The sequence below is a fragment of the Physella acuta genome, unplaced genomic scaffold (genome assembly GCF_028476545.2).
Source record: "Physella acuta isolate Inbredline_101_S28 unplaced genomic scaffold, ASM2847654v3 ptg000168l, whole genome shotgun sequence".
Lineage (NCBI taxonomy): Eukaryota > Metazoa > Mollusca > Gastropoda > Physidae > Physella > Physella acuta.
The window spans coordinates 744487-888665 of NW_026731687.1; the positions used below are offsets into that span (position 1 = coordinate 744487).

Below are 144179 nucleotides of genomic sequence, written 5' to 3' on the forward strand. Positions count from 1 at the left end.
ATCAAAAGAAGAAAAAGATTTTTGCCATTTAATACACCCACTTCAAATACTGGATCACAGTTGCAAAGTGATATGGTCCAGAATATTACTCATAAACAGTATTTTTGGTTACCAAAAAGCACTATCAGATTACATGAGGAAATTGATCAATCAAAGAAATCTATGTCAGTTAAGGATCTGAATAACAGCATAATACTTTCAGATGCCAATTCAAAAATAGTTCCATTAAATCATGACAAACATTCATTGAAGGAGAATTTGGTGTTAATAAGAATGTGTATCTAAGAAATTATGGGAGAAAGGAAAAATGGATACCAGGTCAAATTGTTCAATGTACAGGACCTGTGTCTTATAAAGTTAAAAATAACTTGTGCAGATAATAAGTGTGAATCTGTCAATCCCACCAAATCTGATCAGTTCACACCAACTCAGTTTGTTCCACAACCAAATTCTGTTGATATGAGTGAACCAAGTTGTCTGGAGTCAGAAAATGTAAATTCTGGAGTTAATGATTTAAATCCTAGACCTCCTGAGATAGAGAATCCAGATGGTCAGAATCTTGAGTCACCAAATCAGAAGCCACTGAGAAGGTCAAGCAGGACAATCAAAGTCCCAAATAAGTTAGACCTATGATTTTAAAGGTCAAAAGGACTTTGACATCATTGTTTTGTATCTTGATTATGTTGTGGCATATTGTGCATTGTTTGTAAGGATGTAATCTACCATAGTGTTCATGTTACAATATAATTGGTGATTTTAGGATACTATCAATTGTTCTATTGAGAGATGTGTTATTGTGTTCTAAGGGTAAAGGGATGTAATAGATTGAGTTAATTGTGAGGTCAAGGGAACTCACTCTTCTGTATTAGTTATATTTATAATATTGTTATCTTGAGTGATGTCCCTTGTGTACTTCCTTCCGTCCTCTCTGTGTGTTTCCATCGTGATGTAGTTAGACCCAATAAATGTGTTATATACAACCACAGGCTTCTGTCGTCAATCTATTATAGCATTGTCCGAACATATTTTGTGTTGTTGACGTTATGCGTCAATGCCAGCCTTTGAACCTTGTCGGCTTTCTGATTTGATCCTAAGTTTTGTTATGTAATGAGCGTGATAAATGTGGGCAGTAAAGGTGGTTGAACTAAGCATAACTATTGTTGCGATGAGTTGAGGGCAGTAATTCAGATGACCTTACCATTTCACGGTAATTTAATAAAAAAAAAAAACACGATGAAAACCGTGGACATTCTATTAAATGCTATAAATATTATGTTTAACATAATTACAATCTACAAAATTCATACTAAATATTTTTAGATGAATTATAAAAATTACTATACGTATACAACCTACACACATTACATTACATTTAATTAATCCTAAGTTAATTTGCACTCTCTGAATATTTAATACATAAAAGTATTAACAAATCCCATGCAAATATATATTTGTGACTTTTTTTCTGTGTTTTTACTTTCTCGTATATACGAAGTATAGAGAAAGTCTTGTAATCGTGCAAAAAAAAAAAATCGAGATTTTTGCAAATCTCGACGTTTTGCATCTCACTGATACGGAAAAACATAATTTTGCAATCTTGTCCGTATGTCTGTGTGTCTGTGTGTGTGTCTGTGTGTGTGTGTGTCCGTGTGTAAACACGATAACTTGAGTACCGTTACAGCTAGGTTGATGAAATTTCATATATAAGTATTTTATCAAAATCGTAGATCCGTATCAACTTTTGAGCGATTTCCGATAACCGGAAGTGGTACTTTTCCTACTTTGAATTTTTCAAAAGCCTATAACTTGAGTACTATTTCAGATAGATAAATGAAATTTCATACGTAAGTAAAAGATCTAATTCTCTACCTTCTATTAAATTTTGAGTCATTTCCGTTGACTGGAAGTAGTACTTTACGCTACTTCCGATTTCTCAAAAAACTAATGTAAATTTTAAAAGTAATAATAATATTGCGCACTATTATGCGCTTTTTTATTTCGCGTTCACTTGGTGTGCAATTAATTTGTCTACGAGATTTTATTCTATTTTTAAAACTTTAAGTATTTAAAATGGATTAAAAATCATGTCTATAGCCCGAGTTCCCATCCCCTGTTATTTTATATAAGAATATTCGAGAAAGTTTAGGGGAGATCACTCCCGGTTTATTTTTTCCTGTGTTTTTTTTTTTCCTGTGACTTTTTTTCCTACAATCCTTTAACCATGCCTTAGACCCATCGGGGGAACAATACTTTTTATTCGTTTGTTTTGGGGTTGGAAAAAAACAATTATTTAATTAGCATGGATTGATAAAGTGCAACGTGGTAGGTAAAACAGTGGTATTTTAAATACTACCGTTTGTTTATTTTATACACTGAATGTATTGTTTTCTAATTATTATGTTTGATCAATAACAGTTTAGAAACCGTTCCTAAATGTCCTCTATATTAACTTTTATCTTTACGTTTGCGGATAAGATTGAGTACTATAGTTCACTAAAATGAGTCAGACGCGGAACTTTCCGGCACCCCGGAAAGGTATGATTTAAATTAAATGAGTGCAATAGTTTAAGGATAAGTTGGGGTAAGTTAAATCAGTCGGGTCCGCCGGCAGGGTGCGATTTTGCGCCCCAAGCTATACTGTGTTTATATTTGCATTTAAGTTTGTGTTTATGTTCTGCGTTATTGTATGCCTTTAGGTTTGCTTTTGTGTTTGCGTTTTTGTATGTGTTTACGTTAGTGTTTGTTTTTGTGTTTGCGATACGTTCTAGTTACTATTTTCGTTTTTGTTTGGGTTTTTTTTTTTGGTTGGTTGTGGTTAGGGTTAATTCGAAAAGTAATATATTTCCTAAACCTGTCAATGCCGCGTATGTAATGCTTACTAAACACACAGGCAATAGTCCTTTACACTTACAGATAAGTTTTTTTCCACAGAGGCCAGTGCAGGGCATGGCCGGCTAGTATTATTATTATAAAGGCCAATATAAAAATGTAATGCAAAGTCTAGTAGCAGTCTAATTTCTTAACTTCGACTGTGTATGATTCAGTAATGCAGTTCAAAATGAGCTATTTCTTTTAAAAATATTTTTAACTCCTCGTCGATTTTTAGTTTATATTTAGATCTATTTTAAATGTTATTTTCTTTATCGATTTTTTGGAGTTCAAAATTTAGGGGGAAGAATCTAAGAAGAATGTCAACAACTTTAGTGAATTGTGGGAAATGGGACGGGTCAATGTGTAATGAGGTGACGTCATATTACCCATAAGACTTGAGAAATGGCTGCTCATGGCAATTAGTAAATCTTGATGTCTGGATACGTTCATATGTATTTATTATATACTAATTGCCATTATTGAGGTATTCTTGTCCAAATTCTTAATCATTTTCCTATAATACCTTACGCTGTAATATCTAGACTTATTTGGTTGCTCTAGCAGTAACGTAAACTTAATTTGAAAGGACAGTTCAGAATGGCGAGAATGTCGTTTTTTTTCTCTCTTAAAAAAATAAAAATAAATAAACGACTGGAAGATTTCCTACCTAGATCTACATAATCTCTAGATCTAGGTATCTAGATTATTAAAAAAAAACCGCAAAAGCTTGTTGTTTAGTTTTAATTATCAAGGTTTTAGGTTAGATCCATATCTGTCTAAAAATAACGATAATCTCCACACGTAGCTTGATCTTCTCTGCTCTCGCAGCCAAGCCTTGCTTCCTCAGACCAGAAAAACCTGTTTTTTTCTTTTTAAGAAATTAGATTTATTAGGCCTAACATTGGTAAATTTATTTAATAATATGTATTTTATTCATTAACATTTAGGCTACAACATATCTAACCTACTTACTTACTACCTTGTCACTCTCAATAAATCATAATCATAGGTCAGGAGGAAGCACATCATTAAACCACTTTAACCAGAGAAGAGACTCAAGCAAAGCTAGAGACTAGCTAGAGTAGAGTAGTAGATAAGTAGAGTTAAGTAGAACCTACACACACCTACACCATAATAATATTTATATTTGGTTGACTAGAGATGTTAAAAAATAATTCCTTAGTCAAATTATTAGTGGAACTGAAGTCCAATAAGAGACATTCTCAAAAATAGATGTTTTAGGTTGTTAGTATAATAATATAATAGTAGTATTGTAATCTCAACTAGTTTTATGGTTAGAAATTAGGGTTTAGGCCTGATTATGGTTAAGGTTAACATTGACATTAGGAAACCACATGAGTATTTAATTAACTACCAGTAATCTAACACTCCTTTTGTAAGAAGATTCTATTATCAGACGCTTGTATAAAAAACATTCACCCCTTAATAAAGCTGTTGAATTACCAAAATATTAAGTAATAGCCCACACTTAATCCTGTGACTTAAACTGTAGGCTATATACTCATAACCTTACTCTTAAACCTTTCCCTAAAACTAAACTGATCTATATTTAATTAAATCTACAATAGTTTACAACCCCTTTATCACTTTATCATTCTCTAATTATGATACATTATAACAAGGCATGTATATAAGCCTTTTGCTGCTGGAGTTTAAAATTGTTTTTGCATTTAAACTCATAGAAGAAAGAAAAAATAATCATAGTGTAAACACAAAACACTGTGTGTGGTATGTGGCCTGACCAATTTGAATGAGATTGTTTAGTTTACATTGTTTTGAGATTATACTTAACTCAATGCAACAAGCCTGCCTGTTGGTTGAGGCCACCACTAGGGTTAGTTCTGCTATGTTTATACAAAGGTTCGACTCAAAATATCAACCAAACATTTTAATTCCTAGTTTAAAAATTATAAACTTTAATATTATAGCCAAAATGATGAATGTAAAATCTTAATAGGGTAGATAACCATTTTTTGGTTGTTGCAATCACCTTCTAAGGTATTATATTTATAAAAAGCTTATCCATCAGGTTTGGTTTATAAAAGCTAGTTGATTAAACAGCTATTTATGTCTATGCTTTTATAACTGATTCCCAATGTTATTATGTCTCGAATGGCAGTTTATATGAAAAGTTACTAAGCAAGTTGCAGCCATGGCAGATGTTAGCGAATGCAGCATCAAGGTTATATGTCGTGTGAGACCTCTAAATGAATCTGAAGAAAGAGCTGGCAGCAAGTTTGTGCTGAAATTTCCAACAGATGAATCTATTAGTATTGGTGTATGTTTAACACTTTTTTATTAAAGTATTATGATTGCTATAAAAACATATTTGTATTACCAAAGTATTAAGTTTTACAAAAATAGTAGGCTATGGTTGGCTATTTTTATTTAAAAGTATTTTGACAGATATTTACTCTATAAATAATGACTATTCTCAATAAATTATTAAAAAAAAATATATACATATATATAAATTAAGTTTTTATTAATAATGAACATTAAGCATTGTTACATATTTTTTTTTCAGGGAAAATTGTTTGTCTTTGACAAAATCATAAAGCCTAATGTTACTCAAGAATATGTTTATAATGTCACAGCCAAGCCTATTGTTGCAGGTCGGTAAAAGTGATCCAGATTAATGTTTCAGGCTAGCTGCAGCTATATATTTTTTATATTAGTTTTGCTAATATTTTTTCACAACTATATTCTTATATTTAACACATATAAACTTGTAGCATAGTGTTACAGATATTATCATCATACAATTTAAATATCTTAAACCTGATTGAAATAAGATAGTTTGACAAAGATGTTTCATATTTTATTGATTTACCTTTTCCTTAAATCCAACCATCTGTTGCACAACATTCAGCATTTGTTGTTTGTTTATTGATTATCTAAAAATGTTCACAATATGGAAAATTTAGTGTACAGGACAATATCATTTTTTCTTCATTAGAGCATTTATAAAGTAAATAGTTTAAGTTAAACATAATATTATACTCACACAAAGACATACATACTATACTAAATATATAAACACACACCCCTTTCCACATACCATCCCGCCCACACCCATACATTATACACACACACACACACACATATATATTTATATATATATATTTATATATATATATATATGCATTCATTCACACAACTATAAATATTAACTAATAATTTCAGATGTGCTCAGTGGCTACAATGGCACAATATTTGCATATGGTCAAACATCCAGTGGTAAAACTCACACAATGGAGGTTAGAAAATTGCCCTGACATATATGCATTTAAAAAAAAGATAGTTTTTTACTCAGTATTTTACCCTCAATATTCTAACAAAAAGAAATACAAAATATTATATTTAGATGAAAAATCAGGCTACAAACTGTAGTTTGCAACATTAAAAAAATGTTAATGTTAAATTTGTTTACTTGTTTTTAGTTTTTTTTTTCATCTTGAATATTGTTTACTGTTATGAAGAACTTTTTAGCAATTTATTTTAATCATTCTCTCAGAAAAATATAAAATGTATATTTCCTTTAAAAAAATTACAGGGTGTTATGGGGAGTGAGACTCTACAAGGCATCATTCCTAGAATTGTCCAGGATATTTTTAACTACATCTATGGCATGGATGAAAATTTGGAATTCCATATCAAAGTGAGTTTAATTTGTATTGAATTATTTTGGGAATTTAAATGGTATATGTATTTGAAATCAGTTTGAACCTGTAAAATAATTTTATTAATGTATTGTTTTTTTTTATTTATTTTTTATTCAGGTTTCTTACTTTGAAATTTACATGGATAAAATTAGAGATCTGCTTGATGGTGAGCAAAATTTTTTTATTGTTTGGATATTGCTGTATTAATTTATTACAATTGACTGTACTACTGACAGTTTGCAACATGTAGTAAATATGTTTTGAAAGTTACCAGTATAATGAATATTGTGAGACCTTATTTTTATTATACTCTAGTTTATCTCCCCTACCTTGTCCCTTAAATATTAACTCATTATCATAAACTATACAAACATTGTGAGTTGCCTTATATTGTTGATAATTAATTAAAATGCTTCATTCTAGTCACCAAAACAAACTTGTCAGTTCATGAGGATAAAAACAGGGTTCCTTATGTAAAGGTATGGTATTTTTTGTGTGTTCATCTTTCTATATTTTAAATAAAGACCATTTCATTTCAACATAAATAAAAACCATTTACTTCTTTAGACTACACATAACTTGTAGTAACACAAGCTGTCTTTAAAAATATAATCACTAAAGTTGTGTTAAAAGCTACTTAGTACAGTGTCCATCTTATTTCCTTCCAGCATCATTATTTGTAAATGAACATACTACATCCATCTAGAAACTCAATTTAAGTAACTTAAACTGCTTTTATATTTGCTGTAAAATGATTATTACTTTTAAATTTTTCTTTTAACACTGGTAAGATATGGTTCATGCACATTTGTCTTTTCTTCCTGTGTAAAACAAAAATGTCGTTTCAATTATCACCTAGCAGCCTTCATCTTTTAAATTTGTGCAGTTAAATGATAGTCTTTTCATCATATTTAATTAATTGTTATCTTTCAGGGATGTACTGAAAGATTTGTTTCAAGTCCCGAAGAGGTTATGGATGTTATTGAAGAAGGAAAATCCAATAGGCATGTTGCAGTCACAAGTGAGTTCTTTTGCTATTTAAAAGTTACTTAATTGCAAGTTAAAATTGTTGTGACTACAGTTTTTATAATTAAAAAAAATATTTCTTGCTGTTTTTATTCAATCAATCAAAGTTGTTTTGAAAGAACAAAACATCAGCTTGAAACGCTTTAAAATGCTTTTTAATATATATTTAGACATGAACGAACACAGTTCTAGGAGCCACAGTGTTTTTCTAATACATGTGAAGCAGGAAAATGTAGAAAATGAAAAAAAACTACATGGAAAATTGTATCTCGTTGATTTGGCTGGCAGTGAAAAGGTAAACTGAATGATTTATTTTGAGTTTTTAAATTGGTTATTATGGTGTTCACTTAGTTGAAGTAAGCACACAGCTGAACTATTTTCCAAATGCTAAAATCTTAGCTAGTGCCTAGTGGTTAATGACTATAACAGCAAAGTTTCAGGAGAATTTACCCTGAGAAATGTCCAAAGTTTTAAAGAGTATCTTACCCTTTGAAACATAGTAATATGTTCAAATACTTTGTGATCTAGATCATGTAAATTTTGGCTGTATTATAAAATTTGTTTTTCCAGGTTATAGATTCATTAGATCTGATCATGCTCCTTTATATCTCTTTCTTTTCTAACCTCTTTGGTGTCATCTTATGCACTTTAATATGGTGTAGGCCAGCTGAACATTGCGAACCTAGCTTTTATACCTATTTCTACCTACTACTCAAAACTAGCTACTGTTATCAAATGTTGGTTAATTTGATGTTTGACAGGTGAGTAAAACTGGAGCTGAAGGTTCAGTCTTGGATGAAGCAAAAAATATAAACAAATCATTGTCTGCCCTAGGAAATGTAATTGCTGCACTCGCTGATGGAAATGTAAGTTATTATTTATCTGCTAATATTATTTTGTGTAAATTCAGAGGCTGTTTATTTCATTAAATAATTAATGTAAATAGAAATACATAATGTTTAATTGAATTTCTTTTTCCTACTTTTGTATTATAGAAATCTCATGTCCCATATCGAGATAGTAAATTGACTAGAATATTGCAAGAAAGTTTGGGTGGTAATGCACGCACTACTATGGTTATCTGCTGTTCTCCTGCATCTTACAATGAAGGAGAAACCAAATCAACCCTCATGTTTGGACAAAGGTAAACAACAGTTAATATTTTAGACAAAATTGTAATTATAGACAGCAAAAAATTAGAACAAGCTTATAATAAAGATAAATATTTTTATATCAGAGCAAAGACGATCAAGAACGTTGTCAGTGTTAATGAGGAGTTGACTGCTGAAGAATGGAAGAGACGATATGAGCGTGAAAAAGAAAAGAACAATAAGATGAAACTGATCATATTGAAACTTGAGGCAGAGTTACAGTCTTGGAGAAATGGCAAGTAGTTTGCTACAAAATTTCCTCTGTTGGCCTAAATTAGTTACATTAAATTTTAATGACCAATATTTTACATGTAGGTAAAGCAGTCCCAGTGGAGGAGCAGGTTGATGTAAAAACAGTTGCAATGGAAGCTGAACCTGGTGCACCAGGACAAGTTGCTTTAGACCAGGCTGCTATGCAATCCAGTTTTATTGGCCTTGTCAGTGGGGGAGTGAGTGCCATTCCAGAAGCTGAAAAAGCACAGCTGGAAGAGGAAAAAATGAAACTTTATCAACAGCTTGATGATAAGGTAACTTGCTAACCTCTATGAATGTTTTAAGAGAGGATCAACTGACTTCATTTTTTTTCACAATTTCTTCAAAGCTTTGTTAGTCTACTCAATTGTTAAGGTTTTTTCTTCAAAAATTGCTTTCTTTCTTTTACATTATGACTAAATAAATAAAATGATCTTTTGTTTTTGTTACATTTATATTTAGCCAGAGTTTAAATGGTTACACATTTTTTTAAAGGATGATGAGATTAACAGCCAAGGTCAGCTAATTGAGAAGCTCAGAGAGCAAATGTTGGAGCAGGAAGAGCTTATTGCCAACTCAAGACGAGACTATGAGAGTTCACAAGCAGAAATGGCTCGTATACAGGCTGATAATGAATCTGCTAAAGAAGAAGTGAAAGAAGTTCTCCAAGCTCTTGAAGAACTAGCCATGAATTATGATCAGAAATCTCAAGAAGTTGAAAACAAAAACAGAGACATTGAAACCCTAACTGAAGAAATCAACCAGAAATCAGTGAGTTTTTTTTTAAATTGTCTTTGTTTTAGCATAAAATAAATTGAGTACTAAAGAAGCCTTTTGAAATTCTAACTTTCAGGTGAAGATCAGTAGCTTACAAGCTGAATTTGAATCAATCCGTGACTCATCAACCCATCAGAAAAAGAGAGTTGTGGAAATGATGTCTAGCCTTCTCAAAGACCTTGGAGACATAGGGGCTGTAATAGGAGGAAATGCTGCTGAAAATAAGGTTCTTACATTTATTCAGAAAAACAACCAGTTTTTGTGTGTTGAAAACATATTTAGAAAGAGTAACATATGATCAAATTTCATAAATATAGTTACATGCTATTTTATGTACTTGATGTATTACTATTGAATGCTAAAACATTGCTTAAATTTATCATTTACCAGCCAAACAGTGGAGCAGGGGAGAAACTTGAAGAAGAATTTACAGTGGCTCGTTTATACATCAGTAAAATGAAATCTGAAGTGAAAACTCTAGCTAATCGCGCCACAAACCTGGAGGCCGCCCAAGTAGATAGTCATAAGAAGCTAGAAGATGCAAGTTCTGAATTATCTGAATGCCAGCTTAAAATTCAACAGGTATATCCATGATTTATTTATAAAATTTGCTGTGCATAATTTTTTATGTTCCCATTTATTATCTTTTGAGTTTGTTAAAAATTGGAATACAAATCAATAATGATTGTTTTCATTTCTAAGGCTGTTTATAAGTAATTATAGTTTTTTTTTTCTCACATTTGCTTAACTGGAGTAAAACTTATTTCTTTTAAGTATGAAGCTAAGATGGCGACTCTAAGTGAGACCATCAAAGATGTAGAGCACAAAAGACGTCAGTTGGAGGAAAATGTTGATTCTCTTAGTGAAGAAGTTGCAAGATATAAAGCAAGTGGTGAGTAGATTTCTTGTTCAAAGTTTTGTTAACATAAGAATAATTAAACAATTTAAATTTATTTATATTTTTTGGATTAAGTAATTGTTGACATTGTATATAAATTTATTTATCCACAACTTTTTTCTTCAGAAACAATGCATGCGACAGTTACTCAGAAAGTTCAAGAAACTTCAGACAAACTCCAGTCTGAGATTGAAATGAAAGAAGCCTTAGAAAAACAAATGCAGAGTCACCGCGAGCAACACCAGAAGCAACTTTCAAGCTTGAGAGAAGAAATCTCTGACAAACAAAACATTATTGATGAACTGAAAGAGTAAGTTTTCTCATATTTTTCTAGAGATTTTGAATTTTAAAAAGTTATCTTTATATTTTTTATTTAGTTGTCATTTCGTAAGTAAAGCTTTGTGGAGCACAAAGGTCATTGAATGCAAATGCCATGTGTGCCATTTTTTAAAATATAAATTTTCCATCTAATTTATATTTATATTTTTTTTATAGGACCAACCAGAAATTGACACTAGCATTGGACAAAATGCAGAAAGACTATGAAGCTTTGAAGTCTGAAGAAGCTGAAAAGACTAGTCGCTTGTCTGAACTTACTCTTCAAATGGACAAACGAGAACAAGCTAAAGAAGATCTTAAAGGATTGGAAGAAACTGTTGCAAAGGAATTACAAACACTACACAACTTACGGAAACTATTTGTCCAAGATTTGCAAAACCGAGTTAAAAAAGTGAGCCAAGTATCTTTAAATAGAGTGGTAATGTTAGGTATTTGATGTTTTTGCATTGTGCAACCTTGTGTTCAAAGTTGTTTTTATGGACAATTTTCTTTGCAAAGTTTTCTTTTAATATGTAGGAAGGGAAGGTATACTTTTAACATTTATATTAAGTTTACCTATGTTAAATTATTTTTATTGTTCAAATCCGTGAATATTTTACAGGCTGCCAACAAAAAAGAGGAAGAAGAAGATGAAGAAGCTGGTGGAAACGTAGCTCAGAAACAAAAGATTTCATTTTTGGAGAACAACTTGGAGCAGCTCACTAAAGTGCACAAACAGGTTGAGGCTAAAACTATTTTTTCAAACATAATTTTAAAATTGTTTAATGGAACTGTTATTTAACTTAATTAAAAAAAATTATTCCTGTGCATTTTAGCTTGTACGTGATAACGCTGATTTGCGTTGTGAACTACCAAAGCTTGAAAAGAGATTAAGAGCTACTATGGATAGGGTTAAATCACTGGAAACAGCTTTAAAGGAGGCAAAGGAGGGTGCTATGCGAGATAGAAAGAGGTCAGTAGAGGTGGTTTCTATTAAAAGAAAAAGACTTTGGTAAATTGCATATTGTTTACTGAACTCATTTGCATGAAAACATTTCTTTTTAACAATTTTTGCATTGCCCATCTGTATGCTGAAGTTTTTAAAAAGGCCGTCATATTGGTTACAAATGAAATGTTAAGGAAAGGTATCACCCTATATTTCTGTTCCCCACTATTTCTGTTTCGCTGTTACAGAAATCCTAATGATATAACGTAAGTAATGTTTAAAAAACAAAGAAACTTCATGAAGTCTTTTTCTTAAAAAAGAACTAAAAAATCTAGGTGTATGGCTTTATAACAAATTGTAATTTGATTGGCTAAATTAGTCACAGCTATACAGTGTGTTTAAAGAGTGATAACTAGCTAGCAAGCTTATTAGGCATTTACTTCATGGCTTATCAGCTTATTAATATTCCAGAAAAATACATTTAAATACTTTTTTATAACTTTTTTCTTGTAAAATTAGTGTTTATATTCAGGGTAGGAAATACCTTACCTACAGAAAAAAAGCAGTACAAATTTGAGTGTTTTAACTATCACTATAACCTATAGAATGAAGTTTTCAAAATACTTTATCAAGGAAGTTGTAAAGTTCTACACAGCTTAAAAAATTCCCAATACATTGTTACACCCCATATCATCATATCTAGAACTCATGGAACCAACCATGATTTCTCAACATCGGCAAGTGATAGTTCTTTCATTAGACAGTCTGAGGATTTCAAAGAAAACCAAGAACCCACACATTTATCAAATACTATCTTCCAATACAAGAAAGAAGGAAGTTGCTTAAACCAGTAAGTTAAGATGTTGACAGTTTCAGCTCGTCAACTCCAAATGCAAATCCATAACATGTACACAACATTTTACAATAGTCATTATCATTAAAAATAGCTGCACATACATTTCAAGTTGAAATGAATAACTGTCAAATTGTGTTTTGACTTTGAAATGAACATTTCAATTGGTAATGTGATTGAATTAAATTACAGCATAATAGACTATAAAATCCACAATTTCAACTGTACTGCTTTTTATACTGATCTACCCTGTTAGTTGGCCCCTTCCCATGAGTGTTGAAGTTATTATCGGTCACTTCATAATTTTGTATAAATTTATAATTGCTACCTTACTTTAATTTTACCTAACAGTTTTAAAGATTTAAAAAATATGCATGCTTTTGTGAAACTTCAGTATATACATGGTTTGCAAAAAGTGTGCTTTTTTATTTTACGTTTTTCTTTTAATTTTATTGTATAATATTATTGTAACAAGATATTCCCACATGCTGAGCAGCCTTTATATATTTTCATCATTATAAAAATAGTCTTTGTGGATTTGTCTTTGGTGTGTATATTATGCTAAACTTTTTTCTTCAATAATAGGCTTACTCAGTTATTCACTTCAACTCAACTTAATCTCTCTTTATCATTAGCTGGATTTTTTTTTTCATATATAATATTTTACCTTATCTTTTTAATAGTATTTTTATCTTCTCATAACTTACTAATGTAAATTGAAAATGCTTACTTGTTTTAATATATAATATATTGCTTACTGAAAATAAGATCTAAGCCAATGTTTTGTGTTAGTATGTTTGCAACACCAGCAACAATTAGTGAACAAGACATGCAAATTATTTTGTTCTTAGATACCAGATGGAGGTGGATAGGATTAAGGAAGCTGTCAGGCAAAGAAACCTGGCCCGTAGAGGTCACGCTCCACAAATAGGTAAATACCATTGTAATATCTTGTGTTAAGGTTCAAAGCCTGTTATGTGTGCTTGTGAGATGATTCTTAGCTGAAAACCACCTGAGTTTATCCATGCAATATTGATGTGTCTACAGCCAAACCAATCAGACCTGGACAGCACCCAGGAGGTCAGACTCCTCAAAGTACAGGCATTAGGGGAGGTGGTGGCATCCCAATTAATGGACCAGCAGCTGTCAAAGACTTTGCATAAGTAATTGTTTTTTTCACTATTAATTTTCACTCTAGTTTGTTAACCAAGCTTCTTTAGTTACTATCTCAGCATGTCTTTGAATGCTGTGTTTTTTATATAATAATTGAGAGGGAAAACATTTATTCTCAGATTTATTTGTTGGAAACTGTTTGATTAAAAAATTCAATGAAATAATTTTTGTTTGTTTTTCAGTTTGGAACATTGACAGCATATAAACTGTTAAAACCAAGTACAGCTCGTTATCATCATTTTGGTTATTGATAAATGACTGTTTTCCTCACCTAGCATTCCGCTTAAGGCTTTTGTCTCCATCTTCACCATAATGTTTATCAGTCATAGTCAGTTTAAGCAAATTTATAGTACAAATTTTATAATAGCCAATGTCTTAGTTAAATGAGCTTAACTTAATTACAAGTAGTTTTTGTCATATTTTATGTACATGATCTTGGTTGTCTATCATTCTTTATGTATGCAATCTGTGCTTTCTTCTACTTATGATGATGAGGATTAGTTAAATAACAAAATATTCTGGTCATGACAGTTTCCCAGCACAACAGGAAGCCAGAGAAATAAAGTAAATAATTATGTAACACTGGCAGTGCATTATTTTATGACAACATTTTATCTTGCTATATTTTAAACTTTTTAAGTAGGATGTCATTTACTTAAACATTTTTTGTGACACAACAAAACTAGCTAAACTTATCCTCTTGGTTGAACTGTAGATATTAGAATTTCAGAGCATGAACACATTCATGCTACAAGTGCAATATTCACCTTTTATCTATTGAAGGATTTTAATTGAGACAACATATCTTTCTGTATTTATACTACTAGTAAGTGTTTCCTGTAAATTATTTGGCATTGATTTCATGTGTATATTAGAACTGTGTGAAGGTTACTCTTGTTTCTCTTTCCCTCCCCCCTCCCCTGTGTTCTCTGTGAATAAACGACAATTGGATTGTGGTTGGTAAGATTTTTACAGCATGCTGGTAGTCTTTATACTAAGGCAACATATATTGTACATACAATTTCCTCTGTGCTGTATCTTGCTATAGGTTATCTTGTAGTGCTGCCATTTAATGAACTTTATAATTACTACATTTACACTTAGAAACTGATGGTTGTAATTTTAAAGTTTTTTTAATGGTTCACAACATTTCGCAGTATAATTTTAAGATCAGCTATTATGGGGAAGTTTGTATAATACAATAGTGTACAACTTGCTCTTAATTATTACATGATTTTTAATTCTTTTTGCTATCTATGTAAATTAGAGGGGTGATGGTTGTAAAAAGAATTTGCTTAACGTGTCATGTTTGTTTTTAATAGATGCAATTTTATTAAATTGTGCTTTTTTTATTTTTAACAATTGAACTAGTATGTGAACAAGATAGCACTTTCCTTCTTGATTTCTTGTGATATAATTTAGTGTTAATGTGATAAATATGTTCTCTGTGTATTTTTGTCCTTTTGTACAGAATTAGTGTTGCTTTATAATTCATTGGATATGCTTCTCACACAAGTTGTAGAAATGGTCTACAACTTGAACTTTGCTTTGAAATTTGATTGTTTTTTTTTTACACTTTTAAATAACAAAAAAAAAATCTAAGGGAATGGGATACGGAGAACTGTTTTAGCCATTTTTTTTTTCCCGAGATATTCCCTTACAGTAATACTTTTTGAGCTATTAGGGTACATTTTTTAAGCAGTTTTGCTGTAAATGGTTGTGCATTTCTCAAAATATAGCAAACTTTGCTATTAACTAGAAACTATTTTCATTAGTCAACTACTTATTCATGTTGTATGACTTTTTTTTATCAGTACAAGACATTTTCTTTCTAAAATATGTGGGTGAAAAACCACAATCCATACTTTAAAAAAAATTATTGTAGAACAAATATTTTAACCTGTCTGAAACCTACCTAGTCCTTTCATTTGCAAGGATGCATTTTTTGTTTAATTTATTAACTTAAAGTGTGGTAGTTGTAAATGCAATATTTCAAAGCGCTTGTTTGTGGCACAATAAAAAATAAAACAATCATTCACATTTTTGTTGATTATTCTTATCAGTTGTTAGTGCTTAATTAAATTTATAGTTTTACTTCTGAAAGGGATCTTTTTGAAACAGAAAAATGGTGAAGATATTAACAGATATATTTCTACACTTGAAGAAACACAAAACTACTTCCCAATTTACTGCTTTTTTCCACATCATTCTTGTCTATGCTACAACAAACAAAATCAAATATCATATCACACTAATACTATCCACTGTAAATACTTGCAAACCTTATGACATCCTTACCATCTTTGTCCTAATTTACAGTTAAGCAGGTTACACTGTTGTCAACCCTTACTACATAGACACTTCAAAACAATGACATTGTCTATACTAAAAAAAAATTCTCACAGAAAATACTGAAAGGAAATTTAATTATTAAAATATGCTAATTAAATATAACATTTTGTTGTTGCCCCTTAGTCTTCAACTGTTACAGTAAAACTTAAATGAATATCCCAAGACAAATTATAACATAATTTAAATTATACTTCCATTTTAAAAATTCTATTGAGTTTTTCGGTCTTTTATTGTTGCACTCGCAAATTAGACATCCGGTTACTTTGTTAAACTATGGGCCATCAACTCTTACAACACAGCAATGACTCAAAACAACAATATGTCGAACTGTAAACCATTGTTTATTTAATATTTAACTGTCAAACGTGTCGAAGTGTCAGTGATATTATACTAGATCTAATAGGGGTAGATATAGATCTGTATCGTATGTCTAGATCTTTAGGCCTAGCCTATATTTATTAATTTATATTAAATATTTAATATTAATTTTTGGTAATCTATCGTTTTGGGTACGTAAAATCGCCCGCGACTTGTAATGTGAAAACCAGGTGACTCTTTAAATTTTAATAATTCTTTCACATTTTGAGGAGGATTTATGTTTTGAAAAATACAAAAATATTTCCTTGTTTCATTTAAGTACCTGTTTTTATTCAATTGAATTAAAACTTTTCAGTAATAAATGAACACCAGCGATGTTTCCAACAGATACAACCATGCTCATTTACTATAGTAGCCATCTTGTTAAAGTTTTATTTTTATAGACTTCAAGCGTGAGATTCAGGCGGAAGTCACTCTATTTTACAAATGGCTGCTATTTATATAGCAAATCTTGCTTGCAGACACTGCTGTTTAAAGTTAATTTCTGGCCTATATTGATATATTTAGCCATTGATTTAGGTTTATTATTCATTTATCTATAATATTTGACACAAACATATCACAATATACTTCTATTACAGCCTTGATAATGAGGTAACGTTTTCGTACATTAATAGCCGCGAGCGATTTTACGTACCCAAAACGATAGATTACCTAATTTTTTTTATATTTATCCCTATATAGGCCTATATTCTATATATATATAATATATAATATTAATGGATGATATTAATAAATAATTATAAAATAAATCATCATCATCATCACTCCTTTGTGGCCCCTGGGGAGCAAAGGGCTGCAACCACACATCTCCAGTGGACTCGGTTTTGGGCTGCTCCTCTAATCTGTGCCCATGAGAGCCCAGCTGTTTTCGCCTCTTCCTCAACCGTTCTCATCCATGTTTTCCTTGGCCGGCCCACCCTCCTTTTCCCCTGGGGATTCCAGTCCAATGCATGTTTTGCGATGTTTTCTTTTCTTAACGTGTTTCCGATCCATCCCCATTTACGGGCTTTGATATCTTTCTCTATTGGCTGTTGTTTTAAAATTTGCCACAGGTCTTTGTTTGATATTTTGTCTGGCCATCTTATTTTGAGTATATGTCGTAAGCATTTGTGATGCACAGGATCTCCAAGATCGATACCGACGATACTCTCGCAGATTAAGCTTGAGCGGGGCCCCTGGCTGAAATTTTTGGGGGCCTCTACTCTTCATACGCATACAATTTTTAAATAATTTTTTTTTTACCACATGATTTAGTTAAGCCATGTTTGTTGTCATTTTCAGAGATAATATAGAATCTTTACACAAACAAATTGTTTTTGGCTTTTAAAATTTTGTTTTGTTCAGGCCTAGTTACCGAAAATACTAAATCAGTCATATTTTTATAACTATATTTATTTTAGTAATATCGTACAGAATTTTGAAAATAATTAATGGGCCTTTTGAATAATTTTGAGAGTATTCCGATTGGTCCATTAATACTCATTTTATTTGTAATTTATACGTCATAGGTTAGAGGGGGGGGGGGGAATTTTTTAGATAAGTGTCAGATAATAATCATAATAGAATCTTCTTAAAAAAGGGGTGTTATTTTTCTGGTAGTTAACCAAAATACTTTGAAAATACACACATAGCTTGCTATCCCTATCCCTAACTACAACCCTAGTAGTAGTAGTCCTTGTTACGATGTGAGTTTAGGATGGGGGCGACCTTGTAGTACAACATGGGTTTATGGACAATGACGATCAGATATGAATCACTCAACAGAACCGCATAGGTTCTTTCCTTGGTTTATTGCACTGTTAAATGAATACAACTATATCCACAATGACAGACGAATACATCTACCCAATAACACAACATGACGAAGACTGCCCTAATCTATTTCCCCTAGCAATCAGATCATACCCTCAAACATTACATCCTTTCGTACTTCGTCACACAGTCACAACCTTTTATTAATCTAAATCATTTCACAACACACATACTCTCATTCCCGTTGCAATCCATACCTATGCAATACCTAAGATAACATTTATAACAGTCCTACCATCTATATTCTATATGTAATGTGGTAGTTATAAAATTTCTAGATCTAAATTTAAGACTAGATTCTTTTCAATTCATATTTGATGATATTCTTATCTCTTAATTTCTACTATAGATTTCTGGATCTATTCTCAGTACTCTGTGACTGTCTGAAAAGTGTTGAGTTCATCAAGTTTCATAGTTTAGTGGGGTTAGTATGTAACTTTGTAGTGTTTTAAACTAGTTAAAGTATGAGTAAATCTTAATTAGGCCTATATCTAGATCCATAATTATTGTAGACCTAATGTGTCAGTTACAGTAGGCTATGTCTATAAATACAGGGATGGTGTGGTCGAATGGTAGAGTGTTTGACTGCTAACACCTACAAGTTTTGAGTTCAAATCCCGCGCTCAAGTCAATACAACATTCTTTTAGTCCACCCAGGTTAGGGAAAGTAAAAGTGGCTGGGCATACTATATTATACACTATACATTCATATACCAAGGTAGCTGAAACAGGTTAACTGTACATCACCTGTTTGAATTAAAAGGGTACTGATAATTTAGCTAGAGAGTTAATACATGCTAACTCTTGTGTCACATGGCTCTCTTGGTATTCTCTACACCACTGAAGGTTGGATATCCGCACAAATATGTGAAAAATATATGGGTCTGAACCCATTGGGAATGAAGGAAGGAATAGATCTATATAACACGCAATTAGAACAGACGAAAAATTACTTTTTAAAAAGCAGCCTCGTGTGGTCGACAGAAAATAAAAGAATATCTTAAACCACCCTACGTTGAACAATCTTGAAGATTTACAGGGTATTTAAACACTAGCAATACACGTTGACTGACTAAAGTTTAATTAGTCTAGTGACGCTGTTGTCTACTAGTTTACTAATACACAAACATGTTTAGGTCTTTTGTGTTTTAAATTGGATTAAAAGTTTTTGGGCTTAAATGGTAAAATGTACAGGTGAATAATATTCAATTACAACTTCCATGACTTAAGGAGTACAAATGCAGGATAATCTAGTTAATCACCTGATATTGCAACTATAGTGCCTTTAAAATTGTGCTTGATTATTTTTTGATTTACCTTAAGCATAACTATACAAAAAATTTGCTTCAGATAGAAACAAAATTTGAAAACATTTCTCCATACATTTCTAAATAAGCCTACTGTTGTAAACTTGAAAAGCTTTTTCTGAATCCAATGGAAGGCGCAGGGTTATAATAGATATGTCTCTTTGTAATATGTTTGTATGTGATCAGTCTACTTAACACTTGCAGATCATGTTTTATAATCGAGGTCAATCAAATACACATTTATTATTTTAGGGAGAGCACGTGTTAAATACAGAGGGAAAAAGCTTCTGGTTTGGACATAAACCTTTTTTTTTAGATTGTAAGCAACAAACAAAAAATTGATAGGCAATTTTTAATAATCGTCGTTAACAGCAAATTGGTGGCTTCCTGTTCAGCCCATTAATCTATCACTGTCAATGAGATATGGCTTTATCATTTCTTTTTCTATAATTATGAGATGAACCTAGTCGTATTCTTTGTTTTAGTTGAGAAAGTTTGAGCATGGTTTGGATCACATCTATGCTGTTAGCCACAGTTTTGTGGTCAGGGTTTTTTGATCAAACTTGCTCCAAAGAAATAGAGGAAACCCACCATGAGCTCAACTTTTCCAGGAAAATACAGTCTGAGAGTTCAACAGTGGTCCTTGTTCAGGTGGTAAGTGGCATAAAATAGCATAAATTATTTTCCCTCTTGGTACCTGATGAACTTACTTAAGAGTAACCACAATTTTTGCACCACTTTATTATTTATCTAAATCCCCTGCATCTCAAAGACACTCAAGCATATTGAGACATTAAGGTCTTTGTGTTGTATTTTGGTCAGTCTGTTCAGGGGTTCCTTTATAGTTAGGCTTAGAGGTGTGTTGAGCTCATAAAAGATTTACCCTATAAAAATATTTCATTAAAGTGTTACATTTTATTTATTTAAATCATAATTTTGTTATTCTTTTTTTCTCTCACCTTAACCCACATGTGTTTTATAGAGTGAAAGATACAGAGCATGAAATAATAAAATGTGTTCACACACACACTAAACCTATTGTTTAGAAACAAACCTAGAAATGTGTGAGCTAATCCACCAGATTTATATCTGATCATAAATTGTATTGTAACAAGAGCAAGCATCTGATGACAAATAGAAACCGATGGGGCCAGTTTGAAGTGACTAATAGAACCCATAAATGATACATGAATGTTAATGTCGTACATTTTTTTATCATAAATTGAACATAATGTAATCGCTAATGTAAAATCAATATACAATTGAAATAAAACAAACTGCTGGATATTTTCATTACAGGATGTGTTTATTTTTATGTTCCTTTACAGTCAAGATTTTTTTTTTAATTTACATTTTTAAATTTTATTTTGAAAGCACTAGTGTTTTTTCAGTGAATACAAAGAATCTAATAAGATGTTAAGTTTGTACTAGAAAGAAAATGATGAAATGTATACAATAAAAATATTTAATAAGTTGGAGGGTTGTCTAGAAATAGTTCATTCAATAGCATGTAATATTAAGAAGACAGTCGGTCATCTTTAATAAGATGGTTGCTTCAAGATTGTTATGAACTGTGCTTAAGCTTTGTTATCATTATGTCAACTAATTGAAACTATTTAGTTTGGTCTGAGCTAAATATAAGTAAATCATGTCTTATTTTTAGATTCATCGCCATGGAGACCGTAGTCAAACTAGCACATATCCTAATGACCCAAATAAAAATAGTTGGCCTCAAGGTTTTGGGCAGTTGACCACGGTAAAAATAAGTTTTCAGTTAATCAGTTAATCAACTCTTGAATGGGCACATTATTGCCCATGTATTGTTTTCTGACCAAGTATCTGACAAGTATTCTTGTTATCAACAGATGGGCATGAATCAAGGGTTTGAGCTTGGCCAGTTTTTGCAGTCCTGGTATGGGGAGCTGATTGATAAAGTGTTTAACCACACCCAGGTGAGTGCCCCCACATCCTCACTATACTGTCTATACAGTCCTGGTATGACGAGCTGATTGATAAAGTGTTTAACCACACCCAGGTGAGGCCCCCACATCCTCACTATACTGTCTATTTGATTGTTTACGCTGGTGGTTTAAATTCCTTGTGGAGACTCACATTTTTTATTGCTTTTAAAACTGGAGCATTGCGTTTTTAATTAGTTCAGTAATGCACATGTTGATATTGTTTCTTTTAATTTTTTTTAATTAGTAGTTAGTAATTTTGTAAGCACTTTTCATCCAATGCAACCTTTTTTTAGAAAACTATTCACGAAGTAACAATCTTCTAAATGCAGGTGTCCATCAGAAGCACAGATTACGCTCGTACACTGATGACAGCAGAATGTGTAGCAGCTGGGCTGTTCTCACAAGCTGACAGACAGAACCACTCTGTCCAGGGCTTGCCTTCAATCAATTGGCAGCCTGTGCCCATTTACTCTGTGCCTAAATCCATGGATCGGGTTGGTGAACACTCATTTTTACTTTCTCGTATATACGTAGTATAGAGAAAGTATTGTAATCGTGCAAAAAAAAAAATCGAGATTTTTACAAATCTCGACGTTTTACACCTCACTGATACGGAAAAACATAATTTTGCAATCTTGTCCGTATGTCTGTGTGTGTGTGTGTCTGTGTGTGTGTGTGTGTGTAAACACGATTACTTGAGTACCGTTACAGCTAGGTTGATGAAATTTCATATATAAGTATTTTATCAAAATCGTAGATCCGTATCAACTTTTGAGCGATTTCCGATAATCGGAAGTGGTACTTTTTCTACTTTGAATTTTTCAAAAGCCTATAACTTGAGTACTATTTCAGATAGATAAATGAAATTTCACATGTAAGTAAAAGATCTAATTCTCTACCTTCTGTTAAATTTTGAGTAATTTCCGTTGACGGGAAGTACTAATTTACGCTATTTCCGATTTCTCAAAAACGCATCTAAATTTATAAAGTACTAATAATATTGCGCACCATTATGAACATCTTTATTCGGCGTTCGCTTGGTGTGCAATACTTTTTTCTATGAAATTCTATTTTATTTTAAAAAGTTTATGTATTTAAAATAGATTAAAAATCATTACTATATCCCGAGTTCCCATCCCCTGTTGTTTTATATAAGAATATTCGAGAAAGTTTAGGGGAGATCACATCCGGTTTATTTAATTTTTGTTTTACAATCCAGTTTTGTCACACGAAAAATATATTTAATACATTTCAAGAAATAATAGTTACAAAATAAAATTCAAATATGAAACTTAAATTTCTTTAGCTGCTAAGACCCTCATCAAGTTGTGAGTACATTAATGACTTGAGATCAGAAGTGGAAGTCTCATTTGATTCTCAGCAGGAGTTGTTGTTCCAGAAGGTACTTTCTCTTCTATCATTCTTTTAAATCATTGTTTGTTCACTGTGTAATCTTAATGTAAAATTATAGTTTTTAGATACCAAGCAGATTTTCCTTGATATCAGTCTACTTCTATTTTAGGAACTTATGCTGAATTTGAGCAGGTTTACTGGTATGGATATAAATGCTACCAGCTTGCATTATTTGGCTGATATAGTCTTCTGTCAGGTAATGTCAAATATGTTAGATGACAATACAAAAACTAACTTAGAGGAATAGTTTTACTAATTCTCTCTATACAACTGCACTAATAAAACAGAGATAAATAGGAATATGCTAAAAGAAGGGACACAGTTAACTTACCTTGGAAGTTTTGTGTCTAAGGAATTGACCAAGACATGAAGGTCTGAACCAGCAAGGCAACAAATTCTGTAAACTTGCTAAAGCCTGTCTGGGATTCTAATCCACTATCAAGAAACACAAAGCTCAGAATGTTTGGCACAAAAGTGAAAAACAAATCCACTAAACAGGTTGTTTAGACTTATCTTGAAAATACACAGGCCAGACAAAGTTTTAAACCCACAACCAGGTCAAGCTCCAGTTAAGGTCAGCTAGTAACACAACCGTGATAGCCACTATGCATTATGTATGTGGGCTAAGCATAATCTAGACCTTATGTTCATCAGGCAGCCAAAAGATAATAAAAAGAAGTAGAAGAATTGTTTCGGCTAGTTGAGTTTTACCATATATGTGATCTATTGTATAATTATTTACATTTTCTGTTTAAAAAGATAGCACATTATCCCCATAAGACTAACAATGAATGGGAGTTTTAAAAATTCTACATTATCCTAATGAGCATAATTACAACTATGATTTGAGTTTATGTTGAGCCGCAAGTGACTAAAACTGTGTCTGTTGATGTGATACAGAACAGCCACAACATGACGCAGCCCAAGTGGTTGACCCCTGACATTCAGACGCAGCTGTACAGCTATAAACAAAACAAGGCTTCTGTTACAGCAGCGGATGCCAAGTATTTAAGTGGTGGGCAATAGTTGTCATTTGTTGTAGTGCTGTATGCAAGATGTCATTTTTTGTTGTAATGCTGTGTGGTATTAGATGTCATTTGTGGTAGTGCTTTGTGGTACAAGATGGATTTGTTGTAGTGTTGTGTGAATGTTTATGTGTGGAACACACCCATCTGATACTTACACCAAATTACTGAAAAATTTGTTGCTTAATTTTAATAATAATATTAAAAAAAAAAAGGTTACACTCTACTAAAAAATGTGTAGCTCTTGTTCTTTAGCAAGTGCCATGGATACATCCTACATGTGCTGTAATTCTGTGTATATTCTAAACAGGAACATTGCTAGAGACATTAATCAATAATATACAAGCAAAGATGAAGGGCAGCCAGAACAAGATGTATTTGTATTCTGCAGTGAGTATTGTCTGGTTAACTTTTCTCTACTTTTGTCTAACAACAAACACATTTGTCATTAACGTGACCAATGTCTTTGTTAACATCACAATAACTGAGAAAATGTTGGTTCTTTTGGCTTGAGTCTCAGCTATTTTACAATTTATGTAAATCACTTGTTGAATCGTTACTGATTGAATTTTTACAATCTTTACAGATTATGGATGTAGAATCTTTAACTAAGTAAATATTTCCCTGACCATACAACTAGTTCCATGTTTTTAAAAGCTTTTATTTAACTTGATTCCTCTGTCTATCGTCAGTCTGTCTTTCTACCTGTCGTCATAGAGCGAAATGGGTGAGCAAAATTTCGGGCACTTCTAACTGACAGATTCGTTTCAAAGTTGGCATGTGGGTCAAGACTTGAAGATAATGCAATATTACATTAATTTTAACTTAATTGGATGACTAAGTAATTTTTTATGGATTAATTAAAATTTTCTGAGATTAGTTGGCAGTCTTGACTACTCTTTATCATGTTTATTTGGTGCGCAATAGTTTTTAGTCATGCAACTCTATAGTAAATAAACAAATTTAAAGTACTGAAAAAAATTTGCATACAAATGTTTTAGTTACAAGTTTTTATGTATTAATGCACTAAAAAGGGGACAATAAATGATTTTCTTTAAATATATACTACTACACTACTATTTAAATTACTATCAAGAAAAACTTGGGTGACTTCTAAACTATTAGTTTAAGTACCCGATGCATATTATAGTGACCAACGCTTTTCTTTACAGTTATTTAAATATTACTATATATTTAAAGAAAATAATTTATTTTCCCCTTTTTAGTGCATTATTACATAAAAGCTTGTTATTAAAACAATTGCATGCACATTTTTTACTGCTATACATCGTCACCCAAAAATTATTCTATTCATTTGTTACATAACCAGCTTTGGTTTGGTTTGATAAATGTTGGCATTTTCTGTACAGAAATCTTTAGCCAATATTCATGTATTTTATTCTCTGTACTGTAACAAATTTTTTCTATGACCACCTTATCCACTGTACTGTAATGACATATATTTTCTATGACCACCTTATTCACTGTACTTTAATGACTTAAATTTTCTATGACCACCTTATCCACTGTACTGTTATGACGTATATTTTCTATGACCACCTTATCCACTGTACTGTTATGACATATTTTCTATGACCATCTTATCCACTGTACTGTAATGACGTATATTTTCTATGACCACCTTATCCACTGTACTGTAACGACGTATATTTTCTATGACCACCTTATCCACTGTACTGTAATGACATATATTTTCTATGACCACCTTATCCACTGTACTGTTATGACTTATATTTTCTATGACCACCTTATCCACTGTACTGTAACGACTTATATTTTCTTTGACCACCTTATCCACTCTACTGTAATGGCGTATATTTTCTATGACCACCTTATCCACTGTACTGTAATGACTTAAATTTTCTGTGACCACCTTATCCACTGTACTGTAATGACTTATATTTTCTATGACCACATTATCCACTGTACTGTAACGACGTATATTTTCTTTGACCACCTTATCCACTCTACTGTAATGACGTATATTTTCTATGACCACCTTATCCACTGTACTGTAATGGCGTATATTTTCTATTACCACCTTATCCACTGTACTGTAACGACGTATATTTTCACTGACCAGCATGAGTCACCACTGAGATTTTTAATGGCACTCCTGGGGGTGGACACAAGACTTGAGGTACCCTACGCAGCAGCTGTCATTGTGGAGCTACACCAGATCGAGGGCAAACATTTGATCAGGCTGTTCTATAGAAACAGCACAACCCAAGCACCTCATGTCCTGGTAGCTGCAGGTTGGTGCAATGGTTTTCTCATGTTTCACTTCAACAGATATCTCATCTTTACTATACCATGTTAAAAGTATTTTTGTTTGAACTTTCAAAACAACAGTTGAAAAAAAGAAATTGGAAAAAATTTAAAGAATAAAACTGAAAATATGTAGGCCTATAGTATGTTAAAATAACTCAAATCTGTGATGACTAAATAAATTATTTAATCAACAGGCTGCCCTAATGAGATGTGCCCCTTCCACATATTTAATGAAGTCTATCAAAAGCGAATGCTGACAGATAAGGAATGGGATGATATTTGTATTGAAGCCCCTTATAAAAGTTTTGTTTTGGCAGAAAGTATGTTAACATTTCAGTAAATTAGTTTTATAATTTGAATTATCTATGGATATAAACATAGGTGCTAGTCAGTGGTATCAGCACTTATTTGTTAGGAGAGGTGGAGGGGTTAAAAATATTTTTTTGCTTTTAAAATCATTATGGAATATATATTTTCATGTACACACACACACACACACACATATATATATATATATAGCATAGATGGATAAACATAAAGTGACACGAGTACATCATCACCAATAGCTGTATCTTTTAGTGCAGGTGTTCTCCATAGTGAGAGGTTTTAAACCATGCCCCCTCTCCCCCCACCACCACTGTTAGTTTCTCCACTTCACTAACAAACTTTTAAAATGACAGGTCTGTTCCCTCTGCTGGTTGGAGTGTTGGTGGCCTTCATAGGCCTGGATGTGTTCCTGGGATTTAAGCTTTTCAACCTGCACAATGTACTGCGACATGGCCCTCATCTAGAGCAATATGCCCTGCTGGAAGCTGAACAAGATCACAATGAGAGTGATGTGGAATTTGAACTGGAAGAAATGCATACAAAAGTGAAGAATGAGGATCTAAAGCAAAATAATGGGGGTGGATCTCACGTTATTGATTCAGATGAAAGTATATAACACAAGGAAGTTAGGCAGCCGTGTTTTTATTGCTTGTTGAATAATAATCAGGTTGTGATTCCATTACCACCTGTATCTGGCTCATCCATGACATTCCTGTAGCTGAGTCCTGATTGGCCAGGGGACTGCTGCTACTGTGATATAGATCTGACCAATTGTGACAAATATGTGATCATTCAGGAATTTTTAAAAATGTGAATTTTCATTAACTACAGTATGTCTTTTAAAGTAATTTGAAACCAAATAACCAAAAATGTAAATACCTTAAGATCTAAATATAATCACATATAACCAGATACAATGAAAGATTGAATTTATTTTTAAATGACTTCCCTGTAACATTACCATTTCAAGCTCTAAATCAACTGTTTTTGTTTTTATTGTGTTCAACCTGAGTGTGCTATAGCATTCATAGAAGATTGTGGTGCCACAGCTGTGTAGACTTCCCACATAATTGGACCCATTTGTAGTGGCTCACATTGTCTAAAAATGTTATCTTGTTTTGCAATTGATTCTCAGATCTAGTCAGTATTGTCAGGGCTCAAATTTTAAATGATATTAATTTTTAAAAATCTGATTTGAAATGATATTGTTACCTCTCTGTGATATTCTATTGGTTCATGGTGGGCAGAGATTTAAGTTAGATGTTGTTTGATCTCTAGTCATGCCAGTGGATATTGTCTTATGTGATTCTTGGTGGGCAGAGATTTAAGTTAGATGTTGTTTGATCTCTAGTCATGCCAGTGGATATTGTCTTATGTGATTCTTGGTGGGCAGAGATTTAAGTTAGATGTTGTTTGATCTCTAGTCATGCCAGTGGATATTGTCTTATGTGATTTTTGGTGGGCAGAGATTTAAGTTAGATGTTGTTTGATCTCTAGTCATGCCAGTGGATATTGTCTTATTGTGTTCTCTTTTTCCAGGAGCTTCTACCAAAGTTATATGGTTGTACATAAAATGTAGTCACATACCTGGGGGAGTGGGGCGCTAGTGTTTTAACTGTTCTGTGAGTGGAGATAAATGTGGGGTAGCAGCTATTTTGTAATTGTTTTAGGGCAAAAATTATGAAGGGGGAGGGTAAAGGAGAGAGAATAGTCTAAAAAGATACTCATCTGTAAATGACCCATAACATGTTTAAGATTAAGCCAATACCTGCCATTCCAACATTGTTATTATATTTTACAAACTTGGGCCTTTGGTGTTTTTTTTATTCTTTCAGTATTTTAAACAGATGAGACCATACATATTTACAAATGTTCTTCCATGATTAACAGAAAGATCTGTATGTACCAAATAACTCTTTCTCTGTCTTTCTATTGAAAAAAATGTACTTGCTTCTTTTATTTCAATATACACAATTAAAGAAGTTTTTACCCTATGAGATTTTAGGAAGATTTTGATGTATTTATGCAGATTGAAATTTTAGCATGCTGGTGCATTAATGACATTGTGAAAGTATTGTAATTAAAGAGACATTAAATTTATCAGCTTTGCAACTGCTGCTTTTGTTCTAAAGGAAAACATAATTCTTTTTGATAATCTTTTATTTTCAAATTTTAAACAATTAAAAAAATATCTGTAATATAAATATTACAATAACATAATAAATGCATAAACACAATTATTTCTGTTGAAACATATCTTGTGTTAATTTAATATTGATTTTAAAGAATAAATGACTTAGTTTTAAGTTGAATGTGGAATAGTTGTACACCAGATAATAGCAGTGATAGCAAAATGTCTGGTAATTAGACTAACTAGGGGGGAAAGTCAACAATGAATTTTTTTTTGACGTTTTGTTTCATCTTCCGCTTCAACTTTTTAAATTTAAATATTAGAATTTTCCAGTCCCTATTGCCACACTAAAACAAAAATTCAAGTTGAGAGTTAGGTAAAGTGGAAGGTTTGAATAGTAACTTTTTTTTCTGTAATAATCTTTAACCACAATAAAAAAACAACCAGCATTATAAATTGACCTGTAGCTTACATGCATTATAACAGTTAAGAAAGACATTAACCCACTCTGAAAATACAAATGATCAAACCTTCCCTAATACTGTTTCGAATGAGTCTTTCCTCTTCCCAGTGTCTGACAGTGGACACTTCCAACAATAGGTGTATCAGGTTGCTAATAGTAATCTAATATCAGGTTTTTTTAGGGTCTGAAGTAGGGGTAGAGATACTACTTGTAACTTACGCCCAATTTTTAAGAACATTTCATTATAGTAACATTTTCAGACACTAGTGAGGAACAAAAATACATTCTGCTTGGCAAAACTCTGTAGCTTTTCTGTTTGACATAGATTGTGAAAAAAATGAAGATAATTTATTTATTCTATTGCTCCTTGGTTATAGTTGTCCTATGTCTCACGTATATTCACAATGATGGCTGCATCCTGCTGGACACTGGTTACTGACTGACAGCCACTCCATCATGTGGTCAACATGCCCCCCATGGCAGCAGCCCTGACACCACACAAATGCACCTCGTACAGGCTGGTGGCTAAAGAGTTAAAATATTCTTTCATTAATACCACACAAACAGGCTGGTGGCTAAAGAGTTAAAATATTCTTTCATTAATACCACACAAACAGGCTGGTGGCTAAAGAGTTAAAATATTCTTTCATTAATACCACACAAACAGGCTGGTGGCTAAAGAGTTAAAATATTCTTTCATTAATACCACACAAACAGGCTGGTGACTAAAGAGTTAAAATATTCTTTCATTAATACCACACAAACAGGCTGGTGGCTAAAGAGTTAAAATATTCTTTCATTAATACCACACAAACAGGCTGGTGGCTAAAGAGTTAAAATATTCTTTCATTAATACCACACAAACAGGCTGGTGGCTAAAGAGTTAAAATATTCTTTCATTAATACCACACAAACAGGCTGGTGGCTAAAGAGTTAAAATATTCTTTCATTAAAACCACACAAACAGGCTAGTAGCTGAAGGGTTAAAATATTCTTTCAATGTTAAATAGTTCTTCACTAATGCCTTCAACATGATAATCACATTTTTTAATTTTGCGACTTATGAACCAATCAAGAAAAAAAAAGGATTTACAAATAATCATTAGCTAGAAGAGGATATAAAGAGAAAGACAACTCTGAACACAAAAAGATTCAAGTAACTCACCAAACACTACAAAGATTTAAAATGCGTTTACACTTGTCACACAGCCAAGTGGCCCTCTCACAAGCTCTGGAACACTTGAAGCACATGGCGTGTATGACTGTTGATTCCTGATTCAAGGAGTTGACAGACATCAGCTTACACTGCTTGATGACATCATTGGCCACTGTCCATAGCTCATAGCGACCCAGTAAATCTGCACAACATGAGTTATACATCAACAACACTTAATATATACTACAGATAAAAGTAGCAACCCAGTAAATCTGTCAACAGAATGTTTCACATAAAAAAACAACACTTAACATGCTACAAATGAAGCTAAAAATGTAGTTGTGTAAAGCATTTAAACATATATTGTTTTCAATCTTAAAAAGCTTGAAGAAAAAAAAATATATTAAAAAATCTTATTGAACATTATCACATTAAAAAACCAATTCAACAAATCAACTCACTTATATAAACAGGAAACCAACTCAACAATTTCTATTCAATTCAACAAATGAACTCACCAATATAAGCAAGAAACCAACTTTCTTGGTAGGCTTCATCAATTTTGGTTCGTATCTGATCTCCTAAAACTGTCAACATTGACACAGCTGTTTGAACATCTCCCTAGAGACCAGGGACAAACAGAAAATTGTTTCACTACCAACAAGACTCATGTAGCTTACAAAACTGCACATAAACAGTTTACAATTTTTTCTGAAATAACTATGGCAATATATTTATTTATAATATCACTAACATTGAATTTTATAAAAAGATTAATTTAAAAAGATTGAAGAAATTCAAAGGCCCAATTGCTAACAAAATCAATATAAAAACTTCTACTATTTATAAACTACTGTAAAGAAACCAACCTGTTCTGCTAAAAATTTGATGAGATCAGCAACTGTGGAAGAGTAATCTGGAATTTCAAAATCATAGGAGAACTTAACAACAAGAGTAGGCTCCCAGCTCTGGTCATGTGACTCTTGTGGTGCCGGCTCCATTGTTGTAGACAGAGCCAAATCTGACTCACCCATGGTCAAGGGGTGAGTTCCTGTCATTGGGTTCAGCTCATGTCTGGGCTGGAAAGCTTCGGAGGGCGGGGCTTTGTTTATCCAATCCTAAAGATGGTAAGAAACCGTTTGTCAGTCATTTAGAAGAGAACATTTTTGTTCTCTATTTCTGTAGGTTTAGATTTAAAAACCCAAGTAAGGAATTTTTAAAAATTTTAATGTTAGATTGAAATTTTAAAAAATTAACTATACTTTACAGAACTGTTCTAGAGCTTCATCAAAATAAGTAGAAAAGTCTGAAGATTTTGTCAAGAAGACAAACAACTAACATAATGCTCTGGATTCACAATTCCCCCAGTGTTATACAGATCTGAGCTGGTCTCGTCTTCTCCACCATCTCCAAATAAAAAATTTGATTCGGTGCTAGGCTCGGGTACACTTTTTTCTACTTCAGAGTTTTCTCCCTCCACATCAGAGCTTTCTTCATTGCTGCCTACAGGTTTAAACAGTGACAAAAGTTACACATAACATTTCTTCCACAATCAAAAGCAACTAAAAAGTTTCAAACAAAAGCCACAACATGGAGAAAACAAAACAAAACATTCACCTGAAAAAGTATCCACATGTGAGAATGGCTTCACCACTTTAATTTCTCTAGCTCGTTTTAATGTTGGTTTTACAGCTGAAATATCGAATTAATAAATTATATCTCAATTCTGTGATGTGTTCAATAAACAATCCTCTTTAAATGATATTAGGATAAATAGTGATTCCAAAAATGAAAGCATTACTTACCTAAATATAATGATGGTTTAGTACTAACTAAAGTCTTCTTTACTCAAATTGAATGATATTATAGTTTTCATTAAAATGACCAAATATTTTTGTTGTGATAAAAACTTTCACTACCTAGATCAGAATGATCTTGCTTGTCCTGCTGAGGTCCTGTACGACTCATGTGGTTGGGGACATTGGGCTGGGAGCTCGGGGCGTATATGACAGCAAGATTGTTCCACATCTGTGCAATCTGACAGTTAAAGACCAGTGACTTTACAATCATGACTAATAGCTAATAAATTATTTATTTCTTAACTTTTGTATGGCAATACCTAACGTATTCAGGAGTTAGTAAAATGTTTTGTAAAGAAACAGCACTGGTTTACTTCAGCGGATGTGTTCAACAGAGGATAAAATTTCTTTATTAAACCTTAAACACTAATGCTATACAAAGAAAATAGATTTACAGATACATTTTAAAATATGAACACAGGAAAAATAATTGGTGTCTATACATTTTAATGAGAAAAGTAGTGAATGTAATTTGTATTTTTATTAATTAATTAAAATAGTTCGATTTGAAAAAAATTAAAGTTGTTTTTCAATTTAATTCTATTTTCTAATAATTTGGTCCCTAGTTTTGCAGCTATTTGACATCCTACTAGTAACAGCATGAGCTTTACATCTGCTGTCTACTTATGAATTAGGTGAAGACTGAACAGATACTCACATGGTGCTTGCTATGGTTTGAGGCCACCACCCCGTTGTGTTTACACAGATCCACCAGAGACATACCCTGGAGTTTGTATTCTAGAGCAATTTCCTTGAAATACTGCATCAACATATCCTGTTCAGATGTAAGTCACAAACATTAAACATTAGGTAAAAAAAACAAATGGTAATAGAAAATGTGCTGTTACAAAAGTTGCTTTAATTATATGCTGTATGTGGAGACAAGATGTTACAAACTATACGTGATTTGTGTTTGCTATACCATGAACACATAAATGTAGGACCAAACTTTGGTGGTGAGGTTTTCAATGTTGTACTTTACTGTCAAGATGTAAGACAGGAGTGGGTAAGAGTGGAGGGATACGACTGAAAGAACAACGTAAGCCAGGAGTGGGTAAGAGTGGAGGGAAATGACTCAAAGAACAACTTTTTTACCTGACACTCATCTTCTTGACTGAAATTATTTTGAAAAACATTTAAAGAGCTGCTGGCTTGTGTGAACTGACGACTTTTTGAAATTTTTTTTGAGCGGGATGAACCAGATGTTGATTTGTCTATCAAATATAAAATACAAGAAAATGTTCAAGCTATGTCAAATTTCACTGTGAAAAACTACTATTTTAAAATGTGGATTAAAGAGAAGAAAAGAATAAGTAACCTTTTTTGTCAAAATATGCATATCCTATTTCCCCATTAATGCTTATGTCAACACCTGCTATGTTGACGTGGTCAGCCGGGCGTTTTGCTTCAGAAAAAACATGCTGTATCACGTTGCCATCTCGACCACAACTTAAGAAAACATGACAGTCCTCACGCCACTCAATGCCTGGGAATAGAGTTACAATAAAAAACAAAAGCATTTTTTACTGTAACTTTCTGACAATAAAACAATAAATAGATTTATACATAAATAATTAATGCATTAAAATTTACAGATGATGTCAAAACAAAAGAGTATTCATACAATTTTTATAAATAAATGTGTGTAAAGCAGTAATGGATTCATATAACAGAAATAATAAATGTGAAGTTATTAAAGTTATATCACATGTTTGAGTACACTTCAGAGTAAAGAATGAAAGCTATTTACAAGTAGCAACATCCATGTGTCCATCAAATGAAGCAAATGGGATGTAAGGTCTGCCAACGTCCCAGACATTGATGCTGTGGTCCACCAGCAGCGAACAGCTGGAGATGTGGTGCTTCCTGTTGGGCCGCCACTTGATTCTGGCCACAGACGCAATGTTGGTGATGCTGTGGATCAAGTTGGGGGATGCGGCTCTGTCTGGACGAACCATATCCCAAACCTGCTCGGACAAGAACATTTTTTTTTGTAAGAAATAATTTTTATGTATGCTTAATATATTTATAGAAAAAGTAGGTATAAAATTAGTAACATCTTTGATAATATTATACTTTTAAGAACAATCTAGTCCAAATTATTTTAACGATTTCATTGAAAGAAAAAATATCTTTTTTGTGATACATATAATCTAAATGGTATTTGAGAAAAAAAAACAACAACCATATTTTACAACCAAAAACAAGATCAATAAATAAAAAATTAGAAAATTCTACACCATAGAAATTCATATAAAGAGAAATTTTCTCGAAGAAACCTTAACATGCAAACATTAAGTAAGGAAAATATGAAGTCAAACCTTGATCATTTTATCCCTGCCTGCTGTGGCCAGCCAATATGTTTTGTCACCAGGGTGCCAATCAAGGGAAAACACAGGTCCATTATGGGCCATAAACTGTTTCTCACACCTGTCTGGTCGACGCATGTCCCAAATCTACAAACAAAAAAACACTGTACAGCTAGACTAATATTTTAAAACATGTATCAGGAGAAATTCCATATGTTAAAGTTAAAATCTAGCATTTAACAGCAATATTGACTTTTACTTTATTGTATTCATGTTGTAAGAAATTTTAAAATAAAGACATCTTGGCTTACACAAAATTTACAAATGTGAGTTAGTTAATAATTTTAAAAATTGTGCAGCTACCTGTATAGTGCCGTTGTCATAAGCTGCAGCAAAGAAGAAATAACCCATGCTAGGGGGGCAGAACTGTGCGTCTCGTACACTGTCTGTACCAGCCACACCAAACTTTGTACACACTGTTGGTTTACGCACATCCTATTAACACAAGATGAGAACTTCATTCAAAGTGCATTTATTAATAGAACAATCAAAGTAAATATTTGGAGTCAACAATGATAAGCCCAAACAACCCTAGAGGCCTTAGTGACTGAGCTAAGACTTACATGAATCATGACAACACCATCCTGTGAGGCACTGAGCAACTGATGGTGTTCAGACCCATGAAACGCCACCCTGTTCACAGACCGTTTGTGTTCTTGATATATTGTTGCTGAAAATGGAAGTTAAAGCTATTGAACAAAATCTTGAAACTACTTAAATGAATTGTTCTGTTAAAAATACTAGGCTCATACTTAATTTACCAACATTTACATACTAATCACTAGTGTTTAAATATTTTTGGAAGGATTGTATTGATCACCAAAATTGTTTTGCTAATTGTACCAATAATATTTTTAAAATTTGAAAAATAAAACAATAACTTTCTAGCCATTAAACAATTACCTTGTTTTGATTTTGCACTTTTACAAAGATTCCAGATGACAACACAGCCATTGGTAGCAGCAGATGCCAGCATATTCTCTACAACAAAAATGTTTTTAATGAGTCAAGAGTCCACAAACTAATTGGCCTCAAACTTTTCTAAAGTAACTGGCAACAAGAAAGAACCCACCATCTGACGGGTGCCAGGCAACATCAGCTGCTGAGTACGTCAGGTTAATGTGTCGGCCAACTCTAAGGTTGATGTTCTCAGTGAAGCAGTCCTCTTTGATGTTCAGTATTTTAAATACTGAAACAAGGAAATATACAAACATTAGTTCACACAAACAATCAAATATTTTTTGATTAACACAGTGATCATGTTAAAATTTTAAAATGAAGTGAGATAAAAAAAAAAGTTTACAGTGTGCTAATAAAAATCAAATCAGGAGGCATGTAGCTTACAAACATGGACAACATACATCTATCAATAAATATTTGGAAATCATTAGGTTTTAGTGCGAAAAATTAATTGATTAGTCAAAATTTAATTTAAATGCAACAATCATTTATCACTTGCTTAACTGATGGCTGTAAACACAGTCAATATCCAAAAAGTTAGAAGTTTGATTATAAAACTAGCAATGTTTTAATGCAAAAAATACATTATTAGTACTTTATTACTAACCCAAAAGAGAAATAACATAAAGTTAAAAAATATTATTGACAATATACTTTTAAAGAAACTTTCTTTTGCTCTTTGTCTCTGATTTAATAGGAATGAGCTACAGTAATTTCAAACCTTGATAACTTCAAAGATAAAATGGTAACCAAGTATTTATTACTGACCTGAGCGTCCGGCAACAACAACTTGAGTGAAATCTTTATTGGCGGCCAAAGAATTCAGAGGGCCCTCACAGTAAAAACTCATGGGCCGATAGGGATCATTGTAAGATACTGAATAGACATAAAAGACGTTTTAGAAAAGGCTAAAGAACATAAGATACAAATAAATAACATTTTAACTTAATTTTAAGTGATGTATAAAAGCCAATGAAATGGTCTATTCAGAATTTTGTTTCTTACAGTAACTAAACAATTTATGAATGCGAGTTATAAAATTAGACCATATGTATATACTTGAATAATACAAAATAACGTACCTTTATCATGAACCATCTTTGACATGTTGGATAACTGCATCATTTTAAAGCATTACAACAAATCTGTAAGAATATGAAAATAATTATTAACTACTTTCTTTTAACCAGCAAATTTGAGCAAATCTGATAAACTTTCTTCTTTTCCTCGAATAAGCTTATATCTCAATACTTTCACCATGATTGAGTAAAAGCCAACCCTTATCTAATAGCAAATAAATATAACTGATTGCTTAAAAATATTTTTTGCCTTGAGAAATTCTAAATGTGAAATATTTTGTCGGAGAAATATTTTGTCAGAGAAAAAAATATTTTGTTGGAGAAATATTTGTCAAACAAGATATTTTTTTCTGTGGTATTTTGTTAAGTAATATGTAGCTACTAGATCTAGGTTGTTGGTTTTGACTTCATTTTAATAATCAACTAGTAAACTGGTACAGCCAAGCTGTACTTGTAAAAATTTTTAGTAGGCTAATGAGCCGCTAATGTAAATGTCTGAACTACAATCTACTATCTAGAGATCTAGATCTAGTACTAACACAGATTAATTATGACAAGCAATATTAATAACAATAGTATGTGTGGTACAGAGGCGTATCCAGGTTTTCGTTGTAGGGGAGCGAAAAGAGCAAAAAAAGGCGCCGAATTTTTAACACGTTCTATATACGTGTATTATATATATATATATACGTGTATTTTATATAAATATATATATATATATATATATATATATATATATATATATATATATATATATATATATATATATATATAAAATTACTAGCTGTATGTCATTACTTCGCTATGATGTAAAGTAAATTGAAAGTAGCACTCTGAAGAAATAAGAAAAAATACACAATGTAGGCCGACAAAACAAAAATTGTATCAATCTAAACAAAAAAAGTATATATATATACACACACTACAACTAAAAACAATGAACGTAACACAATCTGTTTTGTAATTCTTGTAAAAAAAAATTCTTACATAATAATTCCTGGGAAATTATTTAAGACAAGTGAAATAGGGGAAATAATCAATCTCTTAATATAAATATGTATATATCTACACATTTAATTATAAATGTCAAAACAAATAAATAGTTACTTTAGAATATAATGAAATTGTTTAACACTACTCGTGTTTACAAAATGTTTTTGTCTATAATCAGAATTTAATATATCGTCATCATAAATGCTAAAGTATTAAAGCATGATAAAAGTTTTTAAAATCAGAGGTGGTATAAAACCACGCTTTTCGTTAAAATAGAAAAGCAGTCGGAATAACAGCCTACATTTAATTAAATATCGGTATATATATTTTATTAACTACTGCTTCTTTGTGTTCTTTAAAGATCGTTTTTTAACATAGTGATAGGTATGGGTTAGATCACTGTATTGATCACACACCTTTTTACTGGTAATTGAAAAACAATTTTCACAGAGTTTTACGTTTAAAAAGCTAATTTTCTGGCGGCATGGTATTTTTGTACATCATTACGCGTTTTTCTACATGTACTTAACAGATCAGTTCGGGGTGGGTTGGGGGGGGGGGGGGGTGGATTCAACTTCATTCACCACAGTCCGTTCACTTTAGGTCAAATATCCAACCCAGTGTATACCTAGGCGTGACATTAATGTCGCTCTACACCAGGGGTCTCCAAACTACGGCCCGCGGGCCGGATGCGGCCCGCGAAGTCCTCTCATCCGGCCCGCGGAGATCTTTTTGTCTAAGGAAAAATCGTTTGCTGGTGATGGCTGAGGAACTTTGCCCAGAGAACTCAAAGACATGCCTGAAAGAAACTGGCCCCCGAACTGAAATTTGATAGTTAATGCGGCCCTCGGTCTGAAAAGTTTGGAGACCCCTGCTCTACACAATTGTGGTGGTGAGGTGTATGGGGGGGGGAAAGATAACCTACTCAGAGTGAACATAGCGTCAGTTTTTAGATGCCTGTTCTAAACATACATATATATTACACAAATATATATTACACAAATATATATTACAGAAATAGATTTAAATAAGTAGCAGTGGTATTATGACAATATTTTTTTACAGAGGGGTCCATGGGGGAGGGGGGTTGTAACTGTTTCATATAATTTGTAATCGTAATCACTATCGCTCAAACTGTAAGAATACTACTACTTCATCGTGATGACGTTGTTGACCTTGTCAAAATTTCCCCACCACTACCCATTTTGCTCATAAGTAAATTTAAATAGAGGTGCCACATCAGTTGTATTTGTTTCTGTATTGTAATTTTTAAAGAATTAATCACAAGATTCAAACTGTATATATAAAGTAATTATGTGTGAAGTTTTATATATAACATTTTCTAATTCAATTATTCGTAAGCAAATACATTATACAGTTGCCTTAAACTTAATAATCCTCTTGCCAAGTGGTACTACCGTAGAGGTTTTTTAAACATTGCAATGCATCGTAAGGGTTATTTTTAGAATGGCAAACTGATGCAGCTGTTAATACGTGTTGTAAACGTAGACACTACTAGACTAGTACAGTAATGCTTAATTGCTGCATGAAAAGAAATCTTGTGATTTACATAGATGAGCCGACCAAAAATATTTTTTAACAAATATCATTGTTTAAAACTTTGAGTTTAAAAAGTTTCCAAAAAGGCGCCACTTTGCTGAAAATGGCCAGAGGGGGAGCGGCCGCTCCCCCTGCTCCCCCCCTGCGTACGCTACTGGTGTGGTATATAGGGAGAGGTAGATCTATACTGTTAGATCTATAACTTAGACGTATTTATTATTGTTCTGAAGCTACGAACAGATTTACACATATTTTTTTTTTCTATAGTTGAACCTTTTACAGCTGATTTGTTTACTTCCGGAGAAGATGAAGCCCACAATGCCGAAATTATGTTTAGTCGAAATTTTCAAGTTTCTTTTTATAGCTTTAGATAGATGAATGAAAATACATAGACCGTAACAGCCGCCAGATACAAAATAGGGATGATATTTAGAATCGACCCTTTGAATCCCGGACAGATCGTCCCCCCGGTGTGGCCTCAACCAACCGGCGGGCTCGTTGCATTGAGTTAAATATAAACTCAAAACAATAATATAAACAATCTCCTTTCGGTCGGTCGGTCAGGCCACATACCACGCACGCATAGTGTTGTGTGTCGTGCCTTAACCAAAATAAACTATCTCCCTTCATTATCATTAGATATATTTAATTAATTAATTAATTAATTTGCTAATTATAAAATTATGTATGATGCTATAGAAGTAGGTAAGTATATTTTTTTACTATGTATTTGTACTATTAAACATATTAAAGAACATCGTTGTTTCAATACCATCCTCTCCCCTTATTGAACTCAAAGTTAAACTTTCAACCCCGTTTGTAAAGACTAGCGGTATGCTGTAAGGCGGCGGGTGGGTAGGGTATATACTCATTGAAAAAAAATCCACCGTGGTGCGTGTTATTGGCCTTGGGCCTTGGGTGACCGTTGTTGGCGCTTGCTGTGAGGGGGAGAGAGGTGTGTGTTATACTCGGTGAAAAAAAAATGCACCGTGATATTGGCCTATGATGACGTCGGCGCAAGCGGAAAGGGGTGGGGGGAGACGTTTTTTTTTTTCAAAACCAAGAACTAGGCGTTTCAAGGCAGTAATGAAAATCAAGGACTGGTATAGCCATGTTGTCGAATATAACGAGTGATGCTTGCTGGGTCTATCATCATACGATTGCTTGGCGATGGGAGTCTCGTCAAGCTCAGTTTACATTAACAGTGAACTATTGGGATGCTGTCATACACAAAGTAACAGCTACCGAATGTAGCACTTACAACATCGAGTGCATCCCGCTCATTATAAATCTTTGAAATACAAGTTATGAATAGTCCAATAGGCAATAACTACTAATACTTGAAGGACTGTCAGAATATATGCATTGTATTATAAAATTAATCCTTACGATATAACTGAAATGTGCATCCAAATATGTTTAGGCTAATGGTATCTGCATTTAAATAAACAAAGTCAAATACCTACCCCATTCAGTAGAAATATTAGGCTACTTTTGCATGGCAGCACAACGACATTTTTTAGATTTTGTAATGAGTAGCCTAGTCATGCATTTAACTAGAATAAAGGGTTGTACTCAATAGCAATGACAATAATGAAATGACGGCTTCAAATGCCGGCTTCCCCGTATTCTTCGACTAGAAAGACACCACCCTCCACCTTTTGCCTAGTTGAATATAAAGTTACACTTTCAACCCCGTTAGGATGCGTGAACTACTGGTGACGTAACTACTGAAAAAAAAAATATTCTGCTGTTAAATTCCCCTCCCCTACTCCCAGCATTTCACTTTGGGGCCATACACAACATCAGGAAGGTCTAGGTCGGTGTTTTATCTCGTGCAAGTTTACTCACAACACGACTACACACTACGGTTGTATCCAGGATTAGAGCTGCGACACTTACTTAGAGTGGGATTTATTCGTTAGATCATTGTGCTTCAAATTCTGTTTCATTTTAGGATTAGAGTGATAGTATGTTGGAATTCAGTTAGTTTGTTAATTAATATATTGATCTAATGTCGTGTACCATCAGAAACTAAATTTATTGGCAAGGCACATGTGTAGGCCGTGTAGGCTAAAGAATGACCTCTAGATCGAGCCAAAGATGGCTGGTTAAGGTTGACATACTGTGGTTTTCAAATTTCCTGGTGATGCTTTTCTAACGGATTTTATTTTGTGCTTTCTTTGGGATTATTTTGTGTGATGTGAATATTCAAAAGTAATTTGTAAGTAGTATGCTTTTCACATTCAACCAATTTAACAGTTTGCGGTCGATCTGCGGCCGGGCTGATTAATTTACATTTAGCGAAACTACACACTACACGGCGCCCTCAGGCCGTTGTTTCAGCATGCCCTACTAGTCAATTATAGACAACTTTAGAATCAACACATCTAGCCAATACATCGATTTTTATTTAATAATCTTCAAAAGCCATTTCTCTAGGGTCGTTATTTTCACGAAATTGTCGTTTTCCAATTTGTTGTCAAGAAACTGGTATTTAGTTCACGAGAACGTACGAAAACCACTCATGCGTGACCGAAATCGTCGATCGGGTGCCTTCACGTGGTTTGACACGTGTTGACATGGGCCTTTGTTTACATCGAAACATAGCTCAAAACAGCCCTTTTTTGAATTAATTCTTCGAAAAAATGGCTATGTCCATTTCTAAAAAGGGTCATTTTCGGGCCCATTTTAAAAAACGTAAAAAAATCCGAACTACACGTAGAAAAAATGGCTTTTTCGGCCCTTTTTAGCTCCAAAAACGCCGTGTTTACGGGTCGCGTGACGTCATCGTGACGTCAGCCGCCAACCAAAACGCGTTGAAAGCGCGCGTTTGATTGGTTGGCGGCGGATACTATGAAATATCAAGGGTTTTCTCTAAATTTTTACCCAAAATAGTAATGTATTCATATAAGATAAATCATTATTGTTTGGCTTTTATTTTGTAGTTCTTCTTATTACCTTGGCTGTTATTATTTTTTAATGTGTTCCTTTAGGCCTAAAAAAAAATCACCTTTAATGGACACTCCCTTCCACAGATGGCGCTACTCATTTGCATATCAATATGGTGGTCATTGTGTTGTTATTCATTGTGTGATGATATGTGAATGTGTCGTCATAGTTATCATTCTTGACGTGAGCACACCTGAGAAGTAAACAGATTCTTCATCGCAGTAAGTTACTAGATTCTAAATCTATATTAATAAAATGTATACTTTGTTTGAAGTTACAATTAATTAAGCGCTGAAGAGTTTAAATTGGTTTTTTAGCGTTTAAGTACTTAGTACTTAGATCTAGATCTAGATCTAGTACTTTAAGTTAAGAATAAGATTAAATCAGTGTAACTTAAGTTAAGAGTTAAGACTAAGAGTTTAATAATACTTATTAGTAATTACTTAAGACTAAGACTACTTACTTAAGAGACTCAACTTAAGAGTAGTTTAAGACTTTTAAAAGACCTTAGTTAAGTTAGGCCTATATTCTATATTATTAATATTAATTAATTTACACTTAGAAATAAGTGTATAATAAGACATAAGACATAAGACTACTAATTTAAATTACTATAAAAAAGTATAGCCTAAAGTATATACTATAAACTATAATAGTAGTAGACTCTAGATCTAGATCTAGAATAGATCTAAATGTGCTAGACTTGTCTATATGTCCTATCAGTGGCGTAGCGAGGTCGGGTGTCACCCGGTGCGGCACTTAATGGTGTCACCCCTCCAGAGGCATAGAGACCCTTCCCAGGGACAAACTTTCAAATTTTTGATTTGCACCCCCCCTCAAGTTTTCGATTTGCACCCACCCCTCAAACTTTCGATTTGCACCCCCCCCCCCCTCGAGTTTTTCTCTATATATTTTGCTATTTTTTGCCTTGGTGTCACCCCCCTAAATGGTGTCACCCGGTGCGGTCCGCACCCCCCGCCCCCCCCCCCCTCGCTACGCCCCTGTGTCCTATGAGCCTAAGAGTGGCCTAAAACTAATCTAGAGTGCTGACTAGACTAGACCTAGATCTATAATCTGGGCTATTAAATCATTAAATAATTTATTAATTAGTCCCATCCTAAACGATACCAAATAGAATATAGATCTATAATCAATCTAGATCTACCTAGTTCTATCTAGCTGAACATATCTAGTAAAAAAATTATCTAGATCTAGATTCTAGTATCTGATGTATGAGTATGCACAGTGACAAAATAATAAATTTAGGCTAGTAAGCATATTTTTATTATTTTAGTCTAGATTCTAAATTAAAATATGGGATACAAAACATTACCTCCTTAATAGCCTAATCCTAATAATTCATAGGTAGATCTAGTTATTTAGGCCTTTTGTTTAGAAAATTCTTTATTCACTTCTGGTCACTTCTAACACTATTGTTAATATTATAAGACTAGTCAAATCTTTCACTGAATGGGTTGACTGGTAAGTTTGGCAGCCCACTAACCTAAAGCCACCCTCCCCTCTGCTACTATACAGTCTATGGCTCTAGCCCCATAGGACATAGATCTAGGTGGATCTGGGGGGGGGGGTCTTAATATTTCATTTAAAAAAAAATGTATTTGTGTGCCTTACATTTTGCAAAAGTTATCAAATATTTTGCTTATTTGTTGCTTTTTATGATATTTCATGTATAATTTGTGCTCGTTTCTTAATATTTTAAAATGCTTAGGACAATGCCTATTATAGAGCCATAGGTGTATCTCAGAGAGCACATGGAGGCAAAGCAACACAAAATATATATTTAGCTTACCTCCCCTAAAAACCCTCATAAACTAGGTCTGCCTTTGCCTAGCCGTGACCTAGATCTAATCTATAGATAGTGTATTTTCACATTTTTCATATCAGTAGTGTGAGTGTCTGATAATGATAATAATACTACACCTACACCAATATACAAGAATCTTCTAAAGATGGGTGTTGGGTTCATAGGTTGCTACATCAAGTGGGCAGTTGTTTTGATACTTCAAGGAGGCTTTTGTTGCACTTAACATTCTCTATTAGCCAGTATCAGTTGGTAATGTCAATACTAACCCATCTTTCAATAGACCTGTTCCTAACTCAACTCTACTTCTACCAATCTGAACACAGTAGGCCTACTACAAACTAAGAACAAAGTATTTTGAAGTATTCCAAAGTTTGGACATAAGTAGGAAAATTGTGCCATAGTATTCTCTGTCTCAATAATAATACTGTACTGAGCATTCTTTGCAACATTTAAAAGAACCTAGACTAATACAGTTATACCTAGACCAACAAATGCAAATTAAATATGACTATAAAAGAAAGAATCACAAATGTTAATGCTGTTGCTAACTTGTGGCTGTATCACCTACATTGATGCCTAACATAATGTCACATGACTCAGACTGGAGATACTAGCAAGCAGCATTTAGCTCCAGTAGAGCCACTCAACACTATCATTCTGTGTCAAGTAGTGCTGTGCATGATGAAATCCAACACAAAATGACTTAATCATCTATTTAAACTCACATTACACTGAGTCGATTTCAACTATTCACATGCTTGATGAGAAGATAATAATTCCTAATTGGTTTTTGATTGAATGAAGTCTAGTGTTGGAGTTTTTGTTAGTGTTCTGTAGTCTGAATAGGTATAACACTCCTCAGCCTATACTTTTTGACATGTTTTTCTATTCCTTGATGTGGATATACTCATCTTCTACACATTTTCAAGTAACATAATCAACTGTTTTGCCAGAGCCTAATAAGTGACTGAACTGGAAATATGTGGAGGGGGGGGAGGGGTAAGGTACATGTGAATCTTATAATAGTGGCCCAGTATATATACAATATATGTAGATATTTACCTGTAAGTGGCATCAATAATCAGGTGTATGTAAGTGAAACAACATCTTGATTTCTGATATCAGATGTGCAAGTGATGTGTTTATGATGGGGAATGGCTGGGAGGTAAGAATAGTCCAAATACTTGTCCATCACAAAGGATTCAATATCTAGAAACTGTTTCAGATAAAGGAGAAATAAACCGGGAGTGATCTCCCCTAAACTTTCTCGAATATTCTTATATATGAAACAACAGGGGATGGAAACTCCATTTTAAACACTAAAAGTTTTAAAAATAGAATAAAATCATGTAGAAAAAAGAATTGCACACCAGGTGAACGCCAAATGAAATGTGCATAATAGTGCGCAGTATTATTAGTACTTTATAAATACACATGCATTTTTTTGAGAAATAAAAAATAGCGTAAATTAGTACTTCCGGTCAACGGAAATTACTCAAAATTTGTCAGAAGGTAGAGAATTAGATCTTTTACTTACATGTGAAATTTCATTTAACTATCTGAAATAATACTCAAGTTATAGGCTTTTGAAAAATTCAAAGTAGAAAAAGTACCACTTCCGGTGATCGAAAATCGCTCAAAAGTTGATACGGATCTACGATTTTGATAAAATACTTATATATGAAATTTCATCAACCTAGCTGTAACGGTACTCAAGTTATCGTGTTTAAACACACAGACATACGGACAAGATAGCAAAATTATGTTTTTCCGTATCAGTGAGGCTGTAAAAGTAAAACGTCGAGATTTGCAAAAATCTCGATTTTTTTTTTTGCACGATTACAAGACTTTCTCTATACTTCGTGTAAACGAGAAAGTAAAAATAATGGGGAGGGAAGGGGGACAGAAGTAGAAGAGAAAAGTTGAAGTTAGACGTAATTTTATATTTTGTGTGTGTGTGTGGGGTAATGATTGACAATAGCGGGTCAAGTCTTTAGTTTCATGACTTTACTGAAGCAGATACTAATAGCACCACATGGTCCATACATAAATATTTTCATGATGCCATACTTTTCTTTACCCATTAACTGGTATCTGGCTGTCACATACCATCAGTTTTCTAATGTTAAGGAAAGTTTTTATATGTCCTCTTTGTATGTTAAGTACTTAATTGTTTTTTTTAACAACCACAAAGTGGTAATTTCCGCAAAATTAAGTACATCTTAGTTGTCTGACCACTACATTGCCGCTGATGTGTCTGTGTGGGGAGTCTAACATTGTGAGGTACCGGACACACATAGAACAAGACGTCTGTGTTCTACCGCTGATGTGTCCGTGTGTGGGGAGCCTTACATTGTCCATTACATTGTGAGGTACCGGACACACATAGAACAAGACGTCTGTGTTCTACCGCTGATGTGTCTGTGTGTGGGGAGCCTTACATTGTCCATTACATTGTGAGGTACCGGACACACATAGAACAAGACGTCTGTGTTCTACCGCTGATGTGTCCGTGTGTGGGGAGCCTTACATTGTCCATTACATTGTGAGGTACCGGACACACATAGAACAAGACGTCTGTGTTCTACCGCTGATGTGTCCGTGTGTGGGGAGTCTAACATTGTCCATTACATTGTGAGGTACCAGACACACATAGAACAAGACGTCTGTGTTCTACCGCTGTGTCCGTCTGTGGGGAGCCTTACATTGTGAGGTACCGGACACACATAGATCAAGACGTCTGTGTTCTACCGCTGATGTGTCCGTGTGTGTGTGGGGAGCCTTACATTGTGAGGTACCGGACACATAGAACAAGACGTCTGTGTTCTACCGCTGATGTGTCCGTGTGTGGGGAGCCTTACATTGTCCATTACATTGTGAGGTACCGGACACACATAGAACAAGACGTCTGTGTTCTACCGCTGTGTCCGTGTGTGGGGAGTCTTACATTGTGAGGTACCGGACACATAGAACAAGACGTCTGTGTTCTACCGCTGATGTGTCCGTGTGTGGGGAGCCTTACATTGTGAGGTACCGGACACACATAGAACAAGACGTCTGTGTTCTACCGCTGTGTCCGTGTGTGGGGAGTCTTACATTGTGAGGTACCGGACACACATAGAACAAGACGTCTGTGTTCTACCGCTGATGTGTCCGTGTGTGGGGAGCCTTACATTGGCCATTACATTGTGAGGTACCGGACACACATAGAACAAGACGTCTGTGTTCTACCGCTGATGTGTCCGTGTGTGGGGAGTCTTACATTGTGAGGTACCGGACACACATAGAACAAGACGTCTGTGTTCTACCGCTGATGTGTCCGTGTGTGGGGAGCCTTACATTGTCCATTACATTGTGAGGTACCGGACACACATAGAACAAGACGTCTGTGTTCTACCGCTGATGTGTCCGTGTGTGGGGAGTCTTACATTGTGAGGTACCGGACACACATAGAACAAGACGTCTGTGTTCTACCGCTGTGTCCGTGTGTGGGGAGTCTTACATTGTGAGGTACCGGACACACATAGAACAAGACGTCTGTGTTCTACCGCTGATGTGTCCGTGTGTGGGGAGCCTTACATTGGCCATTACATTGTGAGGTACCGGACACACATAGAACAAGACGTCTGTGTTCTACCGCTGATGTGTCCGTGTGTGGGGAGTCTTACATTGTGAGGTACCGGACACACATAGAACAAGACGTCTGTGTTCTACCGCTGATGTGTCCGTGTGTGGGGAGCCTTACATTGTCCATTACATTGTGAGGTACCGGACACACATAGAACAAGACGTCTGTGTTCTACCGCTGATGTGTCCGTGTGTGGGGAGCCTTACATTGGCCATTACATTGTGAGGTACCGGACACACATAGAACAAGACGTCTGTGTTCTACCGCTGATGTGTCCGTGTGTGGGGAGTCTTACATTGTGAGGTACCGGACACACATAGAACAAGACGTCTGTGTTCTACCGCTGTGTCCGTGTGTGGGGAGTCTTACATTGTGAGGTACCGGACACATAGAACAAGACGTCTGTGTTCTACTGCTGATGTGTCCGTGTGTGGGGAGCCTTACATTGTGAGGTACCAGACACATAGAACAAGACGTCTGTGTTCTACTGCTGATGTGACCGTGTGTGGGGAGTCTAACATTTGTCTGTTTGCTATTAAAGTTCTGTAAAGTATCAAATTCAGCTGGGATAAGAGGTACCTAAGTTCGACGTTTCCTACCAGTGGCGCGCGGTGTTTGACATCGGTTCATATAAAAGTAAAAGGGCTTTAAAAAATGCCCCATACATACATACATGTGAAAATTAACTTTTGTATTTATGCAAGAAGAGTCGTATCTCCTCTTCTCCCCCCCCCCCCTCCGCATCACGACAAACTGACAATTTTAAGAACGTAAAGTTGTGGTTCTATGACATTATAATGTTTGAAACTGCGAACTTTGAAAACGACACGATTTCGATGTCGTTAATAGTTGAAACTTGATGTTCGGCGGCTGACATTCTGAGATCTATTTCTGCGCTGCTGGTTGGTGGTATGGTGGTAGAGGTAGGCATCAATACAGGGTGCTCACTCGTTTGTTGTTTCTCTCTTGATCAGATTTCATAGTTACACAACCTGTGAGACGACACATTAACACACGGTAATGTGTAGCTACTGGGTAAACGTGCGGCCTGGTGTTTCACATACAAAAGCAGGAGTGGCCACAGGGTTGAATGTCAAGGTCAGTCAGATCCTTCCTGTGTGACTTGGTACGTGACGTCACAAGCACTTGTTATGACACGACAGCATCAGCGACACCTAGATCTGCGCAAGTTTTCTGTCTCTGGATCCACCCCGTGGAGTTTTCTTTGTTGCTCGCGAGTGGGCGCTTCCCTTTTGTGTGTGTGGGTGACCCTAACGGCTTAAAATCTCTATGGGGGATCTCTTATTTTCTCCCCTAATTGCCAGAACAATTATAAGGTAGTCAGGGCAATTATATGGTAGTCAGCTCGACATCGATAAAAAAAACAACACCCAAATAATAATCAGCTTACCGCATTGTTGTAGCTAGACCAGAACCAAGCGATGCCATGTTAAATGTGTTCTCTCACACAGCAATACGGCTGTCGCTTGTATTGTATACGTTTACATTTTATATGTTACACGGTTAGATGGGTAGTTATGTGAGCAATGCGGACACTCAGTAAAACAGTGTGGTTGTCTCGTTTGTATTTTATACCTTTACATGGGTAGTTCTCTATGTTACACGGTTAGATGGGTAGTTCTCTGTTACACGGTTAGATGGATAGTTATGTGAGCAATGCGGACATTCAGTAAAACAGTGTGGTTGTCTCGCTTGTATTTTATACGTTCACATGGGTAGTTCTCTGTTACACGGTTAGATGGGTAGTTGTGTGAGCAATGCGGACACTTCAGTAAAACAGTGTAGTTGTCTCGTTTGTATTTTATACCTTTACATGGGTAGTTCTCTATGTTACACGGTTAGATGGGTAGTTGTGTGAGCAATGCGGACACTTCAGTAAAACAGTGTAGTTGTCTCGTTTGTATTTTATACCTTTACATGGGTAGTTCTCTATGTTACACGGTTAGATGGGTAGTTCTCTGTTACACGGTTAGATGGGTAGTTATGTGAGCAATGCGGACATTCAGTAAAACAGTGTGGTTGTCTCGCTTGTATTTTATACGTTCACATGGGTAGTTCTCTGTTACACGGTTAGATGGGTAGTTGTGTGAGCAATGCGGACACTTCAGTAAAACAGTGTAGTTGTCTCGTTTGTATTTTATACCTTTACATGGGTAGTTCTCTATGTTACACGGTTAGATGGGTAGTTGTGTGAGCAATGCGAACACTCAGTAAAACAGTGTGGTTGTCTCGCTTTCCAGGTTATCGACCCTGTGTATGTTGTTTAGGGTTGTCGCACCTTTATGATTGCTATTCAAGGTTGTTACCCCTGTAATGTGGTTGTAGTTATTTAAAGTTGTCGCACCTGAAAGGCACACGACTTAGAAACCTTGCTGAAGGAATCGTCTACAGATGCATGTGTGTGCCCGTGTTAAACTGAACAGAAACCTGTGTCTGGTGTCCCTGGTGACTTAAATTATGTTGTCATATCACCACCCACACCACCCACACCCACACCCTGATAGAAACACGTATCAAGATATCCTGGTGACTTCATATTGTCATATCACCACCCACACCACCCACACCCTGATACAAACACGTATCAAGATGCCCTGGTGACTTCATATTGTCATATCACCACCCACACCCTGATACAAACACGTATCAAGATGCCCTGGTGACTTCATATTGTCATATCACCACCCACACCACCCACACCCTGACAGAAACACGTATCAAGATGCCCTGGTGACTTCATATTGTCATATCACCACCCACACCCTGATACAAACACGTATCAAGATACCCTGGTGACTTCATATTGTCATATCACCACCCACACCCTGACAGAAACACGTATCAAGATGCCCTGGTGACTTCATATTGTCATATCACCACCCACACCCTGATACAAACACGTATCAAGATACCCTGGTGACTTCATATTGTCATATCACCACCCACACCCACACCCTGATACAAACACGTATCAAGATGCCCTGGTGACTTCATATTGTCATATCACCACCCACACCCTGATAGAAACACGTATCAAGATGCCCTGGTGACTTCATATTGTCATATCACCACCCACACCCTGATACAAACACGTATCAAGATGCCCTGGTGACTTCATATTGTCATATCACCACCCACACCACCCACACCCACACCCTGATAGAAACACGTATCAAGATGCCCTGGTGACTTCATATTGTCATATCACCACCCACACCACCCACACCCTGATACAAACACGTATCAAGATACCCTGGTGACTTCATATTGTCATATCACCACCCACACCACCCACACCCTGATACAAACACGTATCAAGATGCCCTGGTGACTTCATATTGTCATATCACCACCCACACCCTGACAGAAACACGTATCAAGATGCCCTGGTGACTTCATATTGTCATATCACCACCCACACCACCCACACCCTGATACAAACACGTATCAAGATACCCTGGTGACTTCATATTGTCATATCACCACCCACACCACCCACACCCTGACAGAAACACGTATCAAGATGCCCTGGTGACTTCATATTGTCATATCACCACCCACACCCTGATAGAAACACGTATCAAGATGCCCTGGTGACTTCATATTGTCATATCACCACCCACACCACCCACACCCTGATAGAAACACGTATCAAGATGCCCTGGTGACTTCATATTGTCATATCACCACCCACACCCTGATACAAACACGTATCAAGATGCCCTGGTGACTTCATATTGTCATATCACCACCCACACCACCCACACCCACACCCTGATAGAAACACGTATCAAGATATCCTGGTGACTTCATATTGTCATATCACCACCCACACCACCCACACCCTGATACAAACACGTATCAAGATACCCTGGTGACTTCATATTGTCATATCACCACCCACACCACCCACACCCTGACAGAAACACGTATCAAGATGCCCTGGTGACTTCATATTGTCATATCACCACCCACACCCTGACAGAAACACGTATCAAGATACCCTGGTGACTTCATATTGTCATATCACCACCCACACCCTGATAGAAACACGTATCAAGATGCCCTGGTGACTTCATATTGTCATATCACCACCCACACCACCCACACCCTGATAGAAACACGTATCAAGATGCCCTGGTGACTTCATATTGTCATATCACCACCCACACCCTGATACAAACACGTATCAAGATGCCCTGGTGACTTCATATTGTCATATCACCACCCACACCACCCACACCCACACCCTGATAGAAACACGTATCAAGATATCCTGGTGACTTCATATTGTCATATCACCACCCCACACCACCCACACCCTGATAGAAACACGTATCAAGATGCCCTGGTGACTTCATATTGTCATATCACCACCCACACCCTGACAGAAACACGTATCAAGATGCCCTGGTGACTTCATATTGTCATATCACCACCCACACCCTGATACAAACACGTATCAAGATGCCCTGGTGACTTCATATTGTCATATCACCACCCACACCCTGACAGAAACACGTATCAAGATGCCCTGGTGACTTCATATTGTCATATCACCACCCACACCCTGATACAAACACGTATCAAGATGCCCTGGTGACTTCATATTGTCATATCACCACCCACACCCACACCCTGATACAAACACGTATCAAGATGCCCTGGTGACTTCATATTGTCATATCACCACCCACACCACCCACACCCTGATAGAAACACGTATCAAGATGCCCTGGTGACTTCATATTGTCATATCACCACCCACACCCTGACAGAAACACGTATCAAGATGCCCTGGTGACTTCATATTGTCATATCACCACCCACACCCTGACAGAAACACGTATCAAGATGCCCTGGTGACTTCATATTGTCATATCACCACCCACACCCTGATAGAAACACGTATCAAGATGCCCTGGTGACTTCATATTGTCATATCACCACCCACACCCTGATAGAAACACGTATCAAGATGCCCTGGTGACTTCATATTGTCATATCACCACCCACACCCTGATAGAAACACGTATCAAGATGCCCTGGTGACTTCATATTGTCATATCACCACCCACACCCACACCCTGATACAAACACGTATCAAGATGCCCTGGTGACTTCATATTGTCATATCACCACCCACACCCTGATAGAAACACGTATCAAGATGCCCTGGTGACTTCATATTGTCATATCACCACCCACACCACCCACACCCTGATAGAAACACGTATCAAGATGCCCTGGTGACTTCATATTGTCATATCACCACCCACACCCTGATAGAAACACGTATCAAGATGCCCTGGTGACTTCATATTGTCATATCACCACCCACACCACCCACACCCACACCCTGATAGAAACACGTATCAAGATATCCTGGTGACTTCATATTGTCATATCACCACCCACACCACCCACACCCTGATAGAAACACGTATCAAGATGCCCTGGTGACTTCATATTGTCATATCACCACCCACACCACCCACACCCTGATAGAAACACGTATCAAGATGCCCTGGTGACTTCATATTGTCATATCACCACCCACACCACCCACACCCACACCCTGACAGAAACACGTATCAAGATGCCCTGGTGACTTCATATTGTCATATCACCACCCACACCACCCACACCCTGATAGAAACACGTATCAAGATGCCCTGGTGACTTCATATTGTCATATCACCACCCACACCACCCACACCCACACCCTGATAGAAACACGTATCAAGATATCCTGGTGACTTCATATTGTCATATCACCACCCACACCCTGATAGAAACACGTATCAAGATGCCCTGGTGACTTCATATTGTCATATCACCACCCACACCACCCACACCCTGATAGAAACACGTATCAAGATGCCCTGGTGACTTCATATTGTCATATCACCACCCACACCACCCACACCCTGACAGAAACACGTATCAAGATACCCTGGTGACTTCATATTGTCATATCACCACCCACACCACCCACACCCTGACAGAAACACGTATCAAGATGCCCTGGTGACTTCATATTGTCATATCACCACCCACACCACCCACACCCTGATAGAAACACGTATCAAGATGCCCTGGTGACTTCATATTGTCATATCACCACCCACACCACCCACACCCTGATAGAAACACGTATCAAGATGCCCTGGTGACTTCATATTGTCATATCACCACCCACACCCTGACAGAAACACGTATCAAGATGCCCTGGTGACTTCATATTGTCATATCACCACCCACACCCGCCAACCTGACAGATGCTGGCGGCGTTCATGATAACAGTGACATTAAATATCGGCATTGATTCCGTTTGACAGACATTGATCGCCGAATGCTGACATTTGAATTTCCCAACAGAACCATTTGAAACACGGTCGTGATAGTCAAACAATCCTGCCCCAATTAAGCCCGGCTAATTAGTGCCATTGGTCTGATCATTGACTGTGTACCGGCACACTGACCACTTGTCTGTAGACAGCCAGATCCAAACTCTTGAATTCTTGATGACGTGAGCTCACATCAAAGGTCATTTGGGCTGCGAACGTGCAATATTTAGAGGTAGGGATCGTTGTGTTGCCAATGGCTGCATTGATTTCATACCCGCCCTTGTGATGATTAGCGGGATCTGTACTAGTGGTAGCAACATGTGGGTGGGGGCTTGGGGGGGGGGTGGCTCGGTTAGAATTTAGTTTTGTCTGGTAGGTTGGGTCAGAATTTAGTTTTGTCTGGTAGGCTGGGTCAGAATTTAGTTTGGTTTGGTAGGCTGGGTCAGAATTTAGTTTGGTCTGGTAGGCTGGGTCAGAATTTAGTTTTGTCTGGTAGGTTGGGTCAGAATTTAGTTTGGTCTGGTAGGCTGGGTCAGAATTTAGTTTGGCAGCCTGGGTCAGAATTTAGTTTGGTAGGCTGGGTCAGAATTTAGTTTTGTCTGGTAGGTTGGGTCAGAATTTAGTTTGGTCTGGTAGGCTGGGTCAGAATTTAGTTTGGTCTGGTAGGCTGGGTCAGAATTTAGTTTGGCAGCCTGGGTCAGAATTTAGTTTGGTAGGCTGGTCAGAATTTAGTTTTGTTTGGTAGGCTGGGTCAGAATTTAGTTTGGTAACCTGGACAAGAACAGCCCAGGCGTGTTTAAAATTGGATTCACCCTTGAACTTGAATCTTGCTAGGATAAGTGTTGGGGTTCAAACTTTAATTACTTTTCAATAAGAGATGATCAGCCCGCTTGTTTGACGCATGTATCGATTTATTTATTGACTGACATAACTCATGTTTTCTGTATCGCTTCCCAGTTGGACTGAAATTTGATACATTGTGTTAGCCTCATGGGCTCTGTGTAGGGGCCAGGTGTGGTTTTCATGTCTTGGGCTCTGTGTAGGGGCCAGTTGTGGTTTTTATATCGTGGGCTCTGTGTAGGGGCCAGTTGTGGTTTTTATGTCGTGGGCTCTGTTTAGGGGCCAGTTGTGGTTTTCATGCCGTGGGCTCTGTTTAGGGGCCAGGTGTGGTTTTCATGCAGTGGTCTCTGTTTAGGGGCCAGTTGTGGTTTTCATGCCGTGGGCTCTGTTTAGGGGCCAGTTGTGGTTTTCATGCCGTGGGCTCTGTTTAGGGGCCAGGTGTGGTTTTCATGCAGTGGTCTCTGTTTAGGGGCCAGTTGTGGTTTTCATGCCGTGGGCTCTGTTTAGGGGCCAGTTGTGGTTTTTATGTCGTGGGATCTGTTTAGGGGCCAGTTGTGGTTTTCATGCCGTGGGCTCTGTTTAGGGGCCAGGTGTGGTTTTCATGCAGTGGTCTCTGTTTAGGGGCCAGGTGTGGTTTTCATGTCGTGGGATCTGTTTAGGGGCCAGTTGTGGTTTTCATGCAGTGGTCTCTGTTTAGGGGCCAGGTGTGGTTTTCATGTCGTGGGATCTGTTTAGGGGCCAGTTGTGGTTTTCATGCCGTGGGCTCTGTTTAGGGGCCAGGTGTGGTTTTCATGCCGTGGGCTCTGTTTAGGGGCCAGGTGTCGTTTTCATGCAGTGGTCTCTGTTTAGGGGCCAGTTGTGGTTTTCATGCCGTGGGCTCTGTTTAGGGGCCAGTTGTGGTTTTTATGTCGTGGGATCTGTTTAGGGGCCAGTTGTGGTTTTCATGCCGTGGGCTCTGTTTAGGGGCCAGGTGTCGTTTTCATGCAGTGGTCTCTGTTTAGGGGCCAGGTGTGGTTTTCATGTCGTGGGATCTGTTTAGGGGCCAGTTGTGGTTTTCATGCCGTGGGCTCTGTTTAGGGGCCAGGTGTGGTTTTCATATCGTGGGCTCTGTTTAGGGGCCAGGTGTGGTTTTCATATCGTGGGCTTTGTGTAGGGGCCAGGTGTGGTTTTTATGTCGTGGGATCTGTTTAGGGGGTGTGGTTTTTATGTCGTGGGATCTGTTTAGGGGCCAGTTGTGGTTTTCATGCCGTGGGCTCTGTTTAGGGGCCAGGTGTGGTTTTCATGCAGTGGTCTCTGTTTAGGGGCCAGGTGTGGTTTTCATGTCGTGGGATCTGTTTAGGGGCCAGTTGTGGTTTTCATGCCGTGGGCTCTGTTTAGGGGCCAGGTGTGGTTTTCATATCGTGGGCTCTGTTTAGGGGCCAGGTGTGGTTTTCATGCAGTGGTCTCTGTTTAGGGGCCAGTTGTGGTTTTCATGCCGTGGGCTCTGTTTAGGGGCCAGTTGTGGTTTTTATGTCGTGGGATCTGTTTAGGGGCCAGTTGTGGTTTTCATGCCGTGGGCTCTGTTTAGGGGCCAGGTGTCGTTTTCATGCAGTGGTCTCTGTTTAGGGGCCAGGTGTGGTTTTCATGTCGTGGGATCTGTTTAGGGGCCAGTTGTGGTTTTCATGCCGTGGGCTCTGTTTAGGGGCCAGGTGTGGTTTTCATATCGTGGGCTCTGTTTAGGGGCCAGGTGTGGTTTTCATATCGTGGGCTTTGTGTAGGGGCCAGGTGTGGTTTTTATGTCGTGGGATCTGTTTAGGGGGTGTGGTTTTCATGTCGTGGGATCTGTTTAGGGGCCAGGTGTGGTTTTCATATCGTGGGCTCTGTGTAGGGGCCAGGTGTGGTTTTCATATCGTGGGCTTTGTGTAGGGGCCAGTTGTGGTTTTCACGCACTCCGTCACGCTTATAAAACCAGGAAACAAACTGTTTGATTGTAAATCATGTAAACTCTTTGCCCATTTCTAGCTATTGATGTGATGGTCTCCCCACTTTAGTCATCTCTTTGAACCTGACTTATATATTATATTTAAACAACCCAGCGGCCACATATATTAGAACACCCCAGAGGACACAAAATAGAACAACCCAGGCCAGATATAGCCTGCACGCAGCATCGATAGGCAGCCAATAACCGAACCATATTTTGGGTGCTGTATCTCTCCATTTTGTCACCAGCTAGATATGTTGAACACATCATCAGTGATTAACGTTGTTTCTTCTGTGACCAGGTTTCGTGACGTTATGTAACTTACACCTAAACATACCCAACCATATTTTGGGTGCTGTATCTCTCCATTTGGTCACCAGCTAGATATGTTGAACATATCATCAGTGATTAACGTTGTTTCTTCTGTGACCAGGTTTCGTGACATTATGTAACTTACACCTAAACATACCCAACCATATTTTGGGTGATGTATCTCACCATTTGGTCACCAGCTAGATATGTTGAACACATCATCAGTGATTAACGTTGTTTCTTCTGTGACCAGGTTTCGTGACATTATGTAACTTACACCTAAACATACCCAACAAATGTGCACTGACTGACTTGCACACGCATCAGCGGATATAGAGAGCCAGTTTATGGTTCTATCGACTGGTATCAATTAATGTTAACTTTTTCATTAGAACATATGCTGCTACTGGTGCAGTGTATGGCAATACTGTTACAGTGTATGGTGAAAATTGTTCATTAAATACTTACCCAACAGTTGAGTTTAACATTTACTCAATAGCTGAGTTTAACATTTACCCAACAACAACTGCGTTTAACATTTACCCAACAGTTGAGTTTAACTATGTGGCCCAACAGCTCAGTTAACTGTCACAGCAACTGGGTTTAACTTTATGTCACAACAACTGTATTTAGAGCAGCCCCCCCCCCCCCCCGACCAGAGCGTAAGAAAGTGTACACACGACTGTACAGTGGTCATCTATCAACAGCTGACACCTCCCACATTCCGTCCTCCATGTCCCGTTTGACGTAAGGTGGCCACAAATCTAGGCCTAGTCTCTCTCCTGTGTCACGTGAGTTTGGGTGGCGCCGTGAGTGGGCGCGTCTCTAAGTGTGCGTGTGCGTCACACTCGAGTGAGTTGTTTGTTTACTTGCAGTCCAAGTGTGGAGCTTATACACCTTTGTCAACTGTAGATTTGAAAGCGCACCAACTCCATTAGTTTAGGAAAGACGTGGTGTTAAGGTAATTTAGGTGGTTGTATTTGAATGTTAAGGAAGTTGTGTGAAGTTTAAAAATAGTTTCTGTTGACGAGTGAGTACCAAGGATACGATCAATAAATCTATTGGCCAAACATAGATTATTTACTTATTTCTCGGATCTTTAAGCCGGGCCTGCGTCATGCTAGGGAGGTCACTCGTCGATACAAACAGGCCCAGGTGAGTGGCCCGCTAGTCGATCGTTGGCCTAGGTGAGTTGGCCCGGATCGTTACACTGGCTGTCGCAATCTGTGGATTGGTTGACTGAAGGGGGGACGGGACATCGAGAGGCCGCCGCCTATTTTACCGTGAGTACTTATCAGTGGTAGATCGAAGAAGCTTTGAGTGTTATTGGCCTGTGAGTTGGTTGCTCGTGACATTCTTGGCCATTCTCTTGCCACCCGCGTCACGTGAGCAGTGTTTCACTCACCGGACTACGTCAGGGTGGTGTTTGTACCATCGTCCGTCGTTTGCTATGTAGGTCGCCGTAAAACTGTTGCTAAATACAGTAAGTAATGCTTGATTGAAAACAATGTGCAGGTACGTTCAGTGGTAGATGAATGACACAGTGTGTCGTCTCCTGTCTACACACCCACTACGCTATCAGTGGGAAGGGCTACGATAGTGAAATTAGACACTTATATAGAAGTTCATTCGCGCTTTGATAAGATCATTTCTTTGATTTCTTTGGCAAATATTCAAAGACGTTTTAAATTTAAGGACTTTGACCTTACGTGTGCCTATTGTTGCTGGTGAGAAAGTGTACATTTCCTATTGGATGTAATTAGTTGGATTTTAATTGGAAATTAGATATGATTCATGTGTGATCGATTGATGACCTTAGTGTATTATTCTGGTTCATTCACTGGATGGGCTTGCTGTTTGTTGGGTGAGGTAAATGGTGTCAGGTTTAGCTGTTTTAAGTAGAATACAACTGTATGTTAGTTTGATCAGGTTAATGGTGTAAGAGTTGTAAGTAGAATACAACTGTATGTTAGTTTGATCAGGTTAATGGTGTCACTGTTGTAAGTAGAATACAACTGTATGTTAGTTTGATCAGGTTAATGGTGTAACTGTTGTAAGTAGAATACAACTGTATGTTAGTTTCGTCAGGGTGTAACTGTTGTAAGTAGAATACAACTGTCATGTTAGTGGTGTAAGTGTTGTAAGTAGAATACAACTATCACTACTATCAGGTTAGTTTGATCAGGTTAATGGTGTAACTGTTGTAAGTAGAATACAACTGTCATGTTAGTTTGGTCAGGGTGTAACTGTTGTAAGTAGAATACAACTATCACTACTATCAGGTTAGTTTGATCAGGTCAATGGTGTTACTGTTGTAAGTAGAATAAATTACCATGTTTTATGGTTGGATTTAGCTGTATCTTGTCCTGTTCCATATTCAGCCGTGTATAATGAGCACATTCATTAGTGGTTTGATAGTCTTTGTTTAAAAAAACACTTGAGTTGAATGATGTGGTAGGCCTACATGAACATGTGTATTGTATGTGCACAATCTGTATGCTACCATTCCATTTGCTTAGACTCTTTGTCTTTGTTATGTTATATCCACTTTCTGTTTACTTTTTGTATGTTAGATCCACTATTAATATGTTTTTGTGGTAGGTTTGGTGTGTATATGTTAGGTCTGCTGTTTAGATGTACTGTTTATGTTGTATGTTATGTCTATTGTATATATGTTATGTCTACTGTTTATGTTAGGTCAGCTGTTTATGTTAGGTCTATTGTATATGTTGTCTGCTGTTTTTGTTATGTCTGTTGTTTATATTAGGTTTATTGTATATGTTAGGTCTGCTGTTTATATTAGGTCTATTGTATATGTTATATCTGTTGTTAATGCTTGGTCCACTATGTATATGTTACAGGTCACTATTGTTGTTGTTTAGTACAAGCCTAGGCCCTATAACAGCACTCAACAACTCACTAGACAGATAGCAGCAATAAACCAGTGAATATTTTAAGCAGATGCTTAAGTAAAGAAGTTCTGATCTAGAACTGAAGCCAGATGATGTCAGCACCTGAGGCTGGCTTGTTTACACTGTCTGTGCCAGTCACTTTGATGCTATACAGTCACTTTGATGCTATACAGTCACTTTGATGCTATACAGTCACTTCAGCTGTGGATGATTTTCTTTAACCATTTTAACATTTCTTTTAACATTATTTTAAAAAGCTGGAGTGTTTTTCTTTTGTCTGACTCTATATATATATATATATATATATATATATATATATATATATATATATATATATATATATATATATATATATATATATATATATATATATATATATATATATATATATATATATATATATATATATATATATATATATATATATATATATATATATATATATATATGTATATATTGATCCTCCTAGAGGTGTATATATTGATCCTCCTAGAGGTGTATATAATGACTCCTCCTAAGAATGTGTATTGACACCCCCTCCCACATCTAGCATTTTCTGTGTTGATGGTGTTGTTGAATGATGTCAGATGAACAAAGTGTGTACACGTACAGCAATGTGTTGATGTAGAGAGAACTTTAGTAAACATCCAACAGTTTATGTGCACATCTGTTTATGGAAACATCTGTTGCTGCAATATTTGCCTCTTTATGTTTTTCTCTTTCCTAATGTTTTCTTTCTTTGAAGAAACATTTTCCTCTTTATATTTAACAAAATTGTCTTTGTTTTTTTTGCTATAAACTTTTTCAAAATTTTGAATTAGGAAATGAAATTGTGTGAGCTAAGACCTTGTGGGGCTTGATGCTGTTCATAAAATAGTTGTTTGATAGGGTAACCACTTGATATGGTGGAGAATCTCTGTGGTATCTTATTGCTTCTCTTGTAAGGTGGGATATACAAAGGGATGATTTTAACTGTGATGGCACATAGTTGCTTGGGAAGGTTGCACATTGGGGAGGGTTAGAAATGAATTTCAGGTAATTAAACAGGTTAGTTGGCCCTGGTACTTAACAATGAACCAGTATTTAAAGAAGACACCATTCTATTAGGCAAATCAAGCAACTCCACGCCTGACTATATAAATTATAAAAACTCCGAACAAATTATCTGTGATTAATCTAAAACCTTTGTCTCCTGCATGAGATAAGTGGTAGAAATCTTCCTGTCACTCTCTTGTGTTTCCTCCTGTCAGCTTCAGGACACATAGCTGTACTGGTTGACTGCATTCTTTAGAGGCCAACTAAGGGCTGAGGTTTTGTACTCGCTAACTACCCAAAGACACCACAATTTACCCTGGCTAACAATTCGTTTCTGTTTTCAGATGACTTCAACAACCTTAAAACTTGCTAGTTAACCTTGGCCTTTAGAAATTTTGGGTGAGTGAATTTAATTTTTTTTTCTGCTTTTCATAAGCAAACAGTAGCATCATGGTGCTGGGAGCTCAACACATATGTCTTACCCTCAGTGATAATATATGTAGATATCCCTGTCATTCTAATATTACTTTAAGCAAAATATTTTAATGTTGCTGTTGCGAAATACTTTTTATGGCATCTATCATTACTTGAAACAACACAACAGCTTTAAAAGATCAAAGCTATTGCGAACTGAAAAAAACCCAACAGATGTCTGCTTTGAATTTATTTGAAGCATAGATTAATACAGCATAAAAATGTCATTGTTTAGAAGTAATGCATTTAAAAATTGAGAGAAAAAAAATCAAAGTGATGATTGATTTTTTTTTCTGATCCTGCTTTATTTCTTCTGATTATCGATTACTGGCTATACAACCTTATGAATATTATGTTATTTCATCTGTTGTGCTACACATTTAATGTATCTTAACTAAACAGTTCTGTACTTTGTGGTATATGCTAATTAGTTCGTGTATCTTAACAGAACTTAATCTGTGTGGTGTGTGCTAATGGGATCTGTTGTGTTCGCTAATAGGGACCTGATCACTATTGTTGGACATAGACAAAAGACATTTTTTTGTACTACAATTCTGTTTACTTTTGTTGAATACCTCTACAACCTTGATATATGTGCCTTGTCACCTATGAAATACAACCTTTGGTTGGCCATGTTTTAATCAAGACCATTTGGTTTTAAAATTCTCTTTTAGTAAAAAATGACAACACTATTGAATTACAAAATGCCTAGTTGGTTTATATTTGAATTACATATACATGTGCCTTGAGAGAAAAAAAAATCAAAATAAGCTTTTTTTTTTGTAAAATGTTTATTTTTAATTAAAAAAAAAAGAGATAATCAAGTGATTACATTTGTTTTAAATAACACTGCACACAGTTTAAAAAAATCACCCCATGTGAGAACAACCTGTTGGCTGCCATTGGTTAGTTTAACTAAACTCATCTGTTTTTTTTTTTTACAGAGTACCTGAAATGAGAAAGAAGTAACAATGAAGCCATGCTGGCATAAGGAAAAGCCTCCAGGTATGTTTCAACTTTACTAGTTGGGTACCAATGTGCCAACTATTTGTGCCAATAGACCAAACATGTAGAACCATAGAACTAGTTGGGTACAAATGTGCCAACTATTTGTGCCAGTAGACCAAACATGTAGAACCATAGAACTAGTTGGGTACAAATGTGGCAGGTATTTGTGCCAGTAGACCAAACATGTAGAACCATAGAACTAGTTGGGTACAAATGTATCAACTATTTGTGCCAGTAGACCAAACATGTAGAACCATAGAACTAGTTGGGTACAAATGTGCCAACTATTTGTGCCAGTAGACCAAACATGTAGAACCATAGAACTAGTTGGGTACAAATGTGCCAACTATTTGTGCCAGTAGACCAAACATGTAGAACCATAGAACTAGTTGGGTAATAATGTGGCAGGTATTTGTGCCAGTAGACCAAACATGTAGAACCATAGAACTAGTTTTGTACAAATGTGCCAACTATTTGTGCCAGTAGACCAGTTCTCAGCATGATTGAACACATTTGTACCAAAAATAAAAAAAAAACTATCATCATGCTGTTTAAAATTTTTTAATGTGGCACATTAGAACAAAGTTATTCTTCTGATGTATTGTTTTATCCTCAGTTTAGTTTAGTTGAAATGGTTAATGTGTTTTATCCTGTGTTGCTGTTTGAAGTTTGTCTTACACTTAACTTGATGCTAACTACTGTTGTTGTTTGAGAGGGGAGATAACAAAACACTGTATACAACTTGATTGATACTAACTACTGTTGTTGTTTGAGAAGGGAGATAACAAACCACTTTGTATACAACTTGATTGATGCTAACTATTGTTGTTGTTTGAGAGGGGAGATAACAAAACACAGTATACAACTTGATTGATACTAACAACAACATTGTTGTTTGAGAGGGGAGATAATAAAACACTGTATACAACTTGATTGACACTACCTACCGTTGTTATTTGAGAGGGGAGATAACAAAACACAGTATACAGCTTGCTTGATGCAAACTACTGTTTGAAATTTTGTTGTACATATGTCACAGGATTCAGTAATAATGGTGAGACTTACTCTCAGATGAGCCAACAGTTGTTTGATTAACACTGATCCCTGCTGTAAACTATTGCTGAATTGTCCTTCTTCTTATTTATCTAGAACATAACAGTGTCGTGTGTTTTATGCACTGCAACCTGCATATTTTCTCTCCATTCTGTCGTGGTTTTATTGAACTTTTATTGAATAGATTGTTAATCTACCGCCCCCATTTGGTTGAGCCAGGTATTGTGTTGGTCCCCACGCCCTAGGGTTAGCCCTTGGGTTAGCCTCGTATTGTGTTGGTCCCCACGCCCTAGGGTTAGCCTCGTATTGTGTTGGTCCCCATGCCCTAGGGTTAGCCCTTGGGTTAGCCTCGTATTGTGTTGGTCCCCATGCCCTAGGGTTAGCCTCGTATTGTGTTGGTCCCCATGCCCTTGGGTTAGCCTTGTATTGTGTTGGTCCCCACGCCCTTGGGTTAGCCCTTGGGTTAGCCTTGTATTGTGTTGGTCCCCACGCCCTAGGGTTAGCCTCGTATTGTGTTGGTCCCCATGCCCTAGGGTTAGCCCTTGGGTTAGCCTCGTATTGTGTTGGTCCCCATGCCCTAGGGTTAGCCTCGTATTGTGTTGGTCCCCATGCCCTTGGGTTAGCCTTGTATTGTGTTGGTCCCCACGCCCTTGGGTTAGCCCTTGGGTTAGCCTTGTATTGTGTTGGTCCCCACGCCCTTGGGTTAGCCCTTGGGTTAGCCTTGTATTGTGTTGGTCCCCATGCAACCCGCATTCAGATGTTGAAAACAAATCTCCAACTGATGTGGGTGTAGTCAGGAGTTGCTCCTGTTTGTACACAATAGGCAGAGTGTTGAAACAGTTTTTTATTACTTTCAAGTTGAAGATTTGATCTCTTATCTGTGCTGAGGAAACCAATGAGTTGGTGTAGATAAGGTGATACAGAGCTTTGGTATTGTGACATCAGGAACATGAATGCTAGACTGAAACCAGGACCATGACATCATTACTATGACATCAGGACCATGACATCAGAACTATGACATCTAGGCTGCCAGATATCACCAATGGATGTGTATTTTGATAGTGAAACTAGCTGGAACAGACCAGTGATGTTATGAGACCATTGCCCATGTGACATGAAGTGTGTGACATCAGGACCATGACATCTATACTGACATATGTCACCAATGGATGTGTATTTTGATAGTGAAACTAGCTGGAACACACCAGTGATGTTGTGAGACCATTGCCCTTGTGACATAAAGTGTGTGACAGATGTGCCCTTATTGATTTTTATTTATTGCTTCTCTCCTTTAATGTCTGATTATCTTTCAAATCCAGCATGTTGCTTTTAAATTCACTCAAGTCAACTGTCAACTCTAATCACCATTTTTGGTTGTTTTAAAAAAACATAATTTTGTAACAATAAAGCCGATCAATTAGCGGCTAATAAAAACTAACGTAAAAATATTACAGCTATATTAAAATGATTAGTGATATACATGCATATTTCATGTACATGTGTGTACACGAACCCTAACCGATGCACGTACACGTGTGTACACGGTACAGGAAAGGCCGAGCTGAGTGATATAAGAATGTCGTGTGGTTGGTTTAGGCTTTGTTCTATATGAATCATGCCTTATCAGACAAGTTCTGTGCACTGATAAGCTACACAAATAAAGTCGTTTTTTTCCCCCCTAGAGATTTTTCTTATACAGGTTTTTAACACAGTACTAAAAATAGAATTCGCTGACTAAAAAAAAAAATACTTGATCTATATGCGCAATTTAGAAATTTTTCATAAGGGGAAACTACTCGCCTATTTTAAGAGTCATTTACAATTATGGTGAATTGTCTATCTTGTTTATACGTCTTAGATTTGTGTTTTGATTGGAAGAAACAAATCATTCGAGTAAAAACCACATGCAGTTGTATGTCTGCAGAACGTTAGCTAGTACTGGTGGCCGTATGTGTGAACGTGTGTGATCGATAAGGGCTATCTCCAAGACTATGTGCTTCATATGCTTTATGTCTGGATGCATTTGTAACGTCAACATAGGCTCCCGTCTCGGGTGCCTTAATAGCGTTGTGTTGACTGTCAATGGCGCCATGTCTATAGACTTGCGTCATAAGAGCTGGCCATGACTCCATTTAGATGAGAGGATGAGGGTGCTGACTCGCTGGTTTTTTTTTAGAGCGAGTCAGATGTGTCAGGCATTTTGAGAGTTGTTTAGACGAGAGCTGTATAGACGGCCTATAGACGGTCTATTGAGAGCTGTATAGACGGCCTATTGAGAGCTGTATAGACGGCCTATTGAGAGCTGTATAGACGGCCTATTGAGAGCTGTATAGACGGCCTATTGAGAGCTGTATAGACGGCCTATTGAGAGCTGTGTAGACGGCATATTGAGAGCTGTATAGACGGCCTATTGAGAGCTGTATAGACGGCCTATTGAGAGCAGTATAGTCCGACCTATTGAGAGCTGTATAGACGGCCTATTGAGAGCTGTATAGACGGCCTATTGAGAGCTGTATAGACGGCCTATTGAGAGCCGTATAGACGGCCTATTGAGAGCCGTATAGACGGCCTATAGACAGCTGTATAGACGGCCTATTGAGAGCCGTATAGACGGCCTATTGAGAGCTGTATAGACGGCCTATTGAGAGCTGTATAGACGGCCTATTGAGAGCTGTATAGACGGCCTATTGAGAGCTGTATAGACGGCCTATTGAGAGCTGTATAGACGGCCTATTGAGAGCTGTATAGACGGCCTATAGACGGCCTATTGAGAGCTGTATAGACGGCCTATAGACGGCCTATTGAGAGCTGTATAGACCTGCCTATTGAGAGCTGTATAGACCGGCCTATTGAGAGCTGTATAGACGGCCTATAGACGGCCTATTGAGAGCTGTATAGACGGCCTATAGACGGCCTATTGAGAGCTGTATAGACGTCATATTGAGAGCTGTATCGACGGCCTATTGAGAGCTGTATAGACCGGCCTATAGACGGCCTATTGAGAGCCGTATACACCGACCTATAGAGAGCTGTACAGATCGGCCTATTGAGAGCTGTAGGACGGCCTATTGAGAGCCGTATACACCGACCTATTGAGAGCCGTATAGACCGGCCTATATTATATAGCCATAGAGCGGCACCACGGCACGGCTGTGCTGAGAGTGAGCGGCTGTATTGATCAGTATGATGGATGCAGCACGCCTAGTGTCCGCATTGATCGACGGACCGTGTTTCTCTTTGCTTGGGCCGCACTCGGACAAGACATTGTATGTGGACATTTTATTCTATGTGGACATTTCTATGTGGGATCTTGGACAAAAGTAGCGAGGTGCCAGTCAAGCCATTAGCACTAGTTCTACGAGTATGCTGCAATGGTCGCAGCCGGATTTCCGCGCCTTTTCAGTGGTACAGAAGAAGGAAGGTGAGAGTTATGTCTGTTTGTTTGTTTGCCCGTCTGTGGCCTCTAGACGGTGGTGCTGGTGGTCTGTCTACTGGGGATGGTTGGGGAGCCGTGGGTCATATGGCAACATGGGTAGGGGGTGGTGGGGGTCATCTGGCTATACGGGTATGGGTAGGGGTCATCTGACTACGCGGGGGGGGGGGGGGGGGGGATCTGCCTACACGGATGTGGGGTGCGGGGGGGGGGTATCTGCCTGTACTGGTATGTGGGGATCATCTGGGGCTATCCGGGATGGGTCGAGTCCGCCAACGTCCGGGTAGGGTTGGATCTGCCGACACGGGCATGGCTTTCATGCCTACAAGGTTCTGATGTTGAGGTAGTTTGCCTACAGGAGTATGGGTGGGGCTTTAATTACATTCAAACAAAGCTTTCTTCTGACGGACTATGGCCTTAACGCCTGATAAGGAGTTGCATGGATTTGTTTGGGAGTATTGAAAACGGGTCACGTGGGTCTAGAGGAAACAATAGCGGAGATAAGCTAGACCATACCTGGTGGCAGTGGTCTTTGACAGGCACGCGCTACGTTTTCCACGGTAGGTCGGTACTAGACCTGGACCAGGTGCCACTAGACCTGGTCCAGGTGCCACTAGACCTGGACCAGGTGCCACTAGACCTGGTCCAGGTGCCACTAGACCTGGACCAGGTGCCACTAGACCTGGACCAGGTGCCACTAGACCTGGACCAGGTGCCACTAGACCAGGTGCCACTAGACCTGGACCAGGTGCCACTAGACCTGGACCAGGTGCCATAGACCGTGTCGGATCTACCTGAGGATGTCTGAGACAATTATCTTTACATTCCTTGTTCAGGGAACTAGTTGTCCGTAGTGGTATGTCCTGGCTGTCCCTTACATTTCCTGATGGACTATGTCTAGTTGTATGTCCTGTCTCTTACATTCCCTCTTGGACTATGTCCACCGTAGTTGTATGTCCTGGCTGTCCCTTACATTCCCTGATGGACTAGGTCTACCGAAGTTGTATGTCTTGAGTGTCCCTAACATTCCCTGATGGAATCGGTCTACCGTAGTTGTATGTCCTGAGTGTCCCTAACATTCCCTGATGGAATCGGTCTACCGTAGTTGTATGTCTTGTTCCTTACATTCCCCGATGGACTAGGTCTACCGTAGTTGTATGTCTTGTTCCTTACATTCCCCGATGGACTAGGTCTACCGTAGTTGTATGTCTTGTTCCTTACATTCCCCGATGGACTATGTCTAGTTTTATATCCTGTCCCTAACCGTAAGATGACCTATTTCCATTTCCCATGAGCTCCAGTATTCCAGTGTGAGGTCAATCTGTCCGTAAATTGTCTTGTAGCTGTGCGATTGGTGTGTCGTGTTTGCTGAGCTCAGCTAGATGGCCCATTAGGCCTGAACAATTGGTAAACAGGCACTTGGCTTTCTGTTGCGCTTTTATTTTTTTGTGATGTTGTGCATTCGGTTGTGATTGCAGTGGCCATTGTGTAAGTATCTGGCCATCGTATACACAAGGATTATCTGGCCATCGTATACACGCGAGTATTATTTGGCCATCGTGTACACACGATAATTCTCTCGCCATTGTGACATAAGGATTATCTGGCCATCGTATACACGAGAATTTTCTGGCCATCATGAACACAAGTATTATCAGGCCTCTGTATACACAAGTATTATCAGGCCTCTGTATACACGAGAATTATCTGGCCACTGTATACACAAGTATTATCTGGCCACTGTATACACAAGTATTATCTGGCCACTGTATACACAAGTATTATCTGGCCACTGTATACACAAGTATTATCTGGCCACTGTATACACAAGTATTATCTGGCCACTGTATACACAAGAATTATCTGGCCACTGTATACACAAGAATTATCTGGCCACTGTATACACAAGTATTATCTGGCCACTGTATACACAAGAATTATCTGGCCACTGTATACACAAGTATTATCTGGCCACTGTATACACAAGTATTATCTGGCCACTGTATACACAAGTATTATCTGGCCACTGTATACACAAGTATTATCTGGCCACTGTATACACAAGAATTATCTGGCCACTGTATACACAAGTATTATCTGGCCACTGTATACACAAGTATTATCTGGCCACTGTATACACAAGAATTATCTGGCCACTGTATACACAAGTATTATCTGGCCACTGTACACACAAGTATTATCTGGCCACTGTATACACAAGTATTATCTGGCCACTGTATACACAAGTATTATCTGGCCACTGTATACACAAGTATTATCTGGCCACTGTATACACAAGTATTATCTGGCCACTGTATACACAAGTATTATCTGGCCACTGTATACACAAGAATTATCTGGCCACTGTATACACAAGTATTATCTGGCCACTGTATACACAAGTATTATCTGGCCACTGTATACACAAGAATTATCTGGCCACTGTATACACAAGTATTATCTGGCCACTGTACACACAAGTATTATCTGGCCACTGTATACACAAGTATTATCTGGCCACTGTACACACAAGTATTATCTGGCCACTGTATACACAAGTATTATCTGGCCACTGTATACACAAGTATTATCTGGCCACTGTATACACAAGTATTATCTGGCCACTGTATACACAAGTATTATCTGGCCACTGTATACACAAGAATTATCTGACCACTGTATACACAAGTATTATCTGGCCACTGTATACACAAGTATTATCTGGCCACTGTATACACAAGAATTATCTGGCCACTGTATACACAAGTATTATCTGGCCACTGTACACACAAGTATTATCTGGCCACTGTATACACAAGTATTATCTGGCCACTGTACACACAAGTATTATCTGGCCACTGTATACACAAGAATTATCTGGCCACTGTATACACAAGTATTATCTGGCCACTGTACACACAAGTATTATCTGGCCACTGTATACACAAGTATTATCTGGCCACTGTATACACAAGTATTATCTGGCCACTGTATACACAAGTATTATCTGGCCACTGTATACACGAGAGGTTTATACAGCCACTGTAAACAGCCAGGCCGAACATTCTATTTCCCTGCTGTATTGATCGCAGATCTATTAAACAATTCACTTCGAGACATGCCGCATATTCCTTCCCGTCATCCCTTTTCTCTGAATTCGTCTGATTAACGAATAGAAGCTTCTTCAGTTGTATTGACTCGGTCCAGGTCTACACGTGACCGTACGTTGGTGTAAGCTGGGTCACGTGATTAATATGGCTATGTTTGATGTGATTGTATGACATCACCGGTGTAGGCGGGGTGATGTGTCACTTGTTGTGTGCGCGGGATGACGTAATTAATCGTTTGACAACAGTGTACTATTGGCCAGTATGACGTAGCTATGTTAAAGGATACTTAGACAAGTGAAACACGGTCGTGCTGGTGCATACATTTGCTCAGTGTTTGTGACATGAAGACTCGTCCACACCTTCAGTGGCGTAGGCATGGGGGGGGGGGTTAATGGGGTCATACCCCCCATAGACCCCTCGGTATATATATATATATATATATATATATATATATATATATATATATATATATATATATATATATATATATATATATATATATATATATATAAAGTATGAGGTGGGTGTGCAAATCGAAAGTTTGAGGGGGGGGGGGTGCGAATCAAAAGTTTGAGGGAGGGGGTGCAAATCGAAAGTTTGTCCTCGGGTAAAAATTGGAACCTCCCCCCCCCCCTTGAGACGATCCTGGCTACGCCACTGCACACCTTTAAATGCTGCAGACGTTAGGTTTTGTTTTTGTCAGTATGATGCTGAGTATATCAAACCTATTTCATGTTTCCAAATAAAACATTACAACTCCCTGGTTACATAATAATAAGTAGATAAAGCAGACAAGTATAATCCAAGTTTTACACTTCATCCAGTAATAACATTTTATAAGTTTAATAGATCCATATCGATTTGTTTTTATTCAGTAGCAAATGATGAAGAACTAGCTGTTTAGGCCTAACTCTGTAAAACTAGTGCGATGGTGTGTTGTTTACGTTGTGGTGGCTGTGACATAGTTCATCGTGTGTTGTCGTCAGACCTGTGTTCTGTCATTGGCTATCACACGGCTTCTCGTGGCAGGGCTAATACAACTAATACAAGCATTGGAAATTATAACTATGCGCTTTTATATGTCGTCACTATCGCCTACAGGCAAATAAGGATTAACTCAGACATCAAGCTGATGGTGAAGTGTACCTAGCCATTGAGCACATGAATTAGTGAACCCAGCCATTGAGCACATGAATTAGTGAACCCAGCCATTGAGCACATGAATTAGTGAACCCAGCCATTGAGCACATGAATTAGTGAACCCAGCCATTGAGCACATGAATTAGTGAACCCAGCCATTGAGCACATGAATTAGTGAACCCAGCCATTGAGCACATGAATTAGTGAACCCAGCCATTGAGCACATGAATTAGTGAACCCAGCCATTGAGCACATGAATTAGTGAACCCAGGCTTTGAGCACATGAATTAGTGAACCCAGCCATTGAGCACATGAATTAGTGAACCCAAACATTTAGCACATGAATTAGTGAACCCAGACATTGAGCACATGAATTAGTGAACCCAAACATTGAGCACATGGCGAAGTGAACTTACCTGACGTTCGTGCGGTAAATGTATCAAGATGTCTGAACAAGAAACAGGCCCGTCAAACACGGGCAGGATTTGTATCCCATCAACTTTTAATGTGGGCATGTCGCGTCATCTGTAGCTGCAGCAGGAGTGCCAATTGTAAACACGAGCCAGCATCTCGCTTTGGTTCTCATCAATTGTAGTTGGGTGCAGCGGGGTATGGGCTGGCAGACGTTAGGGTACAGCAGACATTGGGGTATGGCAGACATTGGGTTATGGCAGACATTGGGGTATGGCAGACATTGGGTTATGGCAGACATTGGGTTACGGGAGACATTGGGGTATGGCAGACATTGGGGTATGGCAGACATTGGGTTATGGCAGACATTGGGGTATGGCAGACATTGGGGTATGGCAGACATTGGGGTTATGGCAGACATTGGGGTATGGCAGACATTGGGGTATGGCAGACATTGGGGTATGGCAGACATTGGGGTATGGCAGACATTTGGTTACAGCAGACATTTGGTTACGGCAGACATTGGGGTATGGCAGACATTGGAGTATGGCAGACATTTGGTTACAGCAGACATTGGGGTATGGCAGACATTGGAGTATGGCAGACATTTGGTTACAGCAAACATTGGGGTATGGCAGACATTGGAGTATGGCAGACATTTGGTTACAGCAGACATTGGGGTATGGCAGACATTATGGCAGACATTGGGGTATGGCAGACATTGGGGTATGGCAGACATTGGGGTATGGCAGACATTGGAGTATGGCAGACATTTGGTTACAGCAGACATTGGGGTATGGCAGACATTATGGCAGACATTGGGGTATGACAGACGTTAGGGTACAGCAGACATTGGGTTATGGCAGACATTGGGGTATGGCAGACATTGGGTTATGGCAGACATTGGGTTATGGCAGACATTGGGGTATGGCAGACATTGGGGTATGGCAGACATTGGAGTATGGCAGACATTTGGTTACAGCAGACATTGGGGTATGGCAGACATTATGGCAGACATTGGAGTATGGCAGACATTGGGGTACGGGAGACATTGGGGTATGGCGTTGGCAGACATTGATATATGCTGAGACTTAGTGTTGTCAGACATTGGGGAATGGCAGACATTCGAGTATGGCAGACTATCGAGTATGGTATTGACAGACATTGGGGTATATTGTAGGCAGGCATCAGAGTATGGTTTTGGCAAACGTTAGAGAACTGCATTATGTTGGTAGGTACTGATGCATATTTTCAGACACTGAGATGTGTTAATGTAGACACTGATTGCTACCACCAAGCTCCATTGGGCTACGTGACTGTCCATTGTGAAGCAACATGTTTACCTCGCTGGCTGTGAGATTACTGTGTCCAAAGGTTTACAAAACGTGAAGTTATTGTGTCTAAGGGTTCCCTAAATGTGTGGTTACTGTGTCTAACGGTTTACGAAATGTTAGGTTACTGTGTCTAACGGTTCACTAAATGTTTGGTTACTGTGTCTAACGGTTTACGAAATGTTAAGTTAGTGTGTCTAACGGTTTACGAAAGGTTTGGTTACTATGTCTAACGGTTTACTGTGTCTAAAGGTTCACTATATGTTTGGTTACTGTGTCTAAAGGTTCACTAAATGTGTGGTTACTGTATCTAACGGTTAGATCTGAAAGATGGAGATATTCCCCTCCGAAAGTTGGAGTCTTGTAAAATAGCCTGACTATCGATTTTCCCCTGTGTTTATTTTACCGTTTAATCCTATTATTGTCAGTCCACACCAGCAGATGTACGCAGCTACACACAACCTGCCAACACACACACTCGAGTATTGAGATGTGTCAGTAATTAAATACACCTATTTTAGTACATGCTAATTTAGAGGGGAGCTGGGGGTGCTCGAAATGCCTCATTCCATATCTGTGTTAGTTAATTAGCCGTTTCATTTGATGAGCGAGGTTAATCATCAGTAAGCCTCAGGTATGGCTGGATCGCTGTCTACACACTAGTAGTTCACCTCTCTAAAATAATCCGCCGTATTTCTCCTAATCTACTGGGGCGTAACAATCTATAAGAGAGACTGTCGTCTGCAAACAGTTATAGATTCTAGCTGGCTTGAACTGTTACAAGTTAAAGGAAAACCTTATACACTGATCTTAATTTAGATCTTCATTTTATTACTATTATTATCGGTTACACTTCGTATTGATTAAAGTTTATATTATTCCCCGAACTGCCCCCCCCCCCCCCCCCCCCCAGCGATTTTCTCCTTTGATTTCCCCTGCCCGAAGATTAGTGTGTCCGTGTTGTTTTGTTGCCCCCGTGACCCACAAAGCTGGCGGAAGAAATGATTGGTGCGCACGGTGTGTACACGGTGTAGATGTAAACAGTGTGTCCTCCCCCGTATCCTGACATTGGCGGCCCGACGTTCACTACTTCCACGGGGCTGGGCTACACACTTGGACTGTTTCCGCTCTGTTATCGGATTTTTATACAAGATTATCGCCAACCACTTGCATTCAAAGTGCAGGAAATATTACGTTGTTTGATTACTACCATTTTGGTTTTAAGTTTTATCACACGAGCAGTTTAATTTACATGTATAAATTAGACCAGGTGTGATACTTACTAAGTGTACTTGTTACAGTACTAAGCTGGGTTTTCTTAGTGATCAGTTTACCTAAATACTAAATATAGATCTAGATATCTAGTCTAAATTGTTTCCTTTTATTGTAACATCTGTGATTACTGTACTTAAGTTGACCACGGACTGTGGTTACCCTAGTCCGTAGGCTAGCCTTAGGCATTAGGTTTGTTCCGCCTTAGGTAAAGCTTTAAGGCCAAGGTCTTCAAATAACAGATTGTTTGCATTTGGTCCGGCTTTTTGTGACACTGTGGGAATATGCACTACTTTGTTGTTTTCACTGTCTGGGAATATGCACTACTTTGTATGTGAGAATCTGGTCTGTCGTGAATTGAGTACAAAACAAAGTGACAGAAGCCACCACTGTGTAAATAATGTTGAGTTGCCTTACTTACCTTCCTGTGATGTGTGGCAGGTGTCCAATAGTAGCCAACTTAATTAGACTAGTACTTAACCCAACCTTTGAGTCCACACAACTTAATCACCTATTGCTAGACTAGACACAGAAGAAATTGTCTTACACATGAGCACACTGAGCAGTTCAATTTGGTCAAGGCTACCACCAATGGCTGTTTGTTGATTTAGTTTGATGACCATAAGTAGAGTCAAAAGTATTGAAAAATGTGATTTGATACTGGGAAGTGATTTGTAGGTCTAGTACTTGCAATGATTATCTGAGAGAAAATAATTTGGTTCAGCATTGCTCTCATGGTAGCTTTTCTACTTCTACACATACTAGACATTGTTTGGTGTATTTTGTGTTAGAACAAATTTGTTAAAGTATAAACACCTTTTACTTTTAAGAAAAAACTTTTACAAGTAGCCATTATCTATTCAATATGGTTATCTCTTATTTTTTGACACTATGAAGCATTTCACATTGCATCTGTGGTTAAAAAGTCAGTTATGTCAACTTTAAGTTTATTTCATCTATGGTCAAAAATTTAGGAAGTGATGTTAGCTTTTATTATATTTCATCTGTGGTAGGAAAAAAATTAGCCAGTAATTTTTCATTGTATATTGTTGCTCATGTTATTTCTGGTCAGACATGAATTCTTATAGGCCTAGCTGTTATTTTACTGCCGTAGATATGAGGTGGATAGTTTTAAATGGAATTTTTTATAAATACTGTGAATAATGAATAGGCCTACTGCATTAGCATTTTTACTTCTAGTCAGATTATATTCATTTTGACAAAACTTTTATATACACTGGTACATTACAAAGGGCCAATAAAAAAAAATTATTGATATAATTGAGTGAGATTAAGTTTGAATGATTTAGTATGTTTGGACTTCTGTTTCTTATTTTTAAAACTATTTCTCAAATTAGAGTTAAGAATCCATAACTAAAAGTGCAGGGTGTGTGAAAAACTCCTGTTTATACAGTCAACTGTCATAAATATTGGACATTTTTTGTGCTGTTTGGAAATCATAAAAACAATAAATCATTAAACATATAGTATCTGAAAGTGATGACATTACTAGTTTAGCAAACACCTGGATCTTTTCAATATGCTAATTTGTCTGAGTCAATATGAGCGAAAAGAGAAGATTTAGGAGTGGATACCACAATCCACTATCCACCAGAAGGAAAAATGGTAAATTATATTTCTGATTGTCATATGCCAATAGAACTATACCTAACACGTCTCTCCATTAACCTGTCATAGTTAAGCCAATGATTATTATAATTTTGTTTTGTTTCACAGAGATTGAACGTATTATTAAAGTCAATGACCCAGAGTTCAATGCACAGTTTGGATATGCAGTGAGTAGTTGGTTTAAAGATAATTTTTTTTTACCAATTTATCATCCAGTTCATCCACCTGTTGGTGTATTGTATTAGAATAGTATAACACAGACATAGTTCACCCACATGTCTTTCACCCTTCTGTTGATGTATTACACATAGTTCACCCACCTGTTGATGTATTGTATTAGAATAGTATAACACAGACATAATTCACCCACCTGTTGATGTATTGTATTAGAATAGTATAACACAGACATAATTCACCCACCTGTTGATGTATTACAATAGTATAACACAGACATAGTTCACCCACCTGTTGATGTATTACAATAGTATAACACATAGTTCACCCACCTGTTGATGTATTACAATAGTATAACATAGACATACTTCACCCACCTGTTGATGTATTACAATAGTATAACACAGACATACTTCACCCACCTGATAGTATAACACAGACATACTTCACCCACCTGTTGATGTATTACAATAGTATAACATAGACATACTTCACCCTCCTGATAGTATAACACAGACATACTTCACCCACCTGTTGATGTATTACAATAGTATAACACAGACATACTTCACCCACCTGTTGATGTATTACAATAGTATAACATAGACATACTTCACCCACGTGTTGATGTATTACAATAGTATAACACAGACATACTTCACCCACGTGTTGATGTATTACAATAGTATAACACAGACATACTTCACCCTCCTGATAGTATAACACAGACATACTTCACCCACCTGTTGATGTATTACAATAGTATAACACAGACATACTTCACCCACCTGTTGATGTATTACAATAGTATAACACAGACATAGTTCACCCACCTGTTGATGTATTACAATAGTATAACACATAGTTCACCCACCTGTTGATGTATTACAATAGTATAACACAGAGAGTTAACCCACTTTGTTGATGTATAAGTTATAAATAACAAATTTTTCCCCAGAACAATTACATTTCCACATCCAAGTACAACATTTTTACATTCCTGCCCAAGAACTTGTTTGAGCAGTTTCAAAGGTTGGCCAATGCTTACTTCTTGGGGCTCCTTGTACTCCAGGTGAGTGCCTGCCTCTGGTTCATACATCACATAGACTCATATGTTTGTATGTACATGTCTTCCTATCACTGGCTCATATCACATACACTCATATGTTTGTATGTACATGTCTTCTAATCATACATCGTATATTGGTAGATATGTCCTATAGTTTCTGGCTCAAACTTCACATACACTCATATGTTTGTATGTACATGTAGATATCTTCTAATCACTGGCTCATACATCATATATGAGTAGATATGTCTTCTAGTCTCTGGCTCTTACGTCACATACATTTATATGTTTGTTTATATGGATAGATAAATCTTCTAGTCTCTGGCCCATACATCACATACACTCGTATGTATGTACAGGTAGATTTTTCTTCTAGTCTCTGGCTCACATACACTCGTGTCTTTTTGTACGTCTCTGACTCATACCTACACTTGTATGTTTGTTTGTATGGGTAGATTGTATGTTTACATGCCTTCTATTATCTGGCTCCTACATCACATAAAAACATATGTTTGTCCAGGTAGATTTCACACAAAAGTCTTGTTTAATGTTGGTTTTAGACATATTGCGCTCATTATCAACTAATGCCATGTTTTTTTTACAGCATATATTTTTTTGTCTTAATGCCAATGTTCTTCTTTTAATGAATGTTTAGGTGAGCTAATTACAGGATGAGCATCTTCAATAACCCAGCAGGTGTCTATTACACAGCCATTGACTTCTGTTTCTTGTTGCAGCACGTTGAGTCATCTCATTTATTCCATTTGTTTACAGCTCCAGATCTTGTCAAGTCCCAGCCATTTGAAGTTAACTTGTCTGTTTTATAATGGTAGCTTAAGACACGTGAATGATATACCCCCCCAGAGGCTTTTATTTATATATGTCTTGAGAGAGGGAAGAGGGAGTCTAGGCCTTCATGTCTTTTCTGAGATCTACCCATATGTATACAGATATACAGTAAGAATAGAAGAACTTAACATCAGCTATAAAATTACAAATAAGTTAAAGATATTTGTATAGACCTGCACTAAACATTTTGTGATTGGTATCGCACACAACCACCCCGTAGATCTGTTACATATATCCATCACCATTCTTTTACACCGTGGAATTAAGAGTTGCCAACAACCATCTTTAGAAAGTTAATCCTATCAGAATTTTTAAAATTTGCTTTGTCTTATAAAATCTGGAATCACACTTAATATTTTCTACTTGATGACATTATGTTAGTATATTTAAATGCTTATAGTAAGTGATTTTAAGCACAATAGTTTGACTTTCCAAGGTGTCTTGATACATTCTGTGGATACAACTGATATTATACATGTTTGATTAATAATGTTGAGCTAATTTCTTTAGTTGAACTTTAAATGTCCCCATTGTAATACATCATTAGATTGCAATATTTGAAATGCTTACTCCCACCATTACAAATTATAAGACACGCAACATTTATGAATGTTATAAATCATCCTCATACTCTGACTGCCTCTATTGTATAGTTGCTATTAGCTTACCTTTCAATGTGTTACCTTCACTGTCTGGCCTATAATCTCAGTGCTTTGCTTACAAACATAGCCTTAAATGTGTTGCAATGATTCTCTGAAAATTAAATACGCTTATATATTTTTAACGTCAGATTTATTTTCTAGACTTTAGGGTACATAGAGATGAATTTATGTGAGATTAATTCTTAGAGCTAATAACCTTATCCTTCAACTAACTATCAGAAATTGGAAATTATAAATGAAGATTAACACACAGTCAAACATGCAAGTGATATATCTTGTGATGGTCCATACAATGTTGCTGGGGTAGCCCTGTTGAAGTGAACAGCTTGGCTAAGTTTTCATGTTATATCTTGTAATGGTCCATACAATGTTGTGAGGTAGCCCTGTTGAAGTGAACAGCTTGGCTAAGTTTTCATGTTATAATATATCTTGTGATGGTCCATACAATGTTGTGAGGTAGCCCTGTTGAAGTGAACAGCTTGGCTAAGTTTTCATGTTATATCTTGTGATGGTCCATACAATGTTGTGAGGTAGCCCTGTTGAAGTGAACAGCTTGGCTAAGTTTTCATGTTATATCTTGTGATGGTCCATACAATGTTGTGAGATAGCCCTGTTGAAGTGAACAGCTTGGCTAAGTTTTCATGTTATAATATATCTTGTGATGGTCCATACGATGTTGTGAGGTAGCCCTGTTGAAGTGAACAGCTTGGCTAAGTTTTCATGTTATATCTTGTGATGGTCCCTACAATGTTGTGAGATAGCCCTGTTGAAGTGAACAGCTTGGCTAAGTTTTCATGTTATATCTTGTGATGGTCCATACAATGTTGTGAGGTAGCCCTGTTGAAGTGAACAGCTAGGCTAAGTTTTCATGTTATATCTTGTGATGGTCCATACAATGTTGTGAGATAGCCCTGTTGAAGTGAACAGCTTGGCTAAGTTTTCATGTTATATCTTGTGATGGTCCATACAATGTTGTGAGGTAGCCCTGTTGAAGTGAACAGCTAGGCTAAGTTTTCATGTTATATCTTGTGATGGTCCATACAATGTTGTGATGTAGCCCCCTGTTGAAGTGAACAGCTTGGCTAAGTTTTCATGTTATATCTTGTGATGGTCCATACAATGTTGTGAGATAGCCCTATTGAAGTGAACAGCTTGGCTAAGTTTTCATGTTATATCTTGTGATGGTCCATACGATGTTGTGAGGTAGCCCTGTTGAAGTGAACAGCTTGGCTAAGTTTTCATGTTATATCTTGTGATGGTCCATACGATGTTGTGAGATAGCCCCCTGTTGAAGTGAACAGCTTGGCTAAGTTTTCATGTTATATCTTGTGATGGTCCATACAATGTTGTGAGGTAGCCCCCTGTTGAAGTGAACAGCTTGGCTAAGTTTTCATGTTATATCTTGTAATGGTCCATACAATGTTGTGAGGTAGCCCTGTTGAAGTGAACAGCTAGGCTAAGTTTTCATGTTATATCTTGTGATGGTCCATACAATGTTGTGAGGTAGCCCTGTTGAAGTGAACAGCTTGGCTAAGTTTTCATGTTATATCTTGTGATGGTCCATACAATGTTGTGAGGTAGCCCCCTGTTGAAGTGAACAGCTTGGCTAAGTTTTCATGTTATATCTTGTGATGGTCCATACGATGTTGTGAGGTAGCAGGGGTTGAAGTGAACAGCTAGGCTAAGTTTTCATGTTATATCTTGTGATGGTCCATACAATGTTGTGAGATAGCCCTGTTGAAGTGAACAGCTAGGCTAAGTTTTCATGTTATATCTTGTGATGGTCCATACAATGTTGTGAGGTAGTCCTGTTGAAGTGAACAGCTTGGCTAAGTTTTCATGTTATATCTTGTGATGGTCCATACAATGTTGCTGGGGTAGCCCTGTTGAAGTGAACAGATTGGCTAAGTTTTTATGTTATAATATATCTTGTGATGGTCCATACAATGTGAGGTAGCCCTGTTGAAGTGAACAGCTTGGCTAAGTTTTCATGTTATATCTTGTGATGGTCCATACGATGTTGTGAGGTAGCAGGGGTTGAAGTGAACAGCTAGGCTAAGTTTTCATGTTATATCTTGTGATGGTCCATACAATGTTGTGAGGTAGCCCCCTGTTGAAGTGAACAGCTTGGCTAAGTTTTCATGTTATATCTTGTGATGGTCCATACAATGTTGTGAGGTAGCCCTGTTGAAGTGAACAGCTTGGCTAAGTTTTCATGTTATAATATATCTTGTGATGGTCCATACAATGTTGTGAGGTAGCCCTGTTGAAGTGAACAGCTTGGCTAAGTTTTCATGTTATATCTTGTGATGGTCCATACAATGTTGTGAGGTAGTCCTCTGTTGAAGTGAACAGCTTGGCTAAGTTTTCGTGCTACAGTACAGACATCTGTTTGTCTAGTCTTTGACATGTTTAGCCCATATGGACAATGAAAGCAGGCCCAAATGTTACTAGCTAGTATTAATACAAATTATTCAGTACTTTTTTTTTGCTTTAAAAAATAAAAGTATAAAAGTAAACTTAGGTTGTATTTGGTGAAAACCGTTGAATTATTAATCAATGTTTGATTACACTAGAAGCTTGAGGTTGAACCAGTGGTTTTAAAAATTTAAAACTAAGAGTGTCAGAATTCAGTTTTTCATGTGAATTTCTCTTCATTGTTTTATTTTATACTGTGCTTAACTAACCTGCCTCTATTTACTCCAGTAGAAGACAGTTGTGCTTCAAAAGTTGAACTAACAATAATTTATGTATCAATCTTGTTAGCTTTGTAATTACATTACCACAATAATTTATAATGTAGAACTAATGATAATTGTGGATTATCTTTTTTAGCCTTGTAATGTACATTACCACAGCAGTTTAAAATGTTGAACTAATTATTACCTTAATTAGCCTATGCCTAAGACGCGTGTATCCAATGTTTCCTGTATTAACCTTTAACCATAGCTACCATGACAGTTTATTCCAGCAGTCAGCTCCCTGGAGCCTGCAGCTACTGTAATCCCCCTGGTCTTTGTGCTGAGTATCTCTGCCATAAAGGAGGCTATAGATGACTTTGTAAGTCTGCATAGCTGCAGCCACTCTGTAGTACCGGCAGCTGGTCTTGCACTTTGTGCAATATATTGCTTTTGTCCCTATTATTTCTACATATACATAGCCATATATATATATATTCTGTACACTTTTGTAGTTTTCACTAAACGTTAACCTAACATTAACAGATCCTTGTTCTCTTGCACATTGTTTTTTTTTATTGCTTAAAGGCATCGACACAGGCATAGCTAGAGAAGTTTTAGTGGCATTTTTTTTTAGTCAGAATTTTGTTTTATCCTATCCTCACACCAGCTCATTATGTTTGTTACAGAAATTGACCCCACAGAAATTACAACCACTGATTGTGACCCCAGAGTTTTGTTTACATTTGTAATTGAGTTAATGAAACAGTATTTAGTTAGGGGCTGGTCTGGTGATAGGGTTTTTTTCCCTAATTTTTCAAATAGAATTTTAGTATTCTAATACACTACATGTCTTGTAATAACAAGCAATTAACAGGCATTGAAATAACCTCACATTTCAAATAACTTTTTTTTCTGCTTTCATATTGTTCATTTTTCCTTTGCCATACAGGGCAGGTTTTTATTTGCTTTGAATCAAATTCTTGCCTCCCCCCTAATTTGTTGTTGTTCACCCTATATTTTTATATATGCCATATTGTACCACAGGATCATTGTTATCTAATGGCCAGATTTTTCTTTAGGTTCTGTAGGGACTAAGCATTAGAGGTTCCATCAACTGCAGCACTAAAGGCCTTAAAAAGCTAGCATTTATTTCCTTATTGATCCTTTTTATTTCTTGTATTTCCCCCGCGGGCTATGTGGGCGTGTAGATGTTGCCAGTTATCTCATCTCTGACACCAGTGACCACTCTTATCCCCCTTGCTGCAGTGCTGCTGCTGTCTGCACTCAAAGATGCTCTTGATGACTATGTGAGTTTACCAGAGACAGGCTCAACACTTCCTTTGTGTTAGATCTTTGCTTTCTCATAGTTGTACGTGTTGTCTCTAGGGCTCTGAGAGGTCAACCCTGACCTTTAACCCTTGGTTGGTTCAATAGGCTGGGCATGACAGCAGTGTTTGTTTTAAGGGAGCATGCATGTACGCATGTATGTATGCTCAGGGTTGCATGTATGCATGTATGTATGCTCAGGGTTGCATGTACGCATGCAAGTATGTATGAATAAATGACTGATTAGTAAGCCACTTATGAACGTGTGAGCTAGTCTTGAGACCATAGAGACAAGATTGGGTAAATCCAGAGCTTGTTCAGTGTTAGCTTATTGCTGTAGTCGTACTGTAATTTTACACATTTAATACTTTCTCTCAACTATTGTTCATGAGTGTTATAGAATAAATTTGAACGACTGTTTTTTGTGTACTCTCTTAATCTAATAAAAGATTTCTCTGTCTGCATGGCTATTTGAAGCATGCTGAAAACTTTGTATATTGATCTAACAAACTGTAACACACCTTCTTATGAAAACCTTTCTAACAAGCTGTAACACACCTTCTAATGAAAACCTTTCTAACAAGCTGTAACACACCTTCTAATGAAAACCTTTCTAACAAGCTGTAACACACCTAGTGAAACCTTGTATATCTAACAAGCTGTAACACACCTTCTCGTGAAACCTTGTGTATCTAACAAACTGTAACATACATTATAGTAAAAACCTTGTATATCTAACAAGCTGTAACACACCTTCTCGTGAAACCTTGTGTATCTAACAAACTGTAACACACATTATAGTAAAAACCTTGTATATCTAACAAGCTGTAACACACCTAGTGAAACCTTGTATATCTAACAAGCTGTAACACACCTAGTGAAACCTTGTATATCTAACAAACTGTAACACACCTTCTAGTGAAACCTTGTATATCTAACAAGCTGTAACACACCTTCTACAAGCCTCTAGTGTGCCTCACATTTAGCCTGTGAAGACACCTGTGACTAACAATCTTCCACCACTCCTCTATATTGTGGTGTTGATGGCATGCTGTCTGTAGATGTACTCTCTTTAACTGTACTCTCTTATCAAAGGTTTATTGTGAAATAAAGGTCATTTTCAAGCTTTGTATCCGTGCATGTTTCATGTATTCAGTTAGAATTAAATTTCATTAGAAAGAATACTTATTTAATTAACAGCATTTTAAATGCTAACTTAATTAAAACTTTTAAAAAAATGAAACCATAATATTATATAATGGGGCATGCAACACCTGTTATTTAACATTTGTGTAGGCCCTTCCTGTTAGATGAAGGTGTAAACTCATTAAGTCTTCTTTTACCAAGGCTTGCAATAACAGCATAGGTATCTCTCTATTATATCCTACTGAGGCATACAATAACAGCATAGGTATCTTTCTATGCTATCATACTGAGGCTTACAATAACAACATAGGTATCTTTCTATTCTATCATACTGAGGCTTACAATAACAACATAGGTATCTTTCTATTCTTTCCTACTGAGGCTTGCTACAACATATGTATCTCTGTTATTTGTCTCTGAGTTACAATAACATCTGGAATTGATAAACATCTGCTATGAGTGGAACACAAGAACATTGAAACTTTTGTTTAAAAAATTCGTTGTATAATTTGAACTATGCCAATGTAGAAAGTGATTTCCTTAGTTAGTCTTGCATTTGTTAGCATGCATGATTAAAATCATCAAGTAGCTAGTTCTCTTGATATAGTTGGCAGTTTTATATTTCTGTTATACCATTCTAGAAACAAGTTAACTTGAACAATTGAAAGTATTCTGTAAATTCATCCCTATAACAAATTCATGACTAACAGCATCTGCCTATATAATAGAGATGAGGGTACAAGGTTATTTAAACTACCACCTGTATACAATCCAGTTATTTTATGCTCAGTTCTCTACATAGTATACAATTGTTGAGTAGACACCAACACACTCAACACAACCACCAGTGTATTCATCTAGAGCGATGAGTAAGTTCATTTAAAGGTTAAAACATCATATTCTTAAATACTCATGGAGATTTTAAAACTGTTCTCCTTGTGAAGTGTTAAAGTAAGTTTCTGGCATAGCTTAGGTCTGGGCTACAATAGATTCTGTGGGAGGTGTCTGGGCTACAACAGATTCTGTGGGAGGTGTCTGGGCTACAACAGATTCTGTGGGAGGTGTCTGGGCTACAATAGATTCTGTGGGAGGTGTCTGGGCTACAACAGATTCTGTGGGAGGTGTCTGGGCTACAACAGATTCTGTGGGAGTTGTTTGGGCTACAACAGATTCTGTGGGAGGTGTCTGGGCTACAACAGATTCTGTGGGAGGTGTCTGGGCTACAACAGATTCTGTGGGAGGTGTCTGGGCTACAACAGATTCTGTGGGAGGTGTCTGGGCTACAACAGATTCTGTGGGAGGTGTCTGGGCTACAACAGATTCTGTGGGAGGTGTCTATGGGCTACAACAGATTCTGTAGGAGGTGTCTGGGCTACAACAGATTCTGTGGGAGGTGTCTGGGCTACAACAGATTCTGTGGGAGGTGTCTGGGCTACAACAGATTCTGTGGGAGGTGTCTGGGCTACAACAGATTCTGTGGGAGGTGTCTGGGCTACAACAGATTCTGTGGGAGGTGTCTGGGCTACAACAGATTCTGTGGGAGGTGTCTGGGCTACAACAGATTCTGTGGGAGGTGTCTGGGCTACAACAGATTCTGTGGGAGGTGTCTGGGCTACAACAGATTCTGTGGGAGGTGTCTGGGCTACAACAGATTCTGTGGGAGGTGTCTGGGCTACAACAGATTCTGTGGGAGGTGTCTGGGCTACAACAGATTCTGTGGGAGGTGTCTGGGCTACAACAGATTCTGTGGGAGGTGTCTGGGCTACAACAGATTCTGTGGGAGGTGTCTGGGCTACAACAGATTCTGTGGGAGGTGTCTGGGCTACAACAGATTCTGTGGGAGGTGTCTGGGCTACAACAGATTCTGTGGGAGGTGTCTGGGCTACAACAGATTCTGTGGGAGGTGTCTGGGCTACAACAGATTCTGTGGGAGCTGTGTCTATCAGCTGACTAACATCAGCAACTGACAAACATGAACCCATTAACCTTTGTGTCAGTGACTAATGTTTCACTCACACAAAATAAACATGCACCAATTAACCTTCTCAGCTATCACTAACCTACAGCTTAAAGCTACCTGATTTTGTGACCTTCCCCCCTGCTTTTGGTGTTTGGCTTGCTGTTTTTTTTATACTTTTATTTTTGTACTATTTGACTTCACCAAGCATGCACTTATATTGTTATGTATTGAAAATCTGAATTTTTCTTTTTATATAAGGTTAAATAAAAAATATATATTACATTTTTTTCTAACAAAAATAAACTAGTTTATTACTTAACTATGAAGTTATTCTAGTTAGGTTCCATTAGTAACATTTGTAATAAAAACATAGTGATGAAGCAGCCTCTTGATTTAACTATTTTATTTGGTCATTCATAAAGTAGTGTAGGCTGTAAACAGTGCTTCTCAAGTAATCTTATAACATGTAACATTATCTCAATTTAACACTTATCTTTACTAACCAACAGGGGCCATCCATAAAAGTCATCATACTTTTTATTTGACCATTTCTGAAAAAGTAAAAAATAAATGCCAAAATTCAGTTTCACATTTTAAACAGCAGCCTTTTAAAGTATAAAGTCACACTTTCATTTATGGATGACCCCCATAAGCTGTCCATTAAAATACCCATGCAGTACTAGGTGAATGTATAAAATAAAATATTATAAAAATATTCCTGTGATTAAACTATCAGCTGTAGGAGCTGTTCTATTGAGTTTATTTTCTCTGTGTTAAAGCAACGCCACAGAAGTGACGACCAAGTTAACAACAGGAGATCTTATGTGTTGCGAGACAAAAAAATTGTAGAGGAACGCTGGCATAAAGTGGTGGTTGGAGATATTATACTGCTTAAAAACAATGACTACATTGCTGTAAGTAGAGGTGCCGATAGTGTGTAGTGTAAAAGAGCTGTTGTGTTCAGGTGATTTCATGTCATTTTCTTTTTTAGGCTGACCTTTTGCTTCTGTCAACTAGTGAACCCCACAGTTTGTGCTACATTGAAACTGCTGAGTTGGATGGGTCAGTAAATTCAACTATTTTATTCTGATATTTACGTTGGTACTTGTCATATGGGATTACATAGAGAAGATGAACTAGAGTTAATCTGTTTTATTTTATCATGGCTTAAGAATGGAAGGTGTACTCATCACTATGCCCTACCACATATACTTCTCCTAACATGAGTCAGCTACCCATAAGAGCTAGACTTAGAGGCACACTAAAGGCTCATGTCAGAGATCTAATCTTGAGACTTATGTGTTAGCAGTCGTGCTGCACCACCCAATCACACCGTCCCATGACTAGATCTGTAGCTCTGAGACATAGTTCTGATATTATGTTATTGTATATGTAGTTCTAACATATAAACTAATCACTGCTATATGTATTAAAGTTGTGACACCCACATTGTTACCCTGACAAGTTGTTCTTTGCCTAACAGGGAGACCAACCTTAAAGTCCGCCAAGCTTTAGAGGACACATCAGAGCTGGGAGATAACTTGACCAAACTTGCTGAATTTAATGGTTGGTATCACAAGGCTTAATACGTTCTCCATTTATTTTAGACACATGGATTTGTTTTTATTTTTTTGTTAATTTTTTGTGATCTCCCCATTTTAAAACCTGATGTTCCAACCTATTTAATTTCAGCTGAAATAGTTAGTGAACCCCCCAACAATAGGTTAAGCAAGTTTGAGGGAAAAATGATCTGGAACAGCAAAACTTACTCCCTGGACAATGAGAAGATCCTGCTGAGGGGGTGTGTCCTGAGGAACACCCAGTGGTGCTACGGCATTGTTGTGTTTGCAGGCAGGGACACCAAGCTGATGATGAACAGCGGCAAGTCAACCTTTAAACGCACCAACATTGACCGCCTCATGAACATTCTCATCATTGGCGTGAGTTGATAGTTTTTGTTACATTACACTGCTGATGGTTTTATCTCCATTTCCTTGCTACAAAGTTGCTATACAAACACCAAATCTGTGGTGTATTAATTATACAAATATGGTCAGTCATTGTTGTTTATTGGGAGTACATTTGTAACTTCCTGTTTTGATGAAGGAAATTCAATAAGATTTTACCTCTTGTCCATTTTGTACAATTAAGATACTTGCTGTATGAATGAACTACCCCATGGCTATTTTTGCCCCCAGATCCCCTTGTTTTGCTGTATGAATGAACTACCCCGTGGCTATTTTTGTCCTCAGATTTTCTTGTTTCTTGTGGTGATGTGCCTGATCTGTACAATAGCTTGCATCATCTGGGAGGTGATGACTGGGACCTACTTTCAAGCTTACCTCCCATGGGAGCCTTTTGTGACTAAAGATGTAGCCGCTGGAGCTGTAACAATTGCCGTCCTTGTGTTTCTTTCATACATCATCATCTTAAACACTGTAGTGCCTATATCTCTATATGTCAGGTGAGAACTTAATCAGCTTATCCTATAGCTTGTGTACACTGAGATATCTATTTTAAACTCCTTTGTATGTTATTGTATTGAAAGCAGGACAAATATTTACCATTTCCTCTTTCTACCAGTGGCAATCTTTGACAGAGTGGCCACAATGCAGCAACAATCATCTTAAAATTAGTATTAGATAAGGAATTATAAAATGTATTTACTGTGTATTCCATTTTTACCAACCTCCAACTTACAAGAACCAAATATTCCTTGACACCTCATGATTTGTAGCCACTGTTGCCAGCTTAAGTTATATAAACACATTAGCTGTGGTTTTACTTTAATCTGCTGCTGCTGTAACCAACAAAATTGTTTTTAATATTTTTTCCCCCATCAGTGTTGAAATAATTCGTCTTGCACATAGTTTGTGGATTAACTGGGATGTAAAAATGTACTATGATAAAAAAGATACGCCTGCTAAAGCAAGGACCACAACTCTAAATGAAGAATTAGGTCAAATAGAGTACATTTTTTCTGATAAAACGGGAACTTTAACACAGGTATGTTTTATTGATTTCTTACAATCTTTTTCTACTCTAACAGTGTTTTGCGTTCTTTCTTTTTGTGTAAATGAAACATCTTAATAAAATAAAAATTTAATTACTTAATTAATTGACCATCTGTTACTGAAATAGAAAATGTTTTTTTTTTGACAGAATATAATGACATTCAACAAATGTTCAATAAATGGCAAGTCTTATGGTGATCCAGTTGATATGGAAGGAAATGCAATAGAAATTACAGAGGTACATTTTTTTTCTCACTTTCTCTGACACCAAACACTCTTGTGCTCATGTTGTGACCTTGATATTACAAGAGTAGGTTTTGCCATTGAAGATCGAGTTTTCACTTTAGGAAATCAGTATATTATAATTGTGACTTTTCCCCCCCACTATTCACTCTTGTAATGTTAACAGAGAACACCTAGGGTGGATTTGTCCTGGAACCCTTATGCAGAAAAAGGTTTTGACTTTTACGACTCAGCCTTGGTGGACGAGGTACACAACAACAATGAGATGGTCAACATGTTTTTTACCCTGCTGGCTCTGTGTCACACTGTCATGCCAGAGGTCAAGAGTGATGGTAAGTTAACTCTGTCTGCCTCAATGGCTCTGTGCCACACTGTCATGCCAGAGGTCAAGAGTGATGGTAAGTTAACTCTGTCTGCCTCAACTTCTCATCTGCCATGTGGTTTTGGGATCATCTTTTTTTTCTGCTGGCTTTGTAGGTTTCACTTCAGTTGATGTTTTTGTGTAATCCATAGTGAAAGATAATTTTTAAAATAGTTCTTTAAAAAAAAGCTTGCTTGCTTTATTTTAATAGAACTAGCTTACACTTACATTCTTCAACATAAAGTTAACAGAAATAAGTCTGTAAAAAATGTAAAAGTGTAGAGCACATCAAGTATTTCTGTATTGTTTTGTCCTCAGGTTCACTAGAGTACCAGGCCCAGTCTCCAGATGAAGGGGCCTTGGTGTCTGCTGCCAGAAACTTTGGCTTTGTCTTTAAGGTAGTCTCATTGTTTTTCTTTGTTTTTTTTTTTTACATTCATAGTTTTTTTTTTACATTAATTGTTTTTTGTCTTTATTGTCAGTGTTTGTCATAGGTTATTTTTGAGTCTTTATTTTCACTTTTTTGTCTAAATTGTCATAATAATTTGTCTTCAAAGTACCATATTTCTGTCAATAATCAGCTTTGGTTCTATGATCTAATTTTAGTCAAGAACTCCAAGTACCATTACCATAGAGGTACAAGGGGAAGAAGAGACGTATGAACTTCTTAACATCCTAGATTTTAACAATGTCAGGAAAAGAATGTCTGTAAGTAATCATTAGATGACATGTGTGACATCTTTAATAACTTAGTTTCCTCCTTTTAAATCCACTGTTGCATTATTTAAATTCAATATTGCTTTGACATTTTTTTTTTGTTGTCTGTTATTTTTAATTTGGTTATTTTAATTTCTATATAGTTATATTTGCTACTACCTTTTGTTGTCTCTTACAATTGAAGTTTGTTTTGTAGCGTGTCAATTTTTGTTTGCTGTTTGATAAGGCTTGTGATGTTTACAGGTGATAGTGAGAAAAGGTGGCAAGATTCAGCTGTTGAGTAAAGGTGCTGACACCATCATGTTTTTGTAGTGTGTCACTTTTTGTTTGCTGTTTGATAAGACATGTGATGTTTACAGGTGATAGTGAGAAAAGGTGGCAAGATTCAGCTGTTGAGTAAAGGTGCTGACACCATCATGTTTTTGTAGTGTGTCACTTTTTGTTTGCTGTTTGATAAGACATGTGATGTCTACAGGTGATAGTGAGGAAAGGTGGCAAGATTCAGCTGTTGAGTAAAGGTGCTGACACCATCATGTTTTTGTAGCGTGTCAATTTTTGTTTGGTGTTTGATAAGACATGTGATGTCTACAGGTGATAGTGAGGAAAGGTGGCAAGATTCAGCTGTTGAGTAAAGGTGCTGACACCATCATGTTTGAACTGCTGGATAGGAAGTGTGACGAGCTGAAGGAATTCACAACTCATCACCTCAACGTAAGCCACGTCATACTTCAGCCTGACATTCTATATGCAGGAACTTTTACAATTGTTCTCAGTTTAAACATAGGCAAGAATTTGTACAATTATGATCAATTTAAAAGCGCAATTTTTTTTTCTCAGGACTTTGCACAAACGGGTCTTCGCACATTAGTTTTGGCATCCAAAACTATAGATGAAAAATACTACAACACCTGGAGTCAGCGACATCATGAAGCAAGGTAAGACAATGGCAATTACTCACTCAATACAGCAACTGAATTTATACAGGATTTATATATCCATATTTTAGTGGGCTATTGTTTTTGTCATGTATATCAGTAATATAATATATAATGAGGGGTCGGCGTGGTCGAGTCGGTAAAGCTCATGGTTGCTAAACCGAAAAGTCTCAAGTTCGAACCCTCGGGCAGATGAGGCTCGTTAGCTGGGGACAGCCACTCTTCTAGGAGAGACAGCTCCAAAATTAAACAACTGCTGCCTTGTAGTTTGTTCTTGGTTGGACAAAGGCTATGGAAGCAAATCCAAAAAGAAAAGCAGGCTGAAATCGGAGTCAATGGCCTCAATGGCGCATAACCAGTTGACACGTAACGCTTAATTTGTGTTGGAGGTGTGGTCGAGTCAGCAAAAAAGCTCATGGTTTAAATTCGAACAAAGTCTCGAGTTCAAACGCACTGGCAGATAAATCTCGATCCCCTTCAACACTAATAATTAAGAACGAAGAAGAAGTAATATAATGTAGAATTGAGTACTGCATATTTGTTCTGTAAAATAAATTTCTTGTTGTTTAGCACAACAATGGATGATCGAGATGGCAAGCTTGATGCTGTGTATGAAGAAATTGAGAAGGATATGATTCTTCTTGGTGCCACCGCTATTGAAGACAAGCTGCAAGATGGCGTCCCAGAGACCATTGCCAACCTGGCATTGGCTGGGATCAAAATTTGGGTTCTGACTGGGGATAAACAAGGTAGCTCACTCTGATTAGTCATGTCTATTTTTAACCTCATCACATTACAATCATAGACCTTTGATGGTTATATTTTTTTAAATACAAAATATTTTTCAGCACAAAAAACTTTTTTTACATTCTTTACATAATGTATGAATTACATGAAAGTTAAGATGAATGAACCCTTTGCATAATGTATGAATTACATGAATATTTAAGATGATTATTTGAATTGCAACAGAAACTGCCATTAACATTGGTTACTCATGTCGGCTGTTAACTGATGAGATGGAGGAGCCGTTTATCATTGATGGTGAGACTCATGATGAGGTGGAGTCTCAGATGAAGAAAGCCCTGGAGGAAATTGATGCAGCAAAGAACAGCAAGAGGCGGACTGGGGTGGATGTGTCATTCCGCAATGGATCGGCCAAAGTTACCAACCCACACGATGCTGCGGAGAACGGTAACGTGGCTGCAGCAGAGGATGAGTATGGGGACTTCGCACTAGTCATCAATGGCCACAGTTTGGTATGTCCTGAAATTCTCTTGTTTTCCATGATTCATTTGTATTAGAGAATAATTATATTCCTATGATTTTTTAACTGAATGAAAATTGTTTTGCTGAATTAACTAAAGTAAACATTTTTTCCTAATATAACCTTATTGGTGATTTTTTTAAATTTGAAAATAAATGGATGATTATAATGCCAAACTGATAATTTTTTAATTCCCTTGTGAAACAGGCCCAAGCATTGAAACCAGAGCTTGAGAAGACCTTGCTAAACCTGGGCTGCATGTGTAAAGCAGTCATCTGCTGTAGGGTGACGCCACTCCAGAAAGCTTTAGTGGTGGATCTAGTCAAACGTCATAAAAAGTCTATCACACTTTCTATAGGAGATGGGGCTAATGATGTTAGCATGATTAAAAGTAGGAAGTCCATTTCAGCTTTTTTCATTTCCAAACTTAAAATATGCAGTTTACAATCTTAGTCTACCTTGATTTTTATTATTAGAAAATACCAGTTTATTTTCTGAGTTCCACTCACTAGAATAATGTTGTAATGATTTCAGTGGCTCACATTGGTATAGGCATCAGTGGCCAAGAAGGCATGCAAGCTGTGTTGGCCAGTGACTACTCAATAGCACAGTTCAGGTACCTTGAGCGTCTGCTGCTGGTCCATGGACGATGGTCATACTTGAGAATGTGCAAGTTCTTAAAATATTTCTTCTACAAGAACTTTGCATTTACGCTCTGCCACTTCTGGTTTGCTTTCTTCTGTGGCTTCTCTGCTCAGGTAGGCTTGTAGTGATTTATTTTCTCTTGTGTGGAATTGAAAGATGGATGCTGTGTTCATTTTAAAATTTTACTGAAAAAATTTGGCTGCTATTGTTAAGTTAAAGCGTGGAAGGATCTGAAAATGAAATTACTAATGATCAATCTTCTAACTAGAACTTAAGTTTGAAAGTGGATGTATGTGTAAACTTTGTTGCCTCCTTATGGCCAACGTATGCTTATTTTCAGACCTTGTTTGACCCCTACTTCATCTCATTGTATAATGTGTTCTACACCTCCCTACCTGTCCTGGTGCTGGGTGTGTTTGATCAGGTAATTGTGGAATCTTCTCATTGATTAGGCTTGGCTAGAGTCAAAAGTAACATTTAATTCAGTGGTTTCTGAAATACACTGGTGGCATTTTATCTAATTTATAAAGAAAAATTGAAAAGTAATTTTAGACAATGAAATGGTTACTGAAATAAGCAATGATATTCTGTACGTCTTAACACACATGTTCCACCATGTTTCAGGATGTGGATGAAAGTTTTTGTCTACGCTATCCCAAGCTGTATGAGCCAGGCATGAAAAATGCTTTGTTCAACAAGAAGATTTTCTTCTGGAGTGTGGCGGAGGGGGTTATATCCTCTTTAGTCCTCTTCTTTATCCCGTACGGCACCTTCCTGATGGGTGTGGACTACGAGGGTCAGGATGTGACTGACACCCAGGCTCTGGGTACAGTGGTGGCAGCGGGTCTGGTTGTTACTGTCAATCTCAGGGTGAGTTGCTCTAATACATCTTTTTAAGTTCATAGCATACACAGACATTTAGCAGTAGCCACTCATTTCAAATTAATGTACTATATACAATAGTTTTATAGCAACAATATTTTATTAATTGATGTATTGTATCTTAGAAATAGTTCAGCCAACTTTCAGTTTAAAAAGAAAGCAAGATTGTTAACCTGTTGCTGCTCTCTCCTCAGTGTGCTCTAGACACGAGCTACTGGACCGGCTTCAACCACTTTGTCATATGGGGCAGCATCATCTACTACTTCTGTTTCCATCTGGCTTTCTACTCGGATGCCATTCGCTACAAGTACTCTGGCGTGGCCCTGAAAGTGTTTGGCTTGTCCAACTTCTGGTTCTGCCTGCTGATCACCAGCACCCTGCTCATCCTGCCCATGGTGGCCTACAGGTTCTACACAACCAACGTCACGCCCACCTTGTCAGACAGAGTCAGGCTGAGACAGAGGATGAAGAAATCCAAGTCCAAACTTGGGAGAGACTTCCGTATTCACCGCCAGTCTACCATTCGCAGAAGTGCCAGGTCGATGCGCTCAGGCTATGCCTTTGCTCACCAAGCTGGTTTTGGAGAATTGATCACCAGTGGCATCAATATGAAAGACCGAGCGAAAGAAAGACACTCCAACTCTGCCGTAATATTGACCAAAATAATACGAGGTCAAGGGGATAGTCAACAATCCTTAAATGGGCAGTCACAACCCAAACAGACAACTGCAGCATCCAGATCCCCCTCCCACGGAGGGGATGACAATGTTGTATTTATTGAAAGGTTGTGAACATCTCTTCAGGTTCCTTGTGATAAAAGTGCAAATATTCTACTCTCTAGTTGTTGCTGCTCCTGTGGTGTTCTGATCAAAGGAGAATTGTGGAATCTATTTTCTTGTTGTTTTAATAGCCATTTGTTGTATAACTTGTTACATGTAAAGAAATATTTATTGATGCTACTTTATAATTACCCAACCATTCAAGACATTTGTGTATCCATCTTCTTATATTTGTTGATTAACTGCAATCTTCAATTGAATGCCTTTTGCATCCAAGTCATGAGAACGTCTTTCCTACATTATGGTGTTAATTTTTTGTGCATCCAATTATCAAAGTGTCTTGAATTGTAAACTCTTTTCCTCACAGATTTCTTCTTAATATTTCTTCTGATGCATATGTGTGTTAACTGTTATTGATAACAGTCTTGTCATTGTTTTTCCCAACCCCCTTTTCTCCCGATGTGCTAGGCATTTACATTTTTTACATATCACACTTTAGATGAAAATAAATATTTAAAATAATTCTTTCTAACCATACAAATGATGGTGTTAATAGTTTACCCTTTACCAAAATCTAAAATGAATATTTTAAATAATTTCTAACCATACAAATGATGGTGTTAATAGTTTGCCCTTGACCAAAATCTAAAATAAATATTTTAAATAATTTCTAACCATATAAATGATGGTGTTAATAGTTTGCCCTTGACCAAAATCTCGTGGAAATTGTTTTAGCCCATCAGTAAATATAATCTTGTTGTAATACCAACTTGTTGAATGCTATCACAAGCGGTAGCATTACTGTGTTCATTGTTTTAAATATAACAATGCATAGGCATAATTTATACAATTATTTGCATAATTTAACCATTGTTTTGTTGCTTTTGTAAAAACAAACTTGTTGACAGAACTTTCTCCATCTGACTTGGATTCGGATGGTTTTTGACATATCTAGCTTATCAAATCTTTAATACCACTACCCCCACCCCACGTATCTAAACACAAGGTTTTCTAAGACTACTGAAACAATAGTTGTTTAAACATTTGATTGCTACAGTAATTACAAAGATTGTACATAAACTTTATCTGCTTAAAAAAACTAGCACCCGTTGTGTAAAGACTGTTTCAAGATGTTTTTGTGCAGTCTGTGGTGAACACTGCTTGAATGGTTTATCTTGTGTGTTGGCAGCATTTAACTCCATAATAATTGATAATAATCTTGATGTGATAGCTTTAAAACATTTGATTATTCACATTTTATTCTGCAAGAACCATTTGGTTGATATACTTTACACAAATGTTCTTCAACAAGATCTATTTTACAGTTAAATTAAAAAATGATTTACAGTGTTGCAGTGCACCACCATTTATTTTTCTCATGTTTAGTTTACATACAGGTTTCCTATTTTGTTTTTAACACTACGAAAGATAATAAAATACTATAAGCCACCTTAGAAAAATCATTATTGAACTGCTTTAGTTTTTATTATTATTATTCCTGTTTTTAAGTTGCGTTTTTTATACAGAAGATATAAACTAGGCTAATGGTTTGAGGGCAGCACAGTTGTTTGAAATGTTATCTATGCTCATTTAGTACAAGCCAAAACCACTCAAACTGACTTTAGTCAAATGTTTAGACCTTGGAGAAGACACTATAAAACTACTTCCACTCTTAGAAGTGAAATTTTTAAAAAAATCTTTATTATATTTGTCATTACAAAAAGGTTTTATCACTAAATTTAGAGCTGCTTATAAATATGTGTATCAGTATAAAAAAAAACATTATTTACCCCATGTCAAGCTTGTATGTAGTATAATGTAGCACTGAGCATTTAGGGCTGTTGGAAAATGTAGGTGCTAGACAAACAACAGTTACATTGTTTTGTAAGAACAACCATTTGGACCACTTTTTTTTGTTCCTATTTGAATTGGTTTATCTTGTCTAATGTACCAGCAATTCTTGTTGAGTTTGGTGGGAACAAAAGGACACAAACTGCTGTAACTCTTGTATACTATATCCATGACATTGATTCATTGTTCCCCTTGCTTTTAATATGCAAATTAAAATCATCAGTCAACATCATGGCTTTATCAAGTAATACAGTCTTGGATCTTTGAAGAGTCTGTCTTCTACACAGAAGAGGTCAGACATCTTGTTATAAGACTGTATTACTTCTAAACTAGTCAGTCCATGTCATCTATTTTTGTATACACATCTGGTAAAGGCCTTTGTCTGCAATATAAGATCCAAGTGACTGGTTCTGCTTCTGTTATTAGTGTACCTAGCACACAGCATGCTCTACAAGTTAGACCTAATTAATTCAGTCTTATAAGACATTTTTTTTCAAAAACATTGCCTCTGTTATCAGTCAGTAGGATAAACATTGTGTATAGTTCACTCATTTAGCAACACATGTAAGCTAAATTTTATTTAATAGAAATTTTTTTTTTCTCCCATATATCTGCAATGTATTTATTTTTCTAAGAACAAATATCTGGCCTTGTATTGTAAGTAAAGCTATAACATATTAGAGTATTTATTTGTAAATAATGTTGCTGTAATGTCAGACTCTGGTATATGATGTGTTTTCAGGGACACGTGTTAAGGTCGGTCAAGCTAAAGAAATACGTCACTCACTCAACATTTGTAAATACGCATTTATTTTGAGTAATAAGCTTCTAGCAATACAATATCATAATAAAGGCTTACTCTGAATACAGTTTAAAATTAAATATAAATGCTCATAAGATTCTGATTACAAATGTAAATAAAATAAAATTCCAAGTAAGGTTATGTCATCAATTAAACCTTATAAAAAAACTAAATTTAAAAAGCATATTTTCTAAATTTATTTTAAAATGTATTTATATATTTATATATATATTCATGAAGCTAACATTGTTCTTTTTTTTTTAAATTAAATCTTTGCATTTCCTGGAATCATAGGTTGCATTCACTCTTTGAAAAAAATAGAGGCATTTTTATTTTTGAAAATAAAACTATTACAATGTATTTGAGTTCCTTGTTAATTTTCTGTTTTTCTCTTAAATGTGAATCACTTTCAATTGAGTCAATTGAATGGTACCAATAGTTGTTACAAAGCTAAAGTGTGGTACTGCAGACCTCTTCTTCTTCTTCTTCGTTCTTAATTATTAGTGTTGAAGGGGATCGAGATTTATCTGCCAGTGGGTTTGAACTCGAGACTTTGTTCGAATTTATCAACAATGAACTTTTTGCCGACTCGACCACGCCTCCAACACAATTAAGCGTTACGTGTCAACTGGTTATGCGCCATTGAGGCCATTGACTCCGATTTCAGCCTGCTTTTCGTTTTGGATTTGCTTCCATAGCCTTTGTCCAACCAAGAACAAACTACAAGGCAGTAGTTGTTTAATTTTGGAGTTGTCTCTCCTAGAAGAGTGGCTGTCCCCAGCTAACGAGCCTCATCTGCCCGAGGGTTCGAACTCGAGACTTTTCGGTTTAGCAACCATGAGCTTTACCGACTCGACCACGCCGACCCACACTGCAGACCTATTGACTGGGATATCTACATTTTGCTACAAGTTGTCAGAGATAGAAAACCTAGGACTACAAGTTTCCAAACAGCTTAAATTGCACCACTTTAAACATTTAATTTTTCTCAACTTCAAACGCTATTCAAGTACACAAAACCCACAGACTTGTTTAGGAATTTTTTTTATTAAAAACAATCAGAAAATAAAATTTTACCATTGAACAGCACATTAAATTTTTAATCAGAAAAATATACTTTTACATCTTTAAATTCTAGATATACCTATATATTGTATCTTAAAATAGTAACAATAAGAAAAAATTGGTCTCACATTTCATGTTTGAATATTGCTTTTTATCTTTTTTTTTAATCTCAAAGAATTACATAAATACAATTTGAAATTGTTGGGTAAATAAATTTATAATTGTATGTTAAAGGAAGGTACATGAAATGCAGTGTAACACTTTGATTAGATTATGCTACACTTTGATTAGATTATGCTACAATTCCATTACATGTTAAAAGATCGCAGCTTACAATGTAATTTTTGTATATGCTATGTTTTTTGTAAAGATTTGCTAGGGGGATCAATAACTGATAAGTCCATCCTAATATTCCAACTTTTAAAAAGTAGATTTGCTTAACTATTGCTGGACACTATTATAACTGCAAATTCTGCCTCTAACATAAATACATCATTTTTCAGAAGGTAGAAAGCTGAAACAAAATGAAACAGGACCTTTCTTTCTATTTGTGAAAGCTCTGTTGGTCTGGGGCAAACTGATATCAACAGTAATGATAGGAGTCGTTTCATGTGTAAACACATCGGGACATGTAAAAATAGTAAATATAATTTCATATGGTAAAAACAAATGGAAATTTCCAATGTAAGTTTTTAAGATAATTATTGCATCAAAAGGAGAGAGAAAAATAAGAATCATTAATCCCTAAATGACATCTTCAATTCTTGATAAATAATATCAGACTACTCTTCTGGTTAAAAATTTAAAAAATAGTCCCTGAATAATACAATAATTAAAAACAAATTGAAATATGCATTTTCATAAATAAAAGTGTAATATTAAACTCCCTTAAGGATAATATCTGAAATTATTTTGTTGTTCATTATTATTTAATGATTAAAATAACTGAAATACAACTAAATTAATATTATGCCAGTGTTATTAAGCTTTCTATTATGAACTACAAAAAAAAGTACAATGATCAGTAGAAAAATTGATTACACAAAGGCATTAATTTCACAGAGATAACAACTAAATATTTTTACCATGGCCAACAGAAGTGTAGGAGTATTTTGGAGAGTATTTTACCTGTACCTTAAAAACTTGACATTTAACAGCTTTAATCGTATAACTATTGAACAATTCTGGTTTTTCAAATAGCAAGCTGTAATTTCTGTGATTACAATTTGAAGAAAACCAGACTTTTGCAAACATTTCAACCTTTGTGAGACACGTTGTATTTTAGTTTTCCCTACTTGGTTTAATATCTTTTTAGATGAACTAAAAATTAATAGGAATGGAAGACTAAACTGCTGAAAATTTCTGACAGTTGAAACCATAGCTTGTCTCAATATTAATGATGACAAGAGCTTATGTGTTCTTAGAGATAACAAGCCAAACACTTGACCTCATGATGAAGATTGTTTCAAAGACTGTTAAGATATGGATTATTTATATTTGTTTTTTGATACATGTAGATTTTTAAATTATAAAACACAGCCATTAAATTAAAGAAAAAAAAAACACCAAAAATGATGCTGATTATGAAATACTGAATGCATCATCATTATCTGCTTAACATTTTTAAAGCATGTAGATAAACATTTAAAAAATACACATAGCAACATCACATTACAGCAGCCAGTGACACTTAGCTCAACAATAAAGAGTTACAAAAATATCCAAATCTGGTTTTAACTCGGCAACAAAATCCAGTGGATGTCCAAGGGGACTGGACTGGTGGGTTACATAAACACACAACATCAGCATAATGAAGCATACCCTGCAGCTTTTGTCTCACAATATGTATTTTTAAAATCATAATCTGCTATGTTCACTTAGAAAACAAAATGGATTTTAAAACAATACCTAAAAAAAAAAACTTTAAAAATTATGATAATAATCTGCCAAAAAAAACCCAGAGGTGATAGATAAGCTTCAACAAGGTTTTACATATTCAACGGTATCAAAATTTTAAAAAATATTTGGTTGCAAAATAAGAAAAATGTGAACATGAATGTTATAAGCATAACTGTTTCAGCATGGAACATATAGCAACCTTCAACCCTTCAGCTAACTCTCGAGCAGTGTAGGGGGCATCCAAAGGAGGGACATGTATGAAAGCTGTGCAGTTTTTATTGATATGCAATGATTGATAGTAGGTGAAATCACAAAGATACCTGTAAAAAAAACAAGTGGAAAGTTTAAAGGTTTTGTGTAGAAAGAAACATGATTGTTAAGAGCAGTGAATCAGAGTACTTGGAGTGTTAACATATATGCTAGCATATGCCGTAGTCAAACCAGGCAGATCACTTTTTATTGAGATTATAGAATAAGAGGGGTGGCTACAATCTACAATCCTTATCTTAGAGTTGTCAAAGTTATGTTTTTACTTGTGTTTGATTCTAATCTCTGCTTGTTTGTAGTGTGTTGTGTATGAGTACACATGTTCATATAGAGAGGGATTTCAATCTTATGTGATGTCGCCGTTGAACTGTAGTTGTGCTAGATTGTTTGTTGTTATAAGCGTGATGTATTCAAATTCAGGGTGTATTCCTCACAGTAACTTTAGAGCATTTAACAACCCTTTAGGTTGAACTTTGACCTTACCTGCCAGGATCCTGTGACACCACAGAGCAAACTTTCAGGCTAGACTGAGTTGAACTTTGACCTTACCTGCCAGGATCCTGTGACACCACAGAGCAAACTTTCATGCTAGACAGAGTTGAACTTTGACCTTACCTGCCAGGATCCTGTGACACCACAGAGCAAACTTTCAGGCTAGACTGAGTTGAACTTTGACCTTACCTGCCAGGATCCTGTGACACCACAGAGCAAACTTTCAGGCTAGACTGAGTTGAACTTTGACCTTACCTGCCAGGATCCTGTGACACCACAGAGCAAACTTTCAGGCTAGACTGAGTTGAACTTTGACCTTACCTGCCAGGATCCTGTGACACCACAGAGCAAACTTTCAGGCTAGACTGAGTTGAACTTTGACCTTACCTGCCAGGATCCTGTGACACCACAGAGCAAACTTTCAGGCTAGACTGAGTTGAACTTTCACCTTACCTGCCAGGATCCTGTGACACCACAGAGCAAACTTTCAGGCTAGACTGAGTTGAACTTTGACCTTACCTGCCAGGATCCTGTGACACCACAGAGCAAACTTTCAGGCTAGACTGAGTTGAACTTTGACCTTACCTGCCAGGATCCTGTGACACCACAGAGCAAACTTTCAGGCTGGACTGGTTGAGTTGAACTTTGACCTTACCTGCCAGGATCCTGTGACACCACAGAGCAAACTTTCAGGCTAGACTGAGTTGAACTTTGACCTTACCTGCCAGGATCCTGTGACACCACAGAGCAAACTTTCAGGCTAGACTGAGTTGAACTTTGACCTTACCTGCCAGGATCCTGTGACACCACAGAGCAAACTTTCAGGCTGGACTGGTTGAGTTGAACTTTGACCTTACCTGCCAGGATCCTGTGACACCACAGAGCAAACTTTCAGGCTAGACTGAGTTGAACTTTGACCTTACCTGCCAGGATCCTGTGACACCACAGAGCAAACTTTCAGGCTAGACTGAGTTGAACTTTGACCTTACCTGCCAGGATCCTGTGACACCACAGAGCAAACTTTCAGGCTAGACTGAGTTGAACTTTGACCTTACCTGCCAGGATCCTGTGACACCACAGAGCAAACTTTCAGACTAGACTGAGTTGAACTTTGACCTTACCTGCCAGGATCCTGTGACACCACAGAGCAAACTTTCAGGCTGGACTGAGTTGAACTTTGACCTTACCTGCCAGGATCCTGTGACACCACAGAGCAAACTTTCAGGCTAGACTGAGTTGAACTTTGACCTTACCTGCCAGGATCCTGTGACACCACAGAGCAAACTTTCAGGCTGGACTGGTTGAGTTGAACTTTGACCTTACCTGCCAGGATCCTGTGACACCACAGAGCAAACTTTCAGGCTAGACTGAGTTGAACTTTGACCTTACCTGCCAGGATCCTGTGACACCACAGAGCAAACTTTCAGGCTGGACTGGTTGAGTTGAACTTTGACCTTACCTGCCAGGATCCTGTGACACCACAGAGCAAACTTTCAGGCTAGACTGAGTTGAACTTTGACCTTACCTGCCAGGATCCTGTGACACCACAGAGCAAACTTTCAGGCTAGACTGAGTTGAACTTTGACCTTACCTGCCAGGATCCTGTGACACCACAGAGCAAACTTTCAGGCTGGACTGGTTGAGTTGAACTTTGACCTTACCTGCCAGGATCCTGTGACACCACAGAGCAAACTTTCGGGCTAGACTGAGTTGAACTTTGACCTTACCTGCCAGGATCCTGTGACACCACAGAGCAAACTTTCAGGCTAGACTGAGTTGAACTTTGACCTTACCTGCCAGGATCCTGTGACACCACAGAGCAAACTTTCAGGCTAGACTGAGTTGAACTTTGACCTTACCTGCCAGGATCCTGTGACACCACAGAGCAAACTTTCAGGCTAGACTGAGTTGAACTTTGACCTTACCTGCCAGGATCCTGTGACACCACAGAGCAAACTTTCAGACTAGACTGAGTTGAACTTTGACCTTACCTGCCAGGATTCTGTGACACCACAGAGCAAACTTTCAGGCTAGACTGAGTTGAACTTTGACCTTACCTGCCAGGATCCTGTGACACCACAGAGCAAACTTTCAGGCTAGACTGAGTTGAACTTTGACCTTACCTGCCAGGATCCTGTGACACCACAGAGCAAACTTTCAGGCTAGACTGAGTTGAACTTTGACCTTACCTGCCAGGATCCTGTGACACCACAGAGCAAACTTTCAGGCTAGACTGAGTTGAACTTTGACCTTACCTGCCAGGATCCTGTGACACCACAGAGCAAACTTTCAGGCTAGACTGAGTTGAACTTTGACCTTACCTGCCAGGATCCTGTGACACCACAGAGCAAACTTTCAGGCTGGACTGGTTGAGTTGAACTTTGACCTTACCTGCCAGGATCCTGTGACACCACAGAGCAAACTTTTAGGCTAGACTGAGTTGAACTTTGACCTTACCTGCCAGGATCCTGTGACACCACAGAGCAAACTTTCAGGCTAGACTGAGTTGAACTTTGACCTTACCTGCCAGGATCCTGTGACACCACAGAGCAAACTTTCAGGCTGGACTGGTTGAGTTGAACTTTGACCTTACCTGCCAGGATCCTGTGACACCACAGAGCAAACTTTCAGGCTAGACTGAGTTGAACTTTGACCTTACCTGCCAGGATCCTGTGACACCACAGAGCAAACTTTCAGGCTAGACTGAGTTGAACTTTGACCTTACCTGCCAGGATCCTGTGACACCACAGAGCAAACTTTCAGGCTAGACTGAGTTGAACTTTGACCTTACCTGCCAGGATCCTGTGACACCACAGAGCAAACTTTCAGGCTAGACTGAGTTGAACTTTGACCTTACCTGCCAGGATCCTGTGACACCACAGAGCAAACTTTCAGGCTAGACTGAGTTGAACTTTGACCTTACCTGCCAGGATCCTGTGACACCACAGAGCAAACTTTCAGACTAGACTGAGTTGAACTTTGACCTTACCTGCCAGGATCCTGTGACACCACAGAGCAAACTTTCAGGCTGGACTGAGTTGAACTTTGACCTTACCTGCCAGGATCCTGTGACACCACAGAGCAAACTTTCAGGCTAGACTGAGTTGAACTTTGACCTTACCTGCCAGGATCCTGTGACACCACAGAGCAAACTTTCAGGCTGGACTGGTTGAGTTGAACTTTGACCTTACCTGCCAGGATCCTGTGACACCACAGAGCAAACTTTCAGGCTAGACTGAGTTGAACTTTGACCTTACCTGCCAGGATCCTGTGACACCACAGAGCAAACTTTCAGGCTAGACTGAGTTGAACTTTGACCTTACCTGCCAGGATCCTGTGACACCACAGAGCAAACTTTCAGGCTAGACTGAGTTGAACTTTGACCTTACCTGCCAGGATCCTGTGACACCACAGAGCAAACTTTCAGGCTAGACTGAGTTGAACTTTGACCTTACCTGCCAGGATCCTGTGACACCACAGAGCAAACTTTCAGGCTAGACTGAGTTGAACTTTGACCTTACCTGCCAGGATCCTGTGACACCACAGAGCAAACTTTCAGACTAGACTGAGTTGAACTTTGACCTTACCTGCCAGGATCCTGTGACACCACAGAGCAAACTTTCAGGCTGGACTGAGTTGAACTTTGACCTTACCTGCCAGGATCCTGTGACACCACAGAGCAAACTTTCAGGCTAGACTGAGTTGAACTTTGACCTTACCTGCCAGGATCCTGTGACACCACAGAGCAAACTTTCAGGCTGGACTGGTTGAGTTGAACTTTGACCTTACCTGCCAGGATCCTGTGACACCACAGAGCAAACTTTCAGGCTAGACTGAGTTGAACTTTGACCTTACCTGCCAGGATCCTGTGACACCACAGAGCAAACTTTCAGGCTAGACTGAGTTGAACTTTGACCTTACCTGCCAGGATCCTGTGACACCACAGAGCAAACTTTCAGGCTGGACTGGTTGAGTTGAACTTTGACCTTACCTGCCAGGATCCTGTGACACCACAGAGCAAACTTTCAGGCTAGACTGAGTTGAACTTTGACCTTACCTGCCAGGATCCTGTGACACCACAGAGCAAACTTTCAGGCTAGACTGAGTTGAACTTTGACCTTACCTGCCAGGATCCTGTGACACCACAGAGCAAACTTTCAGGCTAGACTGAGTTGAACTTTGACCTTACCTGCCAGGATTCTGTGACACCACAGAGCAAACTTTCAGGCTAGACTGAGTTGAACTTTGACCTTACCTGCCAGGATCCTGTGACACCACAGAGCAAACTTTCAGGCTAGACTGAGTTGAACTTTGACCTTACCTGCCAGGATCCTGTGACACCACAGAGCAAACTTTCAGGCTAGACTGAGTTGAACTTTGACCTTACCTGCCAGGATCCTGTGACACCACAGAGCAAACTTTCAGGCTAGACTGAGTTGAACTTTGACCTTACCTGCCAGGATCCTGTGACACCACAGAGCAAACTTTCAGGCTAGACTGAGTTGAACTTTGACCTTACCTGCCAGGATCCTGTGACACCACAGAGCAAACTTTCAGGCTAGACTGAGTTGAACTTTGACCTTACCTGCCAGGATCCTGTGACACCACAGAGCAAACTTTCAGGCTGGACTGGTTGAGTTGAACTTTGACCTTACCTGCCAGGATCCTGTGACACCACAGAGCAAACTTTCAGGCTAGACTGAGTTGAACTTTGACCTTACCTGCCAGGATCCTGTGACACCACAGAGCAAACTTTCAGGCTAGACTGAGTTGAACTTTGACCTTACCTGCCAGGATCCTGTGACACCACAGAGCAAACTTTCAGGCTAGACTGAGTTGAACTTTGACCTTACCTGCCAGGATCCTGTGACACCACAGAGCAAACTTTCAGGCTAGACTGAGTTGAACTTTGACCTTACCTGCCAGGATCCTGTGACACCACAGAGCAAACTTTCAGGCTAGACTGAGTTGAACTTTGACCTTACCTGCCAGGATCCTGTGACACCACAGAGCAAACTTTCAGGCTAGACTGAGTTGAACTTTGACCTTACCTGCCAGGATCCTGTGACACCACAGAGCAAACTTTCAGGCTGGAGTGGTTGACCTCCTCACACACCAGGGACATGTTGATACCAGAGACAATGATGTCCTCACAGCTTCCGTCCACACACATGTTAGAAGGAGGGACCTGTCCATGCACATCATCCCTTGAATAACCATCATTATGAGCTCGCTGTTCAAGGGTCAGTTCATTAGCCACACTAGATACACCTACATGGACCATCAACTGGTGATAAATAAGTTTTGATCTTTGAAATCACAAATCAATTTTTAAAAAGGTGATAAAGAATAGAATATCTCTATTCAAGGCTGCGGCATCAGATATAAAATTAAAGTTCAAACTTTTTTTTTTGCCAGACACCTATACTGGCTATTGTTTTAGTTTACCTACTATTTTGCAATGTTTAACTGTATTCTTATTTTTTACAGGTTTTGTTATGATTTCCTCTATTATTATTTACTGCATTTAAAGAAATATGCTATTCATGTTGATTATTTTGTACTTATTTTATATAAATTGTGTCATGATGACTTAAAAAATGTTCATTTACTACTATTCTATATATTTAAATTTTGTTTGCTATCTATTGTAGAATTCATCATTTCACAAATGTTATGCCATATCCTTTAAAAAAAAATAACGTCTATACATTCTGACTGACTTGATACACCTACAAAAAAACTTAAACTCTGACACCCGACCTCAGTGAAGATTTTGTTAATATAATTTTAAATAAAAAAAAGTAAACGTCCTTTGAGAAAATGTCCTTACATTAAATTTTGTTTTAATAGTGTTTAAGTTCAGTTGGGTATATCTAGTATTAAACCAAACAAAAGGATATTGCTGATGGAAAAGTACCTTTTGTTTTTAGGTTTGTTTTATCATTCCAAATACAAACCAGTGTGACCAACTTCCTATCAAGCCTGTAAATGTGCTTTTAGTAACAGTGCATGCAACATACCACAGGTTTATATTTCTCCCACAATTCTGGAATTATATTTTGCACTTTAGTGTACACCACAGGGATTTCTTGGATTACAAGTTCAACATCATCGCCAAGACCTAAGTTGTACAGCTCTTGAACAGAGACCCAACTTGCATTTACTTTGTGACCTTTGAAAGGGCCAAAACCTTGAGAGAAAAAAGTGCAATATTAACAGGTGCTTTGTAGCAGCAATGATGACTATACCTTTTTTTTTACAAATAGAATAAACAGGAAGTCTTAGCTAAGTAGTTAGTAAGAAGTTAGGCAACTAAAAAACTAATTAAATAAGTACTAGTAGGCTTAACAGGTCCTAAATGAAAGGGGCATTGTAAAGCATCAAGCACAACTTTAAAAAAAAAAATCAGTTTTATATTTACAGCTATTAAACTTGTTTAGAGCTTAGCTACTATATTAGTATTAGTATATGTAGATCTAGATTTTTTTTGTTTTGAGTTAAGCCTTGGCTATCAATAGTTTTGCTAAGTCAGGCTAATAAATAAGGATCTGCTCAGGCAAAGTGTCAAATAGCCAGTTGATTAGCTATAACATAGACCTAGTGGCTGGTCTAAAGTTAAGGAGGTCTAAAACAGTCTATTAGTCTAAGTCTAAGCTAAGCCCAAAAAAAAAATCTTTTTACTTTTACTTTATTAAATTATTAAAACACTTTTGTGACTTTTTACTTTTATTTACGGTAGTTTTACCTGTGACTACAACACATTTTTTTGAAGAGGAAGGCATTGTTTTCTATAGAAATATTAAAGGCATATATTAATTGAATTATTTGTTATAGATCTTAGGTCTATATATAACAAAAACAATAGTTTTGATTAGCTTCAAATCAAAACAACTGTAGAACTAAATCCTTGAGTCATAAACAGCTGATTTTTATTGTAGTTTGTCGTAGTGTTGCTGTACTCTAAAACAGGTAAATTTGCCAGAATAAAATAAAAAATACTGCCAAACTATTTTCTGACCAAACCAATTTTATTGAAACATTTTTAAAATCCAAAACAAGTTGAACATAGACTTAAATTATTAGTGGCAAATACAAACTGCATTTTAGATTTGAAAAAAAAAAGAAATTAAAAATTAAATCTTGTTACGCCAAGGTTTAGCAAAGAAAGCCACCAAAATTAAAAAAAAATTGTATGCGAGGTAGAGGCTGCAAGTTTATACGATATAGTAAAATCATTGCAAAATTAATACAAATCATCCCATTTTCTAATAACAAAATATATGGGGGAAAAACGGTGAAAGACTTCAAAAATTTCGGGACATGTCACATTCTGCTCAATCAGTCAGTGGCGTATGGAGGTTTTCGGGGAAGGTGAGCACAAAAAGGATTCAGCTTTCTCGATACATATATATTAAAAAATCCTGTATATATTTTCGGGGGGGGGGGGGGGGGGTGGTAAAAGTATATATTTTCAATTGAAATTCCATTTTATTCGTGGTGGTGGGAGGGGGGGGGGGGGCGGTAGACTTTCTTGGGGGGGGGGGGGGGCTTGAGCCTCTCCGGAGGGATGACTGGAAGTAACTCTGGACAGATCGGTAGAAAACAGAGTGCACAAAAGGGACAGTTGTCTCTTTTTTAGGCCATAAAAGATGCAAGTAATCGTGCTGCACACGTATTTTGATCAATTCCTATTACAATTTATTTAAACTGTTTTCTAAAACGCGAAATAACAGTAAATAACATGGCTTTTTTATAATGCGAAAAAGTGACGTCACAACATCTGAACTCCCCCTCATCACACACCGTCACAAAATTACGGACCCCCCTCCCCCCTACGAGTGTGACGTCATTTATGGACGACCCCCCCCCCCCCCCCCCCCCCCCCCCCCTAAGGTAGCTGTGACAGTCACATTTCTAAAACATTATTGTGTATTTAAATTATGAATATTAAACTTTATAAATAAAATGTATAAAATAAAAATTAAAATAATTTAACTTTCTAATATTATTATTTTCTTTCCTTTTTATGGGTCTAGTTAATTAATTACAATAATTGTTTTGATTGTTTCAGCTAAAATTAATGCCGAAACATTTTTATAACTCCAACAAATATTTAGATATTTATTTCTACAGACAAAAGAGCATTTTGTAAATTTCATTATTTCTATTTTGTACATTGTACAAATAAACTAGACTTGATACTCCAAAAATAACCCTTTATTTAAAATTTATGGCAGTTTTAACTCATATTTCATATTATCTGATTTGTTTACTATAAGTTACAGTTGAAAAAATTGAAAATGAATGTAATTTTAGCTGTCAAACAATATGTTAGTAAAATGATAGAAGGATGCGGAGGGGGAATGAAAGTACTTCTCATGGACAGGGAAACTGTAAGAAAAATATCTTAGGATCTAGATCTAAATATTTAATATAGTCTACATATTACATATTAAATACATATTTCTGTATAAATCTAGATCTAGCTAAGTTTGAAGTTTCACTTCATAATTATTAATTTTCTAATTTACTAGCCTAATTTCTATTTCTCGATATTTTGAGTCAACCCTTTCAATTCAATCTCTAGCAGAAGGAGACTGCCCCCCCCCCTCACAGCGTGGCCTAGGGATTCATAGGGTCGATTCTAAATATTATCCTAAACAAATATTTAATTCAATTGATTGTTGATAATTGATGAAGCTTGATTTATTCAATAAATCAAGCTTCATTTTATTGCCACTAATCAATAATCTGATAAAGAATACATTAGGTCTATTTTCATAGTCTAATGATTATAACGATTAATTTATGATTACCCATGTCTTGAATTATAATTTTAAAACATTAGGCTAGGTTATTAACATTCAAATCATTATCAACTCTACCAACTTTTATAATTATGTAGACCTAAATTTTACTATATTCACCTTTATAATTAAACCCTTTGCCAGTTTGTTATTATAGGCTTTATTAACTGAACTCTATTTCAGACCAGCATCGTAAGCATGGTGTATGCTCAGTCTGAAATCCTCCAAAAGGAAGTATATTTGTTTGAAAAGATAGATGCCGCTGGAAGAGAAACAATGAAGCATCTCAACTGTATAGTTTTTCTTCGGCCAACCAAGGAAAATGTCGATTTACTGGCACAAGAACTTCGCATGCCTAAATATGGTCTTTACTTTATCTGTAAGTTTATTTTTATTGTACTTAACATTCTAAGATACTATATGTCATCTGTATCTTGTTTACTGTAAAGTATATCAACCCCTTGATTTAACCTATCTCTATTTTTATATCATTCTAACCCTATTATATTATAAACCCTAATAATTGTTAGGAACATACTTAATTAAATGCATATGTTTTCAAACATGAGAGGTTTATGTGAAAGTAGTAGTGTCGTTAAATGTTAAATGTTTTTTTAATTTAACTCCAGATTTCAGTAACGTTATAAGTAAACAAGACATAAAAGTACTAGCAGAAGCTGATGATCAAGAGGTGGTTAGAGAAGTTCAGGTCAGAAATATTCATTCATAAAAGACAAATTTCAGTTTTCCATTTTTTTAAAACTAATAATACACTTTATACACTTCAGTTTCTAAAATTTATCCGTATACTTTTGCAAATATCGTTGCAAATTATAATTTTTTTAAATAGTTATTTTTGTAAAATAATTTGTTATTGTACTTATAATTTTTTTTTATAAAAAAAATACCTCTTTTAATGAAATAGGCATTTTTAATAAACAAGTTATGTCAAAGTTACCTTGAAATAAATTTAAAACAGTTGTTTTATTTGTATTTATTTCAGGAATTTTATGGAGATTATATAGCAGTAAACCCCCACTTATTTTCACTTAACTTGACTGGCTGCTGTCAGGTAATGGAATCATGTGTGTCAAGTCATATTTTGATCATTGCTTCCTTTTTATTTTTTGTATGCTTCTAAAAACTATTTAACAGGGCTCAGTAAAACTTTGATATATATTACCATATTTAATATTCTTTTGTTTCAGAATTTGGCGTGGTCACCACCTGTTTTATCACGTACCATTCAAGGGCTTGCATCTGTGCTCCTATCCTTAAAAAAATGTCCAATGATCCGCTATCAAAACTCCTCAGAGATGGTTCGTCGGCTGGCAGAAAGTGTCAGGGTAATTAATTACTTACTCTTGAAATAAAATTTTTTTATTTTAATCAGAATAATTAAATTTTAATGGGTGGAGACAAATCAAAAACTTAAAAAAAGAAAATCACACTCACTTCCTTTAAAATTTTTCTGAGTTAAATAATTTAAGATTTTATTGTATCAAAATCATGAGCTTAAACTTTTCTAATTTTAGCAAGTAATAAGCAAAGAAGCTGCACTCTTTGAATTCAGAAAGACTGATGTTGCTCCTGTTCTGCTTATCTTAGACAGACGAGATGATGCTGTTACACCATTATTAAATCAGGTTAGTGGAGGGATGAGTGAGAATCAGGTTTGAGGAGGGATTAGTGAGAATCAGGTTGTCCGAGGAATTAGAAAGATGATGGTTTGTGGCTCAACAGTTTATCCAATGTACCTTATAAGAATTATGAAACACTATATAATAGTTACATGTTTTTTAAAATTTTCTGATCATTTCAGGGTTGCGAAACATAAAAAAGGGAGACTATACCTCCAAATTAATAATTTTATTCTGCACTCTATTAAAGATCAATAATTTTTTTGAAATAGGGTTTTTAATGCATATACACTTAAATCTTTATCCAGTGATTATTTCTAAATTTATTTGAAAACTTAGAAGAATTTTTGTGCCTGACTTATGTACACATAACCTAATATTTCAGTGGACATACCAGGCGATGGTGCATGAGCTACTCACCATCAACAACAACCGCATCAATCTGTCCTCTGTTCCTGGCATCTCTAAAGACCTGCAGGAAGTTGTTCTGTCAGCTGAGCATGATGAGTTCTATGCCAATGTTAGTTTACACTTGTATGGCTCTGTGTAGATTGTTGTGTTCTGTGAGCTGAGCATGATGAATTCTATGCCAATGTTAGTTTACACATGATGAATTCTATGCCAATGTTAGTTTACACATGATGAATTCTATGCCAGTGTTAGTTTACACATGATGAATTCTATGCCAATGTTAGTTTACACATGATGAATTCTATGCCAATGTTAGTTTACACATGATGAATTCTATGCCAGTGTTAGTTTACACATGATGAATTCTATGCCAGTGTTAGTTTACACATGATGAATTCTATGCCGATGTTAGTTTACACATGATGAATTCTATGCCAGTGTTAGTTTACACATGATGAATTCTATGCCAATGTTAGTTTACACTTGTATAGCTTGTTGTGTTCTCTCAGCTGAGCATGATGAGTTCTATGCCAATGTTAGTTTACACTTGTATAGCTTGTTGTGTTCTGTGAGCTGAACATGATGAATTCTATGCCAATGTTAGTTTACACATGATGAATTCTATGCCAATGTTAGTTTACACTTGTATAGCTTGTTGTGTTCTGTGAGCTGAACATGATGAATTCTATGCCAATGTTAGTTTACACATGATGAATTCTATGCCAATGTTAGTTTACACTTGTATAGCTTGTTGTGTTCTGTGAGCTGAACATGATGAGTTCTATGCCAATGTTAGTTTACACATGATGAATTCTATGCCAATGTTAGTTTACACTTGTATAGCTTGTTGTGTTCTGTGAGCTGAACATGATGAGTTCTATGCCAATGTTAGTTTACACATGATGAGTTCTATGCCAATGTTAGTTTACACATGATGAATTCTATACCAATGTTAGTTTACACTTGATGAATTCTATGCCAGTGTTAGTTTACACTTGTATAGCTCTGTGCAGATTGTTGTAACATACTTTATGATTTCCAAGCCAAAGTTTGTTGAGACAGAAATGTTTGTATACAGCTTGTTGTAATATACCTTATGAATTCTCTGCCAGCATCAGTTTATGCTCAAATATTTGTATGGAGCTTGTCGAAATTTATTTTAAAAGTATATAAATGCCAGTTGCAGTTGAAGTTAATGTTTCTCAACGAATGTTAGTGGTTGTTTGAACAGTTGAAAGTTTAGAATTCATCTAAAACTTTGAAGTCTATTAGGGTCTGGTGGAAAAATGTTTTAATGGAAGTAAATGTAGAGTTGGACACTATGTATGCCATACATAGGACTTATCCATATGTCTAGTTAGTCCCTCAGAAAACTCATACAGTTCAGTCCCATCTCTATAATTACCAATGTATGTTTCATCACATTTCTTTGGAAAATGAGTAATCCAGTTTACAATCAGGTAACATTTTTTTTTACAAATCTCTCTTCAATTAGAACATGTACATGAATTTTGGTGAAATTGGATCAAACATTAAAGAGTTGATGGAGGAGTTTCAGAAAAAATCAAAAAGTCAAGCCAAAGTGGAGTCAATAGCTGACATGAAGGTTCTCAAAATGTTCTCCTAAATACCTCAATTTTGTGCTATTTTTAAGCATTTTGATTCTTAAAAAATTATATTAAAAAAACCTTATAGGCCTATATATATATATGTCTCTTCTTTGTAGCTTTAAAAATGTATTTTATCTTTCTAAATATTTGCTTTGAATGATACAGTTTAAAATATGATGATTTCTTATTAATTTTTTCTAGGCTTTTGTTGAGAACTATCCCCAATTCAAGAAAATGTCTGGAACTGTTTCCAAGCATGTGACCATTGTGGGGGAGTTGTCTCGCCTTGTTGGAGCCCATCAGCTGCTAGAGGTCTCTGAGGTAGAACAGGAAATTGCCTGTCAGGGAGATCACTCTGCCCTACTTCAGGTCAGTTCACTACAGGCATCACATTGTTGAATGAATACTATAAAAATTTGTTTCATTAAAACAATATGGAGATAAAAATCCCATGTAGTCTGTATCAGTCGTTAGCTTCCACCTTATTAATATTATTGAAGTAATGAATAGATTTGACACTATGAAATAACTTAACCCTTTGAGCCCGCCAGGCCGGTAAACCGGCTTCAACATTAGGCATATCTGTCTGAAAAACCGATTTTCCGGCCCGATGATCTAGCGTCATATTCCTAGCGGCCGGTGTACCATCTAATTAAATATAATTAGCGGAAGACTGACTTAAACTGCGCACATGTCTTTTTAGTGCGGGATTATGATTCTAAAAATAGATTTTAGGAAAAGTGAAAGTGTTTACATTTCATAGCAATGCCGCCGAAACGAAAAGCTGAGCCACAGCCATCGACTTCAGCACATAAAGTTGGTGCAAAAGATGAAGCAAAAGACCGAAATATCAACAAAAGAAGTAGAATGACTACTTCTCAGGCAATACAACTACTTATTGGTTCTGATGAAGAAGATAATATTCCTGGTCTATATTGTGATGATAATGACGTTGAATTTGAGACTGAACACAGTGACATTGAAATTGACAGTGACAATGAAACTGTTCAAGTACGTTCTGATGCACGTGGTGCTGTAAAACTTCAGTCTCCTTGGCGTGTTGATAATAATTATGTGTTCGTTTTATATACGTTGTTCTGTTCATACATTGTAAAAAAAATAAAGAATTTCAGAATCCTGCTGAATTGTTGTTTGATCCTGAGTCTGGATACTAAAAATTTGGCTTGTTCATCTCAAACAGTTCAAAAGTTGTAGGCAAAGTTAGAAGCAGATAAGTGAAAATTGGTTTGGCCTTGGGAGCTCAGGAAATGGGAGAAATTAGGTCAGGGAGGCCAGGGCTCAAAGGGTTAAGATTGTCCATACATTTGATGCCAGAGGCTAAAATAAAAACCTAGCTCTTCTTTTCACAATTTAAGTGCTGATTAAAGTTGGATGGATGCACTATAAAGTTATCTCACCTTTTTATCATATTTTTTTAGACTATTCAATAATATTCTGTGTACAGTTTGAAAAGGGCTAGATTCTGGTTAAAAAACAAGATATTTTATCTAATTTATTGTTTCCATTATGTTAATTATAAAATATAGGCCTACATTTTAAAGCATAGCTGATGAAGTGAAAATAAGAAAAGTACACTTTTCTGACCGGATGGTCTCTAGGACCAGATGTTGAGTTTATCTATTTCTATGACTTTAGCATGTGAAGGTAGTGTGATCAGTTCTACATCTATTCTATCTTGAAGGGCTGGTGTGATTAGTTCTATGGCCAATCTGTCTTGAAGGGCTAGTGTGATTAGTTCTACATCCAATCTGTCTTGAAGGGCTGATGTGAACAGTTCTATACACTATCTGTCTTGAAGGGCTGGTGTCATCAGTTCTATACACTATCTGTCTAAGCTTTCCCCAATTCAGTTACCATGAGCTGGCTGTACTTATGGGCATCTTATGACTCCCAAGACTTTTCAGACCTTTTCTACCACCGGACCACGCCATTATAAGGCAAAACATTTAAATTTCTTCTTTTGTTTCAGCGTATCCGAGCACTGCTGGCCAGTGACAAACTGCGGCAGGCCGACATGTTGCGGCTGGTGATGCTGTATGCGCTCAGGTATGAAAGTCACAGCAACAATGATGTGTCGGGTCTGATGGAAGTGCTCAGACAAAACAATATCTCTCCAGAAAACAGAGCAGTGAGTCCCAGTTCTATCAAACATCACTAAGATTATCAGTGTTTAGAAGGGCTTGTGGTTAAGTATTTGAATAATTAGTGAGTCCCAGTTCTATCAAACATTCATAAGTTAATCAGTGTTTACAAGGACTTGTTGTTCTTGAATCATTGATGTAAACATTGTTCTCTGGTAACATCTGAAATTAAAATTTAAGAAAAAAAGATTATGAAACTAAGATATTTAGAACATTTTTAACAGCTATTGAATAGAAATTATTGATTTATTGTCTAATATTTGCTTTTACATTTAATGTGTTTAGTATGCATATCATGAGTAAAAAAAAAGTTTGAAAAACAGTTTCTCATTATTTAATGTGTGAGTTATGTAAGTTACATATGAGGAATGATCACATGGTCTTAAAATTGTGCAGCTTGTCCAGAATGTTCTGGACTATGGTGGCAAGAAAGGCAGGGGAAGTGACCTGTTTGGTAACCAAGATGCTGTTGCCATTACAAAAAGACTTCTCAAAGGCTTAAAGGTTGGTAGTTTAAAAAATCTTAAACATGCTCCTAACACAAGAAATTGGTCACCACTTTATACTTTTACTAGTTATATTTTATTGTATAAATATTTATTACATAAGCTTTGATAACATTTCATCATTTAAAAGCCATTGATATTTATAGATAGGAAGATAGGAGAGCATCAAACACAGCTTATAATATCAAAATCATTGTTTTTTTCTGTTGTGTTAAAAAGAAATAAATTTCATGGTTTAAATTAATTTTTAAAAAAATTATTAAGTCAACATGGATGCATTTTTATAAACAATTGTGACCTTTGACCTCCAGGGTGTGGAGAATGTCTACACACAGCACAAGCCATTGTTGTTTACACTGCTAGATCAGCTGATCAAGGGGAAGCTGAAAGAGGCCAGTTATCCTTACCTTGGAACTGGACAACTCAAAGACAGGTACTTGTAGTTATGGAAAAAAATCTGTTAGTGGCTTGACTTGTTCCTTTGGTTAGTGGCTTGACTTGTTCCTTTGGTTAGTGGCTTGACTTGTTCCTTTGGTTAGTGGCTTGACTTGTTCCTTTGGTTAGTGGCTTGACTTATTCCTTTGGTTAGTGGCTTGACTTATTCCTTTGGTTAGTGGCTTGACTTGTTCCTTTGGTTAGTGGCTTGACTTATTCCTTTGGTTAGTGGCTTGACTTATTCCTTTGGTTAGTGGCTTAACTTATTCCTTTGTAACCCCTGACGAGCAATTGGCTGCCGCTAGACCTTTCCACCAGATTGTTTTGGACAGCTCTCTTTATCTGTAAGCCCGCAGACCTTGCTTCCCCTTCCACCGTCCTTCTCCAGGATTGCTTTGGCTACTTTTCTTTTTCCCAGGGATTCCAGTCTATTGCTTGACTCACCCAAGGTTATCCTTCCTTTCTCAAGGTGTGCCAGATCCATCCTCATGTGTGGTCTTTAATGCCCCTGTCAATTGGCTGCACCTTTGTGGTTTGCCACAGGTCATCATTTGACATTTTGTCTGGCAGTCTTATCTTCAGAATCTGTCCTAAACATCTGCTTGTGAACGACTGTCACTATATTTGACTTTGAGCCATAAAGCAATCTGACATTGTTGATATGGCTCTCAGTTTATTGGTCTTCTCCCCTATCCTTGTTGATCACGCTTCCCAGATATGTGAATTTGTTTGTCTCTTGAATTAGGCAGGTCTTTGTCGTGATTGATTCTAATGACTTGTTTTATTTCTATTGATTTTGAATCCTACTTTGGAGGCTTCTTCAAGATAGTTGATTCAGTTTGGGTTGGGCATGTTGTTGAGAGATAGTGATGTGTGTTTAGTATTTAAAACACTGGCTGCTTTAATCTGATGTTAATGCATGTTAAATGTTAAAAACTCTAGGCTTGTTGTATTGGTAGTTGTACTAGTGAAAAAAATTAACCTAATTCAATATAAAAATACCATTGACTCTATTTATTTAAACACTAATGCAGTCTGATATGTAAGTCCCAATTATTTCAACTCTTGATTGTTAGACACATACAAAGTAAAAAAATGTGATAACAGCTAGTTTTTGAATACCTTAAATATAAGAAATTATAGTACAAATAAAAGTTTTGGTCTCATCAGAAATATTTTCAAAACATTTTGATAGGAACATTTTTATTACCATTTTAATATCTCTTAATTTATCAATGCTTTGATATGAATGGCTGTCACATCACATTAAAATATAATTAGTTTTTTATAATGTCTATTATTCATTACAACAATCAGTTACAGTGATTGTTTTTTACCTACTACTTTTTATAATGAAAACTAGATATTTTTTAAGTATTTCTGATTATTTTAAGGTTTTTACAATTGATTCTAAGTTCTTTCATTCTTTTAACAAAATGAGTAAAAATAAACCGGGAGTGATCTCCCCTGAACTTTCTCGAATATTCTAATATAAAATTACGAGGGATGGCAACTCAGGACATAGACAATATTTGTTATCCATTTTTAATTACTTAAACTTTTTATAATAGAACAGAATCTTGTAAAAAAAAGAATTGCACACCAAGTGAAAAGTTTCCCTTTCAAACCTGACGGTCTATGGGGCAAGTGAAGTAGAGTTCACTTGTTTCTGTGACCTCGGCATATGAAGAGATAGTGTGGTCAGCACTATGCCCAGCAGCCTTTACTTTCCCTAACAGGAGTTAGGTACCCATCAGAGTTGGGTGGACTCGGGGACGGTCTACTGACTTGAACTCGGATTCGAACTCAAGATTAACGGGTTGGCAGTCCAGCTCTCTACCGCTAGACCACTCCGTCCCACACCAAGTGAACGCCTAATAAAATGTGTATAAAAGTGCTGGATATTATTAGTACTTTATAAATTTACATGCGTTTTTTGAGAAATCGGGAATAGCGTAAATTAGTACTTCCGGTCAATGGAAATTACTCAAAATTTGACAGAAGGTAGAGAATTAGATCTTTTACTTACGTGTGAATTTCATGCATCTATCTAAAATAGTACGCAACTTATAGGCTTTTGAAAACTTCAAAGTAGAAAAAGTACCACTTCCGGTTATCGGAAATCGCTCAAAACTTAATGAGGATCTACGATTTTGATAAAATACTTATATATGAAATTTCATCAACCTAGCTGTAACGGTGCTCAAGTTATCGTGTTTACACACAGACAGACACACAGACATACGGACAGAATTGCAAAGTCCAGTTTTTACGACTCGATAACGCATAAAACGCCAAAACGTTTATATATTTGTATTTATAACTTTTGCCTGATTAAAATAAGTCCTCTATACTCTGTATGTGATGAAAGACTGAGGAGTAAAAAGGTGAAAACTGTCAAAATTTCATGTTATTTTTGTGTACGATTACAATACTTTCTCTATACTTCGTATATACGAGAAAGTAAAAAACTAATCATTTCTGCTAGTCCTAACTTTGGAAGTTTTGCATAAATAATTTGAAGGGAGATGAGTAGTACTAAACATTTATTTCTACAGAAGAACCTTTTGTAGTAGGTTATGTATCTTTGATGATTAACATTTTCAACTCTTACTGATTTTAACTAAACTAATTCAGGGCATATTTTTTCTTCTGTAGTAGTAGTATTGTGAAAATTATTATATAATAATATCAACTGTTGTCCACATTGGGTAGTTAGGTCTACAAAGTTACATTTATCTTTAGACCACAAGATATCATAGTGTTCATTGTTGGTGGCTGTACCTACGAGGAGGCATTAGTGGTCCATAACTTCAACAGGACTGTGCCGGGGGTGCGCATCGTACTTGGTGGGACATCAATCCTCAACTCTAAAAGGCAAGTACATACTTTTTATTTGCTGAATAAATATTTACATTTCAATTCATAACTGTAATAATTCTCTCTAAAGTACCAGTTATAATTTTCACACAATAAATAGCAGCATGCTTTATATGAGTAGAAATCCTGTTGATAACAATTTCTAATGTATCTTCTCTAGTTTCATACAAGAAATGATCCTGTTGATAACAATTTCTAATGTATCTTCTCTAGTTTCATACAAGAAATGATCCTGGCTTTGAACAATTCAAATCCTGCTGGACGGCTGGCAAGACAATAAAATATTAGCAGTTTACCTTTCAACACCTGTGTAATCATTCATGAAAATAATGTAAGCAGATTACAACTACAATGTGATGTGTGAAAATCATTCCAAATTTTCATTGGCTGTCACTATTCAAGCTGTAATTGAATATTATTCATGCTATTTCTTTTATAAGAACTTGATGAATCAATTATAATTGAATATTATTCATGCTATTTCTTTTATAAGAACTTGATGAATCAATTATTAAAAATTTTAATTAACGACAGTGGCATTTTGTTGCTCAAGTTTAAACTAGAGTCTGCTAACGAAGAGTATTTAAGTGGTCAGCTTGCTTTTGTTGTCTGATGTCATAAAGATTGTTTATTTAATGCTATGTACAAGTGCAATACAATTCCAGTTATAAAACATGTGAAACTACTAATCTTTGAATGTATTTTGTCATCCCAATCTGAAATCAAATGTGTTTTTTTTAATTATTGAATTTAACTTATTTGGTAGTGATTGTTTAGTGATATTAAAATTTATTGTTTATTATGAAATTCTAATACCGCTTTACACTTGCGACATGTATACTATACATGTCTAGAAAAAAAAAGGGCCTAAGATAATAGGGGAGCCTACTCACTTATTGCGAAGTTTTTTTTTTCTAGACATGTATAGTATACATGTCGCAAGTGTAAACGCGGTATAATGAAACCTGATGAGAATATAACTAATTAATCTTAGTTTTCTAGTTTGTTTCCTATCTTATTGACCCTGTGTAATTATAAATCCCAGACTTTGATTTGATATTGTTCTTGTGGGCTGACATGTTGTAGTGTTTAAATGATATCGGATAGTGTTTAAAAGATCTTGTGTTGTTTAAATGGTTGCCATTCAATTCTTGCTATGTTTAAAAGAATTGTGCGATTATATTTTTAATTTTTAGGTCAATGTTAAGAAATAACTTTGCAAGGGGCAGATAACTGCTGTGATGAAGGCAATTTATTTGTCCACACATGTGTATTGATATTGCATTCATTCACTTATAAAAATGTTTCAGAAACCACCAGTAATATTGCATTCCAATTTTTCAAGTACACCAAAATACTATTCACATTTTTTATGACCTAATATTTCTTCCTTGAACTGGTTAACATTTTGTTTTTCTTGTAAGCTTCTAAAATCTGCTTGTGTTTGTTGTTTCCCTTTTTAATCAGCATTGACCCCCGACCTTTTATGTACTGTTTGTTATTTATTTGTAAATCCCCACACTAATGAGAGTCAGCAATTTGTGAGTGGTGAGTCAGGGTGCAACCCTCACTAGTGACACTCCCTGAAGATTACACTCACTGGAGTGTCTAATATTAGTTTTACCTACATTGTTTTATGGTAAAAAAAATGACTGCAAAGTGTGATTTTTGAAATTTTCAAACTTGTAAACATTTGTTTTTATTTATGACATTTATTTCAATTTTGTATATAATTTTAATTTAACAAATAATGTAATTTATTTTTGTTTTATTTTAAAAATAAATTTGTGCAAAAATGAAAAAAAAAATGTGAATTAAGTAATTAAGTTTGTAAGTCTGTCTATGGAGATAATCACCTGAATCTCTACTCAGTATCTGAGATGTAATCTTTATCTGCTCAGCCACCTCCATTTAGGCTAGTTATCTCACACCAATACTCCCTTTAATTACCTCCCTTCTTCTGAGTTATCTAACTTTTTATACAGAGAGAGGGATATATTATAATATATTAATACATAGATGGTTTTGAATTTCACATAATTTTGGTTTGGTTTGGGTTTAATTGATTATTTTTTGTCACAACTGAGAATTTTAAAATATTGAAGGTGGGTAGACTCAAACACAAAAGGAAATCTCCACCGATTGCCATTCATTCATACATTTCTGTTGGCCTAGTTTCAACTCTTCTAGACTGTGATCGGACCTTGGGAAATATTTCCTCACCCACTTGTCTGGTTCTAATACAACCTTTGCAGATTTGTTTAGTTGGTTCTCTTCAGTAAGGGAAATATTTATTCAAACCTTAACACAATTGTTGTTGGTGTGATGCAATATTAAGCCTACACCTACAGTGGGGTTTAGTGGACATGGAAATAGGGGGGGGGGGGTAGTAGTATGAACATGTGGGACGGGTCGGGGGGAGTAGTGGTGTCGTTAGATGAATAGGTGTGGGGGTTGAGGGATATTAATGTTTGCTATGTCTACCATGTTGGATGTAACTGACTGGATGCCTAAACCCTTTACCTCCCTTGTGTGGAGTCTATCCCTAGTGCAAATATATAACCCCTCCCTCCCCCCGATGCCTTAAGCTACATTTATAAGAATAATTGTTTGATAACGACTTTTTATTCTATTTTTATATTTAACATATGAATAAGGATGGAATTTCAATTAGTTTCAGTGCTTTGGATAACAAAATAAAAACAAGCAAATAAAACAGCTGTTACCAGTCGTATCAGACCTGACCCGGTAGGTTGTATTGTGACAGTGGTGCGGGGTGGTGCATCATTTACACAGGACACGTGTAAACCAGACTACACGTTGTACTGTGACAGTGGTGTGGGGTGGTGCATCATTTACACAGGTCACGTGTAAACCAGGCTACACGTTGTATTGTGACAGTGGTGCTGGGTGGTGCATCATTTACACAGGACACGTGTAAACCAGACTACACGTTGTACTGTGACAGTGGTGCTGGGTGGTGCATCATTTAGACAGGACACGTGTAAACCAGACTACACGTATTGTGACAGTGGTGCGGGGTGGTGCATCATTTACACAGGCCACGTGTAAACCAGACTACACGTACTGTGACAGTGGTGCGGGGTGGTGCATCATTTACACAGGACACGTGTAAACCAGACTACACGTTGTATTGTGACAGTGGTGCGGGTTGGTGCATCATTTACACAGGCCACGTGTAAACCAGACTACACGTACTGTGACAGTGGTGCGGGGTGGTGCATCATTTACACAGGACACGTGTAAACCAGACTACACGTTGTACTGTGACAGTGGTGCGGGGTGGTGCATCATTTACACAGGACACGTGTAAACCAGACTACACGTACTGTGACAGTGGTGCGGGGTGGTGCATCATTTACACAGGACACGTGTAAACCAGACTACACGTACTGTGACAGTGGTGCGGGGTGGTGCATCATTTACACAGGACACGTGTAAACCAGACTACACGTTGTACAGGGCTTTAGGAGTCGGCGTCTGCGTCATCTACACAATAGAAAATATTCCATAAGACACATGTAAACCAGACTACACAGTCTTCAGGGCTTTAGGAGTCGGAGTCTCTGAACGTCTGACGACGAAAATTGGAGTCTGTAGAGGCGTCACAAGGGGGGGGGGGGGCGGGGAGTGCGGCCCGCACCGCATGACACGGTTTAGCGGGTGACATCAAAGCGAAAAGTTGAAAAGATGTATTTACTAAACAATTCATTGTCCAGTAAAATTAAAAAAAGGTAGAAAAAAACTGAATTGTTACCGCACCGGGTGACGCCCGATCTAGTGACGCCACTGGGAGTCTGTAGGTCTCGTCTCCAGCTAAGTAAAAACATGCAGCAACAGGGGAATAAACACAGCTCAAATCTTTTTCGAGGTTTCCGTTCACATTAGTCGCTCAAACACAGCTAACATCTTATTCGAGGTTTCCGTTCACATTAGTCGCTCAAAACACAGTTAAAACAATTTTTTTTGTCTCTCTTCCTACTGCCTGTGATCATTTGGTTATATATAAAAAGTGTGATTGTTTGGATGTAAAAACTACTGAGTATGGAAGGATCCGTTACTTGAGTTGTGAGGATTAGAAGATTACAAGCGATCTAGCTAGCAACATGGGACGTCGACAAGAAATGTCTGTTTGTGTCTGGGTCAACCCATCTCAGTGGACACCCATAATTAATGGCCACCCATAGTTAATGGCCACCCATAGTTAATGGCCACCCATAATTAATCGCCACCCATAGTTAATGGCCACCCATAGTTAATAGACACCCATAGGAAAATAAAAGTGGCCGACTTAGTTCCCAACACACAATCTCTACAATCTTCAAATGCCGATCAGCTCTACTTCTTCTCACCCATGGACCGTCAGGTCTGAAGATATATTTTACTGTTATCGGACAATTCTGTTTTATGATCAATAACCTGCCATTTACACAATAACACGACAAATATTTGTTTTGATTAGATTGACGCTGGCTAAAGTGATTGTTGATTGGACTGTATTAGAGCAGTTTTCATGTACTTGTACGCTCATGTTTTGGTCATAGATCAAGCAGGACAGGATAGAGAGGCCTTGTGAAGCGGTTTTAGAGGTCTTTGCCTTGAGAGGGCGACAAGTCTACAGCCTATAACTTATAGTATAAGTGTTAGCCTACTAGTTAAATGTTTCTAAAGAATCTGGAGGGTCCAAAGTTTTCCTTCCGCTGTCAACATTTTACTAAACGTTACAAGTAGTGTGTAACTATATTTTAGAAATTGCTTTAATATAACAAAGGCAAATAATATGTTGCCAGTGAGCCCGGAGATTAGTTTAGGGAATTTAAGGGCCCCAGGCGGATACAACAGTGGGATAACTCACTCAATGGAACCAAAATCTGACGTTCAGATTTCATTCAGCAGAGTTCATTCCCCTGAAGTTTTAACATGGTTCCTATAAATACCACCACACAGTTTTAACATGGTTCCTATAAATACCATCACACAGTTTTAACATGGTTCCTATAAATACCACCACACAGTTTTAACATGGTTCCTATAAATACCACTACACAGTTTTAACATGGTTCCTATAAATACCACCACACAGTTTTAACATGGTTCCTATAAATACCACTACACAGTTTTAACATGGTTCCTATAAATACCATCACACAGTTTTATCATGGTTCCTATAAATACTACCACACAGTTTTAACATGGTTCCTATAAATACCACCACACAGTTTTAACATGGCCCTATAAATACCACCACACAGTTTTAACATGGTTCCTATAAATACCACCACACAGTTTTAACATGGTTCCTATAAATACCACCACACAGTTTTAACATGGTTCCTATAAATACCACCACACAGAAATAAAACCAAATAATGTTTTCCGATTCCCTCCCCACCCACACGGGGGAAACAAAATTAGGGCAACTCTTGGTATGGACGTCACGCCTTTTGTCACATCCGGGTAGGGTAGGGATGGGGGTGGGGGCAGAAAACAGATTTCTCGATTAGCTCACTTAGACGTCTTGTCGTGTTGGTCTTCTAGCTGGCATGTTATACTCTGTGGCTAGAAGCAAGTCATATTGTGTCAGTCAACAGAACCAAGTCATATTATTTCAGTCAACAGAACCAAGTCATATTGTGTCAGTCTACAGTCATATTGTATCAGTCAACAGAACCAAGTCATATTGTGTCAGTCAACAGTCATATTGTATCAGTCAACAGAACCAAGTCATATTGTGTCAGTCCACAGAACCAAGTCATATCGTGTCAATCAACAGTCATATTGTGTCAGTCTACAGAACCAAGTCATATTGTTTCAGTCAACAGGACCAAGTCATAGCGTGTCAGTCTACAGAACCAAGTCATATTTTGTCAGTCAACAGAACCAAGTCATATTGTTTCAGTCAACAGAACCAAGTCATATCACGTTAGTGTATAGAACCAAGTCATATTTTGTCAGTCTACAGAACCAAGTCATATTTTGTCTGTCTACAAAACCAAGTCATATTTTGTCAGTCAACAGAACCAAGTCATATCACGTTAGTGTATAGAACCAAGTCATATTTTGTCAGTCTACAGAACCAAGTCATATTTTGTCAGTCTACAGAACCAAGTCATATTTTGTCAGTCTACAGAACCAAGTCATATTTTGTCAGTCTACAGAACCAAGTCATATTTTGTCAGTCTACAGAACCAAGTCATATTTTGTCAGTCTACAGAACCAAGTCATATTTTGTCAGTCAACAGAACCAAGTCATATTTTGTCAGTCTACAGAACCAAGTCATATTTTGTCAGTCTACAGAACCAAGTCATATTTTGTCAGTCTACAGAACCAAGTCATATTCTGTCAGTCCCACAACCAGCTACACGACTCCGCACGTCCCTAGAGGCTATGTACCAGCTAAAGGTCACTTATATAAAGGTCACTTATAGGTCCCCGATGACCGCCGCCGTCTCATTTAGAATCTCCGTGTTAGATTCTTCCAGCCTGACACAGTGGCACCACAGTCACGTGCTTTGTTTGTGTCAGTTATGGTTCTAGTCTACTCCACCAGTGACACCCCCCCCCACCCCAGTAATGTTTCTAGTCTACTCCATTTGGATTCACCAGTGAACCCTTCCCCCTCCCGACTGCTGTACTTTTGTCTTCAGTTGCTCTCTCTATACCACTGTGTGTGTAACCACATTCTGGGGGAATTTCGATGGCATTTCATAAACAATCAGTTATAAGTAGATCTATCTATTTCGAAATACAAAAAAAAATTGAACTTAGTATACAAGGAAGAAATGAACAGGACTACAAATACAGCAAGAATAAATGAAAAAATAAATAAACAAAGGTAAATTAACATCTAATAACAATAAACTCAACAAAGTAATAAATCTAAAAATCACAACCTAAACAAAGCAGCAAATCTAGAAAAAAACATACAAATCAACACACCTAGAAACAAAAGTTTTTGGAAGAATAAAATTGCATAGCAGAAGGCAGTTTATACTTGATTTATGGGTAAAATCTTAGTTTAGCGTCGTAAATTCCAACGTAGCTAGTAATGTGCGATGAAGGTAACTAATGAATATTTCTTTCATTTGGCCATATTTATGTCATATTTTACATAATATAACAGATAATTGAATAACAAATCACAATCCAAGACCAAACCAGTCATAAATATCCTGGAATAAACTTTAAACTACCCCGTTCGAGACAACAATGAGTAAATACAAGCAGCGGCCATGTTTCAAAAACAATAAATTGTCTATTCGCATGTCTTTTGTGTTGACTTTGTGGTTTAATATGATTGTTTTGTATTGTTTTAATATATGCCTGGGGGTCGTCCATAAATGACGTCACACTCGTAGGGGGGAGGGGGGGGTCCGTAATTTTGTGACGTTGTGTGATGAGGGGGAGGGGGGGGGGCTCAGATGGTGCGACGTCACACTTTTGCATTTTAAAAAAGCAATGTTAGAAAACGAATTTTAGACGTTGTTTTGCGTTTTAGAAAACTATTTTAATACATTGTAATAACAATTGATTAAAATACTCTATTTTGACGGAGTTCAGACAAGATTTTGGAAAAATATAGCTGTTTAAAAAACAATTCAACTGCAATTTTGAGGGGGGTTGTAGGCTGAGGTGTGACGTCATTTCAGGGGGGGGGGTCTGGCTTTTTGTGACGACGTGTGACGGAGGGGAGGGGGGGGGGGAGGTAAAAATCGTCAAAAAAAGCGTGACGTCATTTATGGATGACCCCCTGTATAATAATTTTTCTTTTTTTAAAAATATAGTTGACATGAATGACTAATAGACCTTTTCAGACTTAATAGTGTGCATCCAAGACCACAACAATTGTGGGGAGGTCGAACTTTTGAACACTTTATTTGCAGTAAGCAAATCAATATTAGATCGCTCATAAATGACGTCGCTCTTAAGATAGTAATGACATTGACAGCGTGCTTTATTATAGAGCAAACATATTGTTTCAGATAGAAATTGTGATTTGTGGTGGGGAGAGGTTGAGTAGAACTCAGCGATGTGATTTTGGAGACGGGTCAGGTTTTTTTTTTCGTGAAAACAGGGGATGGTTGTAGGAGAAAGACCAGCTGTAAAAGTATGACGCGTCATTCATTGGTGATCCATTTTCTCAGGGGGGGGGGGGGGGGACGACGACGATAGAACTATTAAGAAGGGTCAAGAAATGTAAAAAAAAGCATGCTGAGTCGCATTCCTTGAACCCCACCTTTTCATTCCCCCACTTAGCACATCGTCACCGAGTTAACGCTCGCGCGTGACGTCATGTACCTGTACCGCCGACCGTTAGGCTAATTTTGTACAAAAAAAAAAACAAGCACTGCCGTTTTGACGTTTAAGCGACGTTTAATTTGATTACATAAGTTGGTGTTCATTAAACAGCCACTAACACATCTATCACTTGTCCATTTAAACGTACGTGGTTATTTCTGCAAGCTTGCTGTTTTAAGACTTTCGGCCCTTGAAAAATGTATTAAGCTCTCACCGTATAGAACTAGACTACCCATATTAAGCTCCAAAAGAAGCTTGGTGAAAACAGGATGGTCGTCCGATTTTGAAGCTGCTCTGCGCTTTATAAAAGGCACAATAAACCATAAGATGACACTTATATTAAAGTAAATTATAGTTTTGAATCTTGATATATATATATATAATATATATATATATATATATATATATATATATATATATATATATATATATATATATATATATATATATATATATATATATATATATACGGAAATTAAGAGCCAGACAGTCGACATGATATTTCAATTTAAGTCCAAGAAAATAAATTTCCTCAAACGATGGAACATTACTAAATTTTCGCACAGTTTAGCGAAATTGAATTTAAGTATTTACGTCATCTTACAAAGCGCGATAGCCTACTGGTGCTCTAACGCGGCCCATGCTAATGGCCGTATTCCTAACGCCCCGCATTAGACGCGGCTTATTCGTCGGCAGGCATTTGGTGGCAAGCCTTTTTGACGGGGATAATGTGTTGAGGCCGTTTTGCCAAATGTCTTAAACTAGCAGGCTTGCAACATTCGTGATGATTCGTTTTGAGCAAGGTATACGTATATTAATGCTTATTTATCGTTATTTTGATTGAACAAAGCATTATAGAGGTTCTCCGTCAACCACCTAGGTATTTTTCCCCGTTCACCTCCTTTCATGAGACCGACACGTCATAAATTGCAAAGCCGCCTGAGTTGACGTCACAAATCTTCACTCACTCCCGTAGCAAATCATATGTGACATCATTTATGGACAACCCCATATCACTCACTTGGGTACTTTTGACAATTTGACAACAAAGGATAACCAAAATGTGTCTGGCAGGTGGAGACTTTCGATCGACCATAATGACAACACGCATTAAGGGGTTAAGTGGCTGATATTTTTAGATGATGTTTTACGAGGGAAGCTGGTGGATAATACATTTTGTCTCTCTGTATATATAAATGATGACAAACATTTAATGTTGTCAAAATTATGGTTAGAGATCTTAGATAAGGCAGAGTGAAGCGTAATTTTTTACATTATGACTTGTTGTGACATTGACAACAAAAATATGACGGAGGTTGGGGTTTAATTAAGGTAAAGAGAAGTAAAAAGTCATAAGTTACGATAGAATCACTAATTGATGAAAAGAAAAACCTGAAATGAAAATAGTGAACATTCAAACAATAAGAAAAAACTCAAACTATATAGTAATAGTAAGATCAAATAAACATTAGTAAAAAAACGTGATTTAATACATGGATACAAGTTGCATCTCACAATGCTCCTAGAATTAATAAAGTTGTTTGTTAGGAAATTCAGTTTTTAAAGGGCAGAATTTAAAAAAAAATGCTTTGTAATACGGAATATACAACAAGACAATCATATTTAAATACATTTTCATACGAATAGAAATGAAAGGGAAGCTACTCTAAATAACATTTTCTTAAGATGGCTGCTGTTTTTAATAGCAAATTTACTATCTCGAACAGGGTTGATAAAAATTAATTTCAGGATACTTAAATTGATTTAACCATAAATGGTGATCTATTATTCAATTATTTATAATATTTTATCAAAATATACGAAAATATACTCGTATTTATTGACATATTCATTAATTCATTAATTCACTCTCTCCCACATTACTAGTTTTGGCCGAATTTACGACGCTAAACTAAGATTTTACCGATTTATGTTCCATGTCTGTTGGTGAATGCTTGGTCGCAGCTTGCAGACGACAAACAGAAGCTGACCAGGAGACTGGACCTGAGATTATTAGCAGTAACTTAACAGGAAATGACGTATTGCTTATATCCGTTTCTTTTGTCACGGCATTTCCGGTGAGTCTGCTGGTGTGACCCGCAGCCGACTTGATTATGTCTAGTAGAGAAAAACTGACGGCCTAGCGCACCTTCCTGTCTTATTAAATCAGATTAGGGCATATGTCTAATTTAGTCTTGTGGAACATATGTTTAATTTAGTCTTGTGGGGCATATGTCTAATTTAGTCTTGTGGGGCATATGTCTAATTTAGTCTTGTGGGGCATATGTCTAATTTAGTCTTGTGGGGCATATGTCTAATTTAGTCTTGTGGGGCATATGTCTAATTTAGTCTTGTGGGGCATATGTCTAATTTAGTCGTGTGGCATATGTCTAATTTAGTCTTGTGGGGCATATGTCTAATTTAGTCTTGTGGGGCATATGTCTAATTTAGTCTTGTGGGGCATATGTCTAATTTAGTCTTGTGGAAATTTTTTTTTTTTTTTATAAGTTCTGAGTAGGCCTATATGTTTATCTTTTGTAGGAGTGAAATAGTGTTCTCAAAACTTTACGTACATTGATGTACGAAAACATATACGGGTAGACTGTGGAGATAAACTCCTACAATTTTGTCATGCACGAAAATAACAACAGCCCTAGACCACCCCAACAACTGAACTAGGTAAATTGAATATTTTCTTCAGCCCGCACGACTGTAAACAAAACGATCATTGCAAGCACCAACAAGTAGGTCACTTGAAAACCCAAGCGTACTCTTGCGGTTATCGTCGGGCAAGCGATCCACGGAAATGAGAATATTTGTGTTGTCTCTAAACGCTTCTGACAAGGATGAGTTTTGTTTACAACTCCCGTCTGCCGTGGTTCATGTCTGAAGACTGAATGACCTCCCTTGTCGACGGTAGATTTTTGAACTGCGCATATCTTTGTTTAAAAAAAAACCCCTCAAAATAGAAATATTTGTGACACCGAAAAATATTTTGAATTGATCACCTCTAAAATCTTTTTTTTTAAAATTCCTTTGCCCATAACCAACGAACTTATAGTGTCGTTTATAACGCTTTGCATAGGTGTAAATGTTACTATTTTCACAATCTTTTTTTTATTTAACTTGCTTCCTCAGTCTTAATCCTGTTATGTCTAGATCGAAACGGGAGAGAAAAATTTTGGGCACTTCTAGGCTATCAATTTTTTTGAAATTCGGCATGTGGGCAAAGAACCAATAACAATGCAATATGACATTAAATTTGACCTAATAGGATGACTAATTGATTTTTAAGAATTTGTTAAATTTTTTTTAAAATTAGTAGACAGATATAATCTCTAATATCCAACTACTTAACACTATTATACGCGCGTTATCAAGTTTATTAGGTGCATAATATTTTTTAGTCATGCAACTCTATTAAAACATTTAAAGTACTAAAAATGCATAAAAACGTTTTGGTAACAAGTTTTTATGTAGTAATGCACTAAAAATACATTCTACATTATAATACTCTACTATGTAAATCAGTGGCGGAACTAGAAAAAACGGGCCACCCCGCAAAAAAATATTCTGGGCCCCCCTATATATATATATATATATATATATATATATATATATATATATATATATATATATATATATATATATATATATATATATATACAAACATTGGATACTCGTTTCTGCCCTAATCAGGTTTTGAGTATAATGTCTTTTTTTTCTCAATTTTAACTAATTACAACATGTCTTGTGTGTGAGTGCATTAGTCTGTTTTGAATTATTTTTTTTTAAAGTTAGACTCTAGAACTAGTTTCTTTTTCTAGAACTATTCAATATTTATGCTGTAATACTAGCAACCCTAGAAAATTTAGTCGGTCAAAGGAATATAAAACGTGAAAGCTTTGTATGTGTAATGGTTTCTCGTGTTATGTTTATTTTTTCTTTCATTTGTATTTATATTATTTGTTTTAAATATATTTCCTTGTTGTGCTATCTCATTCTTTAGTATGAATGTGTTTAAAAATAATAATAAAGAGAAGTAATTGCTTTTTAATTTGTTTAGTACAAATATATTAAAAGGAGCTAATGAGCACCCCTATGTAACTATTTAGAAAAGGGAAATAAGTCATGGAAGTGTTTTGAACGTTTGCCTACCTTACACACTACATCTCAGGCATATATTTTTTTTTACGCAACAGCATGTGTTAGCTACTGTATAACATCACTACTGTAGTAGATCTGTTTGATATTTACACAAGCTTTTACCGTCAAGTCAAAAATGCAAGAACATTATTTTTTAAAACTATAAACAATGTATTATGGTCGGCAATGGGCCCCTAAATGGCGTGGGCCCCCCCGCATTGCGGGGTCTGGCGGCACTGTAGTTCCGCCCCTGATGTAAATACCTTTAAAGAAAAGCGTGGGTAGCTATAATATGCATTGGATACTGTTACAAATATTTAGGAAGCGACATGCGCTTTTCTTTACAGTTGTTTAAATAGTAGTGTATTATTATATATTTAAAGAAATTCACGCGAAGACACATTATGAAGACACTCTGTAAAGATCTGTCGTGAATACCCATAGCCCACTACCACATAAGAAGGACCAGCTCCTAACATACAACATACAAGCAAAAAAAATGATAATAATATTCAAGTAAAAAAACTATAGCTATCAGCTTTAAAAAATGGATATAATAAATTAGAAAAATTAATGAATAAAATTAATTAACAACTGCCAAGAATTTGATACTACAGTTTTTCTTATAAACGAAAATAAGCAACAACATAAAAAGATTTTATAAAATTAATTAACGGGGAATTCGCTCACCGACTCAGTTTGATTACATGTTCATGACATGCCATTGATAAGTGGGCGAACCTTGTCTACAGATGTGCGTGCATACACATAACACATACATACACACGAACAAGTATAGGTACACATACACGTACACTCAACACTCAACACACACACGTACGCAGACATGCACATGCACACATACGCATACATATATACACGCATACAAACACATACATATTTACACACATAGACATACACACATATACACAAACATATACACTCTCACAAACACATATATAGGCTTAATTTTGTACACACACACACACACACACACACACACACATATATATATATATATATATATATATATATATATATATATATATATATATATATATATATATATATATATATATATATCTATAATAATAGTTTCGCTGTCTGTCTATCTATCTATCTATCTATCTGTCTGACAAGAACGCTCTAGAGAAAAGACAAGCAATTTAAAAACATGCATAGTAATTCGAAAAACGAAGTATGACGTCGACACATTTAGCGCACAGAGTAGAAAATAATCTCAAACCCAGAGAGTGCACACAGTTATATGACGTCATTGATTATCGAGTAAACATTCAATACAAAGGCAATTTGGTCTAATCTAAGTGGTTTGCGTGAAGAGTTTCTTGCATACAATTCTTCGGGTAGGGGCGAAGCCCCACCCCCCGCGTAAGAACGTCTGAGCCCCTCCCCCTCCCCAACTCAAAAGAAATGTCCTCATCGATACTCTATAATAAATGGTGTGTGGGGGGGTGGGTGTGGGGGTGGTGTGTGGGGGTGGGGGTGGTGTGTGGGGGGTGGGTTGGTTTCAGTGTTTCTTTCAGACTTTTTCCTCCCCGGAGAGGGGTGGGGGGTACTTGAAATTTTCGGGGGCGGGGGTAGAATTTTCTGGGAGGGGGCGGACACTGGAAAAAGTATATAATTATATTTCGTTGAATGGGACGGTAGACATGGTTTTTTTTGGGGGGGGGGGCGGTGGAGGGGGGGGGGGTTGGAGGGGTGGGGGGTGGGGGTGGGGGGGCGGTGTGTGGAGGGGGTGGTGTGTGTGGGGGGTGGGGGTGGGGGGTGGGGATGGTGTGTGGGGGTGGGGGTGGTGTGTGGGGGGTGGGTTGGTTTCAGTGTTTCTTTCAGACTTTTTCCTCCCCGGAGAGGGGTGGGGGTACTTGAAATTTTCGGGGGCGGGGGTAGAATTTTCTGGGAGGGGGCGGACACTGGAAAAAGTATATAATTATATTTCGTTGAATGGGACGGTAGACATGGTTTTTTTTTGGGGGGGGGGCGGTGGAGGGGGGGGTTGGAGGGGTGGGGGGGTGGGGGTGGGGGGCGGTGTGTGGAGGGGGTGGTGTGTGTGGGGGGTGGGGGTGGGGGGTGGGGATGGTGTGTGGGGGTGGCGGTGGTGTGTGGTGGGGGGGGGGGTGGTGTCTGGGGGTCGGGGGGGGGGGTGGGGTGGGGGTGGTGTGTGGGGGGGGTGGGTTGGTTTTAGTTTAGAGAAAAGAGACAGCACTATCAGCCTAGCGCCCGTTGTACCCTTCCTCAACGGGCCATTTATCTAGTATATATATATGTATATATTTAACCTATTCTATATATAGAGCTAGAAATACAGCTGACTTCGTGTCGTGACACAAGCTAAAGACAATAATATCCACTTGACAACGGCAATTGCGTCATCGCCAGCTAAACACCGGCATCCATCGTTAGTTTAAAAAAAGCACCAGAACGCCAAGTGTGTGAAGAGAAAAAATCAATGCTACAGCGGCGACAGACAGCCACAGCCTAGAGCGCTGGCAAAGATGGGATGGTGGCTGCTCCTTGTTTCCCATCTAATTGTTCCCGCCATCTCGATGTGTGGCTTTAGGTTATGCCAGTGACCGAAAACTAAGTGAAATGATCAAATTTGGAACAACGGCTTCGTTTTTATCTACTCAAGGCTAACTAGGAGAAGTTTGATTTTTTTCAGAACCTGTTGGGGATATGTTTTTGATAAATGGAACAAAGATTAAACTTGACATGAAGAAAACTTAGCAAGGATGAAATTCTACATAAAGAAAACTTAGCAAAGAAGAAACTTGAAATGAACAAAAGAACTTGTCATGAAGAAAACTTGGAGATACTCGCAATGAAGAAACTTGACAAGACACTACTAAACCATAGTCCAATGTCGTTGCCTATATCTATGATAATAACTAAAAAAAATCCACCTAATGTCAACAAAATCGAGTTGACCTTCAAAACTAGACTAAAGCACACGAGATTTTTCCAACCCTTCCCAAGCTCAGACTGACCGGCTATTACCATGGGCTTAACCCCCTCCCCCCCGCTCCATCATAGAAATCTTTGCTAAAACAGAATATAGCACTATGATAACCAACATTGTATCTAGTCGACATCAGAATCAACTAGAGCACAAAGGTCAACTAGAGCACAAAGGTCAACCTTTCAGGACTAGCACTATGATACCCAACATTATATCTAGAGTCTACATTAGCTCAACTAGAGCACAAAGGTCAACTAGAGCACAAAGGTCAACTAGAGTACAAAGGTCAACCTTTCAGGACTAGCACTATGATACCCAACATTATATCTAGTCTACATCAGCTCAACTAGAGTACAAAGGTCAACCTTTCAGGACTAGCACTATGATACCCAACATTATATCTAGTCTACATCAGCTCAACTAGAGTACAAAGGTCAACCTTTCAGGACTAGCACTATGATACCCAACATTATATCTAGAGTCTACATTAGCTCAACTAGAGCACAAAGGTCAACTAGAGCACAAAGGTAAACCTTTGTAGGACTAGCTCTATGATACCCAACATTAGAGTCTACATCAGCTCAACTTGTGGCTGGTCCAGAGTTAAACCACATCACATAGTTTAACCACACCATTGTTTTTTGGTCCATAGTTTACCCGCATCACATAGTTTAACCACACCATTGGTTTTTTGGTCCAGAGTTAAACCACATCACATAGTTTAACCACACCATTGTTTTTTTGGTCCATAGTTTACCCGCATCACATAGTTTAACCACGCCATTGGTTTTTTTGGTCCATAGTTAACCCACATCATTGATTGTAGGTTCTAATGTAAGAAGGGAGCTATAGAAATTAAGTCCAGTTACATAGACAAGAAAAATACCAGGCGATAACAATTTATTTTGTGTGAAACTTGTCATGCCAATAACAATTTTTCTGAAACTTGTCAAGAAGATAACAATTTTTTTGACGTGAAACTTGTCAAAGAAACACCACACATAACGTGCATTCAGCTAGCCATTACGTAACGCAAAAAAATTCCTCGGCCGGCAGTGGAAACAAGCCGGCTTCCGGCTTCCGGTTGAACGATTAAAATATTAGAGAACAGCGTTGAAAGGCTGTACGTAGTTGAAATCAATGAATTTGTCATTGCTCAATCTCTGAGTGTTTAAAAGGAAGTGTAATAAATATATCCTGGCTTTATAGCTGGGGGTCGTTAGAGAGCTGGGTCAATGGGTCAGTGTAGGGGGTGAGAGGGGGTGGGGGGGGGGGGGTCAGTGTAGGGGGTGAGGGGGGGGGGGGTTAGTGGGTCAGTGTAGTGGGTGAGAAGGGGGTCAGTGTAGGGGGTGAGATGGGGTCAGTGTAGGGGGTGAGAGGGTGGGGGTCAGTGTATGGGGTGAGAGGGGGTCAATGTAGAGGGTGAGAGGGGGTCTATAGGGGATGAGGGGGGGGGGTCAGTGCAGGGGGTGAGATGCGGGGGGGGGGGTTCAGAATAGAGGCTGAATGGAAATATTGATGTAAACAGTCTAAAGGGTAGGGGTCTGGCCGGTAAGGTTGGTAAACCGAAATGTCCCGAGTTCAAACCTTCGGGTAGATGAGGTTCAATAGCTGGGGACAGCAATTCATCAAGGCGAGAAAAGTTCAAAATAAAAAGCAAAGACTGCCTCGTAGTTTGTCCTTGGGTGGACACAGGCTGAAACAAAAGGATGCAAACCAGAAAGAAAAACAGGCTGAAGTGGGAGTCAATCGGCCGTACAGCGCTCACCATATTGACACGAAATGCTCATCGGCGGAAATAGCTTCCAACAACACATAAAAACGAAGAAGAAGATTAAAGTCCTCACATTGACGCCTGTAGCCCCTACTGTGACGTGTAGCCCTGACATTGCCGCCTGTAGCCCTCACATTGCCGCCTGTAGCCCTCACATTGCCGCCTGTAGCCCTGACATTGCCGCCTCACATTGCCGCCTGTAGCCCTCACATTGCCGCCTGTAGCCCTCACATTGCCGCCTGTAGCCCTCACATTGCCGCCTGTAGCCCTGACATTGCCGCCTGTAGCCCCCACATTGCCGCCTGTAGCCCCTACTGTGACGTGTAGCCCTCACATTGCCGCCTGTAGTCCTCACATTGCCGCCTGTAGCCCTCACATTGCCGCCTGTAGCCCTCACATTGCCGCCTGTAGCCCTGACATTGCCGCCTCACATTTCCGCCTGTAGCCCTCACATTGCCGCCTGTAGCCCTCACATTGCCGCCTGTAGCCCTCACATTGCCGCCTGTAGCCCTGACATTGCCGCCTGTAGCCCTCACATTGCCGCCTGTAGCCCTGACATTGCCGCCTGTAGCCCCCACATTGCCGCCTGTAGCCCCTACTGTGACGTGTAGCCCTCACATTGCCGCCTGTAGTCCTCACATTGCCGCCTGTAGCCCTCACATTGCCGCCTGTAGCCCTCACATTGCCGCCTGTAGCCCTGACATTGCCGCCTCACATTTCCGCCTGTAGCCCTCACATTGCCGCCTGTAGCCCTCACATTGCCGCCTGTAGCCCTCACATTGCCGCCTGTAGCCCTGACATTGCCGCCTGTAGCCCTGACATTGCCGCCTGTAGCCCCCACATTGCCGCCTGTAGCCCCCACATTGCCATCTGTAGCCCTGACATTGCCGCCTGTAGCCCCCACATTGCCGCCTGTAGCTCCCACATTGCCACCTGTAGCCCTGACATTGCCGCCTGTAGCCCCCACATTTCCGCCTGTAGCCCTGACATTGCCGCCTCACATTTCCGCCTGTAGCCCTCACATTGCCGCCTGTAGCCCTCACATTGCCGCCTGTAGCCCTGACATTGCCGCCTCACATTTCCGCCTGTAGCCCTGACATTGCCGCCTGTAGCCCTCACATTGCCGCCTGTAGCCCTGACATTGCCGCCTGTAGCCCTGACATTGCCGCCTGTAGCCCTGACATTGCCGCCTGTAGCCCTGACATTGCCGCCTGTAGCCCTCACATTGCCGCCTGTAGCCCTCACATTGCCGCCTGTAGCCCTGACATTGCCGCCTCACATTTCCGCCTGTAGCCCTCACATTGCCGCCTGTAGCCCTCACATTGCCGCCTGTAGCCCTCACATTGCCGCCTGTAGCCCTGACATTGCCGCCTCACATTTCCGCCTGTAGCCCTCACATTTCCGCCTGTAGCCCTCACATTGCCGCCTGTAGCCCTCACATTGCCGCCTGTAGCCCTCACATTGCCGCCTGTAGCCCCCACATTACCGCCTGTAGCCCTCAGATTGCCGCCTGTAGCCCCCACATTGCCGCCTGTAGCCCTGACTGTGGCCGCCATATCCACCATTGCTCGTGTGATGTAAACTCTGACCTCGAGCAGCGCGTGAGGTCACGTGAGTGCGGGGAGCTGCCCTGTCACTCACGCAGCGACTCGCGCGGCCGACAGCGCTCACTCAGGTTCCATTTGCCGACACCTGGCTGACTTACTGTGGAACCTACCGCCCAGGTAAAGGTCAAGGTCAGTCTGATCACTCAGCAGGAGATTATCCTAATCAGTCACCAGTCGTCCACAGGACAGGTAAGTTTTCCTTCACATTTTCTTCTGGGTGCTTGTTTGTTGTTCAACTGTGTTCAGCCTAAACTTCATTTTGTTTGGCATTTTTAAAAAAAAACATATTGTTGAATAGTATTCAGCTTGAAGTTCAGTTTGGCTTTTTTTTTCCAAGTTGTTTTGAAGCACACGAAAATAAGACACATTTAAAAAACAACACAACAACACAATAACTTGGCTTTAACTTTGAACAAACAAATATTTTATAGTAGACATGACCAAAAAGCTTAATATAGCCATTCCACAGATCGCAAGTTTACAAGCAAATAGATCTACCTGTAATATACACCACTAATTAAAAAATAGTAATTAACTATTAATAGATCTAATTTATTTCGACATAATTTTTCTTAAAAATTTTACTTTCTCGTATATACGAAGTATAGAGTAAGTCTTGTAATCGTGCAAAAAAAAACAACAAAAAACAACGAGATTTTTACAAATCTCGATGTTTTACACCTCACTGATACGGAAAAACATAATTTTGCAATCTTGTCCGTATGTCTCTCTCTCTCTCTCTCTCTCTCTCTGTGTGTGTGTGTGTCTGTATGTAAACACGATAACTTGAGTACCGTTAGAGCTAGGTTGATGAAATTTCTTATATAAGTATTTTATCAAAATCGTAGATAAGTATAAACTTTTGAGCGATTTCCGATAACCGGAAGTGGTACTTTTTCTACTTTGAATTTGTCAAAAGCCTATAACTTGAGTACTCTTTCATATAGATAAATGACATTTCAAAAGACCTATATCTCTACCTTCTGTCAAATTTTAAGTAATTTCCGTTGGCCGGAAGTACTAATTTACGCTATTTCCGATTTCTCAAAAAACGCATGTAAATTTATAAAGTACTTATAATATTGCGCACTATTATGCACGTTTTGTTTTGGCGTTCGCTTGGTGCGCAATTCTTTTTTCTATGAGATTCTATTCTATTTTTAAAAGTTTAAGTAATTAAAAATCACGTCTATATTCTAAGTTATATAAGAATATTCGAGAAAGTTTAGGGGAGATCACTCCCGGTTTATTTTGTTTTGTTTTACTGCCACATTTTGTATTTTAAAAAATTGAACTCTATTCGTTTTGTTAGCTGCAATGACACGATTTTAAACTGTCTCCACCCCACCCCCACACATACAACAACAAACATCCATCACGTGACGTCACGAGTCCCTCACATGGTGTTACGTATTCCATCTATTTTTATAACCTACGTATAATCCCCGAACCAGCGAGTTGAAATGCGACTAATGAAGACTTATTTGTTGATCACACATCTTAATGCTAGTCCAGTTAACTGCTGGAGTTATCGCCCAATTTAGCAAAGCTACAAGATCCTGAAATTATAACGGCCCTTTGTTGAAATATCGGGTGACTTATGGCATGTAAAAATACTCTTTTAACTATTGTCCCGCCTACCGTCAACAGAGGAAATACGGTTCTTGTTGTTGAAAACATGGAAAGCCATCATCTTACACTCTTGTACTTGGTGTTATCGATTGCATGAGCAACGTTACTCAAATTGTTACAATCTGTAACTTTACACTTTTTGTTATCAATTACACGAGAAATTTGACTTTTGTGTTAGTTTATCACTAACCGTTGTAATTAACCGGTGAAGTAATTGGCCACTTTAATCAACGGTATGTTGACGTTATAGGGCACGCTATGTACATCCTGATGAGATAAATCTGAGTATTGTGTCTTGTGTTAAACAAGACAGTCCACACCCACAGGATGTGTTTAGATTAGCTTCGTTTGTTGATACGTGATTGTCTTGAGGCCACTGTAATTTGATGTAGGCTGTGGTTGATGTGTGATGTGATGTAAGCTGTAGTTGATGTGTGGTGTCGTGTACGCTGTGGTTGATGTGTGGTGTAAGTTGTGGTTGATGTGTGATGTAAGCTGTGGTTGATGTGTGATGTAAGCTTTGGTTGATGTGTGATGTGATGTAAGCTGTGGTTGATGTGTGATGTAAGCTTTGGTTGATGTGTGATGTGATGTAAGCTGTGGTTGATGTGTGATGTAAGCTGTGGTTGATGTGTGATGTGATGTAAGCTGTGGTGTAAGCTGTGTGGTGTAAGATGTGGTTGATGTGTGATGTAAGCTGTGGTTGAAGTGTGATGTAAGCTGTGGTTGATGTGTGATGTGATGTAAGCTGTGGTTGATGTGTGATGTAAGCTTTGGTTGATGTGTGATGTGATGTAAGCTGTGGTTGATGTGTGATGTAAGCTGTGGTTGATGTGTGATGTGATGTAAGCTTTGGTTGATGTGTGATGTGATGTAAGCTGTGGTTGATGTGTGATGTGATGTCAGCTGTGGTTGATGTGTGATGTGATGTAAGCTTTGGTTGATGTGTGATGTGATGTAAGCTGTGGTTGATGTGTGATGTAAGCTGTGGTTGATGTGTGATGTGATGTAAGCTTTGGTTGATGTGTGATGTGATGTAAGCTGTGGTTGATGTGTGATGTGATGTCAGCTGTGGTTGATGTGTGATGTGATGTAAGCTTTGGTTGATGTGTGATGTGATGTAAGCTGTGGTTGATGTGTGATGTAAGCTGTGGTTGATGTGTGATGTGATGTAAGCTGTGGTTGATGTGTGGTGTAAGTTGTGGTGGATGTGTTATGTAAGCTGTGGTTGATGTATTAAGTGGTGTAAGCTGTGGTTGATGTGTGATGTGATGTAAGGTGTGGTTGATGTGTGGTGTAAGCTGTGGTTAATGTGTGATGTAATGTAAGCAATGGTTGATGTGTGGTAGAGTGTAAGCTGTGGTTGATGTGTGATGTAATGTAAGCAGTGGTTGATGTTTGGTAGAGTGTAAGCTGTGGTTGATGTGTGATCTGGTGTAAGCTGTGGTTGATGTGTGATGTAAGCTGTGGTTGGTGTGTGATGTAGGCTGTGGTTGATGTGTGGTAGAGTGTCAGCTGTGGTTGATGTGTGATGTAAGCTGTGGTTGATGTGTGGTGTGATGTAAGCTGTGGTTGGTGTGTGATGTAGGCTGTGGTTGATGTGTGGTAGAGTGTCAGCTGTGGTTGATGTGTGATGTGATGTAAGCTGTGGTTGATGTGTGGTAGAGTGTCAGCTGTGGTTGATGTGTGATGTAAGCTGTGGTTGATGTGTGATGTGATGTAAGCTGTGGTTGATGTGTGGTAGAGTGTCAGCTGTGGTTGATGTGTGGTGTAAGCTGTGGTTGATGTGTGATGTGATGTAAGCTGTGTTTGATGTGTGATGTGGTATAAGCTGTGGTTGATGTGTGATGTGATGTAAGCTGTGGTTGATGTGTGATGTGATCTAAGCTGTGGTTGATGTGTGGTAGAGTGTAAGCTGTGGTTGATGTGTGATGTGATGTAAGCTGTGGTTGATGTGTGGTATAAGCTGTGGTTGATGTGTGATGTGATGTAAGCTGTGGTTGATGTGTGATGTAAGCTGTGGTTGATGTGTGATGTGATGTAAGCTGTGGTTGATGTGTGATGTAAGCTGTGGCTGATGTGTGATGTAAGCTGTGGTTAATGTGTGATGTAAGCTGTGGTTGATGTGTGATTTGATGTAAGCTGAGGTTGATGTGTGATGTAGTGTAAGCTGTCGTTGATGTGTGATGTAAGCTGTGGTTGATGTGTGATGTGATGTAAGCTGCGTTTGATGTGTGATGTGATGTAAGCTGTGGTTGATGTGTGATGTAAGCTGTGGTTTATGTGTGATGTGATGTAAGCTGTGGTTGATGTGTGATGTAAGCTGTGGTTGATGTGTGACGTGATGTAAGCTGTGGTTGATGTGTGATCTGGTGTAAGCTGTGGTTGATGTGTGATGTGAGGTAAGCTGTGGTTGATGTGTGATGTAAGCTGTGGTTGATGTGTGATGTGGTGTAAGCTGTGGTTGATGTGTGATGTAACCTGTGCTTGATGTGTGATGTAAGCTGTGGTTGATGTGTGATGTAAGCTGTGGTTGATGTGTGATGTGATGTAAGCTGTGGTTGATGTGTGATGTAAGCTGTGGTTGATGTGTGATGTAAGCTGTGGTTGATGTGTGATGTAAGCATTTGATGTGTGATGTGATGTAAGCTGTGGTTGATGTATGATGTGATGTACGATGTGGTTGATGTGTGATATGATGTGATGTAAGCTGTGGTTGATGTGTGATATGATGTGATGTAAGCTGTGGTTGATGTGTGATGTGGTGTAAGCTGTGGTTGATGTGTGATGTGGTGTAAGCTGTGGTTGATGTGTGGTGTGGTGTAAGCTATGGTTGATGTGTGGTGTGATGTAAGCTATGGTTGATGTGTGATGTAAGCTGTGTTTGATGTGTGATGTGATGTAAGCTGTGGTTTATTTGTGATGTGATGTAAGCTGTGGTTGATGTGTGATGTAAGCTGTGGTTGATGTGTGATGTAAGCTGTGTTTGATGTGTGATGTGATGTAAGCTGTGGTTTATTTGTGATGTGATGTAAGCTGTGGTTGATGTGTGATGTGATGTAAGCTGTGGTTGATGTGTGATGTGATGTAAGCTGTGGTTGATGTGTGATGTGATGTAAGCTGTGGTTGATGTGTGATGTGATGTAAGCTGTGGTTGATGTGTGATATGATGTAAGCTGTGGTTGACGTGTGATCTGGTGTAAGCTGTGGTTGATGTGTGATGTGGTGTAAGCTGTGGTTGATGTGTGGTGTAAACTATGGTTGATGTATGGTATACTGTACGCTGTGGCTGATGTGTGATGTAAGATGTGGTTTATGTGTGGTGTAAGCTGTAGTTGATGTGTGGTGTAGAGTGTAGTTGATGTGTGGTGTGGTGTTTGCTGTAGTTTATATGTGATGTGGTTAATGTGTGATGTGGTTTGTTGTCGCTGTTCAACAAGTTTCAAGTATACAGCCATGATAGAAATAGACGTGTGTGTATGCATGTGTGCCTGTGTGTGTGTTTGTGAGAGGGGGTAGATTGAAGGGGTATTGAGCAGTCGGTAGCCGATAGCCTGTAGCTTGTAGCCGGTAGCCTGTAGCCTGTAGCACGCAAGTTTTTGTGTTCTCTACTCGTGACACCCAAGCCCAAAGATTAGAGCCTATTTTTAGCCCTCCCTGTAAAAAGGCCGGGAGTCGGGTAGCTAATGGTTACTTCACGGCTCCAGTAGGAATAATTGTCTTGTCTGACGGTATCCTGGGGCTTCGTGCCAACCTGGGGCTAACTAGCTCGTGTCTGACATCAGGGCAGGGCTAACGACTGGCTGACATCAGGGCAGGGCTAACGACTGGCTGACATCAGAGCAGGGCTAATGACTGTCTGACATCAGGGCTAACTAGCTCGTGTCTGACATCAGGGATAACGACTGGCTGACATCAGGGCAGGGCTAATGACTGTCTGACATCAGGGCTAACGACTGTCTGACATCAGGACAGGGCTAACGACTGGCTGACATCAGGGCTAACGACTGTCTGACATCAGGACAGGGCTAACGACTGGCTGACATCAGGGCTAACGACTGGCTGACATCAGGGAAGGGCTAACGACTGT

General features: G+C 37.4%; 6 protein-coding genes across 21 annotated transcripts; 4 read left to right on the forward strand and 2 right to left on the reverse strand.

Moving 5' to 3' along the window:
• The first annotated feature begins 3246 nt into the window (after nucleotides 1-3246).
• Nucleotides 3247-15985, forward strand: LOC131936101 (kinesin heavy chain). 3 transcript variants are annotated; one of them, XM_059292966.1, is made up of 25 exons: nucleotides 3247-3355; nucleotides 5012-5170; nucleotides 5420-5507; nucleotides 6079-6152; nucleotides 6449-6553; nucleotides 6675-6723; nucleotides 6981-7036; nucleotides 7491-7578; nucleotides 7754-7878; nucleotides 8345-8449; nucleotides 8579-8727; nucleotides 8821-8969; nucleotides 9050-9261; nucleotides 9482-9757; nucleotides 9840-9989; nucleotides 10154-10345; nucleotides 10538-10655; nucleotides 10788-10971; nucleotides 11157-11391; nucleotides 11602-11718; nucleotides 11816-11952; nucleotides 12174-12191; nucleotides 13630-13709; nucleotides 13826-13941; nucleotides 14134-15985. In XM_059292966.1, the coding sequence occupies exons 2-24, from the start codon at nucleotides 5045-5047 to the stop codon at nucleotides 13939-13941; spliced, it is 2949 nt and encodes a 982-aa protein (XP_059148949.1). In that variant the 5' UTR covers nucleotides 3247-3355; nucleotides 5012-5044; the 3' UTR covers nucleotides 14134-15985. The 3 variants fall into 3 exon arrangements, with proteins under 3 accessions (XP_059148949.1, XP_059148948.1, XP_059148950.1); XM_059292965.1 differs by lacking the exon at nucleotides 12174-12191 and adding an exon at nucleotides 12629-12775; XM_059292967.1 differs by lacking the exon at nucleotides 12174-12191.
• A 592-nt stretch (nucleotides 15986-16577) lies between these two features.
• On the forward strand, nucleotides 16578-28200 carry LOC131936097 (prostatic acid phosphatase). Of its 2 annotated transcripts, none has more exons than XM_059292953.1 (13): nucleotides 16578-16632; nucleotides 18846-18920; nucleotides 20289-20457; nucleotides 21467-21559; nucleotides 21669-21755; nucleotides 22094-22258; nucleotides 23071-23166; nucleotides 23287-23373; nucleotides 24078-24192; nucleotides 24513-24592; nucleotides 26307-26478; nucleotides 26689-26814; nucleotides 27175-28200. In XM_059292953.1, exons 3-13 carry the CDS (start codon nucleotides 20305-20307, stop codon nucleotides 27435-27437), a joined length of 1437 nt encoding a protein of 478 aa, XP_059148936.1. In that variant the 5' UTR covers nucleotides 16578-16632; nucleotides 18846-18920; nucleotides 20289-20304; the 3' UTR covers nucleotides 27438-28200. The 2 variants fall into 2 exon arrangements, with proteins under 2 accessions (XP_059148936.1, XP_059148937.1); XM_059292954.1 differs by having other exon boundaries at nucleotides 16624-16678.
• Nucleotides 28201-28974: 774 nt separating this feature from the next.
• Nucleotides 28975-42463, reverse strand: LOC131936115 (GATOR complex protein WDR24). Of its 6 annotated transcripts, none has more exons than XM_059293011.1 (19): nucleotides 42405-42463; nucleotides 36842-36904; nucleotides 36528-36635; nucleotides 35872-35988; nucleotides 35703-35780; nucleotides 35363-35469; nucleotides 35103-35234; nucleotides 34752-34886; nucleotides 34181-34397; nucleotides 33749-33916; nucleotides 33526-33644; nucleotides 33089-33205; nucleotides 32491-32608; nucleotides 32189-32263; nucleotides 31911-32074; nucleotides 31441-31689; nucleotides 31090-31192; nucleotides 30581-30773; nucleotides 28975-29940 (listed from the first exon to the last, which is right to left on the reverse strand). In XM_059293011.1, exons 2-19 carry the CDS (start codon nucleotides 36882-36884, stop codon nucleotides 29805-29807), a joined length of 2379 nt encoding a protein of 792 aa, XP_059148994.1. In that variant the 5' UTR covers nucleotides 36885-36904; nucleotides 42405-42463; the 3' UTR covers nucleotides 28975-29804. The 6 variants fall into 6 exon arrangements, with proteins under 6 accessions (XP_059148994.1, XP_059148996.1, XP_059148993.1 ...); XM_059293013.1 differs by having other exon boundaries at nucleotides 42353-42417; XM_059293010.1 differs by lacking the exon at nucleotides 42405-42463 and adding an exon at nucleotides 39665-39708.
• On the forward strand, nucleotides 42450-97735 carry LOC131936114 (phospholipid-transporting ATPase ID). 7 transcript variants are annotated; one of them, XM_059293002.1, is made up of 25 exons: nucleotides 42450-42564; nucleotides 61574-61628; nucleotides 62648-62708; nucleotides 76202-76260; nucleotides 77226-77339; nucleotides 82737-82835; nucleotides 86740-86874; nucleotides 86952-87022; nucleotides 87444-87526; nucleotides 87653-87900; nucleotides 88213-88424; nucleotides 88804-88966; nucleotides 89123-89212; nucleotides 89384-89549; nucleotides 89897-89976; nucleotides 90185-90286; nucleotides 90887-91006; nucleotides 91133-91230; nucleotides 91801-91979; nucleotides 92203-92489; nucleotides 92705-92888; nucleotides 93032-93255; nucleotides 93483-93566; nucleotides 93767-94012; nucleotides 94219-97735. In XM_059293002.1, exons 3-25 carry the CDS (start codon nucleotides 62675-62677, stop codon nucleotides 94813-94815), a joined length of 3675 nt encoding a protein of 1224 aa, XP_059148985.1. In that variant the 5' UTR covers nucleotides 42450-42564; nucleotides 61574-61628; nucleotides 62648-62674; the 3' UTR covers nucleotides 94816-97735. The 7 variants fall into 7 exon arrangements, with proteins under 7 accessions (XP_059148985.1, XP_059148986.1, XP_059148990.1 ...); XM_059293003.1 differs by lacking the exon at nucleotides 42450-42564 and adding an exon at nucleotides 58142-58243; XM_059293007.1 differs by lacking the exon at nucleotides 42450-42564 and adding an exon at nucleotides 58408-58565.
• A 67-nt stretch (nucleotides 97736-97802) lies between these two features.
• On the reverse strand, nucleotides 97803-108151 carry LOC131936116 (pyroglutamyl-peptidase 1). Of its 2 annotated transcripts, XR_009386013.1 has the most exons (5): nucleotides 107928-108151; nucleotides 107203-107372; nucleotides 106231-106466; nucleotides 98336-100740; nucleotides 97803-97927 (listed from the first exon to the last, which is right to left on the reverse strand). XR_009386013.1 is itself a non-coding variant. In XM_059293014.1 (4 exons), the coding sequence occupies exons 1-4, from the start codon at nucleotides 107962-107964 to the stop codon at nucleotides 100581-100583; spliced, it is 603 nt and encodes a 200-aa protein (XP_059148997.1). In that variant the 5' UTR covers nucleotides 107965-108151; the 3' UTR covers nucleotides 98332-100580. The 2 variants fall into 2 exon arrangements, 1 of the variants encoding a protein (XP_059148997.1); XM_059293014.1 differs by lacking the exon at nucleotides 97803-97927 and having other exon boundaries at nucleotides 98332-100740.
• A 1180-nt stretch (nucleotides 108152-109331) lies between these two features.
• Nucleotides 109332-121424, forward strand: LOC131936135 (vacuolar protein sorting-associated protein 45). Its single transcript, XM_059293040.1, has 14 exons — nucleotides 109332-109575; nucleotides 110173-110368; nucleotides 110619-110698; nucleotides 110993-111061; nucleotides 111198-111335; nucleotides 111525-111635; nucleotides 112015-112149; nucleotides 113536-113646; nucleotides 113852-114019; nucleotides 115641-115799; nucleotides 116209-116316; nucleotides 116630-116751; nucleotides 119499-119630; nucleotides 119847-121424. The coding sequence occupies exons 1-14, from the start codon at nucleotides 109483-109485 to the stop codon at nucleotides 119911-119913; spliced, it is 1689 nt and encodes a 562-aa protein (XP_059149023.1). The 5' UTR covers nucleotides 109332-109482; the 3' UTR covers nucleotides 119914-121424.
• The last annotated feature ends 22755 nt before the right edge of the window (nucleotides 121425-144179 follow it).

Excerpts from the sequence above, each read along its gene's own strand:
- LOC131936115 (XM_059293011.1), bottom strand. The coding sequence starts at position 36,884 with ATGATGCAGTTATCCAACATGTCAAAGATGGTTCATGATAAAG. Across the intron at positions 32,264-32,490 it reads GCAAGATCATTCTGATCTAG|CTGTAAAACCAACATTAAAA; the intron begins GTAGTGAAAGTT and ends TCGATATTTCAG. Across the intron at positions 29,941-30,580 it reads TTAAATCTTTGTAGTGTTTG|CCACCAGCCTGTACGAGGTG; the intron begins GTGAGTTACTTG and ends TTAACTCTTTAG.
- LOC131936097 (XM_059292953.1), top strand. The coding sequence starts at position 20,305 with ATGGTTTGGATCACATCTATGCTGTTAGCCACAGTTTTGTGGTCAGGG. Across the intron at positions 22,259-23,070 it reads TGCCTAAATCCATGGATCGG|CTGCTAAGACCCTCATCAAG; the intron begins GTTGGTGAACAC and ends AAATTTCTTTAG. Across the intron at positions 24,593-26,306 it reads AGATGTATTTGTATTCTGCA|CATGAGTCACCACTGAGATT; the intron begins GTGAGTATTGTC and ends TTCACTGACCAG.
- LOC131936114 (XM_059293001.1), top strand. The coding sequence starts at position 76,027 with ATGAGCGAAAAGAGAAGATTTAGGAGTGGATACCACAATCCACTATCC. Across the intron at positions 86,875-86,951 it reads AAAACAATGACTACATTGCT|GCTGACCTTTTGCTTCTGTC; the intron begins GTAAGTAGAGGT and ends TTTCTTTTTTAG. Across the intron at positions 92,490-92,704 it reads TCATCAATGGCCACAGTTTG|GCCCAAGCATTGAAACCAGA; the intron begins GTATGTCCTGAA and ends CTTGTGAAACAG.
- LOC131936101 (XM_059292965.1), top strand. The coding sequence starts at position 5,045 with ATGGCAGATGTTAGCGAATGCAGCATCAAGGTTATATGTCGTGTGAGA. Across the intron at positions 8,450-8,578 it reads CTGCACTCGCTGATGGAAAT|AAATCTCATGTCCCATATCG; the intron begins GTAAGTTATTAT and ends TTTGTATTATAG. Across the intron at positions 9,262-9,481 it reads ATCAACAGCTTGATGATAAG|GATGATGAGATTAACAGCCA; the intron begins GTAACTTGCTAA and ends ATTTTTTTAAAG.
- LOC131936116 (XM_059293014.1), bottom strand. The coding sequence starts at position 107,964 with ATGCCTTCCTCTTCAAAAAAATGTGTTGTAGTCACAG. Across the intron at positions 107,373-107,927 it reads AAAATGTGTTGTAGTCACAG|GTTTTGGCCCTTTCAAAGGT; the intron begins GTAAAACTACCG and ends TTTTCTCTCAAG. Across the intron at positions 100,741-106,230 it reads GTGTCACAGGATCCTGGCAG|GTATCTTTGTGATTTCACCT; the intron begins GTAAGGTCAAAG and ends TTTTTTTTACAG.
- LOC131936135 (XM_059293040.1), top strand. The coding sequence starts at position 109,483 with ATGAATGTAATTTTAGCTGTCAAACAATATGTTAGTAAAATGATAGAA. Across the intron at positions 111,336-111,524 it reads GGCTGGCAGAAAGTGTCAGG|CAAGTAATAAGCAAAGAAGC; the intron begins GTAATTAATTAC and ends TTCTAATTTTAG. Across the intron at positions 115,800-116,208 it reads TCTCTCCAGAAAACAGAGCA|CTTGTCCAGAATGTTCTGGA; the intron begins GTGAGTCCCAGT and ends AAAATTGTGCAG.